This window comes from Megalops cyprinoides, chromosome 7 (genome assembly GCF_013368585.1).
Source record: "Megalops cyprinoides isolate fMegCyp1 chromosome 7, fMegCyp1.pri, whole genome shotgun sequence".
Classification (NCBI taxonomy): Eukaryota; Metazoa; Chordata; class Actinopteri; order Elopiformes; family Megalopidae; genus Megalops; species Megalops cyprinoides.
The window spans coordinates 35,193,785-35,305,965 of NC_050589.1; the positions used below are offsets into that span (position 1 = coordinate 35,193,785).

Consider the following 112,181-nt stretch of genomic DNA (forward strand, 5'->3'; position numbering starts at 1 on the left):
ATATCCATTTGGGATTACATAGTTATTTTGTGTAGAAATGTGGTTAATGTAAAACAGGAAACACAAGTGTACATATAATATGTATTAATCCTCTCAACAAAATCAATCTATACCTAAGATGACCACATATGCCAGATTTCAGTAATGCAGTTTCTTTCTGAAAAATTTAGATAGTTTAACAGGCAAAACCTACGGGATTACACACAGACAGGTTTCACTTTTGGTGGAATGTAAGTGACCTTCAGTCATGGAGTATCACGCACATGCTTGATTGAACCAGATGTTCTGGGAAATGGCATTAAGAAAGTGACGGTGAAAAGAAAAAGCTTGAGATGGGGAAAAAGCACTTTTACTAACGAAGGCTAAACCATTACATGTGGGTGGTAGCTCACTTTGTCTGGTCTTGAGCATTATCTTTTAAAAAAATTTCTTACTGGATAAAGTAGTGCAGTATCAGCTTTTTCATTGATAAAAACCATCCTGTACATCATGCCCTGGCTTTGGGATAAACCCGTTTATGTTACTTACAAAATGGAGTACAAACCTGTTCTCCATTTGGCCATTGTGTGCCTTGGATCCAAAGAGCATCTCATTCAAAGGCTCCTTCAGATGGGTATGTCAGAGAGTGTACTGATTTCCTGTTTAATTCCTATCTTAATTAGGCCATTTTCTGATCAGAACATGAGCCCATAAAGCACATCTAAAAGTACTTATGAAGACTGACACCAATATTCTAACTCCTTTTAAACGCTTTCCTAGAAGTATATATTAAATTGTTCAGACTTAAATTTTTTCATACTTTAATTTTTTCAGTTTTTAATAACAGCTCATAATAATTAAACTAATAAGACATTGTTATAGAGTAATTACAATAAGTAATAATCTATAATACCTGTGTTAACTGAGTGATGTTCATTTTAAAAGACAAGGCAAAAATAACCAAAGGCATCATTTGATAGTTAAATTACACATAGAGGTTGCAAGACCATCTTACCTTCTTTGACTGGATGGGATCCTATCTGTATCTGGATGGAACTGTCTTGAAATGAATAACTGCTCCTTTTCTTTTACGAGGAAACAAACACAAGAGAATCTGAACCACTAAAAAGTACCTTCTCAAATAACTCAGTGTTACTGGAAATGTGTTTGTCTTAACGAGGAACTGTCTCTGCTCTGCTCAAAGACTGAGGGCTGAGATATTGTGTCACACGTGTATGGTCAAGTCAGTTCCCAAACCTGAACAAATGCTTTCGCTGAATCTCCCAACCCCCCCAAATACAATTACAGCATCTGAAAAGTGAAGCAAAATTTAAAACTACACCATGACCAAACCACACCCGACAGCCTGCACTGTCATATTGCCCCATTCCACAAATCCTATCAGGAAAACATAGCATAAAGAACCAGGTTGGCATATTAAGTCAAGTATTTCTAAATATCTAAGATTTTTCTTGAACTGAAAATGACACTACTGACCTAGGCTATATCAGATCCAGTGGAAGTCATTGGTATTTTTTCATACAATACCTGTATTCAGCCTGAAAGAAGCATCATCTTATATCTAAATTTCACATTACTAATGAATGTGAACAACTTGTCAAAGGGTTATGACTTTTTTGTTGTTGTTGTTCTTGTTTTTTGAAACAGCAGTGTTAGCACTGTGTGAGTTGTACAGCTGACAATTGTAAAAATGAATGAGGATGTATCAGCAATCAACAAAGTGTCATTACTGCCACATTTCTTGATATAGTAGGAAGGATACCTCCAAACCAGAGTAAACTGTATGATTTTTAGAATTACTTCTGGTATTTTTTTTTAATTTTCACTGTCATTTCAAGCTGTCTTTCATTTTCTGTGTCTGCAAAATGGGTGGGGCTACCATGTGCAATCAGTGACTCACCACTCATCACTTAAACATCGATTAATTTTTATTAGAATTTATTGACAACTTTGAAGTCATTCAGACAAGCAAACAATGACTCATGAAAACAAAGTAAAAAACTAAAAGTGAAAAAAATCTGGTATAAGGCTGCAACAGTACACAGTACTCATATCTAAATCTACAAGCAACTTATTTGCTGTAATGTTACATAACAATAACAATATTCGTTCTCCAAAAAAGTGCATCACTTTTAAATGTGAATAATCCTAAACAATGTTTTGAAAGGACTCCAAAGACAACAGTGCAACATCTGGGGACTGGAAAACCACATAGAAATGTGATAAAAACAAAATGAGAAACACACACACATACACACACTCTTTAAATTCATACACAATGTAACGGCTTCCTCAAAATAGACCATTCAGAATGCTGGTATCATAATTATCAGAGTCTTGCATGATGAAGATTCTTAATGGATAAGACACACTGAACTATGACCTTTCAACAATTTCTGAGATTGCATTCCATATGTTCTACACCAGATTGTCATCTCAGTGCGTGTCACATTGAAAGTTCTGTCTCTCTCCTTGTTCAAGTTTTAAGTGTTCTGATTTGCTGGCTTGTTATGAACATTTATGAAGAGGCGTGGTCAAAAATAGAACATCCATACTAATCACAGAAATGCAGACCACACTAAAACTTCCCATTACCAGTTGAAACCTCCCAGTTGGAGTACTGAAGGAGCTGGATTGTTGGAGCTGAATATCTAGTCCCAATAGAATATCCTTGGTCACACAGTTGAATCAATATTTTATAACGTTCAGAAAAAAATGCTCCATTTTACTTGTCATGGAAATTACAAAAAATTCCACAAAATGATATAATAAAGTTAGGTGTCAAGAAATAAAATAATAAAATTAGGTGTCAGCAGGTGGTGCTATACAAATATTTATCATAATTATAACTGACAACGATGATGTGATTATAACAATATTGCTATAATAATAAATAATATTATTGTTATTACTACTACATTGCCATCATACAAATAGTGGTATTATAGTACTGACTTGTGACCGAGATATAAAATATGTACAAGATATCAATAAGGCATTTGCAAAAGCTCTTTTTACCATTTCATCTGTCCCGTCATTTTGTGTTTGTTTAGTTATCAGTGACATGGAAGTCAACAGGTTGTGATGCTCAATGCATGACTCCACAGGCACAGGACCATGTGGTCGGTTAAAACCAGTTAACTTTGTTGGATCTGGAACCAGAAGAACAGAGGTTTCTGTTGCATGACCCCCCATAGCTAGGGGGGCAGGCAGAACAGGGTCGCCCCATTCTGTATGGAGCTTCTCCGATCCAGTTACCCCTGCAAAAATAGGAGGAATGCTATATTCACATTGAGACTTGGATTACTGTAATCAGTGCATTCACAATAGGAACACAACATTCACTTTATTAGAGAGAAACTGTCTGAAATAACAGCAGTGTGCTTGTAGATTGCAGACTCATAAAATTATTGAGAAAGGGGTGTGAACCGTCATTCGATTGGAGTGGTGTTGCCATGCCACAGTGCAGTATGATATTGTATTTGGATATGCCCATTACTATAATGCAAGTAATATGAATTACCCACTAGAGGTCAGTGGAAGGTGCTAGTGTTTTTAAACAGTGATTTAGTGTTTACTCATGCCCACCCCTTCAGGTTGTTGTGCACATTTTAAATACTGATTGTTTAATTCCAACACAAGCAGGTCTTTTGATATAATTTTCAATCATGTAGGTGTTCAAGGTTTTCAAGTAGCCACACAACCATGCTATTTCAAATTTGGCTATTTGTAGCACCTCTGGCCATGAAAGAATGTTGAACAACTTGTAGCAGACAAGTCTGAACTTCACTGCATTGGAAGAATTTCGTCTTTTTTATGCATTACCCTCTCATACATTTCTGTTCTTGCTCCAGGTTCAAGAATTCCACACATGGAAATCATTATTGCAATTTGCTGCAGTACTGACACACTACAGACGTCTTACAATATTCTTTTTCATTGTACATATTTGTGTGGATATGATCTGTTTTTGATGTAGTGATGATCTCCATCATACATAGAGGATAATGTCACTTACTTAATAGAGTAGTTGCATACCAACAGGACAGCTTGCTTCCATGTGCTCCCGTAAACATTCATATTTGAGCATCTGTTGATAGCACATCCCATTTTGTTGGAGGTGGCCCACACCATCTGAAAAGCAACATTGTTTGAATATGTGCTATTTAACAGTTGAAAACAATGCAGGAACACAGGAACTCCTGTGCTGTGTGGGGAGACCCTATTGGCTGTCATTGTGGGTCACGACCTCTGGTGAGAAGGAAACACTGTTCTATATCTTTCAATGCAGGCAAAGTCATGCAAATGCAGAGCACATGGCAGAACATTCTGACAGGGGTAAGGATACCCACCTGTGTGTAATGGGTACACACCGATCCACTGCACTTGTTGGGGTAAGAGAACGAGTGTTTCTCATCATGCCAAGACTTCACAAGGTCAATTACTGACCTATATCTAGCAGAGGGACATGAGCATTGATTAAAATATGTACAAAGGATGGTTACGTTACCTTTTTTTATTAACCTTTCCAAATAAATCACAGCTGTGGCCAACTTCTTCAAAAGTGGTGTTTATATGTGAAACTTTGATGCTTTGGTACATTGAACAGGTTGAGAAAGGCTCTGCTGTTGTTGAGGAACAGGCAAAGTTGTATCAATAGTGATAGAAGACTGAGGCCTCATTAACCCTGTAATGAGTGGAGTTATGTTGTGTCAATCATATAACTCCTATGAATCAATCAAAATACTTTGCAAGCAAAATGCTACAATTCATTCAAATAAGTGAAGGACAGATAGTATGTTAGCTCCCCCCATTTTATTGGTTCATGAAGTTCATTCTCATATCATAAAGTTTTCACAGAGGTGGTTTATCAGCATGGAACCAGGTGTCAGGAGTTGTGCTCATTTTTCAAACCCTTGAAACAGTTCCAGTGATGGAACCAGGCAGAATTCACCATGAAGTCTGATATCTGCAATGCAATGAGAGACGCTGCATCTTTTTGCTCACCTGCCGGAGTTGACAGACAGGTTCTGTCCCATGTACCTCATGGTGTGGGCGGGGCCATGGTCCCAGATGCACTGTGAGGCCCAGGACTCAGCTGCTTTGGCCAGTCGTTCATCCCACACCTAAACACAAAGAGCACAACAGCTGTTCAGCACATCTGCAGCTGCTCAAATCTTACTGGCAGCTCCACTGCCACGAGAGCCAGTTACACAAACAGCTCTAGACAGCTACAGAACAGGGGCCAATTCTTCAACAGTGGAGAGAAAACAGGGTAGAAGTGCACATAATCAGGAACATGGGACTGTGGTTACTTCTTTGTCAGGACCTTATTTTGTGATGTACATCATCATGGACAACATAGCTACATATACAGGCACTGTGGATTAAAATGATAAGAATGAATTTCAAATTAGGTCCAGATTCATGATGTATGATGCAGTGTTTTCCTTCTTCTTTAACTTCATTTTAGATTGTGAGATTGATGGTTGTTTAAATAAACAAAAAGGACAAAGGACACAGCACACTGTGGTCAGACTGAATCTGGACATAAATACCTGTACAAATATTGAATACAAAGAAGTCCACAATCATAGGGTAAATGAATGGCATCACAATAAAATGAATGAATGAACCTTCTGCTTAAAAGGCATATCCTTTTAATTCAAATTGTACCACTGGTTTGAAAAATACCACAGTAAAGGCAGTCCCTCCATGAAATTCACTTGATATTGGACACCAGTGCATCTGCACTCAGATCTGGGTTGTGCTGTGTGTTGTGTTGTGCTGTGTTAGCACCTTACCATATACTCCATGTTTGCAGCCGGTGGAAACACCTGAGACCGGACACGATTATGGTAATCCAACAAGGCACTCATGTCTCTCGAGGAAATGTAACGCTTTCGCCGACTTCGAGGAATGTTAACGCTGGGCAAACCGCCGAATTCAGGGTCTGTCTCAGAGCCTGGTTTTAACAGGTGTAGAACGCCAGTCGTGTTCGTCAGCATGGCAGATGCTGCAGTGTATGGCATCATCCACCAGAGGGCGATGAAGAAAAGCTGAGCTTGAGCAGCACACATAATGCTTCCTAGTGAGGCAGCCTGGAAGAGTGTGAATCAAATTATCAGTTAGAGACACACAGTTAGTAATGTAGATTTAAAAGTTTAAATGCTAAATTTTGGATCAATTGACTGGGCAATCCTCAATGCATGGAAAGCACTAACTACAAAATGCTGTGTTTCTTCATTGTCTAAAGTAGTTTATAACCTCAAATGTCAAATTATGTGGCCTTCGTATTGAAATTCCATAATACTTTCCATTTTTGTTATAAAAAAGTCATAAAACAAGTCAGATTAACAAAGTAACTTTTACAGAAGGTTACAAAAAGTTGCATCACACATAAATCCCACAAAGCAGGGAGGTATGTATGAACAGAACTGTTCTTTTGAGCAGAACAATTCTAAGCAATCAAAGCTGCTCATTGCCTGGTTACAGACATCAATGCAATTAAATTTGACAAACTTCCAATTTTCCAATAGGAGACAGACCTGATGATGCAGCCTGTTTGGACACACCTACTTGACCATTGATTGTATTCTATAAGATTTGGATTTATGAATTAAAATGGCAAACTTAAAATGAGAATAGATGTTTAAATGTTAAACATTTGTCTCATTTTGGTATCCACTGGTATCAGCATAATTGATGGCATTTTTAGCTACAACTAGTATGACAATGGTAAAATAAATGGCATGCTATTATACATTATGGTCATATATCAACATATTGCTCTGCCACGTCTCCAGGATTCTTCTGCTATCAGTTCTATTTTTTTTTTTTTTTTTTTACCAAATAACTATAAAATAACAGATTTTCTTCTCAGCATCATAAATCTGCAGTTAAATCTGCAAAAAAAGGTTCATTCACAACACAAGTATAATTTTAGTGTGAAGTTGTGCAAAGTACTACAGCATGCAACATTCATATGAATGTACCTACATGATAATGTCATCTTAAAATTATTGAAAGCCAATTAGTACTGAAAGCCCCTTCGATTAGCCTAGCCAGCCAATGCACACATGCAAATTACCAAAATCGCATTGATCAGCTTAAACCAAGGTTTAGGAAGAAAGCAAGAAAGAGTGCATGGTAAACAGGCAGACAGAGGGAGATGTCTGCTTCAGGTCCCAGACGTTGCATACCTTTTTCTGTGATCCAAGCGCAGGAAATAGCAGGAGAGAGAGAGAGTGAGAAAGAGGGAGAAAAGCTTGACGGAGAGAGAAAGACCCACACTTCAACATGAGCCTTTTCAAACAACCCCTTTTGACACATGCGGCAGAGAAATTTAACCCAGCCAACTTCCCTTGGCCCTTTGAGAGCATCTGACGTACGACCGCTCCTCTCTTTCCTCCTCCATGGGAATGTTCCTGGAGTTTTGAAAACAATTGGATATGTGACTGAGCCCTGCCAGCGCTCTCATTGTCCTCAACACCCTAACAGCCCCAAAGCCTCACATAACCGCAAAACAGCACATATGTTTCCAAACACAAATTATGGGTGAAATGAAAGATATTCCACAATTTTTTTTTACTTTTTTTATGAAAAATAACAATTTATTTTTTTTCTGCTTGTGGATTATGTTTCAAGTATAAGTTTAAATTGTGCAACATTTTAAATAAATGTATGGATTTACATGAATTCATACATCAATGTATGAATTTTCATTAATTAAAGACAAAATTCAGACAAAATTAAAGACAAAATTCCATGTTTTATCCATGACTCACAGCCTAACTAGACATTAGACAGTTTAAATTTAAAAACTTAAAATTTAAAATATTATATGGATGCCTGTCTTATGAATGGCAAAAAAATGATGTATATGTCTGAGCTATGTCCAAAATGTACAAAATCATTTGCTATTCAGCATTCTTGAGGTTTGTCGAGTAATTACGTTGCAATTGATTATTGAATTTTTTTATTTGGACTTTGGGGTATTAGAATTGCTCAAAGTTGTACATGCAATGACAGAAAACATCTGCTGCCTGTTCCGACACCCTAAACTGTAGCTACATGCAATAATACAGTTATATGAACAGTGTGTCACAGAGGTGAAAAGAGTGGAGAATGCATGTTAGCCCAGTGGCCAAACCTGAAGTCATTGCTGAATCAGCGTTTGCTTCCAGCTGCCCTGAATTCCAGGAAAGGTTTCAGGCTCTCTGCCATGGGTAATATACCATACCAGAGACTGCGGGCACTGCCAAAGCACACGCTACGTGCTGGCAGAACTCCACAGCTCAGGGTCACTGAGAACACAAGGATATCGACTCGCCGAAGTGAAGACAGCCATGGCAGAACGAGACACGTCATGCCCGCTGGGGTGGCCATCCGTTGAAACCGCAACTCTGAAACACGGAATAACATCAGAGAATATGGTTTTAAAATAAGGCGGAGGCTGCGTTAATCAAATCTCCCAGCGCAGCGGTGTGTTCAGAGCAGCACAGCTCTCATGACTCAGTCTGGATTCTGTCACTGTTCTATTGTACGCCCAGGTTTTCATTGTTCTCATTTAGGGTGTTTGTCTGTTTGTTTGTTGGGGGTTGGTTGGGTGGTAAAAGAGAGAATTCTGAGTCTTCTCCAAATCAATGGCTCTGCCAAATTGAAACGTTTTTTAAACCTCTTTGATGAAATTGCTCAATTTCAAGCTATCAGAATGTCAATGGCTTACTAAATGTACCCAATCAATGGTTTAGTGGTTAGAGTGGCTGGCCACACCTCAGAAGGCTGTGAGCTCAATTTCAATCATATCAAAGGCTTGACAAATGGTAGACACTGCCTCTGCCCAGTATTCAGCATTAAACAAGAAGGATGGAAGATGACTCAGTGAGTGGAGAAAGGCATTGCTGTACTTACTTGACATACCATCACCTAAGACTCCAGTGGACCAAGCTGCTAGAAATGGGTTGTGCATCACAGAACAAAAACCAGTGGCTGGGTGTCATTTCAATTAGGAGACACTGATCATACATCAACACTGAATACTTTAATTACAGCCACCTAGATTGTGAGCTCCTCTGCCAGATGCAGCACTAAAGCCTAAAGCTAAGCAACTGGCATGTAATGATAAATAGTCTTTGGCATGATAATTGAAACCAATTCTAGACACAGATATGTAAATTGTAATTTTTCTTCAGTACAGATGCAATTTAGTTCCTTGATGGTTAAGCGATCATATTAAATAAAATATAATAAATAAAATAAAAGTCACTCCAAATCTTTCAGTTATGTATGATTATCCTTCTAAGACAGAGCATACATGTATATGAGCCTCCTCTTGGCCCTGCACATGGACTGTGGAGATATGCTGATCCGTATGTCATCAAGACAGGCTGAGGGTGGACTGAGATACATAACCTCTATTTATTCAGGTGAATCCCATTAAAATAGAGATCTCATTTTCAAGAGACCTAATATACATAAAATAAAATTAAAACAAAATAAAAGCATTCATGAACAAATAATCTAAAAAGAATTTACAGTACAATTTAATTAATAAATGACAGTAGAAAAATACAATATTGTAATAAAGTAACACATAAAAATTTAAAACATAAAATGCCACATTAAAAGCACCAGCCATTTATCTAATGAAAATAAGAACATAAAACCTCATCAATTAAAACATTTAAAAACAATTGCATTCTGTTTTGGGAAGGTTTAAAATCTTGCTTCTAAACTGTCAATAACTTATGAGACTATCCATTTTTAAAGTGCTCTGTAGCTTATTTCATGTGTATGGAGCATAAAATCTAAATGTGGTCTTTCCAAATTCAGAATTAACTTTAGGCACATGGAGTGTGATCCAATCATGTGCCCGAGTTTGGTAAGTCCCTACTGATCTGTCCAGAAGAGATGTAATATAAGACGGTAATTTGCCAATGAGAGCTTTGTAAATAAATAAATACCAATGCCTGTCACATCTCTCCAAAAGAGAGAACCAACCAACCTTCTCATACAGAATGCAATGATCACTAGTAATAAAGTGGAGGGCAGAATGATAATCTGAATTCAGAGGTTTGAGGATAGAAGAAGCTGCATGCCTATAAATCACATTCCCATAATCTAAAACTGACATGAATACTGCTTCAATAATCCTTTTTCTGCAAAACAGAGGGAACTTGGCTCTATTTCTATACAGGAAACTGATCTTCTGTCATAGTTCAGTCACAAGATTGTCTAGATGATATTTAAATGTAAATATGTAAATAGATGCCAAGATAGTTATATTCTGTGACACCCTCAATTCTGAATCCATCTACAGTGGAAATACATAGGTTACCGTTGTCTATATTACTGGCTCTAGAAAACAACATAAACTTTGTTTTATGTGCATTCAAAACTAATTTTAAATCTATAAGCACATCTTGCAGAGCATTAAAGGAAATTTGCAGGTTCATAACAGCCGCTTGAAAAGAGTCTGCAAAACAATACACAATAGTATCATCCGCATAAAGGTGGACATGACAGCCAGTTAAGGATGAGGTAATTAATATAGATAGAAAACAAAACTGGACCCAATATGAAGCCTTGTGGCATACCTTTCCTTATCGGCAAAAACTCAGATTGGACATTCCCCATTTTTACACGTTGATGTCTCCCCGATAAGTAATTCTGTAACCATCCACAAGCTTTAGAGTCAAAACCAATGCTATGTAATCTTTGTAATAATAGTGAGTGATCGACTGTATCAAATGCCTTCGACAGATCAACTAAAAGAGCAGCACAGTGTTTCCTCCTGTCTATGCCAGACACAGTATCGTTCACAACCAAATCAGGAGCTGTGATGGTGCTATGCTCAGCCCTGAAGCCAGATAGATCGGTACGGGTTTAGAGCTGCGTACCTAGAAAGAAATTCCTTTAATTGATTATTTACCAAAGATTCTAGGATTTTGGCCAGACAACTCAGTTTGGAGAGGTCAATAATTGCTGACATTACTTCTGTCTTCTCCCTTGTACAATGGAAAAACATGAGCAGATTTCCATACACTAGGAACTATACCAGATAAAACAGAAAGGTTAAATGTTATTTGCTCTGTACATTGGCCCGTTTTGGCTGTATTTCATTAACATCCACAGAAGTTTAACGATTTAGCCTTCCACTTACACAAATACCTGTCTGTATATATATGTGAACAGAGGTAAAACATTGCATCAAATTGCTTGAACAAAAACTGCTAGCATATCAAACATTTCAGACTAGTGTGGACCAATAGCTTACTTCAGAGTGATCAAACACCACACAGGTCTGGCTCTGAAGTACGCAGATTAACTGTTTGGTTACAGTTTTGGCTCCGCCTCCGGCTTGGATCCATTGGCTCCTGACAACATTTTGTCAGAATGGGAAGAATGTGACAGGCACATGAAAACAACAAGCGGCCAGACTGGGAGGCTTTTGGTGAGAGGGGGGTAAAAAGCATTGAGTGTGAAAATAAACTTAACACGTTTTCTTTGTGGACGATTCATGCCACAGAGATACATTTTCAAGCTTTAATGACCTGGCTAAATATGGCCACACAGCAAGTGAAAGTAAAGTGATGATTCAATCCATGTAAGTCAAAGATTGACTGTTCCTAGGAGAGTATTCATTATTTTCTCTCCGCACTTTGCCAGACAAAATAGCTCTCCTTTTTCCACCTTATTCTTTCTTGCACATGCGCACACCCACAAGTGTTCATATGCTTGTGCACATGCATGCACAAACCTACATTCACACGCATTCATGCACACAACTTGTATGTACTCGCACACATATGCATGCTCACACACATGCATACGTACACTTACACACAAAGATATTTGTCTTCACTTCAAAGGGTATTCGAGCATACTGAAGTGAGACCTGCTTGGCCGTTGCTAGACTTTGTGGTTGAGTGTTTGCAGTCTGCAGTGAACTCCTTCAAACTCCTTCAAAGAGGCTGTGGAGGCACCGCAGGTCAATGGACAGGCCACTCACCATCTCTCCTGTCAGGGTTCACCTCCACTCCTGGTCACAAGTCTTTGGTGGTCTCCCTGTTTAAGAGGTCTGTCTCACTAACACTCAGTATAGGCTTTGTCTCTGAAAAGCTTTCAGAGGTGGGCAGGGTTTCTCTCACGGTGTAAAGCAACACTTTCAACCTCCCTTGGTAAACATGGCATGTTTCTTTGTTACATCTTAATTTTCTTAAGAAAATTATTGCCTGTTGATCTATTTAAAAAGATCTAAACAAAAGGAAGAGAATGGTAACATCAGTTCTGCTGAAGTTTATACATGTAGACCTTGATATGTGGTGTGTATTGCACTGTAGTAATGATCTGATTAATATGGCATTCACTTTTAATGCAAATCTTTAATATGCACTTTTTAAAACTACAATCACATATGCTCTCTCGCCCACAACTGAAAACTTATTAAATGTATAAAATCATACATTTTTTAAATTCTTTTCACCATCTTTTTAAAGTTAGGCTGTACAAATTGCTGAACAGCCTTAGTACACTTGTTTCATGTCTTGTATAAAAACGAACATTTTATGAAAATATGAATATGAGTGAGGCTAAGTATGAGCGCAGCCAGTTACTATGACACCCGAGTGACAATGAACCCATTGGAAAATCGACCTTTAAATTTAGCAACACTCACATCGCTGCCAGTTCTGCCACCTAGTTACCACTTCTTTCGTTACACATCAAAGGAGGCAAAAATGTGGAGCGGCAATATAAAATGGATCAATCACTTGTGCAGGACAAGGGGATGTGCCGGGCAACTGGGACGACCCAACCGAGTTGTCCACTCGGTGATGCAAAGCGGATCAAGGACACAGTGTAAATCCAGCCAAAACTCTGTAATGCAGTACAGTCTCAGTTATACACTGTATCAGCATATACAGTATAACTGCATATGCTCTGCCCTAGTGACTCAAAGCGCGTAACCAGAGTCTACACATAACAGGAGTAGGTAAAGCCAATGGGATACCTACATATTATACAATGCAATGATGTATTACACCATCTGAAATGCAATTCAAGGGACAGATATTTGTAAACTTTAAAAATATTTTCTGTAAGAAAGTATGATATAGATGTTAGGCAGCATTTTCCTTGTGTTGTATTCTAGCTCACTTGTAAATCACTTTGGATAAACTTATCAAATTAATAAATGTAAATGTAAAATTTGCATGCTAAAATCATTTACTGCCCTATGCTTACATTTCAGCACTTTTTCCAGCATGATTCTTATTCACTGTGTTGTGAATAAAGTTTCTGCTCCCTTGTTGCTCCTGTGATGTTGGCTTTGCTCCGCATGAAGGCATTTGCAAAATAATGAATAAATAATGACTTTGTGATCTCATCTTGGTTTGCTCATCCTTGTCCTATTGGCTCCACAGAGAAGAGCACTGTGAGATGTCCTGAGAGGGGCACATCTTCTCAATCAGTATATCCTTCCTAGCTCTGGGCAACAGTGGAGCCACAACCGTCCCTGTACGAAGCATTTCACACAGCTCCACACTTAGTGCATCTGTCATGGCCATGTGATGATGAGTATGACTCAAGGTCAGCAAAGGCTTTGATTGGCAGAAAACTCATTTGCTCAGTGACGTTGCAACTCACAGTTAGTGTGAGCACTGAGAATAAAACCTTTACCAGGAATGTAAGGAATTGCAGCAAGACCTTTGCTGTATAACATGGAATGTATCCATGAGTCCATGTAGAAAGTCATTCCATGGCTTGCTGATACAATCACCGTTGTGAAATTTCTCTCTGAGGCTGAACCGTTAACTTACTGTACTTTCAAGGTTGTAAAGGAAGGTTAAAATATCTTGCAGGAGACCATATCATTCTCAAGGAGAAGTGTGGACAGGGGCAATTATTGTAGTCGAGATGGCAGCTTGGATATGAAACTGTTTAGAATTAACTGATATTGAAAGTACAGACTTTACAAACATTACCAGAGGAAGTAATGCTTTCTAGAAAGACAAAAATAATATAGGATATTGAACTGAATGAAAAAGGAGATTCATTTGTACCAGCTGATTATTTTGGCTTCCAACAACCTGTAGCCAGATGTTCTTTTCGTCCAATGGTTGTGTACAGAGATGCATCAAACCTATCTCTGTCTGTAGAGTTTTATACTATATTCCAATACAAAACATCCCATAGAGCATGTCCTTCAACTGTTGGGTTTTGAAGAATTTTCAGGATTATAAAAGATTCCTACAATTGATTGAATGCACTTATGTACTAACTGCTGTCTTGTGTTTTTTCCAGCGTACATTAACATAGAATCCAGTGGTTGAGGAGGCATTCTACAGCACAGAGAGATTGCCTTGTTTTTCAGATGCATAGCAGACAGAGGGGTAGATTATAGTGTTGACAGAAGGCCTTGTCTTTCAAATGTATTGCTGATAGAGTGGTAGGCTGCAGTGGAAAGAAGGTTGTGTTTTTCAGACTTCTAGCTATTGAAATGGTAGACTGTGTGGGATAGGGAGCTCCATGTTTTTCAGAAGTAGCAGGTCTGCTCAATTATGGAGTTCTCCATCTAGTATTTCAACCCCTGGTTAGAAAACCTATCTGTATGCACCTGTGTTGAAAGCCAACAAATGATTTTTATTAAATTTTCAGTAATGCCTCTCAAACTACACACGCAGTTTCAGAGATTCCCAGGGTGGCTGGAGCTGGGAAAATAAAAAGTGATTCATTTTACCAAAAGTCGCAGGGAGATCAGAGTGAAGAAGCAACACAAACACCTATAGCGGAAGACCCACAGAAAGCAAAGACTTTTCCAAGGGTTGAGAGGAACAAAACCCAGATAAGATGTTCTTGGTGTAGAAGAGTCAGTCTGATGCCAGAGATTTCTGCTTGAACAATTCATGTGCCTAATAAAATAAATCTATTGCCAGGGCATTTGTAATTCCTGTTCAGCTGCCACCTCGGTTTTCCCCCGCAGGCACTGTTCAACTGAAACAAAAGCAAACCACTTTACACCTTCAAATTGTTTAAACAACAGCAGTAAAATACAACGACGTGTCCCCCGATTGAATTACCTACTTTATTGTTTCCGTGGACAGAAGAAATCCAGACCTAATGCAGTCTTTCTGTATAAAGTGGGAACATAATTAGAGGAGTTAAACCATGGAAAGATTAATTGCTTCTCCAAATCCATAGCAGAGGTACAGTGGCCACTAATCTATCAAAATGCTTCTTCTTCTCTGTCAAATATTTGGATGTAAAAAAAAATTCACATCTGAGATATATTGTGTCAGCGCTATGCTGAGAAAGCACTGACTGCTCCATAAATCTAACAGGAGCGGTCTTCCAGGAAATTTGAAGTGGGTCACACTGGCACTGGAGGGATGCATCTGAGAAGGTTGGCCCAGCACCAGTTTCACTCCAACCATTATGACATCACTGGGCCTTGTCTAGACATTGTGTCCTCATACACATAAGCTTATTGTGACCCATTGGTGTCTGAAGAAGGCCAGGTTACTGAGAAACTGTCCACACAGTATTGCCTTTGTTTACCTTGGGCGAACATAAAATAAACTTTTGCAGAAAGCTGGGTTTGAAGTTTCCCTAACCGCAGTGTTAGACTGTCGGCCAAGACACTTTTCCACAGCCACCCAGCTGTCCGCTACCTTAGAGGAAGACAGCAGTTTGGCCCAAGCACACTCCACCCTGTGCGTCAACCTTGCAGACCGCTCCTCAACCGTATTACGCATATTTTTTACAGTAACCGTCTGTCAGCAGGCTGTGTTTATACCTCTGGATGTCACTGCGTGTTTCTTGGCCAAAAGGAAACACTTAATTTGGTGAATGCCGTTTTGACTGGAATTCTGAAAGAAGCTCTGAGCTGTGGGCTGATGGAAGAATACTGGAATGACCAAGACTCTTCAGGTTCCTGAGAATCATCATCTGTAGGGAGTGACTGTTGTTTTGTTTGTTTTTTCTAAATGTGCCCAGCAGTTTTACAGTATGTTTTAGCAAACATGTACCTTGGCGGACAGGATGTATACTGTCCCAATTACTTTTTCTGCATATGTAAACTGGCAATTTGTAAACCTGGACAATAGTCATTACATCAAAATGAAGACAGTTTTCCCCTTATAATGTGGGTCTTGCTGGAACTTCTCCTCTGGGATTAGATGGCACCATCTTGAAAATAACACCATATGTGTTTAGTGCACCTGCATATTCATATGTCATCCTTGTACACTTTTCCTTTCCCAAAAATGTACTAAATACTACAGGTCCAGTTTCATTATGCAGTTGTGTGCATTGCCATTTCAGTATTTACACTACATATTGGAAACCAACTGCTCATATTACAGTACAAGCATAAAAAAGAATAGTGATTTTATCCACTCTTTTGAGATGGCTTTCAACAACACCAAACTTTAACATATACTGAGGCAGCCTCTAAAATACATCAAACCTTTAATGGACGAGTTGGTGGCTGAATGCATACGTGTAAAATGGATTTGCAGAAAAAGAAACAGTGAACACAGGATAGTTCAAGAGTGTTGAGCAAATATTGCACTACAGCTAAAGGGCTGGACATAGGTCAGCAGACATTTTGGCAGCATTGAAGAAGTGCGCACTCCTGGAGTACAAAACGCAGATGGAAAGTTAGTAAAGAGAAGCTTGCTGAGCTGCTTAAGTACCAGAGCTGGCAGTTTCACTGTCTGTGCATCTGTGGAGTTAGCACTGTCTAAAAAGCCCAGCTGAACCTGTTCATGGTGTCTCTGGATATCTTCTCCAGTTCTGGAGCAGAACACGTGGCACCAGGTATCCTTGTATATAGTTTATTGGTCATAAAACATAATCATAAACAAGATGTTTTCCACAATTCACCTTTTGTGTGCAGTAGTCTTCTTAAAAGAGTATGTGTAAATTAAGGCCACTTTAATGCATTGTACTTATGAAAAAAAATCATATTTATATTTGTGAAAACAGGTCAGTCAGCACACATGTGAAATGTGTAAATGTGTATAATGGCCATAAAAATGGCCATATGGGGAACTGGCAAGTCTGTGCCTCTAGACTCCAGAAAACCTGGTAAGGAATACCCACAGGCCATGCTCTACCCTCAAATACAACAATTTATGGTCCCCATAAAGTCTACATATGTTTTATTTGTTAAAAATGCTTTCAAGCTGCAAATATGTGTATACATAGTGCTGTATGTCTGATTACTTTTCTCTAGTTTTCCATGTATTACATGGTGATGGTCTTCATTTCTTCATTTTCTGTGTATCATGGCAAGTTCCTGATCTTTTGAAAAGCAGTGTGGTGTAGAGGATAAGGAGCTGAAAGTCAGGTTTGATTTCCAGGTGGGGCAGTGCTGTTGGACTCTTATGCAATGAATTAAACCTGAATTGCTTCATTAAATAGCCTGCAGTATAAACTGATAAAAAAGAGCATTCCTATGAATATTACCTTGGATAATGATGTCTCCTGAACACATAAATGAAAGAAATGATGTTTAATTTCACAGTCAGCTGGGTCTCCACAAATCTAAATTGGAAATGTGGCAGATCCTGGTAATTTACCTCAATTCTCTGTAAACGTAATATACTTTTCTCAAACCTAATGCAGATTAATGTGAGGATGAGATTCTCTTAAAACGTAAAACAGCTTTGAAACATCTTGCTTTATTATAGAATGAAAAAAGTGACCACATCGTCTGAGGTTTCAGAGAGCGGTGTGAAAACAAAATGTGGAGTAAACATCCAGGAAAAAGGGCATTTACTTCCAAACCACATAACTGAATACTCTAAAACAGCTTCTTGTGAGAATAACTGGCAGTTACATGTTGATAGTGCATATCATCCATGTTTTAAGATCTAGGTCTATCACATAATTTCCATCTAGTACCAATGGTAATTTAATACTAATAATACAATGCAGCATTTTAGCTGATCTCAGAATCAACACACTACTGGAGCGGAGCCAATATCTAAGAACTGACAGGAATTTCATTGCAACAGTAAAAGGCAATAGATTTAGAAAAAATCTATTTTTTTATTTTACCTTGCATAACTTCTTGCTTCTGAGACAGCTGAAAAAAATGAGAGTAAGAGTGAAAAAAAAACATACCTTTCATGTTCTTTGTCCTGTAGGAAAATATGAAGAAATATGGGATTTATATGGGAAGTGTTTTATTGCTAGCTTGAATGTATGAAATTTGAAGCATTCGGCTATCTTTCTTTTATATGTGGCTCCCTATATGAAGGGAAAATGTGTGGTCCTATGTGGCCCATGTGTGCTTTTGTCTGACACAGACATCTCAGAGAGGGTCTGGTGAAAATGTATACGCAAGTGTTTATAAGAATGGCAAGAAATGTTTCGATCATGAAAATATGTGTGTTGTAACTTGCAGGTGTGATAACAGCTATAATATGTTTAAACGTTTAAATGTGTGCCAGCTCTTTATCTTATCATTTTGTATGTATTAGTTGCTCACAGTGACTACTGTAGGTTTACAGTAAAATGCATTGAGTCAAAGACAGCAATACACAAGTCTGAAAAACATAGTTTTTAACCAATAAGGAAAGAATGCAAGTCTAGCGTTTAACTAGACCTCACGGAACTGCATAAAAGCCAAATGCAGCTTGGATGTTTAATTGTTTTCTGAAGCATGCCTGCACGGACCTAGACATTATTGAAATCCAAGGCCATCTCTTTTAAAACATCCGTATTTCACCTCGCCTAGGTTGTGTAGTCTGGCACAGTTGCTGGAGGCAGAGCAGTGTTCAAAAGAGCAGCCAAACACAAGGCGTGCTTGGAAATTTCCCTTTTGAAAAGATTTGCCAAACCCACAGGCCACAAGGCCCAGATCATGGAGGGATATCCACTGTCTGTATGTCCTTCAATGAGAGGAGAGAAGATGGACACAACACAGTGAAAACACTGTAGATTAAATCAGTTTTTTTCACTGGGAATCTATTTTAAGTTCTATTACTGTTTAGCCACATGTCTGTACGCTAGTTCAAGCAGATGCCAAAACCATGTTATTGGTGATGGTGACTAATGAGGTTATTTTCAGTTTATCAAGCATATACACATTCATACAGCATATGAATATATGCGGGCTGCATTCAACATACACTATATGGACAAAAGTATTTGGCCACATCTGTTTTTCAGGGTTTGGATCTTAATGCTTCAGCATACCAAGACATTTTGGACAATGCTATGCTTCCAACTTTGTGGCAACAGTTTGGGGAAGGCCCTTTTCTATTCCAACATGACTGTGCCCCAGTGCACAAAGCAAGGACTATAAAGACATGGTTTGATGAGTTCGGTGTGTGGCCCGCACAGAGCCCTGACCTCAACCCCATCGAGCACCTTTGGGATGAACTGGAACGGAGATTGCAAGCCAGGCCTTCTCGTCCAACATCAGTGCCTGACCTCATAAATGCTCAACAGAACGAATGGGCACAAATTCCCACAGAAACACTCCAAAATCTTGTGGAAAGCCTTCCAAGAAGAGTGGAAGCTGTTATAGCTGCAAATGGGGGACCAACTCCATATTAAAGTATATGTATTTGAATGCAATGTCATTACAATGTAATGGTCAGGTGTCCGAATACTTTTGTCCATATAGTGTATTCTTATAGCACTCATAATTACATACTTTTATGCTGAAGGTGTTTGTAGCTGTTGGCTAAGATCAGACGCGGAAGACCTGGACAGTCTAAATACATGATGCTTTATGTTAAATATTTATCTCATGAAAAATAATTAGTATCTTACAATTGTGTTCTGTGAACATTACAGAATTTGACATACAGTTGATAATCAACAACCATTGTTGCTATCATGGAACTTGGGGAAAACTTGTCTACACAGATGTACCATCAAATTTCCAACCAAAAAGGGAGAGTAATATTTCTCTCATAGCTTATACTGCCACCTGTTGGCCCCCATGAGTTCTGCTTCATTTTTGCATGAGTTATCAAATATGAACACTAGGTTTGTGCTTAGGGATGAAGCCATGTCATAGTCATCCAAATTCTGTACACACTGCAAAATACTACTACTACAATATCCACAACAATTAATAGTAATAGAAAAAATTAAAACAATTGCCACTGAAAATGATTTAATGTTACAGAAATGTGACTAAATCCAGTTGTAAGAAACCTATCCCATAGGGCATGCACATACAGTGCACAGCACAGACTTAGAAAATAGGTACAGATATAATACCCCTCTCCAAAATATTCAATCACAATATTTTATGTTTTTTGTTATAGGTTACTGGCAAATAGCCTGTTTCAAACGAAAAACTATTGAAAAGCTGCCTGAGAGTGACAGCTACCATTAGCTGCACTTTTGATTTCTGAGACTGAATGGAGTTGTTTCAATAAAAGAAATTGTCAGATTCAGTCACATGCACTTGGCTGCTATAACCAATGCTCATGTCACGTCAATTTCATGTAAATTTTTGCGAAAGTTTGGGATGGATAATATAGCAAAAACTACACTGTTAAAAGTAGGTGGCTTATGTGCATATACACCTTGCTTTACTCACCTTTTCGCGAATTTTAATCAACGAACAATCAACGTACTCGTTTTTTATTAGCTTGTACGCATCATATGATTATCTGAAGCCAATCATATTTCAATGCGTTGAGATTTCGTAGAAAAGGGAGTACGCTCAAATTTCAGCTAAACCCACAGAATGTTCTTACTCATTGGCCACTGTGTGAGTTTGTCATATTTATTTACCCAATCACGCTGCTCCATGTTTGAAGTCGAAACTGTCACCTCAACTGAATGACCAAGGTGGACGGAAACATGGAAGCGAGAGACAGTGTTGTGCTAAAGTTGGTAGCGTTTTGGAGGAAAACAGGTGTTCGCCAGAAATTGCCATGGTTGTTTCTCCTAATTTCATTAATTGGATCAATATTAAAGGATCTACAGTTATTCCCGAAGACGTATTTCAGTGACAGCAAGAATGTTCTGAATGTGTAAGTAGCTGACAAGTACACACACGTAGCTAACAGGCTAGCTAACACTGACTGTCTTTGTACGTTAGTTAGCCGGGTCGATGGTTAGCTGTATCGAGCAAGCTATATCGACCAATTAAGTTAGCTAGCAAGAGTCACTACCAAGTGTGTTAGCTAAACATTGATTGGTAGGTAGCTAGCTGGTAACTTCGCTAGTTTAACGATAGGCTTTGTATGGTGGACTAGCTACTCTAGATAGGTAACGTAACGTGAGGTATCTGGCCACTGTGACCAGATAAGTAAATATTATGTCATTGCTCTAACAGTTGAGTCACTCATTTAAAAGAGATTGACTCGGGATTCCGAAAGCCTGTACTATTTAGGGCTAGGTTCATGCGTAGTGGCTAGCAGTTTAGCTAATTGGCATTTGATAGCCTGCTAGTTCTAACGTTAGCCGGATAGCTGGCTAAAGTTGAAATCAAGGGCGCATTGAGCTTCATGTTATTTCGAAACTTTCTGTTACACAGTCTTGTGTAGTTCAACGTTATCCCAAGAAAGAGTGTGTATCCACAGTTTGGATCCAATCAATGGATAAGGCCAAGATACTCAATGGGACGTCCAACCAAACCCTTACTCTAGGTTGTACTGTGGCATAGAACCCTGTCCCTGCATTCTGTAGTCTCATTCAAGCAGTATGCATAACTGTGTTCAGGTTACTAGCAGTGACCAATGCCTTTAATTGCCTTGTGTTCTCTTTAGATATTTTGTCAAAGTTTCCTGGGGCTGGACCCTGTTACTGCTATTCCCTTTTATGGTCCTCTCCAACTCTTACCAAGGGACCTGGGGGTTTGTGCTGCGGCGACTGAGTTCTCTGGTGGTGGCGACAGGCATCTGGTACACTTGTACCCAGTCCTTCTTCTACATCGAAGATGTCACTGGCGCCTGCTATGAGACGCAAACCATGCAGGTGATACGGGGTGAGTTCTTCACCAAAGCAGAGTGCAGGAGGGCGGGTTTCCAGTGGCACGGCTACGACATCTCCGGCCACTCCTTCATCCTCACCTACTCGGCCCTCATGATCGTGGAGGAGATCGCCCCCATGGTCCACCTGAGGTCAGCCAGCGTGCAGTCCGACACCTGCGCCAACACCATCCTTGATGCATTGTACATCTCCCTGAACGCTCTAGTGGCGCTGTGGATTTGGATGTTCATGTGCACCTCTGTTTATTTTCACGACCTGTCTCACAAGCTTTTGGGGACCTCCTGCGGCATACTGGGGTGGTATCTCACCTATCGAGCATGGTACCCAAAACCACTCTCGCCCGGGCTCCCTCCACAGCAGAAACAACACGCTTAGGCGGGGGGGGCAACATACCGCCACACTGTGGCAGCGGAATCCACCTACCTACACTACGCTGTCAAATCACTGACTGGAGTTTCCTCTTGAGGGTCCAAGCTGACCTGTCTATTTTAAGGTATTTTCCCCTCAAAGGTCATTTTGAACCAAGGGATTGGTTTGCAGTCCTGTGTGTTAGTAGTCGTCAGCTGGTGTACTTAAAATGACTTGGGGTAATCTGAGATTAATGCTATGCATGGTATGTACTTCATGGTTAACGCCCGGTCCCTTTTTTGTGTTTAATTTTTTTTTTCTGTTGCTGCCTTTGAATACAGGAGATTTTGTGTGGCTGTTTATCCAGGTACTGTAAGAAGATTGCAACAAAGCAATCATTGTTGTAGAGATTTAAAGTTAGTTTTATGGAGAAATGCAATGCATTTTTAAAGTTAAAGAGACAGGTTTAAGTTATGCTTAAACTTTTGTTTGGGTTTGTGCTGTGCTTGTTAACATAAATTTATTAACTGTAAACAATACTCTTCATTTAATACAGTAAACTAATTTTAGAATAAGTGTTTGTAAAAGTAGGGTTTTTTTCAATGTGCCAATTCCATTATTTGTGGCATATGTTCTAAAGAACCAAAGCATGCAATCTGCAATTATGTCAATGTCCGTTATATTTTTGCTTGAAATGTTGAGGTACAGGTACCAAGTACAATCCAAGCTAATATCAATAAGTTGTTCTAATATGAATAAGAACAACATCTTATTTATAATGAAGCCATCTGAACTTGTTTATAATTAATTCTAATAAACATTTAGCAGCTGATGGAACATTTTGATTTGGGTCCATCATTTTATGGTTAATAATAACCAGCAACCAGTCTTGTCCATTCCTCTCCAGTCTCTGTGTGAGGATGCCTAAGAAATTTTTCTGGTTTTCCAACTATGAATCAGGGCAAGATATAGCTACACTCCAGCTAGTTATATCTCCCAGAAATACCCCTGTCTGTGGCATGCCTACTGTTCACTCCTGAGAACATATCAACAAACTGAACATATTTGTTGATTGTATGAACTTAAACCAGTCAGTGATTCCTCACTGTTTGAGTCAAGGCATCACTGATTGTTTCATTCATAATCTACCAGATTCTCTTGTAATGTCAAAGCAGATGTAATCTTGGATGAGAAAAATAAAATCAGTTTCACACCCTGCAGTCTTGTTAGTGATCTTTTTCAGATTCAGTGAAACTACTCAAATAAATTAGCACTTTAAAAGTAATCAGCATTCATAAGATTATTTCTAAAACCTTTGTTTTGAGAGTACTTTTTAAACAGTGAAAAATCAGAAATACCTCACTCATGATTCTAAGCAACCTTGAATTTGTATGGAAAAGCTGTCCATCAAAATTTTAACTTCAGCCATCTTTGGACATGTATTGGAAATCTAGATGGTCCTAAAAATTTTAAGGACACGTTTTATCAATACATTTATTATATCTTTAAAGCAGATCTAGTGAAACCAGTTGCAAAAATAGTCAAGTACTTACCAAAATGAGCATTTCTTGACAGGGCAGGGAAACTCATTAATTCCCAGGATTTATTGTTACTTTATGTCTGTTGGTATAGTGTGTAACTATACTCCTGATTGCAATTTAACCTATAGGTAAGATTATATTTTGTATTAAATGCCACTTTTTTATGTGTAGGAGCCCAAATGTTTTATTGTTCAAATAAAACTCATGACCAACTGAGTGTAGTTACAAGAAAATTACACCTTTCAGTCATTTATTTTTATCTGAGTGGTATAAAATCATTCACTTATAACTCTGAATGTTACATTTGAAGCGGGGCTCATTTTGAGCAGGAAAATGAAAGGGATACTCATACTGATCCTTCATCTGTATGCAGGATGCAGGAAACAAAGCTTTTACAGCAAGTTGAGTTTAACATTTTCTTTATTTTATCATTATTATCGATGGCAACTGAACAAAATTAAGGCTTATGAACAAACATCATAAAAAGCACCATAAATAAATGCATATTTATAAATATAAAAATAAAAAATAGAAATAAAAAAAATACTATTGTAAAGTATAGTAGCCACACACAGAACAACTAGGATTTTGAGACGTGGTTAATTCTTCATTGTGAGATTTTTATGAGCCTTGAAATACAGACCTCATATTTGGGAGATCAGTAAAAGTAATGTCAGTTTTGAATGAAATATGTATTTTGCAGTTTAGATAGGGTTTGTCAATAGCTCAACGGACAGAAGTAATACCAGCATCAGGCTTCTTGTGAAATATTTAGACCTCATCCCCTAAAATGTCTCTTATCCAACTCGGTGGTGCTAACGACAGTCCCTGGGTCCATAACACTACAAGAACATAATAGAAATAACATAGCAAATACAGACAATATACATTTAGACACAGTTAACTATGGCTCATTGTGAAAGGTATGTATAATCTTACATTGTGCACCTGTATTTCATTTCTGCCTTCGACATGGCTTACTGTAAAAGTAAATCGTTTTCTAAGTGGTGTCAATATGAGCTTGAGCAAATATCTGCCTTTATTTTCATACAGACAGCTCTGTGTACATAAGGGTCCATTTTATTATCAAACAATGTAGAACAGACCTACCAGTTCAAAGCAGTAATAGGTTAGTTAATCTCTTAGGTAACACTATATATATGACAGGAAAACTACTATATCACACCTTCATAAGCACTACATAAACATTTCATGCCGACTGTGCTAGACTGTCACACAGCATGCTATGTCACTTCGTCATAAGTGGCATTAGCCCGATTTGAGACGATATATTAATGGCAATTATGATACAGATGGAGATTAGCAGTTCCTGTGACAGTCTATGTTGAATTGCATAAGTGTTTATGAATGCTTGCATAGTGCTTTTGAAGGTGTGATGTGGTGATTATGTAGGACCCTCGACAGGAAGTTTGCTGTGAACATCACTGTGGCTAATAATTTCAGAATAGTGTGAGACAGGGATTAGCACAAATCAATTTCAGAGCGCTTCCCTGTATGCATATACATGTGTCTAATTGAAATTATATTGTTTTTTGGATACAGTGTAATATCTCAAAAGCAATACAAACTATATAGCATTGGCCTAGTGTCAGTCTAATCACAAAACATTTTGTTCTTCACTTCAGATCACAAAAATAAGCAAGTGCTACTTTTATTACATATTTTTCTGCTTTTTTTTCTTTCAGAGATGGCAGAACATTCAATGTTTGGAAGTAAAAAAGGAACACTTGCTCAATATTGTCATTCGTAGTTAAGGACAAACTGCATTGTGGTTAGTTTATTCAGAGCATTTTCTTGCAGATTCCTTCCCATGGTGTATTTTCAGCATTATGAGAACATAATGGAAATGAACCATTATAGAGCTCCATAGTGGCCACACTGGTAATCAAATATTGGTCACTGTCTTTGGTTGATTGTCTTTTAAAAATTCTAAAACTTAATAAGTGCTTGGGATGCAAGAGGCAGAGGGAGCAAAAAATCATTTATGTCTTTGCCCGCTGCCCTCTACTTATTCCTGTAGAAAGGTGTAGATATTAAAAGTTATTTTTTTGTTCTGAAGTGATGTGCTGCTTTCTTCAGACAGATAATGAATTCAGTTATGCCACGTCACCATGGACTGTAGTTCATGTACACTGCATGCCATGGACTATAGTTCATGTAAGACAAAGAAATGCTACAGCTACTACTTTCTGAAGAAAAGGAAATTCCTCACCCTGTGAGACCATTACATAGGAATCCTATTAACTTCTAAATTCATGGAGATCTGCATGTTTGTGAGCTCTTCCAGCTTGTGGTTAAGCTGTGTGTGTGCCAGGAGGCTGGCAGAAAGGAGTGAAAAGGAGGTCAACTGTAGTGAATGTGGCTGCAGTACAGAGAGTATTAGGAGGTTTACGAGACTCTGTGATAAATAGACTGGTGATTCCAACAGAACTGTGGAAACACAGAAAGGAGAACCTCAATGAATCAGCTTGGAATCTCTAACTGCAGTGGTGGTGGTGGGGGTCACATTTTACATTTGCACATTGTACATGCGCAGCATACATAAAGCACGGCATAATTGCTGCATTAAGCATTCATAATATATTGTGCAGGATACTTGACCACTTTATCACATCATAATGTGTTATACAGAAGTGAAAGGCACATCTGACCCCACCAAACGTGTGACATATGACATGGCTGGGGCAAGAGTTGTCCTAATGTCATGTGATACTTTTGGCATGTGACAAAGCGTGTCGCATATCACGCAGAACGTATTATGAATACTTAATGCAGCCATTAAGCCATTCCTATGTAGGTCTTATGTATGTTTTATATAATTGCGCTCAATGTACAATGTGATCGGTCAGGTCTCTTTCTCTTTCTTCCTGGGCTTGAACTAACCAGGCTTTGCTTGAAAATGGAAGTTGGTGTAGGATCAAAACTGAGGAACTGGAGAGTGTAACCCCAGGGGTGAGGGGGGTTGATGGGTTCCTTCTCAAACCTACACCAAAATCCACGGTTAGTGCTTGCTGCAGGAGTAAGGAGCAATTCCAGCAACATCCCTCCAACATTTACTTTAGCTATTGATCCCATTAGCAAATGGGCTTCATTGTTCTGATGCCAATACATTACTCGCGGTCCTCCATTTTATCCATATCAACACTGCATAGCCTGAAACTGATGCCTCTTAAGTGGTGTACAAGGTGTCAGCTCAATCTTAATTTAAAACATGCTGTGTTTCCTTTGTGATATTTAGCTCCCATTCCTCTTCTCCCCAGCTCAAAAGCATTGGCTCAGCCTGGGGCCTGGGAGTCTCTTTACCATTTCACTGGCACTAGTGTTGAAGTTTTGACGTATGAGTTCATCGTCGACATGCTCTTCCATGTAGCACAAAGGAAAATAAAAATCATTGTGCATTGTTTTTAGTGTGCATTTTGTATTTGTTTTTTAGTTCGTTTTTTTTTTTAATTTGTATTACATTCTACTAATGGATACTGTGTGGATTTGTGTCACACTGTTACATCACACATGCAGTGGTCTTGATGGAGGTCTTGTACGAGTGTGTCAGTCTATACATCACTAGTCTTAGTTGTGTCTGGCAGTACTATCTGGCAGCCAGAGAAGTGTTATAAAGTCACAGCCTTACATTAATCCCCTGGTTTCTATGAGACAGTCGAGTGGGGCTGGAGGAGTGAGCGAGAGGTGAATGCCTAAAACATAAAGCGTAGGAGAAAGGGACTACAGTAATGTTTTCAGCACATGTCAAAAACGTATCATGAACAGCAAAAAGCTGCTTTTGTGACTTTTTTTTTTTTAAAAAAAAAGGTGATTGCATCACCGACTACAGAACGAGTTGCCTAACAATTTCCTCCAAAAATGGGCTGAAGGTGAACCAAGAAACCAGTGAGTAAAAAGTAAACCTGAAAGTGAGCCAGCAGTTGAACAAATGAAGGCATTAATTCACCAGAAAAAGAAGCGCTGTGACAAATTCCTTGCTACGGAATGTTCTTATTTTACTTTGTTTGCCCAGGTAAGTAATAGTGTCTTTATATGTCACTTTACGTTGTATGCTGCTGCTGTCGTAAAACATTGTTTTACAGAAAAGGTTGAAACATCACACACATACACAGACACTGAACACAACAGGAGGGCCGTCACTACATGTATTTCTTTTTTAAATACCAGTAGGCGAAGTACCCCATCCCGCCCAGGGAGCCCATGAGGAAAGACGCCCCAAAGAAGGATGGAGGCTTTTTTTTCACCATCCGGAAAGCGTTGGGTAGGACTGCCGACAGGAGGGTGGTGTGGATATCTCCTAGGACCTTGCGGAAGGCGTAGCGTTTCTGCACGCGCTCAAAAAAGGACCGCAGGTTGGGCCGGCTCCCGTCTTCCCAGTATTTCTTGGAGAGTCCCAGGAATTTGAGCCGGTGCAACGTGGCTCCTAGACAAACGTCAGCTAGGGTAAACTCAGGTCCACAAAGCCACAGCTCGCACTTCTGGCCTGCCAAATGGAAAAAAATGTCCTTCAATACTTGGATATGATGGTCTTACTGAGAAAATGAAATATGCTTTTTAAGGACTATATATTCAAAGTGAAATGTAAGGCTCAGTTTCATTCCACAGGCCTTTTAAAACCTCATTCATTAAATGCTAGGTATCAGATTAACACCAAATGCTCTATATAACAGTAGGTGAAGGTGACATGGGCAAACAGAAGACACAGAGTGTGATATATGTTTACCTTCTAATCTAATTGATAAATAAACATCAATAAATATAACACAAAAAATTGCAGTGTAATTGGAAAAGAAATAAATGTGTTGATGTAGAGTGTATGTCAGATGGTCATAAATATTGAAGATATGGAGACAATATTGATTATGCCAAACCATAGACCAACACCCCACCCCCATACTACCACCACCACTAGTGGACACCAACCTTGATATTCCAATTTCCTTTTTTCCAGCTCAGCTTCTACCTGATCTAGTACCATGGCTAGTTCCCCAAGGATTTTCTTCAAGTAGTTCACATTGTCATGGTCCAGGATCTTGGCCTGGGAGCACAAATATGGTGAGCATCCAGCATGGGGACCCCATCTGATGCTGATCTGAGATCAGTTACACCACCCACTCAAAACTCTGAGATAACAGGAGCGTAATTTCATACATTGCAGCCAAAGACAGCACAGAGCAGAAACAGCTATATCAGTGTATGACAGCGTCTGTCCGGTGCAATGACAGGAACTTCCAGTCTGATACATTATGGATCAATATGAAATCAGGGCAGATCCTGACACAAGCACTTGCTGTAATTTAGAATTGTCTATATTGTATCAGGTTGAAATATTGTCAATAGCAGCCATGTCTGAGCTGCACTTTAATAAGGCTGGACTCAGTAATAACATGCTGTGTCAGTACAGTTTGCTGTTACACGGTACTAAAGAGAAAACCTTTCAACAGCCCTCTATAGGTTAGCAAGTAAATTTTAACAGTTATGGAGATTGTTGAATTTTTAGTTTGTATTTTGTTTCATATCCATAGATGCCCAGCTCACAAGACCACAATGGGAAAGCCTGAATAGGCTTTTCAGACAATTTAAAAGAGAAAGTTTCATGTCCTGAATAGCATACAGTAGGAAGCCAAGGTCTGGAGCTTCGTCTATTCAAGTGCGAGGGAGCTGAACTTTGTTTGGGGACAGTGAGTTTGTTGTGATGCCAGCGCTGACTGCAGCGGAATGAGATACGCCTTTGTCTGAGGTCTGTCCTTGGGAGTCGGCACGTCTCCCTCTCTTCTGTGCCCCATGCGTTTGCTTAGGGTGTGCCTCTGGCTTATACTTTCGACAATAAGCTGCGTTCTGTGTGACACATTCAGCAACCTCCAGATGTCTCTCAGCTAATCTGTCTCCTCTTCTACTCTACTTTACTTTATCTACATTCTTTTGATGGCTATAAAACAATAGCTTTTCTTTGTTAATGTATTTTTCAAAATGTAACTGTATAATCATAAGAGCTGCAGCAGGAGATATTCAGCAGTTGTGTTTTCCCTTTCTGAGCTACAATAAATTGTCCAAGGTGTGTTTTGTTTCAGCTGTTCTAATGTTACAAGTTGGAGGTCTTGAATTATTCCATAATGCTTCTGACTTGCGAATGATTAGCAATTTTGATCTGGGACCGGTGTGCTTTGTTTGGTTATGGGTTGGTCAGCTTCAGTATGTCAGTTGACAAAACTCTTTTGAGGGCATAGCTTGTGGTTTTGTACTGGTATAAATGACAGTCCTACTGACACAAGATGCATTCAACATTATAGATTTCTTTTTTTGGATAGCTTCATCCTTACATTTACATGCTATGCCCATAGATACACTCTCCAATCCAAAGGTAAGGCTTATGAATAACACACCCACAACAAATTAGGCAAAATTGGAGGATGGCTAATTTCATGTACATTCTCCATTCTTACCAGAAAAGACATTTTCATGGAGAAACATCTGCTCTAATGCTAACAGCGGGTGATTATCTGTGATTAATATCTGTGATTGATGACATATGAGCAAGCTGTGAGTGTGCACATAACCTGCTAGGACTGCTTTGTCCAAACCTCGCTATCAACATATTCTTATCAACTCACATCACCAACATTGTCCTAGTATTGAAAAGTTCTTATCAAGTGTAAAGACAATGTTACTGGATTACACCCAGCTTTAATCCTAAAAGTCAGACTTTCACAACACAAATTCCAGCATTTACGAGCAAGATCTTACACAAATGTCGGGCTGCTACAGGAACCTGCTTCTGTTTTTTTCTCCCAGAAGAAAGCCTATGATCTACTTCCGAGCGGATAACTATAATTATTAATTTGACTGGCAGACACCCTTGCACACAGGGAGGTTACCTTACATAGTTCAGATTTCTAGATCCATTTATACAGCTGGATATTTACAGAATCAGATCAGGTTAAGTACCTTGCTTAAGGGCACAACTGCTGCACCCCACTTGGGAACCGAACCTGCTGCCGGTCACACTTTATTCATTTCCTAATTATACCTACATAATCATAGATAAACACATTACTTCAAAATAACAGAGTGTGACTTATTTTTTCAGTTTGTTAGCTACAGGATAGTAAGCAGATGGGATAATGGTCATATACTTATAATTTATAAAAAGTAAAATGTTCTGGAATCACTGTTTTAAAAATCTGGAAATCTGTATGTTCACATTTATTTATTAAATAAATAAACATTAATTACATTAAATAATATTCAGCCACTTCACATCAAAGCTTTACACCAAAAACCATCTTATTACATAATTTTCTTCATGCTTTCTACTCTCACAAAATCATAGTAAATAAGCAGTTACAGGTGTCCCTGATGTTTAAAGTCATTTAAACAGGCTATTAACAAAAAGTGTTAATCACCATGTTACACTGCCACCCCCTGGATCAAGGTTATTATTACTCTCCACTTGCCGTGTACTTGCATTGGTGGTGCTATTAGTCAGGGGTAAAGTGCTGCCTCACCATGAGCTTCTTCTGTTTCGATAGGTAAGGCTCCGTCAGCTGAGGCTCCTCATGATCCAGCTTCATCAGCTCTGATGCCGCATTGGCCAGGTGTCCTGGGGTCAGGCAAAGACAATGATTCTGCAAGGACTCCTTGTTCATCATTCTGGGTCAGGTGACCACAGATCAGTCACACGGTGCGTTAGGAAACACCACCAAGCACGGGTGGTAGTGGGGGGGGGGGGTGTTGTGATAGTGCACAATGACTATGCAAACTACCCAATAAATAAAATCATGGAATTAAATGAAACAACAGTTCATAAGCCTGACTTGACTTTTATAAGATTATATTACCCATGAATGGATTTTGTGAGACAGATATTGGGCTATCACAAACACAATTCAGGTCATTTATGGCAAGCCTGATCCAGCTCTTCTAGGCAATAAACATTTAAAAATGATCAAAGGCGAACAGTGTTTCTAAGTGGCAGACATTGCCATAAAACCTCAGTTCAGCTGGCAGTGGTGGATTTTGAGGCCTGCAGAAATGTTAGCTGCAGCAGTAATTAACCTGTTGCTGACAAATAAGTGACCATTTGCTTTCTGCAGGGGATTTACAGTGGTGAATGTTGTCTAAATATTTATCCTACAGAGGTGAGCAACCAACTTTGTAATGTTGCCTTTTTGAAACAAAAAGAAAAATTAGAAAGCTGATTGCAAACCTGCATAGTTGATAAGGGATAGCATGAGGGCCTCTCTTTTTTGCTTGGGTTGATGTTTGAGAGTCATATGTGCCAAAGTCTGTAGCTAAACTTTGTGAAAATTCAATATATTAATAATAAAATTACTTTTAACGGTCATCTCTTATCACTTCCTTCAGTGGATGCCACAGGACACCAGAAACCTCTCTCTCAGAAAGGGAAATCCTGTTGTGTGCAGTGACATCACGCTGTTTTGGGCACAAGGCTCATCTCCTGTGCTTTGTCATATTACTTTGTGTCAGCAGAGACAGAAGCTACAGTGCAGCAGTTTTTCTCCTGGGGGAATGAAATTGATTTCTTTTCAGGGAAGGAACCTGTGTTCCGTATGTGGGTGTTATTTTATACTCAAGCTCTTTACTTTTTCATCCATTTTAATGAGCATTTACAGTAAGGGAACTTGCTCCAGTACCACACCAGACAGATTGAACGTGTTCTTGCACAGAGGTCAAAGGCAGGTATAAATAAACACTGTGCCAAGGCAAACATTTACTCATAAAAGCTTGTTAATGACTAAAAAATAGGTTTTGTCCATAAACCTTTGCAATTAATAATTTATGTGACACTACACAGGACTCAGCTAGTTTTTATTTAATCCACTGTGAGATTTTGGCTGGACCAGACCCTCGTCTTGATTTAGGGAGGGTTAAGCCCCCAGTTTAATAGAAGTGCTTGCAGTGGAGTCTGGAAAGCTTCATCACTCTGGCATTATGCATTAATAACTGTGCCTCATTAAATTTTGCTGTGATTGGAATATAAATTGTCATAAGGTCAACATTCAGACCGCACACTGTGATTGAAAGCACAAGCAGGGTAGAACTCTTGAACTCTCAAGTTGATCAATACAGGAGAAAAAATATGTGTTGTACTTCCAAAAGCACACTGGTTTGGTTTCTGGTAGTGGTTGCCATAGGCAAAAGTCCCTACTGTATTCTCTGATTGATTATGCATTAGTTGAAACTTGTCTGCTTTACTGGTCTCAGTGCTGTTACATCCTTTTTAAAATATCGCATGTCTGGTTAACTCTCAGAAACTGGATAACTCTCAGCTAAACCTGTGAATGTTCTTGGCACCATATTTGCAGTATGGTGTGACTTCCTGACCCCTAACCATTGACTTGATGTAGAGTTTACTTCCCTGGTCACGCTCCTGCTTCAGTTATGTGGGCACATGAATGGTCATCCTGAGAGGGCGCTGAAGTCTGGCATCACTTACTACGTATTTCAGCGGTGGCGTACTTTGGGATCATGGAGTCAGTGGTGAGCTCAGGGTGCAGGATGCAGCCGTGGGTGTAGGCATCCATGGGCAGGCCGTCCAGCAGCTCCCGGTACTGGAGCACACGCTCATGGAGGGGCGTCCCGACATCAGGGATCAGCTGGGCCACCGTCTCTGAAACCCCACAGAGCACACGCACACACACACATACGCATACACATAGGCAAACAAGAAGACACACATTCAATGCATGACATACACATAAATGTACATACAGCACATAGCATTTCAGCATAAACATTCAGAATGGTCTCAACCATACATAATATTTGTTCTACCACCTTCACTGTAACTTCAGTGTAACATTTTTTCATTTCAGTTCTACCAAGTTATAATGAACATCTGAGAATTTATATGTGCTGTTTGTTAAAAGATCATATTTCAAAATGTAGAAGCCTAGAAGAAATTTTGACCCTGAAAAGTTATTGACCTGGTTTTTGCTCATGCTCTTTTGTAAATTGCATTATAAAGAGCATCTGCTCCAGCATTTCAGGGCTACATCTAACAGCGTTATCACCATGAATTCAATTTGCCTGAATCTACACAGGGCTAATCCATTGCAAGGTCGGGCCATCATTTGCTTGATTTACAAAAGGCTAAAATCCATTGCCACATGCAAACTCTTTCTGAATGTTTTCCATTCTTATTAGCTGACATTGTCACTGTTCTTCTGTGAGACTGGTGCCTGGCTCTAGCACTGTTATAAAGAGGGGCATACTGGAGGTGATAAGAGGGGCCAACAGGGGTGCGGTGAAGGGAAAGATGTGTTCCTGTCCCTGCTGTCCCTTCACTGCACCCAGGGCGACAGTACCCAGGCTGCAGGAATGCTGACTAATCAGCGAGGGCCTGCCAGGCCGCCTGGTGTAGCACAGGAGTGAAGCCTGTAGAGGAGCCGAGGGCTGCAGCCAGAGAGCAGACATGGAGCGTGCTCTCACTCCTCTACAGGCTTCATTCCTGCCTGTGAGTTGTCCCAAGTTTCATTCGAGTTCTGGGACTTTTCACTGAATTTCCAGAGAAATCAGAGGTCAGATGATATCACATATCAGATGATATCCAAGGAACAGGCAGCTTTTTTGACAGGATTTCTTATTTCTCTATACAATTTAATGAAGTCTCTGTTGGGAAGGCTGTCTCACATCATCAGTTTCTAGGCTAACATTTACAGAGTAGTACAAATATTCAACCACGCATGCAAGAATCACCATGCCAGTTTCTAATAGGAGAGCCACCTGTGTCTGGACACAGCCAGCTGTGTCATGTTGTCCATTATCTGGAGGTATCATGAAAGAACTTTCACAGTGTCTGCATGTAACTGTGAGGTGTGTCAGAGAAGGTGCTATGTGTTCAAGGTGAAGTTGAGTAGAGGAAGCTTGGAGCCATGTATGATGATGTCATCAATCAGTGACAAAGAATCGGTTCAGGCATTAGACTTTGAATCAGTGCAACTCTAAAAACAACTAGCCATACAATAAATGGCATATTGGCATATCTGCCAAAGCACCCTGTATGTTACTTAAGTCCTTGTGTGTGAGTCCTTGAATGACTGCAAGTCAACACTGAGATGTTCCCTATCCACTTGACAGATAGTGCTCAATTAGCTGATAGAAACCTTCTAGACAACTGAATTGAGCCAGAGAGATTAACACTGTGTCATAATAGCTCATTTGCACTGCTGAGAGAAAAAATATTTTCCAGTTTTCACAGCTCATGTAGGATGTAACTATGAATGCCACCCACATCCCAAACTTCTACACAAGTATATTCAACACTAAACACAGTCAGGGACGGCCAGGTTTACCAGTGTCACTGCCAAAGGCTCAAAATAACAATGTTTCCATTCCAGTAATACCCACATGCAATTATTATACTGAGAACTCTCAGATGTTTTAATTATCTATCCATGTACTCATTGTATGTGAAGCCTAATTTATGAAGGTGGGTGGTGGGGTGGATTGACTATATTTCTGAACATGTTTCATACTTCTGATGAAGGACAGGGACATAATAAAGACTCACTGCTTAACAGTCTCCTCACATTTATCTATGCTGTAATAGACATCTCACATGCAGTATTTTGCAGGACCTAATACTAGCATCATAGCATTAATCCAGTTGATAATGGATATGTGTCTTTTCTTCTCTTTGCAGGTACCACATGAAACTCAGAAAAGCTGCAAAAGGACTTTGACCTGCAGATTAGGAGTGTCCAACCCCAGTCCTGGAGGGTTACCCTCTTAGCAGGTCCTCTGGCACTTGAATGGCTCTTCTAAATGACTCACAGTCTCCAAGCAGGGAGGAGTGGTTGAATTGATGCAATTACAGTTAGCAATGAATTTGACTGAGGATTTAAGCACTCTTGTGCAAAGGAACCCCTCTGAACTAAGGACCTCCAAGATAGGCTCTCCTGTTCTTGATTAAGTCCAGGCAACTAGGAGAAACAGATTTCCTTAAACTCTGGGCCATCCACACACATGCCTGACTGATACAGGATGGGAAATAAACCTTATTCATGAAGGAAGTATTGACCCTGCAAGCCCTTTACATTCTGTTTTCTAGTAGTCTTTTGTGCCATCTACTTACATGAAGACAGCATCTATTCAAGCAGAATCTACATTTGTTGTTTAGCTAAATGTAAGGGGCACTCACTGCAATACATTTAGCAACCTGAAATACTACAGTGAAAAAAGCACCCAAGCCAAGAATAGGACATGATGTGCAATACACACTTAGATCATTTGTGACAAATCTCTAGTCACACCACGTTAAATACGCTAACCTTCCCATGATCTCTTAACTTTACCTTTTCACTGGTCTAGGCTGGATTAGCAATAAAATGCTTTGCCTCAGCAAATGAGCACACTCAGATGGAGATATTCAATGTCATGAAATTTTAAAACACTTTGTCATCATTTTTAATAGGTTCAAATTAAAATTCACAAACAAAAGTGCATTGCTTTAAAAGCATTTAAGCAAAAATACTGGACTGGTCCTGAAGCAGCACTAGGCTCTATATAGCTACAGTAGTCTGCTACTAGAGGTTTTCTGTTGTTATATTTAGTTCATGGCACATATTGTTGATGTATACAGACCCTGAAGGAAATCAAGACTGACTTCTAATTAAAATCAAAAACACAGATATTGGACACCATAACCGTCTGTTACACATTTGCTGTTTTTTGACCCCTTTCCTCAGGAGCTGCAAGTGCTGTTTTTCACTGATACTAAGAGAACCAAGGAAGAGGGCGCTCTCCTAACTGGGGGGGTGATAACCAGTCTCTCCAGATCCAATAGGGAGTCCTTTGTGAGTGTTCAGCATGTTGACTTTCCGCAGGGCAGCTGGTCTCATTTCTCTGAGGACATTTCATAATGGCTTGTGAGGTTGCAGATCCGTACGCAGGCCAATATGAAATAAAGAAGCAGTTTCCTAATTTACCCTGAACCTCCCCTAGAGAGTCTAACAGAATTATACCAAAACACAACAGATATCCCATTTCTAATCTAATGGTAACAGCTGTTATGCTGTATACAACATTAATCAAAATTTGTATTTGACAGTATGAGAAATGATACTGCATCTTAAATTAGTGCTCATGTGTTCTGTCTGAGCATTCGACACCTGTTTAACCTGTTGGTAATTGGTAATTGGTAATTCCTCTCTGGTCCTAGAGGGCCACAGTGTGTACAAGTCTTCAATCCAGCCATTAAATTGATCACTGTCTCAAAAAAGTCAATTTAGCTTTAATTAATTATCAAATTTTATTGGATAGAGCAACAACTGCACTGTCAAAACACATAACAAGCAACTCAGGCCATAGTGGATATGGCCCAAAGGAATGTGAAACACTAATTGAACATCACACAGATACATGTAGTAAAGTGCTATGTAAAGCAGAGGCTCCTGAAATTATGAAACATCACAAGAGGAAAATCCTAAAGTGCAAGAGAGAAAAAGCATAAACTTTTCTGTGTGTCCTCTAGTGGCAGCCAAAGGCAAAATCTTCTGAGTAAATCAACTTTTGTCTGTTTTGATGGATGACAGAACTGAGAAACCTTGAGAGGAAACTAAGATACTGACATACACAGTCTGCTGAATAATTTGCTCATCAGATTCCTTCCCCACTTCTTAGAGTGCATCAACGAGAGAAGGATAACATGCTGGATCAAGGCCTTCCAGGACCAGATGTGAGCAGCCCTGGTACTCAACCAGAGGAATAAAAGAGAGAGAAATGATCAGTATGAATTTGAACATACCTCCCACAAAGTTAGTCTCGAGGTACTCGATGATCTGGTTGTAATCACTGACAATGGTGTCTCCGTGGATGAGGACGGGCACCTCCTCGCCCAGATTCAGCCTCATGAACCACGGCTCCTTATGCTCCGTCATTGGCAGACTCACATCCCTCTCATCGCACAGCAAGCCCTTCTCATTGATGACCAGCCGGACCTGCAACCACAGAGCAGAAAACCCAGAGACACTGCCCAGTGAGAGCGATGCCAGAAAAGAACCTTTACCTGGAAAATATAATGATCTAACATAATGCTCCTGTTATGAATCATTATCACAATCTATGTCCATATTAGTATGATTTAGGCAACGGCTCTTCTCAATAACTAGGTAACACTTTACTTGAAATGACTGTTATGTAGCCTTTCATAACACATTTGCCAGTTCTAAATAATGATAACTCTTTTCATAGGCATACATTCACATTATGACCAGCTAGTTTCAACTAACAAAAAGCTATGATGTACGTTGTGATAAACATAATGACATTGTTGTCATGACATAATATTTAATATATAATGACATCTGTTAAGCCACCTATTATGAATTTCAGTTTTACCCACTTATATACTGTGATGCATAAGAAAACTAAAACGTTATACGAATTTCAGCTTTAAGCTAGCTTAAAGCTTTTTTCCTCTTTCTTGAAAGAGTGGATCTTACTGCAACACATTCTTTAAGTTCTCATTTCAAGAGTGACCTTCGTACTGCAGATGGATAGACAACAATACTTAAGCCTTCTGGCAGTTCTGTCATTAATTCATTGCTTCTGTCTTCTTTCTATTCCTTAAGGATATTATCTTCAAGCATTGCTCATCCTTCTTAGACAGCTTCTTGGATCTTCCAGTCCTGGAATTGTTGATCACAGGTGATGTTTCTCTGTACTTGTTGATTGTGCTTCAGATATGTCTAAAGTTGAGTGGTCTGACCTGTTTCACTGAGTATTTCTTTTTCTTATTCATGCAGTTCCATAATTCTACAGCAATCATCGTAACCATATAATTGTACGGTATGCACCATTTAATTCAACTGAATGTGTCTGAGAGTATTATACAGAAGTGTAATAATTGTGCATGCTTATGACAATGCATTATGTAGTGCTTATTCAGATCAAATGAATCCTGTATAAGACTCACTACAAGTGTTTTTCATAATTACTATCCATTATGTGTATCTTAAAACATGCAGTGCTGAATGCTTATATCTGGCATAGTTTTTTGATGTTACTGTTTTGTAGCTAATGTTCTTGTTGTTTTTGCTCCTATGCAATTAATATATCTTATCATCAAGACCATCTGCCAAATGATACTATGTCTAATAATGAACCTACTGCAGCAGTGGAGGCAGCTGCTGGTGAATCTAAATTTTCAGCAAAACCACTACTTGTCTGGTGGTTCTGATTCTAATCTCTATGGATAAATGCACAGATGTAAAAGCTAGTCTTTCAGGTTCCAGACCTCCATGCTCATGGTCATCGTCAGAACTCTTTAAGCAGCAGCCAAAATTGTTTAAGGAAGGAACAGGAAGGAACAGGACAGGAGGAAGACTGAGCGCCAGCTGTCTTTGCCCACACCATCACATGTGTGCAGCACAGTCCACAGATGTGCAGCAACAGTGCAAGCAGCACATATGTACCTGAGCAATATGTATATTATAACTAACATTGATAAAGATACAACGCCTACAGTACTCTTGTGTCTGTGAACAAAGTGATGTGGTAGCACACAGTTTTTCATGTTGTATTCAACTTTTCTGTTGACAAGATGTTCAAGGGGATTCTTTGAGCAGTCATAGCACTGGATCCTGACTAATGGAGTCACAGGTTTAAATCCCAAATGGGACATTACTGTTATGTGTGGATATGGACATAGCCATAGCCATAGACATAGTAAATTTGTAAGCTTTGTTAAAGCATCCTGAATTGTGAAAAAGACCAATAAAACAGTACATTACAATGGTACAGTACAACCTCCTAAGACAACAAATAACATGACATACTCACTGGCCTATACTGGAATGAGGGCACTGCATAGATTTTCAGCGCAATTCAAATATGTTGTAAGTTTAAGGCATCAAACCCTGTTTGTAACATCCCTCTTACTTGCACAACCTTCCAGTCAAGATGTACACCAAACACACCATGATTTTTGGTAATATTATGTCTGGGATTAAATAATATTCTGTTTTATTCCCCTAATTGCAAGGTAAAGCTCTGGATAAATGTCAGTAAATGAATAGCCTATGCTCACTGAATTCAATTAAATGTTTTTTACTGTTTTTTTTTGCTTTTTAGCAGCAGTCCCTAGTGTGTGTTCGTCAGCATGTTAACTGACGTGACAGAGGCTGAATCACAGGGAAGAGAAATCCTACTGAATAAAATATTGATTTCACTCTGTTTATGCAGTTAAAGAGTCAGAGTTAAAGGCCAACATGTCCGACGGAATCATCCCATAATTGCAAACTAAAAGACGTGCTCCGTATTGAACTGATACAGGACACGCTTTGTTCCGTATTTTTATGAATCAATTCAGTGCAAATCTATGGGAGACAAATATTACAGGTTAGACTATTAAGACAGGGCGATTTGTACGAGAGAGAAGGAAACCCTGCTGCTCTCCCTTAGCCTGTCTGTCATGTTATGTTCCCCAACCAAACATAGAATGTGATTCTCATTGGTCGTGAGTCAGGACAAAGACATCATCGACAAGAAAGGTGACTCAACTTCAGTAGTTTGGAGATATTTTGGCTGTTTACAATCTGACAAAAACAGAGCAGTGTGCTCTGCAAACTGTGCCAAAGACACATGCCATCAAAGACAGGCAACACCACAAACCTGTTTCATCATTTGAAACAATATCACCCCTTAGAACACACAAAAAGTAAGAAATTACAGTCCCAAACCAGTGTTGTTAGTGGACCCTCGACAAGCACCAGGCCACTACCGAGCAGCAAACAATCATATCAGCATTTTCCAACAACGTGCCTTACGACAAAAAAAAAAAAAAAAAATGAAAAGACACAAAGACATCACAAATGCAATTGCATATTGGATTGCAAAAGACATGCTTCCCATTAGCACTGTCAAAAATGAGGGATTCAAGAAGCTTATCACAGTCCATCAAATGTAGTTTTTAAATATATTGTTTTTCTCAAAAGCTTGGTTTTATTCTAAAGAATGAGAAAGTAATATATGTTAAATGGTTGCTTTGCACAGCCCAAATAAAATTCTTGAATGATAATCTGTTACACACATGTTCCTATCGCTCAAAAATACAAAACTGATCAAATTCAGGTTTGTGTGTTTGTTTGTCTTAATACATGGGCCTATACATGTCTGGTAAATGGTTGAAGCCATTGCAGTTTCCTTAATGTGATTATGTATGGTATGGATAGGACTTCTCACAACCAAGTATGTGGCCATTTTTATGTTATATCTTTAGATACAGTACATCTACTACTGAAGGGTAATGTAGGTGTAAGACACAGTAGTCAGAGCTCCTCAGTTCAACCCCCCCCCGGGTTCCTTATTTCCATTTCAGGAAGTTGGCAACCATACTGGGTGATGACACCCATTTTTGCAGGGACATCTCAGCTGAACTGAAATGATCTCATGTCAAGTACACAAAGGTAATGCTATCACAATTAGATGCAATCAAGTAAAAAGGAATCAGTGGCCCCTCATCTCAGTGCAAAAGAATGGAAAGCAGGCTTAGTGCAATAAAACGAAAGCTTTCCCCTATTTGTGGCACACCAGCCACCAGTGATCCAGATTTGTTATATTACAAATATTATGTGTTATGACCTAGATTTAGTATCTAACTTCACCAACCAAAGAACAAGAAGTATAGATGTAACTTATGAATGAAGCCCCAGAGGGTGTAAATTTGGGATATCTCTGCCCTTGGATGAGGTTTTTTGTATCAAGGATGCTGTAAAACCCTGAAGTGTGTAGGTCTGTGGTGAATGTCTGTCAGGCTACATTGCAGTATGGGAGGTGTGGAGGTGACTGGCACGTGTAAGGCTGTGGTGTAGGATGAGTAGCGCAGCTTTAGCTGATGAGTGACACAATATTTATCACACAGAGGCTGAGCTGGTATGTGGAGCGAGGGTTCTTTGAGGCCTAGTACTTTTAATGGTACTTTGATTCATGATGGGGGTGCTCTTTGCGCAGCAGCTTCTTGCTGTCTAGAGAAACAAGCATGGATACAGATACACTTATGAAGGACAAAGTCCTTGACTTTAACAGCATGTACAGTTAATGGCTGTTTCTGCTGTGGATGGGGCTAATGTATCTATTTGTGTACTTCATGTACTTGTAGTTTTTACAGGTCCTTGTTATTGAACAGTATAGATGGCAGTCATGTGAGGTTCAGAGGTTGGCTGTTTTTTTCAACAGGTTATGATCTGAAACCATTAGAGTTTCTTAGAGTGACAGTTTAAGGTAATAGGTAATAATACAAACAGTAATTAGTGTATTTCTGCAGTATAATGATAACACTGATACCAGATGCAAGTGAAGAAAAATTACAAGTACAGAAAAATATAAAAATATAGAAAATATAGAAAAATATATTTTCTCATTTACAATATTGAAAAGTCAGTCGAACACAAGGTAGCAGGATTAAAATGAATGCATATGCTTATCTGCTGAAATGCGGGGAGATTCTGAATAACAGACAGGATGTTTCCTCTTTCCCCAACTCAGAAACCAGGATGAGCCAAGAATAAGAAATGAAAAATTATTGTTTTCATTTCATAATTAGTTTCACAAAAAGTCCAAAAGAAATTGATGCAAGTTAGAGAGGATACAAGTGTGATCCTTTTCCTATTATTTTACCATGTTTAAAGAGAGATCACTGTAAAAGATTGTGTTGCACATTGGATTAGACCACAAAGTAGAATTACTGTGCTTTAAAACTATCCAGTTTTCACCATGATGTCAAAACTCAGTTGTGACACCTTCCCGTCTTTCCCTACATTAATTACAGAGCTGATAGCAGGCTCTCTAAGGACCAATAATCCCTAATAGTAAACAGCAGCCTCAATTCCACCACCAATAGTTGTGTAATTTGTTTTTGGGGCCAAAGGTTAACTTTAATCAAAGCTTTTGTTTTGAAGATCTGCCATGACAACATTATTAAAGTTTTGATTACAATTCTGCAATAATTCTGCTTGAAGAAAAAAATGGAGAAGACAGAGAAACATTAAGGCTGTTACAGCTGCAAATAAATCTCAAATAGCAAAATAACCAGAACCTTTACGAAAGGCACAAGAGAGATTCACAAAATCAGACCCCATCACTTCTAATCAGCCACTGACCCTGAGATAGCATTTATAGGTTTGATTATGCTACTCAGCAGCCTGGGTTTGCAGGAAACACAGACACATCTCTCCCAAGCACCCTGCAGCAGTCTCCTCTATATACTCCCTATGCAGGAGGTGCATCTGACAATTATCTTCATCATTATCATCATGTGTACAGAGCGGTCACACAGGAATTGTGGGCTGTCATTTCAGGATCATTACATGTGCTCAGACATACCGGTAGAATGAACATGTGCTAAAAGAAGCAGATGGTCACACTTGATGGTAGCAGCAATTATGCAGATGGTCAGCAGCGTGGAATTGGGCTTGTAACCAGAAGGTTGTATGCTTTAATCCACTGTGGGACACCGCTGGTGTACACTTAAGCAGGGAACTTGATCTGAATTTCTTCAGTTAAATGCTCAACTGTACAAATGGATATTGTACACTGTGTACTATGAGTCGCCATGGCCAACGGCATCTGACATAAAAATAAATAAATAAAAATTTGTGAAATGGGCTGTCAAAAATTGTGCTGGCAAAAGTTCATGCTTATGAGAAAACAATATGTACCATCACAATGAAGTCAAACAGCTGGCTGGCACAGAAGTAATGCATACCAACCTCAGCCAAACAATTCTAAATGAGAGAGAGCACTTCTTGCAGTTCCAACTTTACTGAAGCTCCCTGAAACCCTATTCAAAAGTGTCCTTGAATGTGTTTTTGATGCCTGACATTATATTATTCATCCATTCTGGCCCTGACATGGTTTGTCATTAAAGAGAAGAATAACCTAATGAGTCCTTTGTAGAGGTTGCTGCTGTTACAAATCACACTCCAGGGTGTGATCTCAGAGGTCAGTTACTTTTAAACACCCGCAGCCCTGTATTTTTTCAGTATCAGAATCCGGAGAGGCGTGAAGACAAACCTCTGTTGTCCTTTTGGTAGAAACAATTTATGCTGATAAATTTATGTTCATAAAATCAACAGTGCTCAGTCTGAAAACAAAATTGCTTTACAGGGTTTACAGGCTGCTGAAATCATTATTAATATAATAAAGCTTTCTCCATACAACCTCATTTAAGCTTGCCTCTAAAATGAACACTCAGTGATCTAGGTTGGGGAAAGCCACAGCTTTATTACCTCAGGTGTTAAATGCCTATTTTATGTTGAACTGTAGTTTATCATGGTGGCTGATAAATGATACAGAATCCTAATTTGCCACTTTTGTAGCAGGTAGCAGTCATTTTAACCTGACTGACTTTCCTACTCAATGTATATCACTTGAGCTGTAAATGTGTGCTATTAGTTTTCTCAGTAAGCTTTACATTACATTATTGTATAATATGCAGTCTAATTGGCACAGCATCAGTCTACAGCTGCATCATTATTATTTCTTACTTCTTAGACAACCAAGTGAAATGTCTCACTTTTTGCAGGTTATGACATTTAATCTTTAAATGTGATCATTCACCACTGTTATGCTTCATTGTGATTTTGACCTTGATGGTGATGATGCAATCTGGAATTTGGTCTTTGACAGTTGGTTTGAGTACTAGGTGCAACATTTCTGAAGCACTGAGTAAAATGGAGTAAGATAAAGTCCTGTAGTCCATAATGGGCCATGCACACTCCAGCACTGTCTAGTGATCCACTGCGAGACTGTACCCTTCAGAACAACATCAAACCATCACTCCAGGTGTATGTGCACTGACTCACTCACTTTAACTGCACAGACAGTAGATACAGCAGGGTAAAAACATAAATTTTTATCATTATTTCTGTTGTAAACCTGAAAGGATATAACAAGACCCACTTAAGTTTAAGTGAATGAGGAGCTGTTAAATCCTGCAGTGAGCCGTGAAACCATGACAAGCGGTGCCTCTAATCTGGGATGTTTACCCTGCTGCTGAGTGATCACAGCACAGATCAGCAGTTCAAACCATGGATTTCAGCCCCTGGCTGATGGCTCTCCCAGGCTCATTGCCAGATCCACCGCACAGGTTGAGCAGAGAGGATCGGGACGTTAACAGGAATGCTAACCGGACAGTGCAAAAAGCAGAGAGCAGATAGGAAACCATGGTTGTCTTACAATGGCAGCCCTAAGAATTGTTAGGCACTGAAATAAAGGACAAGGGTGTCTTATTTTAATGTACAGCAGTCATATTCAGACACCTTCTTAGCATTAAGCTCCACATAAGTGTTGTTAAGGGCATGTATGGAGTTGTTCAATTGGTCAGCTGAATGGTTTAGAAGCACAAGCACTCTTGATTCCATGATCTTCAGCTCCTCAGAGAAGTCTTGCTGGTGACATGTTGTCACTACTTAGCCTTTAGTTCATTGCTTTCCTCTATATTTTAAAGGACACACCTGCACACTGTTGTTCAGGAGGAAACCATTTTCAGATTATGAACCTCCTATATATATTCCATCAGCAAATATTACCTGCAACTAAAGGCAAGTTTAAAGTTTCATTTATTCAGTATAAGAAGGGAAACCAGTATTGCTCCTAAAGGCCTGGCTTTCACCACATCTTTATTTCACTCCTTGATGCTGTAACAGGTTACAGTATTAAAGGAGATCTTGTTTTCTCTTGTTTTTTAATCAAATTGTCATCCTTGACAGCAGCATTGCTCTGTGTGGATTATCTTGCTAATCAATAAGTGGAGGAAAATAGGAGGGAATCTGTGAAAAATTGACGATCCGCCTGCACTACAGGCATTGCTTAAAATTCAGCTTCCGTACACATACGCTAGAAGGCTTTAGAGCACGAGGTGACAAAAAGTTGAGAGATGCACCCGGAGTACGTCCACTAGCATGGCTGCATACTTAAAATAAGCCGGCATCAGTCGTGTGTGCTATGGTTTACTCGATTTTTTTTATTTATTTATTTATTTTGCTTTTAAACTATTTTACACTGCTAGTCTGTGCCTACCTATCCGCCTTTATGTGGTTCATTTTAATGAACCTTTGGTCACGCGCCATGTCTTCATGGAAATAAAACTGCAAAACAGGGTTAATTTACGTTTCCATTCGACCATTTAATTTTGCAATCAATTATTTACACTGTGTCATACTTTGCGTACATCTCAGGTGTACTTCCCTCAGGATTTACGACGGAGGGGGAGACAACACCTTGTCTTATCAAATCATCTAATTGAAATTTAAGAGTTAATACTGCTAACGAGTCTCTGAGTCTGTTTTGAATCAATAACTTACTGTCTTTTGCACATGCTGCAGCTGTTTCGTAATGTCTACAGACAAACCGGTGCCAGGATAGCGTTTGATATCTGACATAAACACGCGGATAATGTAATACCTCACACCTTATTTTAATCCTGAAAATATGAACACTGGCCTTCTCGTAACGAAATGAAATGTTGCGAAGAAACACACAATATCCCCATTTTCAAGCTGGGTTTTACCTTTTGGGAGCTAAATGACTGCGTCCAGTGATACAGCACGAGCCTGTCTTTCGAGAAGGGTTTGGAATCCGTGGTGGGGTCTTGGCTCTCCTCGTCGTCTGCGACTTTGCCGTCTTCATCCATGGCTGATATGGGCCACCAGCTACAGTTGGTGGGGGTAACATTGTTGGAAGACGCCATGACAGAGGGTTTGTGCGTGTGAGAGAAGGAAGGAAGAGAGAGAGAGAGAGGGAGAGGAAGAGAGGATGGGTGGGTGGGACGGGAGGAAAGAAAGAGAGGGCAAGAGATTTCAGCACCACGAACAGAGCATCATCGATTTCAGTACCGCAGCATCCCTGACGATCCAGCCCCAGCTAGACTCAATCCAGGTTCTACGGAACTGACGTTCGCCGTATAATAAAATACAAACGTAAAAAGCCCAACGTCACATCCATGCAAAAGCAAGCGTTCAGACGAACATGGATAATATATTAAGCAAAAATCTGTGTATTACATCACATCGGACATGCGCTGTGAATGCCTTTTAGAACTGAGTCTAGGTTGCACTGTACTGAAGGGACAAGGTCAAAGTCCTTTAAATTTTGTCATAACAGAACAGATGTATGCCAATGAATATATAGGCCTATTTAATATATGTAGTTTAAACCAACTCAAGTTTCGAAATCGAAAAAGTATCTTATTAAATCAAATTCCAAAATACCATATAGAAAGCACGCATGCGACAAGTGACCAGCGGGCGGAATCTCATGAAAACGTGTTTGAAATAATACCCAAACGTAAATATAAATAATGAAGAGATATAAAGTAATAATAATAATAATAATAATAATAATAATAATAATAATTTAGCTGAAAATAGTTTTCTATACTACATAAATTGTTCTCTAAAATTAAATGTGTAGCAGTCACTTTTGCCAATAGAGGGCGCAAGCAACACATTCAATACAGTGCAAGTTCTTCCAGTTTAAACTCAAATCAGGCAATTATGGACCTATGTAGGTATTTCAATTATGTAGTTATTGCAACGTAAAACATTAATAATTGGAAGAACAAATATTTGACTGACCACCCTCAATGTCATTTTAGAACTGAGACTCAGGTGAAAGTTCAGAGGAAACATTTTGATTAAAAAAGCATGAGTAATTAAGTAATTAAGCATGAGTAATTAATTGAGTTTTTACACAGTACATAAGTATTTTTTCTGTGACAAAATGTTTAATCCCTAGATGTGCATATATACATAGATGTGGACACATTCAGTACTGTGTCAAGATTTGTTTCATAATCTATTATTTTCATTTGTTATCTGCTAAATAAATGTAAATGTAAATTTGTATATTGTTGGGGAGGGTGGCCATCCTGCTTTATGGTTCATGTCCAAAAATGGCATCGTATTACAGAATATATTTAAAACCCTGTAAATGTGTTTATACAGTACGTTAATAATAAATATTACTTCACTGTACTAAATCCCTCGTTTTTAGAGGGAGTTGCGAATAGTTTTCTATGTTTTACATTTTCTATATTTTGCATTATTTTTTGAAATTGTAGCCTCTAGACGGGGTGTAACCAACAGACGGAGTGGTTTGTTTAATTGTTATAACTACAGACAGATATTTTCAATTTTGGCGAGTAGTGAAATGAAATGTAATATTTCTAATAGTCTGTTTTTGAAAATTCTGAAAATATATTTGCTAAAAATGTACTCTACAGTCGTTTGACTATTTCCATAATTTTATGCAGGCTACTAACACAAAAACGTTCTTTCAGTTCAACGCAGTCCTGCGTATAAATAAATAAATAAACAAGTAGTCCTGAAAGGTGCGTAGTGGCTGGCTGAACTTTAGGCGAGCTATATAGCTACGTAATGCATCTACGAATGACTTTGAGTTTGGGGTCATTAACTCCTCGAAACTACTTAGCTTCGACAAATTCTTATAATCTTGAAATGGACATATCCTTGCCCAGCCCCCTCGGTGACAAGTGTTTTGGCACTGCTTTTAAAAGTGCCATGTTGCAGGGTAAGGATTGGATTGTATTTTTGGAACCGTGTGGGGATCTGATAGCCTTGTTGGGTCCGTTATAACATTTCCAACGTTCCTTTAGCTCAGCAAGGGGAAAGCGGCAGTAAGGGGAGGCAGGGAGTGGGGACAGGGGCTTTCCGTAGCCTCCTCTTTAACCATGAAAAAAACCCGGGCAGGTCGATTGACATTTTAGAGAGATGTTTGGAAAACCATGCAACCAAATAAGAAAAAAAATTGTTACCGAAACAAGAAGAGCGACCCATTTCTGCACGATTTAAAGAGGCACGGCATCGTCAACCCGAATTAGCAAAATACATGCGAAGAAGTTGATGATAACTTTGAAACTACAAGGAAACACAGATTAAATGATCCTACAGAACTAAGAATAAACGAAGAAACGAGCCATTCTGACGTGTGAAGATAGTTGTGAGAATATATCCGAATACAATACGGCCATATGAATATTATATAGCCCATATATTTGAAAGGATATTAGAAGACATAACAATTAATAAAGCATTTGCGAATGACAGGTACGGGGGAAGATCAATTTGACAAGATCTTTTTACAGATTAAAACTAGCATTTCGATTTGAATCGCTTAATTACAATTTTAAAGCGTATTGACGGTATATTATGAAAGAAATATGAGCGGGGGTCGCTTTGAGTTTGATGACGGCGGAGCTTATTGTGGTGGCTGGGAAGGTGGTAAAGCACACGGGCACGGAATCTGCACAGGACCCAAAGGACAAGGAGAGTTTTCCGGCTCCTGGAATTATGGCTTTGAAGTTGTTGGAGTCTACACTTGGCCCAGTGGGAACACGTACGAGGGTTACTGGTCCCAGGGGAAGCGCCATGGTCTTGGCGTCGAAACCAAGGGACACTGGATCTACAAAGGAGAATGGACGCACGGTTTCAAAGGTAGATACGGCACGCGACTAAGCCAAGGGAGCGGCGCAAAGTATGAAGGAACATGGAATAACGGTTTGCAAGATGGATATGGAACAGAAACTTACGCAGATGGAGGTGAGCAAAGATAACTTCTAAGATATCTGAGGGACTCTTACTCGTTTAGGACACTGCACCTCGTAAAACCTCATACTAAATACTCGTAGATGGATTTTATTATGAATTCATTAATTCGTTGATTCATTCATTCATTTGGCTGATATTATCTAACAATGTGTATTAAAAACAGTTCTCAGGAGTAAAAAAAAAAAAAAAAATCAATTGAGCTTCATTGAGCACCAAGCTGATATTGACATGTATCAGCAAAGAATGTTAGCTGAAAGGGTTGGTCCTTATCTTTCTGTGGAGAGAGATGGTTTTTATCCTACAACAAAGCTTATCACCACGTCATTAAAGCCAATATTTAATTTATCACTTTAACTGCTCTGAATTTTCAATATCGCTGTCTAGTGATTATTGAGAGGCTGTTGAACCTGGTGAATAAAACCCTGGAGCAGGTTGGATTTGTCACTATTCAGTCTTCATTCCTTCAAATAAATAACCCACTTGGGATTTGATGTCTTCAGGATATACCATTTTTCTCTACATAGCTAGTGAAACTTTATGCACAAAGGAAAATGGTGCAAAGCAACGTGTTTTCAACATGTTTTTGTCAGCTGTACAGAAAGAAAACAAAACAGAGAATTTTTTTGTAGTCACTCTAAACAGGGCATGATTCTTATTTGCATGCATGTCTACCCACTGCCTCAGACACCTCAGCTCAAATCATTTATGATTGGTTCCTTTAAGTGGCAACTTGAGTGTGAAGCAGTGAGCCATGGACCCCTGCGTGTTGCCACAGATGGCCCTTGGTGTCATGCCCATCAATAGGAAAACAGTTGCCAGTGAAAAGTAATGGAGGGAAGCAAGTTAGAGGTGTCAATACTGGTGTATTCTGCAATCTGTGTTGCTGAATAGGCTAGACTATGATTACAAATGATTAATTCATGGTCGTTTAACGGTCTGTAGTTCAAGGTCAAAGTTCAGATGTCTTCCTTGAACAATGCGTAATATACAATGTGTGCTGATGGGAATCACAGAACTAATAATGCAATATTACAGTTACATTAAAATATAATAATGCAATGTTATGGGGATAAACAGGGAAAAGATTTGGACACTGATGGACAAAGTACCTATGCCAAATGTCTGAGCAGTAAATATGTGGTCTTTTTCAGTCTGTTAAGATAGAACTTTCAGAATGTGTATACAACAATATATGATGCACCAATCAAACAAACAATTTAGCAATTAGTGACAATTGTCTCTGCCACTGGATGACAAAGAAACATTTATGAACTATGATTAGTGGGCATACTGTATGTAAAGTGGAACTTTTGTGTATTGTTCTTAGTGAAGCATGTAACACAAATGCTCTAGTGAAAATATTATGTTCTTAATGCAGAAATAGAGGTTTTGAATGTTGATGTCAAGCTATGGCAGTGGATACCAATGGCTGTCCGTATCTTCCCATCATCTCTTCAGTAGATGGTGCAATAGATTTTGGCAAATAACACATAAACACGTGTCTGACTGCCACACAACCAAAATGAACCAGTGGCAAAACAAAAGGACGGCAAATGATGTCCTACCCACCCATGACAACCTTAGGCAAACACAATATGGCTATGTTAGACAAATCGGTTCTAATGTTTATTTAATACGAAGGCAGTCATTTACATATAATGAGCTCTTACTGTCTAGTCACCACCTGTCAATCATCTGGCTAATTTAGTTGGGCTACCACAGTGTGGCATGGGATTATTACTTCCATGGTGACTGTCTCTTAGGAATTTGTTTTGCCTGAAAAAGGCAGGAAAAGATCAAAGAAGTGCTGGAGACCAGGTAGAAGCCATCATTCTGGTTAAAAGGTTAGCATACAATTGTAAGAGAGACATCTGCTGCCTCCCTTAACTGGGGTTAGATTTGTACTGTGTTATGTGGTATTGTATCGGATTGCTTCGCTGGCTGGTGGAGGCTGTCTTTAGAAAAGGGACAGATTTGAGTGTGCCTGATAAGACTTGAATACTCCATTTAGAGATTCCAGTCTTTGCTTTTTATTGTTTTTCAGAAAAGTCTAAGCGCCATAATTGATTGCGGCTGGTGAATGTCCTCAGGGATTTGCTGATTTGATATACTGTGTGAGAATGCCTGAGAGGAAATACAGATTTCTTCTGAAGTTGTGAGGAGGCAAACAGGGGCGGCTGGGGCTCAGCATTATCGATCGTCACGTATTGCGGACCCGGGGACCTGAGTCATCAGATTTTGTGTCCGTTTGATGATTGGCATGGTGTTGCACCAGGTGTCCTGGAAATAATAATAGCGCAGGCTGTGTGCTTTTGGCCTCGCTGTCTCCGCAGGATGATGGAATCCAGACATGTGTCTACCCCTGCATGAGGAACCCGAGCCCTCCGTTTCAGAGGCATAAATAACCAGACTGGCTCCGACACGCACTCACCCTCACAGCTACTATATATGATGGTGCTTGACGTTAACTCTGGGCACTTAAACACATAGTGCACATTAGCTGTGGTCTGGGGTAAGGCTTTTGCTAACAATGGTGATCGGCACCATTGTGCTTGCAAATCAGTGGTGGGCACCCTAAATTCCTTAGATACAAATCGTGGTTGTAAACTGGTTTAACTGTTGCATGACAATTAAGTTTGGCCCAGCATTACTACTAAATCCTACATTAAACTCATAATGCAAGACACATGCTACTGCTGACCTGAGATTTTCAGCATCCACAAACCATGGAACTATCCTACAAACTACCCCACCAATGAAGAGTGATTACCCTGTAGCCCACAACCTAACAGACTGCTAATTCATGCCTGATGACTTGAACACACCTCACTGTAAATGTGGGTAGTATTTATTTTTGTACTCAAGTCTTTTCCAGTTCTACCTGATTGACTCTTTGTTAGGGGTCAGGGAAACATTTTCAGTTTTTCCCAGATTGGCCCTGGTTGTAAAATGAGCTATGTTAAATAAATCTTCTTATTGTTATATTTGTCTATATTGTACTCTATAAAATCTCAGTGATGTTTTTCTGTGATTGATTATTTTAGTTTAGCTGTATTTTAGTTATTAGTTTAGTTGTATTTTAGTTTAGTATGAAATGGAAGGGAATTGTGTATGCAGGCTGGACAGAATAACTTTGCAACTGCAAATATAGGAATTAAATATGGGAGCTGTGTTGACTGTCCCACTTGAATGCATTCACCCCAAGAATTCTATCAAACCATGTTGTTGAGAACCGAGTATGCTTGGTGTCTCTTCTTGCAGTAGCTGCAAACTGAATCTTCAATTCAATTACAGATGTTCTGTGCTCTTGTTTCAGCTGTCACCAGGAACATTTCTGTTGAAAATAGAAAGGACAGTAATATTCTGGGAGGATTTTGAAAAGCTATCTGAAGTATGTTCATGCTCTAATTTTTTTGTAGCTGGTTACCTTCAAGAAAACATTACAGTCAAATGGCTATTTGCTTTCTCTTGTGTTTCTTTATTTTTTACATTATTAATATTCTTCTACAAAACCTTGCTTTAACACCAAAATGTATATATCTATATATGTCTCTGATATGGTTCAAGTGGCAAGATCAGTATTGAAAGAGTTATTTTATCTTCTCAATCAATACTTTTTATGAAATCCTTCAGCATATGATGTGCTTAAATATTTGATGTGGCTGGTGCTATTTTTGGTTGTGACCAAGCAGCCCTAGAAACAGCAGTGTCCCTCATGCAGTGAGCAACTGTGAGCAACCAAATGAGGTCCCCCAAAGTAACAACAGTACATTTGTTTTACCAGTAGGTGGCAAAAAGTCTGCAATAAGGGGACACATCACAGTAGTCATAGTTACTGAGGAATGTGATTTGTACTTTTTTGTTAATGGGTGACGCAGTGACTGGTATTCACAGGTTTTTGTTTATTTGGAGAAATACGAAGAAACAGGCTGTTCCATCTAATATCACATTTACATCCCTTCATTTTTGACAGGGCAGCCATGGGAGTGTCATTGATGTGTTTTAGATTATTACCATGGATCTTTCAAATGTGATAGATGATGAAAGGATTCTTCAATTTGTGTCTGTGTGAGGGGGTAGGGGTTGTAAATGATTTGTATGACAATACTTCCATAGCCCATGTGATAGCATTATGGTTATTTTATTTGTAAATCAGTCATTTACATCAAATATACAAGTTGTGGCAATTGAGGAGCAGTACCTCTGCCTAGACTCACAGGCCAAGTTTTTTCAAGAGCTTTTTATTCATAGGTTCACTTAGAGTCCACGTTTTAGGGGAGATGATGTGTTAATATGACATATTTCTCCTCATGTTTACAAAGTTCTCATTTTATTAAATCATATAGTACACTCAAAGGTCTTATTATTATGTTTATATTATTATGTTTCAGAGCATATGCTTTTATTCAGGGTGCTCAACATGGCTTACATTTTACATTATCAGTTTACACAGCTGGATATTTGTTGAGGCAATTTAGGTCAAGTGCCTTCCTGAAGTATTCAGCAGCTATGCCTCACCAAGGAGGTGAGCTGAACCTGCTGCTTTCTGGTTAGAAGTCCAGTTTTGTACCCATCATTACTTCACTGTTTGATTATCATTTTGATCTGTTTCCTTTTTGATCTGTTTCCCCTAACTGTGTAAAGTGAGTCTTTCACATCAGCAGTACTGTCTGATATTGCATACCTTTGTTTAGGTGTTCTTCACATTTCTGTGGAAAAGCCGTGCCTGTGCTGATACACAGCCTGAATGCAGGTGGTTAGTGTTTCTGCATGCATTCACCTGCTCACTGTGTCTTTTCAGGCACCTACCAGGGCCAGTTCACCAGCGGCATGCGGCACGGGTATGGCGTCCGTCAGAGCGTGCCGTACGGCATGGCGGCAGTGGTGCGCTCCCCCCTGCGCACCTCCCTTACCTCCCTGCGCAGCGAGCACGGCAACGGCACCGTGCCACAGCAGGACGTCCCCGTCATCACTGCCACCAACGCTGCCGGCCAGGAGACGCCTGTCAACACGCCACACGTGCACTTCGGCCCTTCCCGCGGCGGCTTCGCCCTCAGCCTGCACGCCGACCCTGCACTGGCCCAGCCCAAGAAGAAGGGGCTGTTCCGCCGCGGCTCACTGCTTGGCAAGCTTACCAAGTCGGAGTCACGCACCTCTCTCTCCAGCCAGAAGAGCAAGATCAGCTTCCTGCGGAGCGAGTCAGCGCTCAGCTCCACCGCCAGTGACGCCAACTCTACCATTAGCCTGGGCGAGGAGAGCGAGGCGGGCGACAACTTCCCACCCGTGGAGGCCGACATTGACGCCACCACCACCGAGGTCTACATGGGCGAGTGGAAGAATGACAAACGCTCGGGCTATGGCGTGAGCGAGCGCTCCAGTGGCCTCAAGTACGAGGGCGAGTGGTTGGACAACCAGCGGCACGGCTACGGCTGCACCACATTCGCTGAGGGTGGCAAGGAGGAGGGCAAGTACATGAACAACATGCTGGTGAAAGCCATGAAGAAGAGGGTGATCCAGATCAAGGGCTCCAAGATCCGGCAGAAGGTTCAGCGCAGCGTGGAAGGGGCGCAGCGGGCGGCGGCCATCGCCAAGCAGAAAGCCGAGATCGCTGCCTCCAGGTAGGGGATGGCACTGCGGAGTGCAAGGAAGCAGACCGCTGCTGCTGTCACTGTTGCAGTTGCAGTTGCTACCTTCTGATACAAGCTTAAGGTGGTGACACACAGTACAATTTCAAAACTCCTGTACTGTTAGATACATATCCCACAATTCTAATATGGGTCTAGTCACTATGTGTGTCAGGCTAACTTGCAGATTGCTTGCTAGCAAGTTTCAAGACTCATAATATGTATGCTAGCTGTGTCTCCACCTCCGACAATGGCATAGGTTTCATTTCAAAAGTTGGGATGGTGGGGCACTGTTACAAGGTGATTGGGGAAAGGCATCCAATGTTTTTGTCGCTCAAAATTGGGGGGGTTAATTAAGCTCTAGTCAAGGGTGTCCCACTATCCCCCTGTAAACTATGCCTATGAACTGAAATGTAGAGCTCGTCTATCATTAAGCAGAGCAGAGGACCAACATACTCATTGAATTTGGCATCATGTAGGTCCCACTGGCAATGATTAGAAAGCCCGTAGCACCAGGGGCATGGGGATGTACTAAAGAAAACTGGGTCATTGGATCACTGGAGGTCTCCGTACAGCACAAATTAAAGTGTCAGCTTTAAAGGCGAGCCAGGACTGAGCAAGGTGGGGGGACTCTCTTGAGATGTGCGCAGGCTTGGCTGTGCTTCAAGCCCCCCTCTGTGCCCCCCAACCACCAGCCCAAAGTCTGTAGCAATGAGACAGCCAAAATGGTAATGCTGGGTAAAGGGGAGAACTGTTTATAGATGACAAGACAAAGGGCATAGGGAACAAAAAGATGCTGGGGCACATTCTTCACTGGCAGATGCAATTCACTGGCAGATGCATCCTGGTGACTCATCAATTTAAGGGCAGCAAAGGGAACTGTGGAGAGAACAGAAGTGGAGGTGATTCCTAGAAGTAGTTTAACAGCCACACACTTGCATTGGAATCATTAGAAATTCAGTCAGCTGAGGCCACCTGGAACTGTCTTTGAAGGTTTTGGGACCCAGTAGAATTGGCAGAGTTTCAAGAAAAGGGTCCCATTGTATGATAGCCCATTCCATGTAATTCGTATTGCTGGCTTGCCACGCTCTTTGTCTTTGTTGATGAGTTTCTCAGGTAAGAACGTCAATGCAGCACCAGTGTTAGCCCTGAGCAATTCCAGAGGAACACACAAGGATTCTTTTCTATGTGCATAAGATGACCTATACTCTACAAAGTGTAAAGCAGGTGTTTGCGCACAGCTGTGCCTAACTAAGTGTAACTGGGAAATATAGGATTATTAGTAAGAGAAAACACTTGTTTAAGGCATGTTTATGCATGCACTTGTTTCCCCCAAAGAGCAGTACACTTCAAGGCTTCAATGGTCATGCCATACTGTGTAAAACTATATACTGTGTCAGTGACTGTTTTTACTCTGTAGCCCTTATGGTATGAGCCTGGTGTTCAGACATAAAAAGTGGTTAGCCACTGGTTGTACGTGGTGTCAGAGGATTGTAATTGTGCATATATGCTTCAGTGCTCCTTCACAAATGTAGAGGATGTGGTGGAGAGGGGAGTTTAGTGTGTACAATTGACGATTCCAAAGTTCAATGTTACAGACAGTGCAGTAGAAATACTTTCTTTCAAAAATTTGGTAGGACACTTCCTGAAACAGTAGAAAAACTTCCTGTTTTTCTATATTTAAACCACCAACAGTCCCAGATTTATTGAGCTGAAATTAAAATAGTTATTCAAGTTATAGTTATTGCATCTAGAATGCTTTTCCCCATTTTGTTTTTGTACCTGAATGCTCACATGCACCATATATCAGCTGAGGGGTAAAATGGGGGATAATTAGATGGCCAGCTTGGGAATTTAGCCAGGTTGCCAGGGAACCCATGAATGTTTGTGAGAAGTGGTGTGGGATCTCTATTGACCACAAGGAGAGAGAACATCAGAATAACATCTCTTGTAGCTCAGTGTCTTCATCACCACATTCAGGCATATTCTTGCAACTTCCACAAAGACCAGACTTCAGAGAACTCAGAGAACTTCAGAGGCCCAGAGGAAAAACTGCCCCCACTGAGTCACCAAGACATCCAGCAATAACCCAAGAGATCTTCTATCCATAAAGTAACCAATCCTGGCCCAACTTAGAGGGGATCACAGGGTGGTTGGGTGCTCTTTTGTTTCGGACCTTTATGAGAAGATTGAGAAAATAAGATCTTACAAACCTTGGTTCTTCCCACCACAGTAAAAAACGTGTTTTTATACTGTATCATGGATGCCTGTGCAAACTGTTCTTGATTATTTCCAAAACAGCCATTGCAAGGAATCTGACCTTTAAGATGGGTTTTATCACTGCCAAAGACAAGGCATCTGCCATTTGGAATATGTAACTTGTGGGTCCCCTTGGACTGAATGTGGGATTACTGAATGTGTTGAAACTTGAATGTTGAAATCACTCAAGTCTAAACACTTGCCTAGATTCTTTGCCCAACATTAAGGACAAATCACATTGTATGAAAACAAAATTCAGGCCTTGACTGGAACAGTATCCCACCCAAAACAACAATATATTAAAGTCAGGGAGACCATATGACAAGACCACTGACATAATCACTGAGCCAAACCCTTAGCACCCAAAGGCATGCTGATTTCTAAATGCTGTAACTTTGATTCTGAACGTTGATCCCATTTAACTTTGTTTGTATTGATGTCCTGCCAGTGAATGAATCCTTTGCTTCTCAAAACAGAGCAAAGGGCAATATCTACTGAATGAGAGAGAGTTTGTCACAGAGCAGTGTGTGGCAGAAAAGGGAAGCACTCCTCCAGATACAGTGAAGCCGAGAGCACTGTTGTGTCTCGCAGCTTAATCAGCCTTACCTGACCTAGACAAACTCAAAGTAGAGAAATTCACACACCAAAGGCCGACTTTCCAGCTGTGTGCACATCTCCATACAAGGTATTGACCTCTTGTCAAAGGTAACGGGGGCGGGGGTAAAATTCATCTGACGTTTTTTACGGTAAGAATACGAATGATGAAGTGCAGATCCTGTCCTGGATTAGCTGGGCGTGTAAATATTATACCACTGAGGCAAACAGCGTCACCAGACCTAAGGCCCCTTGCATCATTCCCGCAGACAGACAGAAGCCTGTGGACTCCATTAATAGGCATGATTTAACAGGCGGGAGCCTGCTTACATTTGCATTCAGACACACAGCTTTGGGAGTTTATTATGTAGGAGAGCTCAGCTTGATAAACCAATTGTCAATATTTATGTGTTTTGCACAACAAAATCACCCAAGCCTCTGTAGCCTCTGTTGGTGATTACAATGCAAGAGAATGTACAAGATTAAAAGCCATCAGTGCATGTCCTTCAAAAACAATAAAACCTAGGGCAGCGTTTCCCAAACCCCGTGTCCTCCATGTTTTAGATCTCTCCCTGCTCCAACACAGCTGATTCAAATGATGAACTTGTTATGAACTCCTGAAGCTGCTTACTAACAAACTGATCATTTAAATTAGTTGTGTTGGAGCAGGGAGAGATCTAAAACATGCAGGACAAGGGGTCCTCCAGGAGAGGTTTGGGAAACGCTGACCTACGGAAAGTGCCTTGTAAGGGCCATTGACTTGATATGTGGTGACTTAGTGAGTCCACTTTCTCAGAAGTTAATTTAAAATATTTTGTTACATTTTTTACAAAAAACCTAAGTTGCTCAGTTGGTGGAGATACTTGCTCTGAATGTACACTGAGCCCTTTTGCCCAGCTCATTGCTCACTCAGGACTGAGCTGTGTCATTAGCCAAAAATGGTGAGCAGTCTACAGCACCAGGACACAACTGGCCTCTCCCTGCCAAGGTCACTGCTGTATAAGTGCCTCCTAGTGACTCACCTGGCACCTGCAGGTTTCTGGGTTATCATCAGTGAGAGAGGCACTCCTCCTCCAAATCAGCACTATTTCCTTTGTAGTACACTGTGTCCCTTGCAGTGTAAAAAACATGGCATTACAGACAGGTGCATTGGGGGGGGGGGGGGGGGGTAACTGTTAGTCAAGTGTGGTTAAAGTACACTACTAATTGTTATTTCAGATCACACATTATAGCCTGTATTCCATTATTATGAACTAAGCCCTTATTTATTTTTATGTTAATAGAGTGTAGCACAGGTGTACATGATTCCTTGAGAGCCACGGACTGGTCACTTCATATGGTCTGTTCAGCTTCTTAAAAGGATTGAAATGGTGTAAACATTGAACATCAAATTAAAACGCCATGTTGCAGGCAAAACAAGGCATTCTCCAACACACAGGACAGGATAGAGGAACCCAGCATCTGTGTACTGACAAGAATCATGGAAAGACAACCAGCATTCTTGCATTTCAACACATTTTTGTGCAAGTTTTGCAGTATGAAATTCTAAAACAAGGAGTTCAAATTAACTGCCAGTTTAATCCTCACTTTGATTAAAGAATTCAGAGGAATGTTACTTATTCATTACTGACAGTTTATTTGTTTATTTAGATGTATATATATTTAGAAGTATAGTTCAGAAGAAATCAAGATTTGCTTGAACTGAAGGACAGACTAGATTTTAGTTGCCTGTAAATTGAAATATAGCCATGTTGTGTTTGGTATTTTCATATTTGCATTTGTATTTTTGTCTCTTAAAATAAATAAATAAATTAGTACACCACCAATGAGTGAATGAGGATATGAAGTTCTTCATCAACATGGTAATGCATATTTTTGGGAAATGTGTCCCTTCATTCAGCTATATGTCATAGCTGAATGAAGGTATAATGGATGTTTTAATAGTTAATACACAAACTGGCTATGCAGATACACCAAAGATACCAGAATGTGAATGGTTGCAGATTATTTTTTCTTTTGTTTGAGTTCATGTCATAATGCTTTTGTCTCAGTGACCCAGTGTATTCATAGCTGAAATGTCTTATAGGACATCAAAATGTATATTTCAGCTGTGCCGGTCAGTGAGGTTAACTGCACAGTAATATCTCTGCACCTTGGTGACAGATATTGAATTCCAGCTGGCAGCAAAGCAATGACAGACTGTTCAGCAGTAGAATATGTGTGCGTGACCATGTGTACTGTGTATGTGTACTGTGTACACACACACACACGCGCAAGTAAAGGGGAGGAATGGAACCTGAATTTTACTCACAAACCTTTGAGGGTGAGAGCTGACTGAGCAGCCCAAAAAGCATAGCTGTGAAAGGGGAGAGGTCGACATTTTAACATGGATGATAGATTGGTTTTGGACAAGGAGGGGCTGCCAGGAGCGCAAATGCCCTTCACCCGCTGTCAATCAAATAGGTGATGTAAAGTGTGTCCCCGTCAAGGACAGTGCAGGGGTGCCCCTCTTTCCAGGGTACCCACCGTTGTAATGAAGTCAGAGGGGTATAAATACAGTCTGCCCATTGAGAACTCGGACATAGGATTAGCCATGGGGCTCCCTCTGAACTTTCAGTATTCTTGAGTCGTCCCCGTGGTGGTGGCGGGGGCACGGGCAGAGGGCAGGGTCAGGGGCGGGGCTGGAAAGAGAGTCTCCTAGGAGACCTCTCCGCCCGGTGTAAATGACGCACATGGGTCGGGTGTCAGGAAGAGGGCCTGCCCAAAAAAGGATAGGCATAAGGCTGCTGTATCACACACACTGGGAATGCAACAGCTGATCGCTCTGTCTCCCCTGCTCTCTGTCAGAGCCCCAGGCAAACAGGAAGATATTTTAGTGGTTTTTCACCACTTTACCTGTCTGAATATTCCACTGTTTTAATATCACTGAATGATTACTTGCATCAGTTTTTAAATGCTTGATAACTCATGAAAAAAATGTTTCATTCTTTGTCATTCACATTCAAGAGGGAGAACCCAAGAACCCTGTACAAATTAAGTCATTCAGTGATATTGTTTCCTGTCTAAAAGTGGGAGTGAATGTAGATCTCTTTACCTTTATTTACAGAAAGAAATAGGTTTTCTGACAGTCAAGGCAGAAACAGAGGGGTGAACCGATTATTAAATTAAATATATTTAATGTTGGGGGTTACAGAATGTTTCAGTATCAATTTATTTAAAATGTGCATCCCTAACACTCATCCCTAGTAGTCACCCAGATTTCTCTGTGACAATCAGCTTTAAGACATCAGACACAAGTCAGAAACATAAATGTGCTCTCTGAAGTCTGTTCTTTGTGAATATAATGCGGTTATTTAGGAAATCCCAACAAGGGACTAAGTCTTAGTAGTCTTAATATAAGCTATATATGCTATATATGCCCCGCCTACCTGTCACCTGGCACTTCCCAATACTACTGTTTTTTTAATACTGATATTGTATATACAACAGCATTGTGAAAAATCATGATAACATGCATGATAACATGCTACTTGCACAGGTTTAGGTGTGTTCTCATGATACAGTGTTTCCAAGGGAGAATGTTTACTTGTGATACTTTCTTTTGACTGGTTCCACGTTTTTTGTTGCCAGGTTCCATTGGGCCATGTGCTATGGTTTATGGATTATAAGTAGAAGCAGCAGCACCAATGTAAATTTAAGCAACTGACAAGCAACAACACATTAGGGAAACATCGATAATGCTTGCATCAGCAAAGGTGTCAAATGGCTCCAAGTCTGTACATAGAGCAGGAGAGGTGAGCAGTGTATACGTGCAAAACACTTACCATTAGCTGTGTTCAGATGTTGCAAATATACGATTGCATTAATGGAGGTAATCACCTATTTTTTGCTCAAATATGAAAAAAGTAATATTTGGTCCAGTCATATATATTTGAGGTTTTCTGTACATCAGAGGATCTGCAGGAACCCCAGAGATGCCTCTGCTGGGTTAGATTTCGTGCATTCCTGGGAGGTAACAACCAACAGAATATCTCCTTCCATTTTTGTACCCTGTAAAATGGTCATTGAATAAGCCACCACAAGTGTTTTCAATTAACAATTACTGCAGGCACACCCCTCTTTTGATTAACATTTTGCATATCAATGGGAGCTTGACATTGATTTTAAAATTACCTGAAAGTATCAAAAATGAAGTTTTTTTTTTTGATGAGCTCAACATAAGATGACATTGATGTACCATGATATCCCCTAGACCATTTACTTATACCTCACCAAAATCAGTACTCTCACATGAACTCTTACTTGCTCAAATGCCTTTTAACAGACACCAAAGTGGTTCTATGACAAATTAAAACCCAGGGAAGGTGTTTGGTTGGACAGCCTTGTAAGGGTCTATTATTGCGTGCTTTACATACTGTACTTCTGGCAGAAGCTTTCCATCAGTGCTGATCTAGGACCAGTTTTGATTTTTTAACTTTATAAAAGTATAAGATTAGAACTGTGTTTGGATAATCTGGCCCTAAATCAGCAGTTATGGCCTGAGTTTAGATAAAGCTAATATAAATGTTTATTAAATCAAATTAAGGACATGCATGTACTGTACAACATCTTCATATATTTGTTCACCTCTGGAAAACCCACTACCTACAATGAGACATTCAGTGTTCTCCCCTTCAGAACTCCAATGGTACAGACCGTGATGACAGATTGCATCTCGTTATGCGCAATCTGTAGTGTAGCAGGACAAAGCACAAGCAAGCTTACTCAAGCCAAAAATCAAAACGACACTCATACCCTGGAATGTATTGAAATAAGCCTTATGCTTAACTCAGACTGCTCTCAAACCTATGTAGGATAGAAATGTTAATATGTTGAGAAAACATCTGTTTGGTCTGCGTTTTAGTGTCATCTTTATTCACTGAGATTTTTCAGAGATTGCATCCAGATCATGTTGTTGAAGGTGTCTCCAGCCTCTCCTCCTCGCAATCCTCCCAGACCTCCTCCCCTCAAGAAATAAAGAGTGTAGTCTACAAGCCCCTTTTCAGTGGAAGCCCACGGACTGTACACCGTGGGGTATTCAGGTCAGGGCCTAAAATATCAAGCTCTGTTTTAGAAGTCTGTTTGAAGTGAATCGATCGGCACTGGCCAGTGTAGAACTGAAGCCTGGGGCAGGGTGTCTCTGCCGCCTCTCTGGGAGGAGCATTCCAGCGTAGCCGCAGGTAGCCCACGCGAGAGGCCATCTGCTGTGGGCGGGGCCTCCTGTCACCTGGCAACAGTGCAGCGTGGGCTGCTGTAGCGGGAATTCAGTGAAAAGAATCAGCCAGATCATGCTGGGTAATGCTTTTAGGTTCCGGAGTTAGCCCAATTCTCCTTCACTACCTGTATTAGAGAATACACTTACCTTGTGAAAAGAAAACATTCAGGATATGGGACAAGTTCAACACTGCATGTGTAGGAGGCGACAGACTCAGCCTACGTGGATTGTTGTGCCCTTTGAAGAGAGTACATGACCTGAATTGCTACAGTAAATACACATAGATGAATCTATGAAATTAGATTCACAAAATTATGAAAGCTTTGCAAGGCAATCTGGATAATGGTGTTTTCCAAGCAAATATAGGACTAAAGGTGTAAAAAGTTGTAAATATCACCACCACCATCCTAACAAACATGTACATCAATAGCAGATTATTCTCACTAGCTATGTTAAGGGCAGCTAACGTGATGGAAGACAGGCTATGTAATGCTGAAAAAAATTGTGACGGTTTGTTTACATAAAAAGGGCATAAAACAGGTTGAGATGTTCCTTCAGTTCAAAATGAAATGGGAGGAAACCTAATGCATCGAAATATGAAAAGTACACATCCGTGCGTTGCACTGCTGGCAGGCAAGTGCCATTGACGTGGTGTAAAGGAAGAGCTCCCTCACACCATCTCCTGCTCCTTCCCATTGGCTGATGTTGGTGGCGTTTCAGCCATGGCATTGGTCAGTGTCAGGCCTGAATGGGTGAGCGCAGTAGGGAGTGCGAACCAGCACGCTGGGTGTTCTGTTTCGTCCTGGTGATGAGCAAAAGGGGCGTGACCCATCTCAGCCCCACAGAAAGGGCAAGCGGTGTTTTCAGCTGCTGAATGTCACAGGCCAGCCCCGCTGAGCGCCTCCACCCTCCTCTGCCCACCACTGCAGCCGGGGCAACTGCAGAGGCCCTTAAAAAGGCGGGGAATGATCACTCAAAGCAGGCAGGTGCTGACCTGCCCCCTCGCCGTTTGGGACTTTAGAGCGCCTCTAATTGTTCCCCCAGGAACTACCCCTCACCGTCTTCAAGTCAGTGCAGCTATTCTAGGCCCAGTGTAAAATTACAGTATGTCAACTATTCATGGAGTAATCACAATTAGTAATACTCCCAGCATGTAGCAGATATCGGTAGCACTGAAACTTACCCGCACATCCACAGAGAGGGACTATAAATAGACCATAATTTCCCAGAGGGGCAAAGACAACGAGAAAAGGGGGGGAGTATCCATAGCGATTTATTTCACTTACATTTTAAATATTATCCGTTTATACAGCTGGGTATTTTTCTGACATGATTCAAGTCAAATTCCTTGACCAACGTGGCACAATATGACGCCACCTGGGAATCAAACCTGAAAAATTCTGGGTAGAACCTCCATTTCTTCGCTGCTGTGACACACTGTTACTCTGTCAGCTCTTGTTTGAAAAATGGCATGAAGGTCACGATGGGTCACAGAGGTTAAGGAACTGGACTTGTCACCATCTGGGTTCACTTTCATGTCCAGGATTGGGTGCTACTCCTGAACTCCTGTACTGCTGAGGAAGGTGTGTCATTTAAACTGCTTCAGTAAATATCCAGATGTATGCATTAATGATACAGAAAATATAGGCTGCATAAGTAAACCTAGATAAGGACATCTGTTAACCAGGGTAATAATATGTGATTATTGATTGATACTGTAATATAGATAAATATAATATAATATAATAGATAAAGCAGTTGTAGTACTGAATTGAATTATTTTTTTGTACATGGTCTCATAAATTTCATATCATGCACACAAAGCATGCAGTAATGTAACAAGTCTGCAAATCAGTCGCATGTCTTGTAGGTTTGTTTTGTATATCGTGACAATATTAAGCAGTTTGAAAGTTCTGTGTTGATTTGTTGTTAACGCGCACAGAGGGAAAATGGTATCGTACAGCCACAGCAAACAATCCTGTGGTATTTCTATTATAGGCGTGCCCTGGTGTATTACGATCTCCATTCTCGTTTAAAGAGTATATATAAGTACATAGAGTAAATATAAGTACATAGAGAATGTACCTGAGAATCAAGAGAGTCTTACAGCCAAGAATAGGGTAAGGGGACAGCAGCGAACCTTCCGCTGTAAGTGACTGTCCACAGTGCAGCGTTAAAAGCATGATTTATTTCTGTTCCATCGCGGCAGCGGGAGAGGACAGCCATACCAGCTAATAATAATGACCCACGCGACCGGCTCCGCACCGCTCTGGCCCCTGAAATGGGGGAGTATCGCAAACACGCTCCGCGTATTATTCTCATCGGTGTAGCAATGACAGAGGCCCCTGGTCCAGGTCCTTCACACCACTCTCTGCTCAGCACACATTTGCACTCCTGGATTCAGGCTAGAGTCTTTGACTGCCAGGACTGTGCATAGCCTGGCACCCTCAAGTGTTATGGATGTCCATGGTGCTGTTTATACTCCAGACAACTGCCACCTCACTCAAATAAAGAGAGCAGGACTGTTAAAGGGCACGTAGGTGTGTTATCTCAATATTTAATGCAGATCAGTATAATCCATATTATTACATTTTATAGATTTAAAAGTGTTCCAGCCAGCACAGAGCCTTGGTGCTGGTGTTGAGATGGATTTGTCTGCTGTTGGAGCTGTACTGTTTGAACAGAATTAGACAAGTATTTAGAAGACCCCCCTTGTAAAAATCCAGCTTTCCTTATTTAGCATTTGTCTGACAGGCCAACACAAGTGCTTGTCTTTACAGTTCTGTGGTATCCCTGCTGTTTATTATTATTACAAGTAGTAGTAGCTGCAGCAGCAGTAGTATAGTAGTTGTAATATTAGTAGTATTAACTGTAGAAGTAACCTATGTATTTGTTCATTGATTTATTTATTTGTTTGTTTGATAAGCAGGTGGTCTTATTGTGGGTGTCTACGAGTAGAACATTTGTAGAACAAGTGTAGTGCATAACATCATAAATAATATAATTAGTCTTCCATGTACAGAAAATGTGCTTATTTGGTGGAGGCCTTGAGATCCTAAAGTAAATGGGAAATCCTAAAATGTAAATGCTAAATTATGAGTTGTATCGATAGACACTTAGAGGGCTGTAATCCTTCTCTCTCCCACAGCAGGGTAATGGAGACAACACTGTAAACATGGGTTTACACCACATCATATTCTGTTCAACTGCAAGGCTCAGCATTTCCATTCGGATATCATGTCACTTTCACTCTTGATCAGATTCTGATATTGAATTTCTCTCAGTTTTGCACTTTTTTTAGCAGTGGACAACATGTAAAAATGCAAATGGGTCTTTTCCAAGATCCACTCTTGCTGCCTTGTTACAAAGAATATCCTGCAGATTCATTTTGAATGAGTGATGTGATGTCTATTAATAGTAATATTGAGATGATATCTTTTCATAACATCCAATATAGCAGGGCAATACTTTCTCTGAAGGGTCCCACACAAAAATGCAAAACGTCTTCATAAGCATGACAACTTCAACTATGACATTCTGATTTGGTATATATATGTAATGTCTCTTCTCATATAATAGTCCTTGTCACTTGGCATGTTTTTCTTGTCATGCTTATGTATTACTTATGAAGATGCTTTGTAGTTCTTATGTAGGGTCCTACACAGAAAGCTTTGCCTAAGGTTTCACAGAATCTGAGTAGGACCCTGATGCATCTCTCAATGAGCAGGGGCAAGAAGCACCCTGCAATGACCTCTCTCGCATGGTTCACCAATATGGTCTCTGAAGTAGTATAGTCAGTCATTTTTATGGCACCGTATTGGATGTCTGTGTCATGCTTTACCCCAGTAGCCTAGCTTCATGCTGTAGTCCAAAAAACTGCATGATTCATTTTCCATGCCATTGTTAAGATTTGTGGTCCAAAGCAACTTTAACTAATGTTGAGTGATTATCAACAGCATATATCATGCTGATGATGTTTAGGAATGGGAACGTGTCTCCCTGCATGAAAATAAACGCTTGCTAATGCCTTGTGCGGCAAGTTCACATGAGTGCACAAAAATACAACTCTGCAGAGCACATGCTGTTCAGCTGCTCTAATTCAGGGGGATTAGAAAGAGCGGGAGTTGAATAAATATTATACTTGGATGTTACAAATGCAACATGGAATGGTGCTGTGATTATACTGCCCCTCGACATTCACAGGGACTGTATTAAAGGCCAGCTCCACTGTTTGGAATTGCCGGGTGCCCCAGACGTCTAATTACTCTACAAACATTCCACTCACCATACTCTGTATATGTTTAAATTTTAAGACAGGTGACCAACCACTAATGCCATCTCTTTGCTCACAGTGCAAAAGCATATCACCAAGCAGCCCCTACCTGATCCACAAAGATTTATTTAGCTTTTTTATAGATTTTGTTAAGGTGTCACATTTAGAGACAGACGATGCTTCACATCCTCTTTGTTTCACAGTGTGAGCAGGGAGGAGTGACGGAAACCTTTTTTCCTCTGCAGAACAAGCCATGCCAAAGCCAAGGCGGAGGCGGCTGAGCAGGCCTCCCAAGCCTCCAATAACGAGTCCAGCATCGCCAGGGTGGTGGCCAGGGAGCTGTCACCCTCATTCTACCAACCAGGTGAGAGCAGTCTGAGAGCATATGCCTGTGACAAATGCAAGTACAGCAAGAAATGAACAACCACAGCAAGGCCACATTTATTCTTACTATGTTTATTGTACTTAATCTTCTTATTTTTCTTCCTCTTCTTCTTCTTCTTCTTCTTCTTATTATTATTATTCATGAGACCATTGCAAAATATTTTAAAACTTACTGGAGAGTGTGTATTGTGCCAGAAAATGAGCACAAGCCCAACAAAATGGTTGCACACCCACCATAGAAAAGAGATTTCATTGAGAGATATTGTAATAAGTTACTAAGAGACTATGGAGTCCTGATGTTGCCAGAAAATTTACAAAGATCTAACATGCCCATTCATGTCTGCTGCCCTCATGTAATGAGCTCTCACAGCAGATATTGTGACCATATAATACAAATATAATATGTGATACGAAGAAAATGGAGTGCACAGAAACAAAGCACAAACACTCACAGCAAACGATACAAATGGTAAACCTCAGATATATAAGATGGAGTCTCTGCAGGCAATGTATATCTGCTGGTTCAGCTGGTCCTCAGGTGACACTTGCTACAGGAGTAGTCACCTTTTAACATCTAAAAATGGGAACATTATTTGCAGGGCACGCACTTCACATCGCTGACTGACAAGACCCGGGTCCAGCTCCCAGTATAGTTCGGTGCATCATTCTGCCCGCTGTCTTAAGGGCATGGCTGAGCTCTTTTGTTATTTCAAAAAGAGAGGACCAGCATATCGCCCGGGCACAGGTGGATGCCAGCTGGACTGTTCTGCAGCAAGTGCTACAAAAACGGGGAAGGGCAAAGGCTGGCCAAACGGCATGGCATATCTCGCAGGATCCATCTCTGGAGCCTGACGGGAGAGCAGCCGTGTGCCCGTATGTCGGCTGGGCCCCGAGTCACTCAACTGGCAAGATGGGCGTCCTTCATATGCTGTCAGGGTGAAACAGAACTGAGAGGCCTCCAAAAACATGAACAAGCAAAGGCGACATTAGTGTGAAAATAAAAACGGTTTTGGCAAAAAATCATTTCAGTCTGCAATAAAACTTTATCTGTCTGTAGTTATACCCTGTTCCTCCTGCATTGTTATTATATTTTAAATCATTTGCTTGTGAATTAAAATTTTGAAACAGCTTTACATCACCACAACAGTATCTGTGTAAGTAGGATTTTTATCCAGTTAAACAGAAATAAGTACGGAAGCCGAGAACAGCTGTGCTTTCAATTATTTTTTAGTGCCGTTATCTCGAGATCACAAAGCTCATTATCTCGAGATAACAAAGCTCATTTTCTCGTGATAATGAGTTAATTATTTCGTTATCTCGAGAAAACAAAAGGCTGATTTCTTGAGATAATGAGATAATTTATCACGAGAAAACAACTTTTGTTTTCGCGAGATCATGGGATAAATGAGTGTCTGGTTTATTTGATCGGTGTTTCCCAAACCTCTCCTGGAGGACCCCTTGTCCTGCATGTTTTAGATCTCTCCCTGTTCCAACACAGCTAATTTAAATGATGGGTTTGTTATTAAGTAGCTTCAGGAGTTAACAAGTTGTTCTGAGATGATTATTTGAATCAGCTGTATTGGAGCAATAATGGGTACTCCTTACAATTTCAGCTTAAATCAGTTGCTACTGTTGTCAAGATGCCATCTATGCATGCTGGCATGGCACTCCTGATCTCTGATAAACATTATAAGTAATAAGAGGAAACAACGTTTTGTTTTCTTGTGATAAAGAAATAATTAACTTGTTATCACGAGAAAACGAGCTTTGTTATCTCAACATAACAAAATAATTAACTCGTGATCTCGAGATAACAGCATAAAAAAATAATTGCGATCACAGCTTCTCGGCTTCCATAAATAAGAATAATAACATTATTAGCATTATTATTGTTAGTAGTAGTATTACTACTACTACTGCATGGCACAGCAGATGGAGGGCCTGTGAATATACAATTCATGCCATATTACCTGCCATTGAAGATCATTGCACATCACATCTCCTAGCAAGAAGTTAGGGAAGAGATGTGAGAGCATTTTCCAGGCAGACAGAGAGGCACCACATGTAAATATAGCCTCCCACGATGCTGCCAATCTCCCACTGTCTGTATATCCTAATAAGATCAAAAATATAATGCACTAAGCATTTGTTAATCACTTTGATAAAAAGTCTCGCAGCAGATGTTTCACACCACGAATTATGTGGGTGATGCAGACGTTGCAAGGGCGGGGCAAGCAGCTGGGGGAGAGCCTTTGGTGTAAACACTGATTAAGCATTCAGCCGAATGCAGCCCCCGTTTCTGAGATGAATGTACAACGTAGCAATCCTGTCATAGTTTAGGCTATGTTTGACTCAACAGCAGCAGCAGTGGAAATAGAAATTTAACAGCTGAGGGATGCCCATTTTATTTGTGCAATTTCTGTGCCCCCCCATCACTGTAGTTGAATTCATTGCTTTTGTGAAGACTTTTAAGGAGAGAAACTTGCAATCCTTTTACTGGGATATATAATCATTCCAATCATTTCTTTTGCATCAGCATGGTGTGGTGATGCCACAAAAATAGATGATGAATTCGGCTGTTAATGACCTTATTTGTCGCCACATCACCAAGTACCTTCCTCTGTTATTTTTTGGCAATTTCAGATTCGACACCCATTACATTTTACTTTTTGTGCCAACAATGCATCTATTATTTCTACAAAAGATCTTATCTGCCATTGACTACCCATAATCTGCAGATAATATATTCAAGACATCACCGTGTGAATTTCAGGCTTTATTTCCTTATTTCATAAAATATACTAATAACATATCCAAGATAAGCTGCAAAATTGCAAATGCTGTATTATTTCCGTCAGTAGGGAAGACAGGAAGTTCATACTTGGGTTGAATTACTAATTAAACTTTAAGCTGTATTGAACCAAAATATTACACTGGAACCTGTCCTCATCCTAATGTCATATATTAGATGTGAGGGGTGCTGAAACTAAGTCCAGTGATGGTTTTTAAATCAGATGTATAACATATGGGAAATAAATATTGCAGGTGACAAGGGCAGTCACTAAACCAGAACCTTGTCTTTATTTATCTTGTTGCACTTCTGTTGCAGATTAATATGAACTAATTGCCAAGTGACCATTAAAATGCAGTTAGGAGGTGAATAAGAAATGCAGATATATTGCAGTCCTGAACTAATGAATAACTATATAATGTAGGAGCTGAGATCTTCTGAGCTATATGACAGCCATTTAAAGAGTCTCCCGAAAGTTTTTCTTTCAGTTTGGGTCATCACTAATCCAAAGCTCACAGCCGTTTTGAAAAAACCTGTTTGAGGGCTTCTGACTGGCTTAGTTAGTTAATGTGCTTGTCGCAAGGGCAGGCTGGGCCCAACAGCCTGGGTTTGAGTCCATGTATGTTATCTGCCTACAGTGACCAGGAGCCTCTTTCCTCCGGGGGTAGGGATTGGTGTGTTCCCCAGGATTCTCTTGTGACAGTGTACCAGGCACACTGCGACTTGTCCATGTGACTAAGAGGTGCCTAGATAGCATCAGGGAGATGTGCCCCCCTGATCAGAAAAGCCTAATGTAGAGTTGTCAACCACAAAATGTTGGGAGAAAAGTTTGTTAAAAAAAAAAACATTTCAGGAGACTTACTAATTTACTTCTTCTTGAGATTTATACTTATACTGTTGTTTTGCAAAAAGCACATTTTGCATGGCTATGAACAACCTCTGACCAACCTAACATATAAATCATTGGCTTAATCCTTTGGAAATAGAGTTCACATTACAGTGAGTGGCACAAGGTGTTTGTATCAGAAAATGGAATTGACCTCTGAAACTTGCATTAGAACATTGTAGTGACTGGAAACGGCCATTCAGCTCATATTAACTTGTCATTTTTCCATTTTTCTCTAACTTAAAATAATGCTAATATTTCTATGATGCTTGCATTAAATGTAACCAGTAAGAGCAGTCATGTAACCAGTAAGGGCAATGAAAACTGTAACCTTCACTACATGTGTTCTTGTAGAGGTCTTTTGAATAATGTCTGTTGACAGCATTTGGCGTACAAACTCTGGAATTCAAATATTGAATTATTATTCAATACAATTCAAATATTATTCATTGAATTGTTATTTTGACCATTTGTGTCATAGTGTGTTATTTGTCATTACCTACTAGCTTCCAAAAAAGTTAAATATTTTATTCCTTATACTGAGCATGAAAAATGATGTTAAAAGCTGCATGTGAATTTACTTTTGATGATACATACAGCAAACCTTTTTCAAATACTAAATATCAGGAAGCTATAATTTTTTGTCTTTTATACGTTCCATACAAAGTCTTAAAATGTGTGTTTGTCTGTGTGTGTGTGTGTGTGTGTGTGTGAGAGAGAATGTGTGTGCATTGACGATTGATTAAACAATGATTAGAGATTTATGTGTAACCTACAAATGATAATGAGTGGATCTTGATAGCATGTTTTGGAATTACCCCAGGTCCTGAATACCTGAAGAAGAGGGTCATGCAGGAGATTTCAGAGGGAAATGAGAACGCAGAGAGCATTATACCAGAGCCTCTGTTAGCGGAGGAGCCCCCGCCCACGCCCCCTGAGAGCCCCCAGCTGCACGAGAAAGAGAGTCTGAGGCCCAGCTCCACTCCCGCCCGCACCCCGTCACCCAGCCCCGCAGCCACACCCCCGGAGTCCCGCCGTCCCAAGCAGAGCGTGGCCAAAGAGGACCCCAACCTGCTGAGCCCCGGCAGCTGGAACGGAGAGAAGGCGAGCCGGGGCAGTGGCAGCCGGGGCAGCAGCCGCGCAGGTAGCAGGCCGAGCAGTCGCCCCACCACACCCTCCTCCGCCGCGCCTGCCCCTCCCCCGCCTGCCGAGGAACGCCCCCCCTCTGGCAGCCGGGGCCACTCCCGCACCCCCAGCCGGCAGAGCAACAAGGCAGAGCCAGCCCCCGATCTGGAGGCTAGGCTGCCACAGAAGACCCCCGAGCCGGAGCCCAAGGTAGCAGACGCCCGCCCGGGGTCCGCGGCACAGACCAGCCCTGATGAGGAGGAGCAGCGCCCTGCCCCCAAAGTGCCTTCCAAGCCTGTCACACCCGAGCCCAGAGCGGAGCCCAAGCCCAGGCCCGAGACCCGCGAGTCGATCCGCGAGAGGCCACCGTCGGCCACTGTGGAGAGCCGGCCGGAGTCCAAGGCCGAGTCAAAGGAGGAGCAAAAGCCAGTGGCTAAAGCAGAGGCCAAGGCACCACTGAAACGCGAGTCTACCCCGCAGTCGAAACAGGCCCCAAAGCTGGAATCCAGGCCTGCAGCTACGCCCGAACCTAAGACAGTCACCAAGCCTCCAGCTACACCTGAACCTAAGTCTATCACCAAGCCTCCACCTACGCCCGAGCCTAAGACTATCACCAAGCCTTCAGCCACACCTGAACCTAAGACTGTCGCCAAGCCTTCTGCTACACCCGAACCTAAGACTATCACCAAGCCTCCACCTACACCCGAACCCAAGCCTGCCACCAAACCAGCCATAAAACCTGAGTCCAAAATTGAGGCCAGGGTAAAGGCTATAGTCAAGTCCCCCAGTGAAGTGAAGGAATTCAGAACATCTGAGCCCGATGAGGTGAGTCTCAAGCCTCCATTAAATCTAAGTAGCAATCTATGTCTCAGACCACTAATTCAGTTTATATATTGAGAAATATATTTTAGAAAATATATCATTCATTATATTTAGAACATGTAAATAATTGTTTTGGTATATTGCAAAAAACATCTTGAATTAATAGGTTTTAGTTGTATTTACAATATATTCTTGGGCTGAATAATATATTTCACAATATATTACAAAATATTTCGTTTCTGTGTGGGAATGCTTTGCCCTTAAGCTTGAGTAACTCATTTATCTGGAACAAATTTACATGGCTGTTACCATTGCACAACAATTATAGCCACCACTGAAATGAAAAAATGGATAATAATGCCCATGTCACTTAAATTTTTTAGTCAAAGTTTGAAAAAAAATCACACCATGGTAAATGTCATAACACTGTGAGATATTCAAAGATGACCCAGTAATTGTCTTAGATAGGGACTGGTCAGGTGGTTTGTTACCCCTTGGAGTGGGCACATGAGCTCAGAGTTCAGATTCCTCCTGGGTCCCGCTCTCTAATTCACTCTAATCAGTCCTTCCATCTCGTCTCCCTTCCTTTCCACCTCTCTCTCTGTAATTACCCCTCTGGTTGTGTGTGTTTACATCCTCATCCTGATTCCTCCTTGCTTCCTGTGTCCGTGAGCGGGCACACACCGCACACTGTGGCGTTTCAAAGTCCCAACGCAGCACAACAGCGATTTCCATCCCCTCCTGGGAGCGCTACCAGGACTAAACACAGATCTGATGTTGGGCTGGCCCTTAAATACAGCAATTATACTGCGTGAGGTTGTTCTAAACATTTTTAGCTGACCAATATAAGTACCTGGCTGCCATATCATTCTGCAATGAAAGCACAAAAATTGTGTTGCAGCTGCATATTTGTCAATCTCTCTATGGCCAAACAGTAACTTTACTGTTCAAGTGACTTTTGTTTTTATCTACCAACTACACAACACTTCCCATTGCACAGAGTATGTCTAGGGGCCAATTACAGCAATTACCATGCATTCTTGGCAGGGAGGCTGGCATGAAGTCACGTCAAGGCCAGCTTTGTACACTTTTCAAAGTCATCCTTTAGTAAGTGCAAGGATGACATTAAACTGGTATGGTATGGTAAGGCGCCCCTTACCATTATGAAAAATATGAAACCGCACCAGACAAACACATTTGATGTAATGATCAGAGCCCCTTATTTTAATTTAACAGCTGTCATTATTTAATCAACCATCAAGCCAAATGTTGTTTTCTAAAAGTAATCGGTTATCTAGGTATGATACAGCTGTGGGCTTTGGGTAACCCTGAACAAGGTAAAAGGCACCCAACACTGGAAGAATAGGGCTGTAGGATTACCCAGGATGCACTGTTTTGGTTAACATCTGGATGTGGTTGAATCCAAAATAAATCCAGTTTGGATTCTGCTGATTTTATGTGGTAGCTGATTTAACTGAATGCTTTAGGGGCTGTTTTCCCATTGTGTCTGATGCTATATAAGCACAGCTTTTATTTATTTTTTGTTAAAAACATGGAACTAGTTATTAAACTCTTACTAGTTGTCTGACCTACTATTAATGTCTGTTAAACACAATGATAGCATGTATTCTATGTATGCGGAAATTCCTTCACCCTGTGTCAAAAATACAGGAGCATAGTTTTGATCACTCCAAGAGGAGGGACTTGTTAGGAAACACTTCTTCAACACACCCTGGGACCACATAATGAACAAACAGTTTGTATAAGCAATGCCTCCTTTAAAGCACTTCAAAAGTGCAGTTAGAAAATGCTTCCACTTGGTGGTAAGAATCTGTTACTGCAAGAAGGAGGAGCATGTTACCCAGAGCTGGTGCAGGCAGATTGTGCTTCTTGAAATTCTGCCCCTGCAGCAAATCCCTCCATACATTTCTCATTATCAGGTTTATCAGTATGACATTCTTTTAAAGTGACAGACGCTCATATTCAAAAAGGGAAACTTTACCACCTGGTGTGGAAGACAGGATCCGCTGGCCCTGCAGGGTGTCAGCACTGCAGATTAGCTGTTTGCGCTGGGCCCTCCATTGAAATTAAAGGACTCACTAAAGTGCCACAGCAGTCATCACTACACCCATTTAGATTACGAGGCAAAGAACAACTGCAGATGAAGCTGAATGCAGGGAGGGGTGAGTTTATATGATATCATGCCCTCTTACCAAAACCGTCTGCAGAACATGTGGTCTGATATTAATATAGGTTATCAGAGCTTTTTGCTTTAGGCTCAATGAAACTTTACAAGGGACCTATAATGAGGGAGGTACTTTAATTTTTAGAAATGGACACAAAAAAAGTATAAATGTTATATCAATACCATTGTGCTGCATTGACAAAAATGATCAGATATTGTATAAACAGTGGCTCAAAAAATTAGGTTTCTCAGATTGTTTACATTTGTTTATTGACTGAAATTAGTTTTTTGAATTATTAATAATTTTTTTTCATAGGAAACGCATGATCTTGAATTTGCCCTGTAATTTTTTAAACCGTGTGTTTTGCTCCTTGCACTTGCATTGTCATGGTACTACTAATGTTACTGTTACTGTCATTTGTGAATCTTTTTAGCATTGTGAACTTTTTCATTGATATTAACATTTAGTACTATTGAATTAAATTTAATATTAACATATTTTGTATTATGTTTATTTTTATGTTATAAGCATGGCATTGCAATCATATTCCAGTGTAATTAATACCCTACAAACACTTCATTTCTGTTGAAGGTAAAGATTTCTTATTTAAAATGAAAAAATTATCACAGTAGATTCGATTTTAGCATTAGCCAAAACCCCCTTACTGATTTCAAACTGGTTTGTTTATGTTTTCGTAACATTAAGAAGAGATATGCCTGCTTTCTCCACAGGGACCGAACACAATCATGATCTGTATGGTCATTCTGCTGAACATTGGCCTGGCTATTCTCTTTGTCCACATCTTGTCTTGAGCCAATTTGAGCAACGTAAGTCACAGCGCCACCCTGAGTGTGCTGATAATGCAGTCTGTGATTTTAGCGTTGATTTGGTCTGGTCATGACATGGAGACCATCTGCTCTGCATCCCATATTTCCTTCATACTACCATGTCCGGCTGGTTCTGGCTGGTAATAGGAGGGTCTCGTGCTGGTGTGCTAGGTATGGATGTTCTGTATTTGGCCAGACCTGTTCATGAATATTTATAGTGAGACAACAAATCAGAACACTTGTTGATTCCACACTGAGAGAATGTTCAATATTCAGCACACTGAGCTGAGTAGCATTTCACTAAATAGAGCAGCTGTCCTGTGACTACAATCAGCTCCATTATGACCATTTCAGAACATCTTTGCAAACTTCCGACTCCACTTTTATGAATAATCATTTCATGTAGTAACACTTTGACAATAAACAACTTGAGGTGGTTTTATTAAATTTAACAGTGAGCTAAAATTTAATTCATAATGTGTAACAAAATAATTGTAGATGACCATAACAAAATATTTTAACAACCTTAATTAAGTACACATGCTATGATTATAGACGTTATCATGCTTTGCTAATGAATATGGGAGACACTCGCCATCTGAAATTTGATTCTTCGCATCAGGCAGCCTCCCTGCACCCAGCTGGGAGCAGCTTTCATCTGTTTCTGGGGCACAGAGTACCACCACACATTCTTATTTTACGTGTCTACTGCATTATTACATAAATACTCGTAATCACTTATGAAATTATATTAAAAGAGTTTTTGCATGTTGGGAAGGAATACCATTATGTGCCTAAGTCCATAATGAATACCTTACAGTATTTGCAAATTTCCCCGGTTGAGAGGATTTGAAGAACATATCCCCAGTGAATGCTGACGGTCTCCTGTATGTGTACAGTTTTTTGTATGTAGATTTTACTTCTCTTCTGTTGAAGTCCATACAAAAAATCCAACAATCAGTTTTACTTTTGTTTCAGATAATTTAGATTAGTTTTCTGGTAATTCATCTGCAATTTTCTTTCCATTGTTCCATTGTTTTTCATTTGTTTTTGTCAGTTTCATTTCGTCTGTTTTTGTTTTTTTTTTTTTGTCATTTCTCTCAGTGAAGGTCCTTTGTCAAACCTGTTGTTCTCTTCCTGTTATTTTAACCTCTCTGGGGTTTTTCGCAGGACATCATGAGGCAGCCCCATTTTCTAGCAGGAACGCAAGATGTCACAAGAAGCAAGAACCATCTACTGATGTCAGCAGCCCCACCAAGGCTGTGACAGCGTGATGAAGCTTTAAGGATACCGAGACTCTTTGAATAACTGGCTCATCAAAATACCTTGAGCTCGACAGAACAGAATAAGAACAGCGATACTGCAGAGATGCAGAAATTTGGTCTATATAAGTGATAGGAGGAATCAAAGGGGGGAAAAGGAAGAAGATGCCATTTTTAAGATCTACTGTGAAAGCAGCCAGCACTTCCATTCAATAACACCGCTCTCATCAGCATTGTTCCTCTAAATCGGGTGAAAACAGTCTTCCATTCTCAATATTGCTGAAGCCCCCACATGTAGTTCTTGAATTTTGAAAAGAAAAAAGAGGGACAAATCCCATTTACGAAGGGAGTAAATTAATACCTAAAAACTCACTGGAAGCAAGTAACACTTCCAGTAAGTCAATAACATTAGTTTTCAATTGATAATAGGCCTCTGAGAACTTCTCCACTTGAAAACCACTGTGTGAGGGGAGGGATGTTTTGTATTTTTCTTTAAGGTTGGTATAATATCATATAGATGTTTTGTTAAAAATAACAGTCAATGAAGACAGCTGACAGATGACTTACCATAATCATCTTGGAGGTTGAAAATGAGAAAACACACATTTTTATTCATAGATCACCTAAATGTTTTTCGGTTTATTAATGACATACACAGTGTGGTACTGAGGTTAAATGTGTTTATAAGCAAAAGGTCAAATGCTTTCTGTTAAAGTGTTCAGTAATTGCACTGTGATTCAGACGTCTTAATGATCTCTTTGACATGAAAGTCTTTGAGCTGGAGAGAGAGACATCTTAAAAACACAGAGCAACAGATATCATTATACATTCATTTTTCAGAGCCCCACAGAGGCAGTCTATTGTGGTCAGATTTGTAACACTAGGCTGAGTACAAATGCACACTAATAACGTCACATAATTTCCATTTTATTTGATGAGCCTTGCATGAACTGCAAGCATCTTTTTGTTTTATGGAAGGGTTAGTCGTTGTGCAAAAAGACCATTACCAGACAATTAGAGTGTATTACCTGAGTGTGTTTCTTAATAGTGAGCGGAAATGTCAGGAAAATTATCTGTTTAGTTATGCAAGGCTTTTGGCACATATCAGGAATGATCCGAGATGTTACATGCTTGCACCATATCAATGAACATAAGCAGAGTGATGTTTCAATGCATGGTAATGGTCAGTGTAATGCTTCCCAGTATCACCATCACATTACATCATAATCAGAGTTGCATAAAGATTCACATCACAGAGAGGTAATTATAAGAACTGAAGGGAGAGAACTGAGGATTTTTGACTGGAATGCTAGCTATCACATACTGTATCCGGAATGAGTGTTTTGCTGTCAGGTCGCAGCTCACAACAAAGTCCTGCTAATTTAAGATACAGAAAGAGGAAAAGTGTCTTTTGCACATTATAGCATCTTTATTAATAGCTAAAGGACTGTAAAATGTTTTTAACAGAGCAGTTGTTTAAATAAATGTTTTGTACTGTTACTATGCAAGGAGTAGTGTGTCAGATTATGATTTGTTTATTAGCAGTTGTTTTGTGTTTGTTAGTTACTCTGTTTCAAAGAGGTGAATACAGGAGCAGTTTTGAAGATAGTTGCAAAAAACGCTGATTAAATTCTTCTCAGATGAAAACTGGTTGTGTGCCAACCATGCGGGGTTTCTTCTCAAATTTTATATGCATGTGTGCACTTTTGTAGTGTGTGATTTTGTACATTTCTAAAGTACATATCTTTTCATGTAGAAAAATATTCAGGCATTGCATTTTCGTGAATGTAATATTCAATCCAGCTTGCTTTGCATTTCCCTTACGGATTCAGATTACCTCAGGCTTCCAAGATGAAGGACTATGTAGAATACTTCAACTGAACTCCAGGTCTTACATTAGAACATAGAAAGCACTCTGACACTGTAAAATGTATGAATTCTTATTTGTGCCAAAGGACATTTATTTAAATTATGTCCAAACACACTGTATTGGCCCTGTCTTACTATACATTAACGAGATACTGTAACACAGAATGATCACAAAGTGAACTCTATCAGTGACAAAAATAAGCAGACATACACCTCCCTTGCAAATCTCTCCTGACCAGCTCATGTGTGCCATGGATATGAATATGAGTTGTCTGCCACTGTTAAAACCATTTAAAACCGTAAAAACAATATTTTACATGCTTATACATTTATACATTCAAATGCATATTGCTACTTGTCTTGTGCATACAGTACAGTAAAAAAGAATCTTATAACATTGCACAGCATATTAGTCTATGTAGTTTTTGCTCTAAGTCATGTCATAGATTACAATATGGATATAGCAGAGTTTGCATCCATGCAATATAAATTGTTATTCTGAGCCTTCTATTTTTTTTTTTTCCTCTTTTTTGTATAATTGTTTGAAAATATTTTGTGTATGGTTCATATACAAAGGTAAGTAAAAGAACTTCCTGGCGATGTGTGCAATATTGCAGTAGTTATTGCATCCAAAAGTTGATCTTAACTGTATCCCAGAGGCAAGTTATTAGAGTAAAAAAGTCCTTATTACAAAATCTAAATTATTGAAATTGCTGGTCCCATCCTAAAGTAATATTGAAATAAAATTATTTTTTTGACTCAACTTTGTGATTGTGGTTTGATTTTCATTTTGACACATGGTGCCTTCTCAATAGTTGTGCCCTTGTTATGGCAAGAAAGTTACCCAACAGGTATGGATATGCGTTGGTACACAGTGTTCCCATTAGTATGAGTAATACCAAGGTTAACAGTGGGACTTAAAGATGCAACATAATGATTAAAGAAGCCATGAAGAAGATGCACGTTTATTAAAATGACTGAACGAAAGCACTAGTAAAAGTATGCTGTGCTGTCAATCTTATTTGCAAATGTGGCTATATTTTTGCTCAATGTCTTTTTTTAATGCCTGTAAGAAGTGGCCGGGGGGGTTGGGGGGTTGAACAAAGGCAGTATTTATAAACTCCACCTGTCAGCCTGCTTCCCAGACTCCCCCACCCCACAGCATGTGGATACCAGGCCCAATTTTAGACCAGGGAGGTGAACTGGGCTCGCCTCGGGCCTTTTGCCTTAGAACGCAGTAACATTTTACACACAAGACTGCAGACAGACATAGCTGCTGAACTTAAATTTGCTGGATGTTATCATCTTTGGTCAATACTCTCTACTATATTCTTGCATCCAGCTATCATGGATTGGGGCATACATTTCCTCAAAAAGCAAAAGCAACACTTAATGCAACTCCGGTGCCACATTATATTTCTCCCTTCAGCTGTATCATCATCTATGATTACTTAGCTTGATCACAACTGCCAACTCCAATAGACAATAGATATATTCATGAACAGACAGATGCATAGATATAAGATACATGATGTGCGTTAGTTTCACAGATTGCGCCTGTGCAACTTACTTCTCTTTCTGAACAAATGTTTTACAGTCTCAGTGAATATCACATCTCCACGACCATCACAGTAACAGTACGCAGGGAATTTCTCAAATAGACATATAAAATACAGATTGCCCCCTCGCTTTCTAGTAAAGACAAGGACTGGACAGGCACTGTTCACATTGACTTAGACTGCTTTGCTGACCTCCAGTGGTAGAATGTCTTTACTGCAGGAGCTACTCCAGCAACAGCAGCTGTCGCAGAAGGTGCTACCTCACTGGGAAAACACCTGAAAAACTCTGACACCAAGAATGGGCATGTCTCCAATCATGCTAAATGTCTTCTCAAATAATTTGCCAACAAACCCCTGCATATATCAGAGTTTTTAGACTAATTAAGCATTAAGTGATCTAACAGACCATGTTCTCCACAGCATATACGTTTTACTAATATCCTGTTTCACTATGTTGTTGAAAAGACACATTTCTTCTATTATATTAATATACCTCCAAGAGCTGGCTAAAAAATATGGTGCAATTATATTGCAACTGCACTGTCCTTTTAGTCTTCTGGAACCTTGTACCCTATTGTGTTCGTCAGCCTCTACCTCAGGATAACTCTAGCTAGCTTTTATCCAGAACATTATCGCTTCCTGGAATGTTCTCTACCATCTGTCCTTGCAATTTCTGATGCCCTTAAACAATTCAGCACCACAGACCACACAGTTCAAGTGGTTTTTCTTTACATTTCTTTACAAAAAGCTAAAAACAATTATCCTTTCCATTTTTCCCTTGTTTTAATATCTATTCAGCTGCACACACTTTTGAATGTTTTAAAATAACCCATTCTTTTCCCACTGCAGATATTGTTCCTTTCACTTCATTTATTTTCTAATATATTAATTACAATGTTATTTCAGCAAAGGCAATGTCTCATCAAAAATGGTTAAGTTTTACAGATCGCAAATTATAATGAAAATATGTGTTGCATTTACCGTATCAATACCCAAGTGTCAGAAATGATGGAAAAATGTCATTCTAACCTAAACACACTGTATAAGGTCTTCGGTGTTTGTGAGGGTTCTGGTGACTTTAGAATCCACTACAGCTTTCAGGACCAAGGATCCCTACTTGCCCCTTTGCAATAAAACTGGTTATAAAATATCATTTTAGATGTTTGTACTTTATGTCTTTGTTTTAGATTAACTGGTCTCTCCTCATTAGGTACTCTAATGGTGCACAAGAACAGTCGCCTTCCACAAATCTCTAAAAAGTAGCCAATAAATAATCAATAGCAGAAAAATTAATACTTTGAAAATAGTGGTTTCGATTTCCAAATTCTCTTCAGTGTGCATGCTTTCAGAAAAAAATGGGAAAGCAAGCAAATTCTATAGTCAGAGTGGCACAGTGTTGGTACAGTGGGATCTGAATTATAAGTGCTGCTGGCTCCCAACTTTGAAATGCTACATGCCCACCAGTTACATGCTGTTTGTAGCCATGTTTTATAGCAAAGATTTCTCCTACCTTACAAAATGCTTTTACTGTCCCATATCTCATGATAAGTGTTATTTTACAGTGCTCTAAGAACAAATCATATGCAGGACATCCATCATGTCTTTCACACCTAAACATAAACCACTGTGTAACTACAGGGCACAGAAAATATGACTTGTGAAATCAGGGATCTAATTAAAAAAATACCCGCCTTCCTTTTTTTCAATCCCTCAGTACTTTTTCAGAGTACTATTTTTACTGCTTTCCGAAACATTCCTCAAATACAGACATTTGATCAAATCAAGTATTTTGAAAACTTTTCACTTTAAAGTACTTAAGTAATGCTAGAACTTAATCTAGACTTGACTGTCTCCTATCAATGGTCAATAGTGTAAAAAGAATGGTACAAAAGTTGGAACGTTTATTGATTTCAAACACACATGTATAACACACCATCTATTTAAAGATGTATTTACATTTCCTACTACAGACAGGAAAGTCTCAAGACAATTTATGTGTTCATTTCCAAATTTTTTCTACCAAACATGCAGACTAACAGTGTAACATTTGTTCACGTGCTTTTAACTTTATGTGGACCTAAAAAGTACTTACCCACCCAAAAAATCACTTACTTGCAATATCATTCATGTGCCCATTCCTAAAGAAAGCAGTACCATTAAATTAAAAAGAAACTTGCATTTATTGCAACAGCAAAGTGCTCAAAACATTAAGGCAAAAATTTTCCAGGACCAGAACAGAAAAAGTTTGAAGGATGAACATGGCTTATAAAAACAGATTGAGAGTTTTTAATTGTATCCAGGCTCCTGTTATGATGCAGCAAAGACTAAAACAAAACTAGGCACTTAGTACTCTTCTCCCTCTTCATCTCCTTCCATGCTGTCAGCTCCCACCTCTTCATAATCCTTCTCCAGGGCCGCCACATCTTCTCTGGCCTCAGAGAACTCTCCCTCCTCCATACCTTCACCCACATACCAGTGCACAAAGGCACGCTTAGCATACATCAGATCAAACTTGTGGTCCAGACGAGCCCAGGCCTCTGCAACAGCAGTGGTGTTGCTCAGCATGCACACTGCTCTCTGTACCTTGGCCAGGTCTCCACCAGGAACCACAGTGGGGGGCTGGTAGTTGATGCCAACCTTGAAACCAGTGGGACACCAGTCCACAAACTGGATGGTGCGCTTGGTTTTGATGGTGCCAATGGCAGCATTCACATCTTTGGGTACCACGTCACCACGGTACAGCAGGCAGCAGGCCATGTACTTGCCGTGACGGGGGTCACATTTGACCATCTGATTAGCTGGCTCAAAGCAGGCATTGGTGATTTCAGCCACAGTTAATTGCTCATGATATGCTTTCTCTGCAGAGATAACTGGAGCATAGGTAGCCAGAGGGAAGTGGATACGAGGGTAGGGCACCAAGTTGGTCTGGAACTCTGTCAGATCAACATTGAGGGCACCATCGAATCGGAGGGAGGCTGTGATGGAAGACACAATCTGGCTAATGAGCCTGTTCAGATTGCTGTAGGTGGGACGCTCAATATCTAGGTTTCTACGGCAAATGTCATAGATGGCCTCGTTGTCCACCATGAAGGCACAATCTGAGTGCTCCAGGGTGGTGTGGGTGGTCAGGATGGAGTTGTAGGGCTCCACAACAGCTGTGGACACCTGGGGAGCTGGGTAAATGGAGAACTCCAGCTTGGATTTCTTGCCGTAATCAACAGACAGGCGTTCCATCAGCAGGGAGGTGAAACCAGAACCGGTACCACCTCCAAAGCTGTGGAAGACCAGGAAGCCCTGGAGCCCAGTGCACTGGTCAGCCTGGGGAGAGAGTGGAGTCATGACACAGCTGGAGAAGACCTGAATAGATCACAGTGAACAACTGCAGTCCTGCTTTGGCTTAAAATTGTCCCATAACTTCAAAGCGAGAATTCAAAAGCAAGGCACTGATTACAATCAAATGGACTGGAAACCAAGTCAACATTACATAATGTTTGGCTGTTATAACCCTAATTTATAGAGATACGCACCAGCTTGCGGATCCTGTCCAGCACCAGGTCAATGATCTCTTTGCCGATGGTGTAGTGCCCACGAGCATAGTTGTTGGCAGCATCCTCTTTGCCAGTGATCAGCTGCTCAGGGTGGAATAACTGACGGTAGGTCCCAGCGCGCACCTCATCTGAGTAGACAGCGAATAATAGGAGAATGAGTAGTAGCGCTAAGGAGCAGCAATTTTTCAGAGCATAGCACTGCATCAGCCCTGCTGATCCAGTCCACCTGTGTGGTGGTATTACTCATCTGAGAAGACACAGAGAGAGGAGTTCAGAAAATGACTTCGACCAATGCTGTTAGGAGTGGCCATCACTGCAACAGCTCTGTTGCTCCAGTCTAAGGAGAAACTGAGATATTACCAATGACTGTGGGCTCCAGATCCACAAACACAGCCCTGGGGACATGTTTGCCCGCTCCGGTCTCACTGAAGAAGGTGTTGAAGGAGTCGTCCCCTCCTCCAATAGTCTTGTCACTGGGCATCTGCCCATCTGGCTGGATTCCATGCTCCAGACAGTAGAGTTCCCAACAGGCATTGCCGATCTGGACACCAGCCTGGCCCACGTGGATGGAGATGCACTCACGCTGTAAGGAAAATGGGAAGGTAGAGGGAAACCTTCACAAAACTTTCCAGTCTTCCATTTTTCACACCGTTTTACCTCTAAGGTTGGTTGTACAATATCGTCCTGGATATAGACAATGAAAATAACTGCTCTATCAAAATAAAACTAAAAACCTGGCAAGGCCACTTAAGTGTATCACAGTATTATATGGTACAGTATGCGTTTATATGAACTTCTTGGGAATATCAACAGTTTTACTTGTTTGCGGATTTTGCTTGTTTTTGCAATGGTTCTCTTATACAGTCAGCAGTCTCAAACTGACATCTGACAAGATTTAATTAGAATATCAACACTTTCACAAATATCTTGTTTTTCTTCAAATATTATCAAACACTACAAGCAAACACCCCAGTTTTACTGCCACTACATACATCTCTAAACTACTGTCCCAAATAATGTCGTAAATGTGTTATATATGTGAAATAAACTGTATCTGCTGCAGGTAGTTACCATATCTGAGGTTACTTCAATATCCAAAATCAAGAATGTCCATTTAAACAGACTAGTAAAAGGAGCACTTAATAAAGAAAGATTTGTTAAAACCACCTGAAGCAAGTCTGAGGACAGGGGGACATTAATTTCTCTTTTACAGCAGATGTCAACTAAAACCAAGACATCACACACTTCTCCTGACTGTGCATGCCTGCGTTCAACTTTCTGAGATGGACTAGAACTGTGCCAGACACAGCAATTAATCACCATTCCTGTATTTTTCATGAACTCCAACACAAATTCAAGGACTTGGTTCATTATGACAGGGCAATGTCACACTACTGTCCCCAATGTCCCCTGCATTCTTGCACGCAACACCCAGCAACAATACTTCAAAATACAGGATCACCTTAACCCAACAGAAAGAAAACCATGATATCATAGATATTTCAATTCTCAAATCTGACAGGAAAATTTATTTTAACAATGAAAATGAGTTGAGGGCATACTATATCAACTAAAACTCAGAGCAAAACATTTCAACTAAAACTCAGTCAGAGCCAAACATTTAGTCATTTATGCATTTTATAAGAAATATTTTGTGAACATTTATGGGAACAGAATATGCATGCTCCCTTACCACTGTGGGTACATCTTTGGGTCTGTTTGCTACAGTCGTAGTCAATTATTGTTCTATGCAAACGACCGTGCTCAGTTGCGGGTTTCAACCTTAACTATGAAACAAGTTCTACAGTATGTTTTGTGACAAGGGTTAATTTAATATTTGACGTCTCCTTCTGGTATTGATGTTGTGCCTTTATATTCTTTTATACTCCAGAAACGTCCAATCATGGTCCATGTTTTAATTGTTCGTTTACATGGTTAAGTGCTCGCTTCAGTCAAGCACACGGGTGTTTTACGAGGGCATCTTGCAGCAAACGGTTAATGGGTATCAACTGCTTTGCATTTACGTGTGGACCAAATTATATGGCGAACGACGTTAAAGGATATTTGATGCGGAAAATTAAAAGCACCTTGAACCTTTGTAAAATAATACACCAAGTACACGCTATTGAAAACAGGAAAAAGTCGATTACATTTTGCATAGGCCGCGTGAATGCAGACGCGGGGTCCATCTGAGACTACCACGTGGGAAAAATACATTATGTTAGCCAGCTAGCTACGTTTCTTTTAGCTGGAAAATTCAAAACACCAAAAAATTTACAAATATGGTTGATCTGTAGTGCTTTACACTGCAAGGACCATATGTCCTCCGAAGAAGTTAGCTAGACTAGCTAGTATTAAGTAATGGCTTGCTGTGGCTACATGTGAAATAAACCCAATCGAGGCCTCCACCTTTGGCCGCTCATTTCAACCCTACAATTACCAAAAAGTTGCAGACTGCACTTCTTTACATTGAAGGTCCTGCCTGGCTAGTTATCTATTATCTGCCATTGTCAGAAACAAAACAATTTCAGTCATCTGGATTTGCCAGTGCTTCGATTAATATACAAAATGGTTTACTTGTAGTGTAGCATAGAGAGCTCGTAACCGAAAGGTTGCTGGTTCTGCTGCTGTGTCTTAGGGCAAGCACGCTTAATACAGAATTGCCCCAGTAAAATATCCAGCTGTATACATTGACAACATGTTAAAAAACGTAATCTGTGTAAATCACTCTGGATGAATCGTCTGCTAAATGACAGTAATGTTACGTAACGTAGTTTCGTAACTAGCCTAGCCAGGCTGCTAGCCCCGCCTCGGCCGGTTTCAGCCAGTTGAGTCAACACGTGCCATCACTTTTTGGCTAACAACGGCCTAGATTTTGTGAACCGATCTGGCGCTTCCAATTCTTAACAATTTATTTTTTTATGACAAAATCTACAAATGCTGGAAGACTGTACGTGACATCTTTCTCATGTTGCTAGTTTGTTCGCTCCTTACGTACCATGAGTTTTGTGAACGGGTACGTGTTCGAGTGTAAGGAGCCGTTTTCTGTAACTTAGAGCATCGATAGAGCGTAAGTTAGCTAACGTTAGCGCGCTAGCTAAAAGGGAAAGAAAATAAAATATTGTGGTGGGGGTTCATGTCTGAGTCGTTTATTTTGACCCACATGGTCTAAATGCATACACTGAACAAAGCAACAAATTTTGCTAGCAAGACCACTTGTTTTTGTTTGATGAAAACAGTGCCCGCCGCGTAAATTACAAAAACTGCAAGTTCGCTAAATTAGGTCGTAGCGGTTACCTAGGTAGGGAGCCGGCTACTGAAAATTACGCAGTCATCGGAGTATTCTACTTACCATGATGAATCTGAGTTGTTTAAAATTTAGAAATAAAACGAAAATCAATAGCTATATAGACAATTCTCACGTCGAGAACTACACGCGTCTGCTGTGAGAGGGGTATATTTTATTGAATACGAGGCAATTTATACTTTTGATATCTTGTCACAGAGAGGCAGGCGTTAAAGAAACCGATACGTCATCCGTCGTTCATTAGCTAGCTTAGCTACCGCAACCACAGAATCATAACGGACGAATGGTCACCTCGCTCATTGGCCAATTTAAACTTTTAAATTGAGCTCACCGCTGGTTTAGATTCTAAACGGAAAGCTTGAAAAAGTTCGCCACTCATGGACACTAGATGGCGACAAATACTCTTTCAATGTGTTTCAACCCGCCAGAAAAAGCATGGAAAACGGAAAACGCGGATAGGTTTCTTCAGTCAACAAAGAGTACGATGACGAATTACCATAGGTGTACAACTTAATAATTGGCAACTTGGTTTAATTTAAATGTGTTTTAAATACGGAATTAAAAAACGCATTATTAATGTTGGTGGTAGAGTTGATGTAAAATGTCTGTTATATAACTACGAGACAGCACCAACGAAACGCATTAAAAATGAATACGTGTTAGCTGGGCTAAACTGCTTATGAGCACTTGTATTACAGATAGCAAATGAAGAATATTTGCAACCCCTTGAGATTATGTTAACGTTAGTAGGTGTAAATAACCTGTAACCTGTGTAATAACAAGAATGGCCTTCGATATGACTGTTATTGTTTTGCAATGTTATTTATTGATTCAGCAGATGTCCATATACATTCGTGTGCTCCGATCACTAACGTTACACCGCACACTGCCCCACAGTATTCCAGTGGAGTGTAACTGTGTCAACTGAATTATGAAGCGATAGTCGGTATTCTAGGCACTGCTGTATTCATTTATCTGTTTGGTTCGGCGTCTTGAGGATGATGCCACAAGTCGCCATCTTTTGAGGTTCACAGGCCGGGATGCTTGAGTTGCCTGTTCAACTACTACACTATGCTTAAATGAAGATAACGCTTGAACGGCTGTGAGTTACTTTTCGCATCACCCCTGTTGTTAGATAATGAAAGCCATCCAAAACCGTCACGTAAAATACTATATGCGTTGCTCTTATAAAGATATATAAGATAGATATTTGTTTGAGTGTTTATTGTATATTGAATCAACTAGGCCTATATTGAAACACGTGAAACTGACACTTAAGCTATTCTCTCCACAAACACACACACACTTACTTTTTATTATTATTTATTGCATGGGATGGGAAACAAAATGTGTGCCAAAACATGAGAATAAGTAAAAGACAATGATCACTGATCTAACAACTATAGGACAATCAATCTTTTAAAGATTCTCACTGTGTCATTACAAATATCTTTCCTTCACACCATGCTGGCATGAAATACGTATAACCTGCCACAGTATCACTAAATTCACATATGTATAGAATGAGACTGGAGTGTAAGAAGTGATTTCCATAAAGATGAAGCATCTTCAGTACTCCTCTCCCTCCTCTTCTCCTTCACCTTCAATGGAGTCGACACCAACCTCTTCATAATCCTTCTCCAGGGCCGCCATATCTTCTCTGGCCTCAGAGAACTCTCCTTCCTCCATACCCTCACCCACATACCAGTGCACAAAGGCACGCTTAGCATACATCAGATCAAACTTGTGGTCCAGACGGGCCCAGGCCTCAGCAATAGCAGTGGTGTTGCTCAGCATGCACACTGCTCTCTGTACCTTGGCCAGGTCTCCACCAGGAACCACAGTGGGGGGCTGGTAGTTGATGCCAACCTTGAAACCAGTGGGACACCAGTCCACAAACTGGATGGTGCGCTTGGTTTTGATGGTGGCGATGGCAGCATTCACATCTTTGGGTACCACGTCACCACGGTACAGCAGGCAGCAGGCCATGTACTTGCCGTGACGGGGGTCACATTTGACCATCTGATTGGCCGGCTCAAAGCAGGCATTGGTGATCTCAGCCACAGAGAGCTGCTCGTGGTAAGCTTTCTCTGCAGAGATAACTGGAGCATAGGTAGCCAGAGGGAAGTGAATACGGGGATAGGGCACCAAGTTGGTCTGGAACTCTGTCAGATCAACATTGAGGGCACCGTCGAATCGGAGAGAGGCTGTGATGGAGGACACAATCTGGCTAATGAGCCTGTTGAGGTTGGTGTAGGTAGGGCGCTCAATATCTAGGTTTCTACGGCAAATGTCATATATGGCCTCATTATCCACCATGAAGGCACAATCTGAGTGCTCCAGGGTGGTGTGGGTGGTCAGGATGGAGTTGTAGGGCTCCACCACAGCTGTGGACACCTGGGGAGCTGGGTAAATGGAGAACTCCAGCTTGGATTTCTTGCCGTAATCAACAGACAGGCGTTCCATCAGCAGGGAGGTGAAACCAGAACCGGTACCACCTCCAAAGCTGTGGAAGACCAGGAAGCCCTGGAGCCCAGTGCACTGGTCAGCCTGGGGAGAAAGGAGAGATATATCACTGCTTGATGAAAAAACTAAATATACCAATCTATGCATTTTAATAGTATCTTAATGAGATTCCTTCAGTTTGTACAGGCCTCATAGAGATACCCACCAGCTTGCGAATCCTGTCCAGCACCAGGTCGATGATCTCTTTGCCAATGGTGTAGTGCCCGCGAGCATAGTTGTTGGCAGCATCTTCTTTGCCAGTGATCAGCTGCTCAGGGTGGAATAACTGGCGGTAGGTCCCAGTGCGCACCTCATCTGAGGAGACACAGAGAGAGGAGTTCAGAAAATGACTCAGACCAATGCTGTTAGGAGTGGCCATTACTGTAACAGCCCTGCTGCTCCACTGTAAGGAGAAACTACGAGAAACTATGAGATATTACCAATGACTGTGGGCTCCAGATCCACAAACACGGCCCTAGGGACATGTTTGCCGGCTCCGGTCTCGCTGAAGAAGGTGTTGAAGGAGTCATCCCCTCCTCCAATAGTCTTGTCACTGGGCATCTGCCCATCCGGCTGGATGCCATGCTCCAGGCAGTAGAGTTCCCAGCAGGCATTGCCGATCTGGACACCAGCCTGGCCCACGTGGATGGAGATGCACTCACGCTAAAGAAGAGAAATAGGGGTTAGCTTCAAGTCCTTACAAAAAGATTGTGTCAAGAGATTATATAGTCAACATTATATTTAAGAGATATAAAGATAAATGTTATCCTGTTGTCCTATAAATGTTTCCTGTCTCAAAAAACTCACAACAAAAGCTGTGTGGTGCAGTTCTCTTTTTTGTTAGCGGGCTAAATATGGTACACATCTTCTTCAGAAGTACTACCTCAGTATTTAAATGCAGACGAAAAATAATCTCTTGAGCCTCTCATACTGCTACAATTAGAGGTTAATGGGTGTGGCCCTGTTACTTTTGGGCTGGCTGTGCTGCCATGTTTTGCATGTTGATACAAAACAGTTTGGTTCATTTCACAGTTAGCTCGGTCGTAGCTGCATATTGCTTTATTGATTGTATATTTCCAAAAATATATGTTTTTTATTTGTGTATTTATTACTTATTTTTATCAAGGAAGATATTGTTCACTGAAACCCTTTCCTCATGGGGAATTTCAGAATTATCTAGGTCAGCTAGTTGCAGCCCGCTGCAGCATTAAATTCTAATGAGACTAGAGCCTGGTTCTACTGTAGACTCTTTTTCAGTCAGTGAGGAGTCTTTCTGAGTCCTTTAATATCAAAGCTTTTTATTCTATATTTTATATTTCAAGAGGTTATTCATTCATTTTATTGCAAAATAATATGCTACAGTAGTTAATGTGAATTCTGATTTGTACACCTCGACTACAAATTCAAATACAACAGCTATGCTGTAAAGTAAATTCTATAAAATGTGGAAAATGTAAGATTTGTGAGGACAAGGAATGTGATTTTCACAACTATTAACCAACGCTTAATAGGTTTGATCAGCAGTGATTCAGGTCTGGATCACTAAATTCTGATATCAGGTACCAAGGTGTGGTCAAGGTTCTCAACTAATGGGAATGAAACTGCATGTCCAGAAATCCACTTTAGCTTTTTTTTTATTTATTTCTGTTTACCTCCTTAGTGTTCTAATTGGAAGTACATTTATTTCATCCTTCATTCATAATACTATATGCATAATAACAAGACCTTCTGTCTTTCCGTGTTGAAATTGGGTCATGTGGGGAGAAACGAGTGGGAAGAGCTGATCTCGGTAGCTCTGCATTATTACCTCAGCCACCGTGCAGGGTGATGTCATCGAAACGATTCACAGCAACTTCAACATCGATAGGATGCTCTGTGTCCGCGTTCTTACATGATAACCCCAAATACGCGATATACAGGCTATTTATCGTTTTTATGAAATGACCCGCGATGACTACACCATGTACGGTCATAGCAGACATTAGGACAGAGGACAAAAAGGAATTACCCAGCCAAATGGCCGCCCTATAAATGTATAGGCTGGCAGCAGTGAACGGTTTAATCCGCTTTAAGAGAGCAATGTGACAGCATGAAGGGCAGACATCGAGGCATAAGAAAATTTCGTACGCTTCTTTATCTTTATTTAATAGCAGTAACAAAATGTTACAAGTGACAAAATGTTGATGTTTTGACGTTTATGATTTGTACCATCTTGTCTTTGGCGAATTATGCAGATATTATCACCTACAATGGCAGCCCATATTGCCCTTAAATTCCCCGTTTGAATGTATCAGCATGCACAATTCTGCATATTTTCTTTTCTACCAGATGCATGGTCTAACATAGCCTACAGAAATACACCTGTCATCTTACTATTTCCAACATAAGAGTACAATTGCTTTTTCGTCGTGTTGTAATCGACCTTGCTATATTATCATTCGCTTTAAAACATAATTTCCAAATAGAATGCTGAGGTTTCTTTCTAATTAAAGTGATACAACAATGAATGCAATTGCTTACCATAGTGATTTCTTAGGGAGGATGATGTGCCGTAAAAAGGAAGGAGAAAATAAACGCTACTCGTCTAGACGTCGAAGAGTCGGCGCGAGTAACTGCAGCGGGAGGAGGCGCTGGATGCCCGTATATAAGGCAGAGGGTGACTCTGTCTTGAATATATTAATATATTATTATTATTAGGACATATCAGCCAATCGTAGCACTCTGCTGCATTTTATTCTTGGAGCTGAATACCGATGGAAATGGCTCGATATGTCCGACATGTAGCATGATGCAATCGGAGTAAAGCATACCTGGGTTATTCTACTTGGAGAAAATAATTTCGAAATATTATAAAATTAATTGTTGGATTTAAAATACCAGTACATATTAAAAAAATATTATTTGGAACTTTGTCCAGGGGTCTAGGAAAACGGCAGGATCGACACCACACTTAGCAAGAATCATGGCCTTAGTCAGCATCTGAACAATGAAACGCAAATTGATTTGATAAAATCGTAAAGGTTAGAATAATATTGGCATGTCATCAGTTCCTGCAAAGGCATCTCCGCGCCTCCTTCCAGTGAGTAATTGTGAAGGGCCTATTTCTATGACACCCGCTCCTGAGACAAAAACGCAATGCTTTGGAAAAACAGGTGTGGCCATCTTGCAGGGAGAGTCCCTTCCAGTTTGGGAGACAATAGACCACATATTATCTAACGTTGAATTAAACACTGTAATAGTTATATCAAATAGATTAGTAATTATTTTTTACAATGAAACCGACATAGGCATAGGCTTACTGTAATTTTGCTATGCTAATTATAAGACTCGCCCAAAACAGACTGGTATTCACAAAACTGAGAAATGCAACAACTGAATTGGGAACCCATTATACTTTCAAAAACAGATTTTCTTCCTGTCCTGATTACCATACCTAAATCTTTTTATTTGTTCAATCAAATGATCACATTGGTGGGTCACTATTTGTTTTAACAGAAATCAAAGTTAGCTGTGTAAATAAAATCTAGGAGGATGCTAGAGAAAGGTATGTATGAACTCCACAGAATGTTTAGATGATGATATAATATACAATTCAAATACTAGTAAAAGCATACCAGGAATGTATAATATAATTCCATACCACCCCTGTTCTATTGAAAAGGCAACATTCATAGGGCCACGCAGAGGACAGACAAGGTACTCTAGACCTTATAAATACTTAGGCCTACCTCCAAAAATGGGTTGTTTGCTTTATTTTGTCCTAACATTTGCTTCATAATTATTCTGAGCGCATGAAGCTAAATCCAGGAGGAGAGACTGGATTTTCAAATGTAATGTCAGAGGTCTATTACCTGTGAACAACAATTTATACATTTTCTATTTCCGTGGACATTAAGCAAAAAATACATGTCAGTTTTAATAGATCTTTAACTATGATCTGGTAATTTCAGCGGTGTTCAGCATAACAATGCATTCCAGGGATTGTCTCAAATATGCTGTAAACCATTCCCATACACAATAGGTCATGTGATCGAAGCTGTGATGGACTGCATTTCAGAAGGGCTGTTCTTCATTGTGATCACAATAATGTGATGACAATTTTCTAATCTTAAATGTTTAATCTGTGCATCTTTGATGGGCTAGATGAATAACATGATTTCCATTAAAACAATTTGTAAATTATGGCATTGTTTTTTCTGGCCCACTTGCTGCATGTTTGCAGGTTTTCAGTAACATAATGAACAGCAATTTGCATGTTTTCAGTTAGTAATATTCCGAGCCTGACCACTAGCTAAAAATCTGATCTTTTCCCTACTGCTACTCTTTTAGAAAACCATATGTAACATTAAATCATTATTGCTGCACATTAATACCATAATTAACTTCCTTCATCAATAATTCTTAATAAACATTGACAAATTATGCATACTTATGTTAAACATAGAATTACTTTCACTTTTCTTTATTTGCCCTCATAGTGCTACACATACAGTCAATTGTAGCATGAGTCTGACACATGCAAGGTATATGCTAACTAGGGGAGTAAAGTAAAGGAATGTATAAAGACAAATGGTTCTCATAAAACGCAGGAGATTGTTTCTGACAGGAATTTTATTCGTAAAATTAACCATCAACCCATACAATGTTTTTCAATGCTTGTTGAATGTTAACTCAAAAATCTGAGGTGTGTTGATGTAAAAATGCCTGTTTTGCACCGCATAATAGAAGATGTGGTGCTCCCTTTTAGTACTCTTCTCCTTCTTCCTCTCCTTCACCTTCAATGGAATCAACCCCCACCTCTTCATAATCCTTCTCCAGGGCTGCCATGTCCTCCCTGGCCTCAGAGAACTCTCCCTCCTCCATACCCTCACCCACATACCAGTGCACAAATGCACGCTTAGCATACATCAGATCAAACTTGTGGTCCAGACGGGCCCAGGCCTCAGCAATAGCAGTGGTGTTGCTCAGCATGCACACTGCTCTCTGTACCTTGGCCAGGTCTCCACCAGGAACCACAGTGGGGGGCTGGTAGTTGATGCCAACCTTGAAACCAGTGGGACACCAGTCCACAAACTGGATGGTGCGCTTGGTTTTGATGGTGGCGATGGCAGCATTCACATCTTTGGGTACCACGTCACCACGGTACAGCAGGCAGCAGGCCATGTACTTGCCGTGACGGGGGTCACATTTGACCATCTGATTGGCCGGCTCAAAGCAGGCATTGGTGATCTCAGCCACAGAGAGCTGCTCGTGGTAAGCTTTCTCTGCAGAGATAACTGGAGCATAGGTAGCCAGAGGGAAGTGGATACGAGGGTAGGGCACCAAGTTGGTCTGGAACTCTGTCAGATCAACATTGAGGGCACCATCGAATCGGAGGGAGGCTGTGATGGAGGATACGATCTGGCCAATGAGCCTGTTGAGGTTGGTGTAGGTAGGGCGCTCAATATCTAGGTTTCTACGGCAAATGTCATAGATGGCCTCATTATCTACCATGAAGGCACAATCAGAGTGCTCCAGGGTGGTGTGGGTGGTCAGGATGGAGTTGTAGGGCTCCACCACAGCTGTGGACACCTGGGGAGCTGGGTAAATGGAGAACTCCAGCTTGGATTTCTTGCCGTAATCAACAGACAGGCGTTCCATCAGCAGGGAGGTGAAACCAGAACCGGTACCACCTCCAAAGCTGTGGAAGACCAGGAAGCCCTGGAGCCCAGTGCACTGGTCAGCCTGGGGAGAGACCAGAGTTATGTCAGTGATGGAGGACATGACCCAAATAGGCTGAACACACAAAATCAAGATATAATAGTAATATTCCTTCATTTTTCATTCCACAATGTTTACAGAGGTACCCACTAGTTTGCGGATCCTGTCCAGCACCAGGTCGATGATCTCTTTCCCAATGGTGTAGTGCCCGCGAGCATAGTTGTTGGCAGCATCTTCTTTGCCAGTGATCAGCTGCTCAGGGTGGAATAACTGGCGGTAGGTCCCAGTGCGCACCTCATCTGAGGAGACACAGAGAGAGGAGTTCAGAAAATGACTCAGACCAATGCTGTTAGGAGTGGCCATCACTGCAACAGCTCTGTTGCTCCAGTCTAAGGAGAAACTGAGATATTACCAATGACTGTGGGCTCCAGATCCACAAACACAGCCCTGGGGACATGTTTGCCCGCTCCGGTCTCACTGAAGAAGGTGTTGAAGGAGTCGTCCCCTCCTCCAATAGTCTTGTCACTGGGCATCTGCCCATCAGGCTGGATGCCGTGCTCCAGACAGTAGAGTTCCCAACAGGCATTGCCGATCTGGACACCAGCCTGGCCCACGTGGATGGAGATGCACTCACGCTGGAGACAGGGAGGAGAGCAAACTTCTTATGAGGGTTGACAAATAGCTTCAGAGTTCATATCTGAAGTAGTAAACCTTTTTGTATTTAAATAGTGAGAAAGAACAAACAAACAGAGTGATTTAACATACTTGCATCTCAGAACCTCAAACAGCTCTGATACAGCAACAAACTTAATGCCTACAAATTGAACTACTTTATGTCAACTTTCATTCAATTACTCTCAAAAGATCAGTGCTCAAGGCTTTGAAGCTATACCAATTATAATGTTACAATAAACTTATATTTCTTCCTATTTGTAGTTTGTTTTTTATTTGCATTTACTTAGTTGAAATAGGTTTAAATAAACAATGCACAATTAAAAAATTGGCAGCTTCAAAGTTTGTAGTCAATGGTTTTGAACAACAGTAAATGGGTCTAATGGTATTTATTCCACATACAATCAATTTAAGACAAAAATAAGGTAAAAACGTTTCATCAAAAGTAAACGTACGCAGTATTTTGTCTGTTCTATTCTCCTTTGACCTTAACTGACAAAGCTTTTGTGCTTGAAACAGACAAAGACTTTATTCAGATGAATGATTGAAAAGCAGCGTTCTTAGCATTTTGTAAATTGCACTGCGTTTGAATTGTTAAATGTTCCTCCCCTCTCATTTTTGTGATCAGTGTGTGTGAATTTAATCCCGGGTCTTTTCTAATTGCCCTGCACTAACATAAATTTTTAATGGCTAAGTCTCCATACTGACAAAATATTCCGTTTCAGTTGCCACGAGATACTCGGTCTAGTATTTCCTTAACCAACATACATTTTGCATCGCGCTCTTCGCTCAGTTTGGATTATGAATTTAATTTAAAGGAAAGAGAGGTGCAGGACAGGACGTAGAAGGGGTGGGGGCTGAATCCGTGTCCTAAAAATCCAAAGTGACAGCCCTACCGGACTGCGCTTGGTCGGCTAAATCCAGATAATTTATTCCGATCACTTCGCATTTCTATCAAGTTGTCTTTGTCTGTAGCTAGATTCCTCTCGCCACGTAATCACTCCATCGCTGTCTTCTGTATCCATGCTGTTACAGTTACATAGACCCACACGAAAGAAACATTTTAAGTACAATGTATCGAAACCTGTTTAATTTCTTTCGGGGTAACTTGCTACAATCATGGTAATGCTTTTATTTAGTACCACAGGCTGCCTTCTAAAGCGCTAAAACTGAAGGTTTGATTTTTTTTCTCTGTACTGACGCAAACCAGGAGACGAATATAAAGGTAGTAACCTATTAAAACAGCCGGCCATAGTACATCTGCCAGTCCGCAAATTATTCAGAATGATGTAAAATCTCCGACTGCAAAAGAGAGAGAATGCTCTTCCTCTTAACGTCATCTCTTAAAGCACTTTCGTTAAATGCACATAGATCTAGTCCATATCAAACCATTCGTTTTAAGCACAATGAATCGCATAAGGAATATTAAGGCGTAATCGTTTGTTCCCTAGTAATATGTCTACTGTACGCCTACAAGTGAAAAAGCAAAGTCGGTCTCCTTACCATTGTTTGTATGGGGTGGTCTCACTTGGCAGTCTTACAGCGCGACAACAATGAGGTCGATGTAAGAGATCTTGCAGCACACGGGTGCGACCCTCTTAATATATACGAGTGTTGCCGAGGCGATTGCGTCTACTAGATTACTATTGGCCGAATGGACGCTGTACCAGGATATGACAATTAGTTTTATTTTCTATTGGGTAAAACGCGGTCTTCGGCAAAGAAGATCCTCCTCCCGGAGAGCCCCACCTAGTTCTCTCATTACAGAAAACAGTTAACAATCACTCGCTATTTTGTAAACAATTGAAAGCGTAATCACATATACAGAAGTGTATGAGTATGCCTACTGACAAAAAGTTAAACCAGTGGATCTAAATATAGTCTTCACATGCACTGTACATGTTCAAGGCAATAAATTGAACTTCCATCAAAGATGTTAAAAAGAAACTAACAAACGCTGTCAATAAATGCACGTCAGATCTTGATCATATATACCTATGGATTCGTCATAAACATAAAGCATTATACAGGGGTAGAGTAAGTAGATTCAGAAACACTGTTTTAACAAACTATGGACTTTGCACCTGAAATTCATGCTTTCACACAAGCAAAAACAATTGGGTTTGCCAATAAACCGAAATGATAAGTGGCATGTTACAACTGGAAACTCAACGCCAACAGCATACTGCATCTGTCCATGTAACTTGACTCCCATCTTTCTCCATCTGTTCACCTTTCAGTGCTGCATCACTTTAGGACTCAAAAGACAAAAAATAAAGCAAGATACAATGTGACAGTAACAAGTTTCTCATGATAATGTGCAATTGTTTTACTCTGTTAGGAAACAATAATTTTTGGTAGCTAGAGCAACATGCCAAGGAAGTTAGAGCAAGCATGTAGTTACCCAGGTGATGCTCACTGTGAAATGTATTTTGGCATTTTATACCATTTCAATGGACTGTGGTAAAACTGATACACTATTGCTGTTGCTATAAAAATCCTTCAATAGTATCAGAGATATTTTAGATATGTGTTGCTTTGTCAGTAATATTATGCAATATGTTTGCCTATTGGAGTCTATCATAAATCATTCAGTGTTTTTGCATGATATTGTAGGGTTATTTTAGGGGACAGATAAATGTGTATTAAATTTGTATTAAGAAATCTGATTTTATTCTGGGGACTTTTTCCTGGTGTATATGTAGAACTGGCTCTTCTCATACTAGGAGAAATTCCTCATTACATATGACATCATTGTGGAAGACTAAACATGAGTACAGTTCCAAAGGGTCCTGCTACTAAGTCAAAGAGCAAAGTTGTAAGACTGTGAAGATATATTGGACAAAGAAGAACATACACCCAACCCCCAAAGCCCTCTCCTCAGACTCCAACGGTCACTAAGCGATGAATAAATGTGTTGCTTAGATACCAGCGAATACCCTGGAGATAATACGCCAGCCCCCATAAAGCTCTTTTATCAGGGAGTCACATGACTTGGCCTGAATGGCAGTACTAATAGGCAGGACACAGCTGCCTTGGAAGGGGGAGTGAGGGACCCCTCACCGTCCATAAGACCACCACTGATTTCTATCTCTGCCATAAACCATCTACTGAACTAATGAAAAAAAATTCCCTGTCTCATTTTCCCTGTCTCACTAACTATGTGTACTCTAGCCTCATTTACCATCTCTATGTTAGGTCTCACAGAGTGAGGAAGGCCTGTCACACAGTTTAGTATGCATGGAAATGTGCACTACTGGGGCTAACTCAGTGACTCGCTTTCAGCTATGTTACAACACAGTATAGCAGTGACCTGGAGGACAACAGAAAAGACAGAATTCAAAGGAACTCATGCAGTCGTATTGAAACTTGGTTCAGTTCCAAAGTAAGTCAATTTAGCTTTTGAAGGTAATACTGTCTCACCCATTCATTAAGAAATTGTTTCAGATCAGAGGCTTTATCTCTTATCAGAATATGCCACGGATACAAGCATTGTTTGGAGAAATAGATAGTTACTGGCTTTGTTTTGTCAGCCACAGTTCACAGTTCAAGGGTACAACAGCCTAAACATCAACAGTAAAGTTTGCATTATAGCAACAGACCAGAAATCACTAAATAAGGATACATTTCTCTTCCCACTGCCATTGTTGTACAATATGAGCAGAAACAGACAGCTCACGGGAATGGTTAGGTCCATTTTTGAACATTGTAAATGTCACCTCTTCATAAAAGAAAAAGTGTTGAGAACATGTCACAGAATATCTTTCCCAGCTTTTGCGGTAATGAATGACAAAGCCATTTCCTTCTCACTTGTTTCGCTGGTTGTTGCTAACAACAATGGGAGTTCTATGGCAACAGTCATTTAGGCTTTGTAATCACTTTGTGTTTTAGGTGTCTGGAATTCTTGCCAAATGGCTGGAAAAAAGTGCTGCAGCTAAAGCTGAGGTGAGTGATGTTTAAAATGGTGAACACTGCACTGAGGACATACATTAAAATGATAGTTTCCTTATCTGTCCTGGGTTGAGTGTCGGTTTCAATTTCCCCCATTTGTAGTAAAGAACGCATTTGTAATAAGGGCCTGCTTTCTTGCAGTTAGATTTTGACTCATGATAGATAATTTTCCCGGACAGTGGTGAGCCAAAGTGCTTCCTGTTGAACATAGACGTGCCCTTTCCACAGCCAGCAAGTTCTCTCATACTCCACTTACTTCCTGTACTGCCTTCTTTTTATCCAGAGAATTTGAAATCAATATTGCTAATGCAATATGTACTTTGTTGCCTGCGGTATCTGTGAGCTATGAGGAGTGTACCTCTTTCCCCATTTCCTTGATAAAAAATTTAAACAAATTATTAACTACAGTCCCTTATAACTGCGTAGTGTGTTTTACGTTTATTATGCAGGGTAGTATACTTCATACTCCACTTAAGTGCACAGTTTCATGACAGTTCCAATCATATGCAATGGTCAGGAATCCACTATATCTCTTAGAAAAGCTCCCGTAAAAGTCCCACAGAAATCCCTACTCCCACTCTACAAACTCTCATCCATTTTGTTCCCTGCAGCTGTTGAAATTCCTTTTTGCCCCACAGCTGCTCAAGTTGTCCTGCTGGAACGCCTGGCCTGTGCCTCTCCCAGCCTGGGTCCACACTGCTGTCTCTAGTCCCATCTCAGTTACACACTGAACTAACTACCCAGCTGACATACTGATCATTGTTGCTCTATGCATTTGTCAGAGCTTTATAAATATAAGGTGGAGTCAGTGTCTAATCCAATAAAGCTTAGTGCTACTTCAGCCAGTGTCTTGGGGTGGGACATTTGTCACTGTCCAGTAAGCCCCTTTCTAGCTCCATGAGCACATGCTAATGGAAGAATATATAACATGGTCTTCATCTTGAGGTAATGTGCATTGAAAGTGTACATCTAATGAATAAGAGGTTGTCCACTGGAATGATGAACTGATAGGAAAATAACTATGTGAAAACTGACATGAGATACAGTATCTGTGTTATTAATACGGGGACTACTCATACTTCAATCTACTTCCAATGTGTATGAGTTGCAGGCCATCTGGGTGGAGAGGGAAGGAATTTCCTTCCTTTTTCCTTCTTTTCCCTCCATGTAGAAAAACTATAAATAATGTCTTAACCAAATATACTTGGATGAAGTTGATGTAAGACATCATGCAAAAACACATGGATACTAAAATGAAGATAATGTCATATCAAATGAACACATATATGGATGTATGTTGATACACTAGTTCACCCCCTATGTCTACATGTATTTTTGTAAATATTGACTGCGCTACACCTAGGAAGACCGCTGTTGTGGCCAGTGGCTGCTGACCGCCTTCTGTGTTCCTCTGCCTGACCAGGAAGCACTGGAGATTCTCAGCGGGATGTGATTAAGTCTAGAAGGGGCTGCCAGAGAATTTGAAGCAGCTGTCTCTTCTGAATTCCCCTCTACAATCTCTGCTGCCTCAGTGCTGGGAGATAATGAGAGTGTGCAGTCATGGGTATTGAATTTAAGTGAGAAGGAACAGGATAGGAAAAAAGGGCTTCTGTGGACTACACTGACAGAGCATGACAGTGACATGGAGGTCACATGATCCACTGCAGTGGAATGACATCATTGCAACAAAATCTGGGACAAAGAGGGTGGAGGCTTGCCATGCTGGATAGGGGGAGGTCCTTGGCAAACTGGAACACTGGCTGAGCACAGCTCTGATATGATGATGATGTTCGCTTAAAGAGGAAGTGTTCAGGCTCATGTGTTTTGCTGAGGAAGCTTTATTCATGTCAGCCTGTGTGTTAGTCAGGACGTTTTCTCTGTCCTTCTCCTCTTTAAGTTACAGGACGGTTTTCTGATGATACTGCAGAGTTCCAGTAAGATGAATCAGGAGCATCGGCACAAAGCCAAAAGAAACAACAGTATCCTTCCATTAAGGGAAATTAAAGGTGTAAACTCTCCAGATTTAGGGATGTTGGGTGTTGGCTAGTAATTGCCTCTGGGCAGAGGAGTAGAAGTGTTGGTCCTCACTCTGTTACTTCCTCCTTGAGAATTTAAATGACAATATGAAACTTTTTTATATCCTCAGGAGGATGGGGGGGGGGTTAAATCAATACCTTACTTGTGCATTATTTATGAGCCTGCCAACAGAGAATCTTACTGGAGAAAGAGACTCTCTTTTCTCCTGAAGAAAGTTGCTTTTTCATGTTATGTGGATGCTGGAGAGGGCCAGTTTTCCAGAGAAACATCATGGCTCACGATTGATTGATTTCTGCCTGTCATCATTATTTGTCATTTATGATTATGCTCAACAAAGAGGAGGAAACTGCCTAAACGTGGGAAACCAAGGTTATGTCACTAGTTTCAAATTCACACACACATATATATATATATATATATATATATATATATATATATACATGTATATATTATTCACTATTCCCATGTTGAGATTTAAATAACTGCTTGATCATTTATTGCAGAGGAAATGACCTGGAAAAAATGTTGGAGATATGACCTTAATTAATTATCTTCATTTAAGGAGAATCCATGTTACTGGAACCTTTTCCATACTATGCTTTGATTTTTTTTGTTGGGAATATCTTGTAGGCATCATGGCATATTTATGTTGATAGCTGTTTTGTCACTATGCCTTACCTCTCTGTGTGGCCCAGGGGACCACACTGGAAATAAGTGCTTGAATTTACTGTGATGTTATCTGCAATTGTGATTCTTATATGGGATGCAGCTCCATTTATTCCAGTTTTTCTTCCCAATGAAGCTATTGATTGATATATGATTTTTAACATTCAAATAAACTACTACTGTAGCTGACAACTACAGGCAATTGAGCAATTTTGAACCGCATTTTAAACATGTCTTGTAGGAACTATTCAACTGAATAGCCAGAATATTTCATTGGGACATTGTTACTCATAAAGTTGATGATATCACTGCTAGTGAACCTTCCCACAGAGGTGAGAAGATCTAAACCCATAAACCTGAAACCTATATGCCAGGTCAAGTGGATCACCTCTGTGTGGATGTTTTAAGTCTCACAGATGAAGTTCCCCTTTGGAGGTGCCAAACAAGGCCCCTGTCTGCTGACTCATCCATGTACATCAGCTTCATTGATTAGACAGAAAATGCAATGGTATGACAGCAGCTGCAACAATAGACCACACCCAACTCACCAAGACACATCAAACAACGCCACCCAATGCTAATGGATTATCACCAGTGGAGCACCACAGTCCCTTCTGAAACCACTGGTGGGGTGTGACCACACCTTCCACGAGCACAGCATCCAATCAGAGTGCACACTGTCCATGTCCATCTGTGATTCTTTGTGAAAAGGTGAGGTTCTTGGTGGACAGATGGAAAGGGGGGAGTATGCAAAGCAGCATGTTGTATCTTGTGCCAGATTGACCCAGGCTAAGATGGCTGAAGTGAACAAAATTAAAGGGTTAACTAAGAAGGACTCTACACATATTTCATAGGTACAGCTAATGATTCAGCAGTTTTAAAGCCTTTAAAATGTTCAGTATAACTCAGGAATAACTGACTACAATGCAACGTCATCTCTGCCAGTAAGCACCAATTCATAAACCTTCTTGTAACACACAACTGTGAAGCTTCTGACGCATTTGCTCTACTCAGTCAGTAGATGTGTAAATTAAAAAAAAAAAAAAACATTTTACCAGACAAATGACTAAAGAGACCACAATACACATAATCAAAATAAATTTAAAACATGACACTAAAAATACGTCAACATATTGTGACAAAAAAATACTCCTAGTTCTGCAGACAGTAGGCAGAGACCCTGATCAAATAGGGAAGAGTGATGTCAACAAAATATGAAATGGATCTAGGGTATCTGTGAAATGCTTCTTAAAGAAATACCGTGTATATGGTCATGGAATACTTCAAATTCAAAACGTTTTTATCCAGCATCTTTCTCTAGGTGATTCTAATGATAGCATTCTGTATGGTTTCGTTATTAAGCGTCTCGCTCTCATCCAACTTTTTGTAACGGTTTTCGTGATGACCGAGAGAGACGTCCCGCTCCTCCCCTTTCCCCTTTTCCTCGGTCCACCCATTCCCTGCACCCTCTCCTCTCCACAAAGAAAATGATGGGTGGGGACTAACTGAACTTATATTCCCCACATTTGTTTAATACATAATACGTGTATAATAGCGGCACAAAAATAAAAAAAATCATTAAAGTACATATGTTTTACTTTGCTTAATTTAAGTTGACAATGTCCATCTTGCATTTGAATAAATAAAAAGCATTTATTCCATCTTAAATCCTTAACCGAAAACATCATTGATGAGGGTGGAAATATTCATCTTAAGGAATGAAATGCACCGCTTTTCAGGTATTATTTCGCGTCACCTATAAGTAAAAAATGTTAAGTCTATGTAAGCACTTCTTATAGTTTACACAACAAAATATTTAAATATGCAATCTATCATATTTCAATTAAAATAATTTTATATGACCTAAGTTAACTGAAAAAAAAAAAAATAAAAAAAAAATACTCAAAGGAAGTACACAACTCCTTTGCAGACAGTTAATTCAAAAAAGTATGAAATAAAATCTCAGAAGCATCCCACTCTCAACAGATGGTACCTTCAGTTCGAAATGCCTCTTTTCAAAATCGCCCCCCTCCCCGCATCCGCACAGCTGCGCGCTCCATCCCGCTTGTCAGGACGTGGTTCCATGACACTCTCAGCCAATCGCAGGGTCCGAGATACGGGTCGGCGCCATTGACAGGGAGTGTGCGGCGGGAGTGGTATATATTGATGGTCTTGCGCCTTGTGTGCGTAGTTTTTTCTTACATCGACCGCATCATCGTCGAGCTGTAAGGAAGCGGGTTTTGAGCTTGCCGTTCTTCTCCATCCTTTGTCAGGAAAACAAAAAACATGGTATGTCTCGAATAATTGCTACAATTTTGCATGTCTGCCGTTCTGTGATTATGTAACATTTAACAGCCGGGGTGAAAGGATGCACAGAAAACCCTGGATATGAGTGCTAATAGCAATTTAGCGGCATAAGGGCGTGTACCGTGTAGGCCTTATACGCGAACATCAGCCACAGGGAGTGTCTCCTTTGTGACGACGTTCTGCTTAGATCATTTTAATTGCAGAGTCTTGCTTTGATTTTGTTTAAGTCCTGAAAATATTAGGCATAGAAGAGACGATGTGCCTTGACGGAAACAAATCGTGCGAAAAATGATCCACACAATGTTCAAACCTCATATTCTTCAAAAATGTCACATAGCCTACTTGACCGACGCTGCGCTATGGGCGAAAGAACAAAAGGGACTCGGGACAGGATGGAGAGGCGCCGCCTGTCCATTTCTAAGATTGAGCTAACTGATACTAAGAATAGTTCACATATTTAATCATTTTTCCGCCCAACTACAGTGATGTTTTAAGATGTAATCAGGCATGAGGTTGTGTGCACCGGTATTTTGTATTTTCACATTTATGTGCTTTTACAGTGAAATAAAAAAGTGGGCTTAAATACCTAACAGTTGTAATATGCTATGTATAGATAATGCATCAACTCACATCAACTACTATTATGGATGGAAAACATTAAGTGGCAAGTGGCTCAAATCAAGGATACCAAATCAAATTCTTTTTTCTACCATAACAAAATATCTTTTAAAATGATAAAAATCATGTAGTTGACTATACAGTAAATAATATCTGAAATAACAATAATGTAATATCTTGAAAGGCCAGCACAGTCTATATGAACAAAACTAGGAAAAAATAAATGTTGCATTGTGGGTCTAGATGAGTAAAGAGAAGTGACAGTTAGGTGTGGCTGAGATGTATTAGGCTCTTCACTCTGTGAGGGTCATATGTGTCATCTGGCTATCAGTATTCGTAGTCATGTCAGTGGAAAGAAATCGGTAATGTTTGGTGTACTGGTTAGTAGCTGAATTTTATGTGTGCTGTAGCACCTGACCTTCAGTAACATTGGTGCATTACCAATATTTGTCTGGCTTATAGTGGCTGTGTTGATCGCTGTTGGTTACTGGTGTGCTTGAATCCAGCCGACAGCAATAGCAGGTCTTGTGGAACATGAATAACTTACTGTCGCCCAAGATGAATGCCTCAAATGCTAGCCTGCCCCCCCTGCCCTCCCCCCCATTTGATTCAGTGCACTATGTGCTTACTCATACTTTAGTCAGAGGCAGTATTGTGCAACCTACGCACAACATTCTTTCAAAACTGTTAATGTTGATATTAGTTGATTTGAATATCGGTCACTTAATGCAACGCTGTTAAGTGAACAATTGAAAGCACCAATTACTGTGGGAGAAGTATGTAAATGTACGTGAAAGGGCGGGGCTCCTTTGTTTTCAGTTCACATTATGGTTTACTGGCCATGTACAAATGAGATGGGAGAGAGGAGGAGGCCTCTAAGTACTATGTGTGCTGTGTGTGTGTGTGCTGCCAGGTTCCCAGAATCTCTGAATGCCAAAGAAATGAAGTAACAGATTAAACAAAGGTTTATTTGTCCCAATCCTGAAATGTGCATTACTGATATCATGCAAAACGTGATTCAGTAAAAACAGACTGATGTACACATGCACATGTCTGCTTCTGTGCATGTTAAAGTTGATAATTATTTTACTGTGTTTAGCATACATACTTAAGGAGCTGCATTGACTACAGTTATATTAAAATTGCTTCATTTAAAATGAGATCAACCTGAAATCACATTCTGATTCATGATCTGGCTCATTGTCAAAGACATAAGTATAATGTGAATGGATTATCAGCATTCTACTAAAAAATAAAAGACCTCACACTTTCCTCTTCTTCTACACAGCGTGAGTGCATCTCCATCCACGTGGGCCAGGCTGGTGTCCAGATCGGCAATGCCTGCTGGGAACTCTACTGCCTGGAGCACGGCATCCAGCCGGATGGGCAGATGCCCAGTGACAAGACTATTGGAGGAGGGGACGACTCCTTCAACACCTTCTTCAGCGAGACCGGAGCCGGCAAACATGTCCCCAGGGCTGTATTTGTGGATCTGGAGCCCACAGTCATTGGTAATATCTCATAGTTTCTCGTAGTTTCTCCTTACAGTGGAGCAGCAGGGCTGTTACAGTAATGGCCACTCCTAACAGCATTGGTCTGAGTCATTTTCTGAACTCCTCTCTCTGTGTCTCCTCAGATGAGGTGCGCACTGGGACCTACCGCCAGTTATTCCACCCTGAGCAGCTGATCACTGGCAAAGAAGATGCTGCCAACAACTACGCTCGTGGGCACTACACCATTGGGAAAGAGATCATCGACCTGGTGCTGGACAGGATCCGCAAGTTGGTGGGTACCTCTCTGCACCTTGTAATAATGAAGGAATATTATTATTATATCTTGTGTAATCAGTGTATCGAGGTCTATTCCTCCACTGTTGACATTGATTTTGGTCTCTCCCCAGGCTGACCAGTGCACTGGGCTCCAGGGCTTCCTGGTCTTCCATAGCTTTGGAGGTGGTACTGGTTCTGGTTTCACCTCCCTGCTGATGGAACGCCTGTCTGTTGACTATGGCAAAAAGTCCAAGCTGGAGTTTTCCATCTACCCAGCTCCCCAGGTGTCCACAGCTGTTGTGGAGCCCTACAACTCCATCCTGACCACCCACACCACCCTTGAGCACTCTGATTGTGCCTTCATGGTGGACAACGAGGCCATCTATGACATTTGCCGTAGAAACCTAGATATTGAGCGCCCTACCTACACCAACCTCAACAGGCTCATTGGCCAGATTGTGTCCTCCATCACAGCCTCTCTCCGATTCGACGGTGCCCTCAATGTTGATCTGACAGAGTTCCAGACCAACTTGGTGCCCTATCCCCGTATCCACTTCCCTCTGGCTACCTATGCGCCAGTTATTTCTGCAGAGAAGGCTTACCATGAGCAGCTCTCTGTGGCTGAGATCACCAATGCCTGCTTTGAGCCATCCAATCAGATGGTCAAATGCGATCCCCGTCACGGCAAGTACATGGCCTGCTGCCTGCTGTACCGTGGTGACGTGGTACCCAAAGATGTGAATGCTGCCATCGCCACCATCAAAACCAAGCGCACCATCCAGTTTGTGGACTGGTGTCCCACTGGTTTCAAGGTTGGCATCAACTACCAGCCCCCCACTGTGGTTCCTGGTGGAGACCTGGCCAAGGTACAGAGAGCAGTGTGCATGCTGAGCAACACCACTGCTATTGCTGAGGCCTGGGCCCGTCTGGACCACAAGTTTGATCTGATGTATGCTAAGCGTGCATTTGTGCACTGGTATGTGGGTGAGGGTATGGAGGAGGGAGAGTTCTCTGAGGCCAGGGAGGACATGGCAGCCCTGGAGAAGGATTATGAAGAGGTGGGGGTTGACTCGATGGAAGGCGAGGGTGAAGATGAGGGTGAGGAGTATTAACTTGTGTGGCCAAGATAGATAGAAAAATATGAAATTGTGTTGTCTGTCAAAAGGAAAAACGGATAAATGCCTCTTATTACCTGCTTTACATGTGTCTACATTATCTGAGGTACACTTTAGGACATTCTGTGTACAACAAAGTAATGTTGTAGAAGCATGAATTGCTCTCCAAATAAAGACATTTATGTAACCCTACCCTCTTGTGGGCCTAAATAAAATGACTTCTTCTGTGCTCACTCTTATTTTGTTTTCCGCTTCCTGTTTGTATTCTGAATATAAATTTATTGAATTCAGTATACTGGCATTGTGTGTGACACCCTTTTCCTGCAATATGGATTACCTCGGGGGTCTACTACTCTACGTATCCTTTTTTTTGTAGCTTCTCCCTCTATCAGATAAAATGGCTGGTCTGAACTGTCTGTAGCCCTCATATATCCTCGATGGAGTAACAACATAAATTCAGCAAACACTGTCACAAATATTTTAAATACAAGAGAACGTGTTTTAGTTTTTCTTCAGGAGGGAATTGGGCAAAATACACATAGTCATAGATCTTAGTTGTAACCATAGAAATGACAGAAGATGGGAATGCACTGACACAGAAAATTACACACTGTGACATGTAGATAAAAAACAAGTACTGCACTTGGACAATCTTTTTTGTGTATAAAAGTTCATTTGCCGTTGAGCAGGTCAGATACATTTGCACAGAAATTTTTTAATTAGATATGGTTATGATATGACTATGACCATGATTATACAATTATATGTGATACTGTTATATTGTTACCCTAAAGAAACCATGGTCATTTACTTTGTCATAATTCAAATATTAATCTCTCGCTAAATGACATAAGACAAATCAATTTTGGAAGGTATTACAGACAGCTGATTTACCATACAAAGCTGTTACGGTTATTGATTAAAACCATAATCGGAAAATGCACTCATGACATTGTCCTGAGTCATGAATAAAATATAGCTGATAAAAAGGTACATTATGTAATTTAGTAGACAGCACCATTTTGTACAATATGAAAATGGGAGAGAGTTGCCTTTGCAACAGAATAAAATTGATTAATCCCTAGGGGGGATTCATTTGCAAACGGCAGCACAGATAATGGGCACATAAGCAACAGGACATATTTCTCGAGGGAACAATAAAAAAATTTTTCATAATAGATACACTTTATTCTATGCCAGAACAAAAGTCATACAACACAAGAGCGACCACAGCACACCTAGCCCTTCTGTAAGGGCTCAGGCAGGGACTCAGTCGCAGACCAAGAGAGCTTCAGGTTGAGGCGGGGTTATTAATGACGGCAGGAACGCAGCGAAACCAAAAGCAGGCAGGGTCGAAAACCGGAAGGCAGTCCGTGGACAAAAACAGGGTCAATAACAGAAGCAGGCAGGATCAGGAACCGGGCAGGCAAACGATCAGGCAAAGGGACAAAACGGCAGGCAGAGTCAGGCACGGAGAATACTGAAATCCAAAAAAAACTGCGGGAACGAAACAGGTACGGAAACGCTGAGACGAACTGGCAAACAAGACAGGAACAAGCAGGGTAGAAATAGGGCTGGGCTGATGAGGAGATGGGATGCAGGTGGGCAGGCAGGCAGGTGAAGGTAATGGGGCAATCAGGAGGGCGGGGACCAGGCGGGGAGCGGGGCGGAGCTGGAACACAAGGAAAAACAAAAAGCACATGGACAGGGAAAAAACAAAAACACCACAGCTAGGGGGGCGGAGCCCTGACACCTTCTCTGAAGGACTGCTTCCATGACAACAAGTTGATGCATGTATTAGACTAGTGTTCACTAGTGTTCATTGGAGACATTCACTGAGGGGTAGGAGTTGATACCATCTGAGCAGTCAGGACTGAGATACCTAACTTTTATTCAAACCAGGTGTTTGTTTAGCCACCTGATTCAGCCAATCGTTATTTAGAATAACCCAGTTTCCCTCTCCAGTTCTTTTAGCATGTGGGTGTGACATTCACTTTCAAGGGGATCAGTGTGTACAGTTATTGCTTCTCAGTCCAACCTCAAGTCTTAATTTGTCACTTTTAATAGAATGTTGAAGTACAACTGGGGACTGCATATGTGCCATATACTTAAACATTTCCTGTTGTGTGGGAAATTAACTGCTGTAAATTTATACAGGATATAACTAGCATTGACTTAATTGGACAATTAATCCAGGGTGAATACACTAGCAAAATACAAACTAGCATACACACTGGCACTCCAGGAATTACATTTGACCATGTGTTAAATTAATGGTTCAAAGAGTGAGTAGGCATTTGAGATGTCTAGATTCAGAATCTCTACCCACAACACAGTTGTTTATTGAGTTTTGTTCTAGGTGAGGCAATAATCAAATTTTGGAAAAGAGCAAGCTAAAAAGTCTCTGGCATATTAGAGTATGCAGTCAACAAATTGCTTGCACTTCTTTCTATTAACAGCTTATCATGTTGATGCTGAAGACACAGCTACCAGCAATGATGTATCCCACTACTACCTTTGCGTTTATTAAGTCTGGCTAAAGCATACTATAAAAATCCAATACAAACATGAAGTGATGGGCTTTTTAAAGTTAAGACAGCATATCTTTGAATTAGATTTTTTATCTATTATGAAATAACCCATCCTGAATATTTCATTCACTTGGCACCCAAAAAATAATAGACATATCGTTTGTGCTGTCCACTTTGTTATGAAAAATTTCATCATTGCTAGATTACTTCTTCATGGCCTCCAACAATCCCTCATTTTCTACAAGTAGCTGGCATGACAACAATTCCAT

The 112,181-nt window shown here is 40.4% G+C and overlaps 7 protein-coding genes and 1 pseudogene across 7 annotated transcripts; 3 read left to right on the forward strand and 5 right to left on the reverse strand.

Annotated features, from left to right (window-relative positions):
- Positions 1–3,127: 3,127 nt before the first annotated feature.
- On the reverse strand, positions 3,128–11,388 carry r3hdml (R3H domain containing-like). The gene is made up of 7 exons (XM_036533557.1): positions 11,342–11,388; positions 8,333–8,405; positions 5,805–6,101; positions 5,008–5,126; positions 4,353–4,455; positions 4,019–4,134; positions 3,128–3,260 (listed from the first exon to the last, which is right to left on the reverse strand). Exons 1-7 carry the CDS (start codon positions 11,386–11,388, stop codon positions 3,128–3,130), a joined length of 888 nt encoding a protein of 295 aa, XP_036389450.1.
- A 9,429-nt stretch (positions 11,389–20,817) lies between these two features.
- On the forward strand, positions 20,818–22,736 carry fitm2 (fat storage inducing transmembrane protein 2). The gene is made up of 2 exons (XM_036534222.1): positions 20,818–21,011; positions 21,750–22,736. Exons 1-2 carry the CDS (start codon positions 20,818–20,820, stop codon positions 22,345–22,347), a joined length of 792 nt encoding a protein of 263 aa, XP_036390115.1. The 3' UTR covers positions 22,348–22,736.
- Positions 22,737–27,319: 4,583 nt separating this feature from the next.
- LOC118781146 (ganglioside-induced differentiation-associated protein 1-like 1) lies at positions 27,320–46,872 on the reverse strand. Its single transcript, XM_036534049.1, has 6 exons — positions 46,414–46,872; positions 37,651–37,843; positions 33,340–33,513; positions 31,388–31,482; positions 28,806–28,920; positions 27,320–28,365 (listed from the first exon to the last, which is right to left on the reverse strand). Exons 1-6 carry the CDS (start codon positions 46,591–46,593, stop codon positions 28,022–28,024), a joined length of 1,101 nt encoding a protein of 366 aa, XP_036389942.1. The 5' UTR covers positions 46,594–46,872; the 3' UTR covers positions 27,320–28,021.
- Positions 46,873–48,450: 1,578 nt separating this feature from the next.
- Positions 48,451–78,068, forward strand: jph2 (junctophilin 2). The gene is made up of 6 exons (XM_036532897.1): positions 48,451–49,462; positions 54,273–55,089; positions 67,721–67,839; positions 72,360–73,486; positions 76,401–76,496; positions 77,667–78,068. The coding sequence occupies exons 1-5, from the start codon at positions 49,084–49,086 to the stop codon at positions 76,479–76,481; spliced, it is 2,523 nt and encodes an 840-aa protein (XP_036388790.1). The 5' UTR covers positions 48,451–49,083; the 3' UTR covers positions 76,482–76,496; positions 77,667–78,068.
- Positions 78,069–83,529: 5,461 nt separating this feature from the next.
- On the reverse strand, positions 83,530–85,238 carry LOC118780203 (tubulin alpha-1C chain-like). Its single transcript, XM_036532579.1, has 3 exons — positions 85,095–85,238; positions 84,714–84,862; positions 83,530–84,504 (listed from the first exon to the last, which is right to left on the reverse strand). The coding sequence occupies exons 1-3, from the start codon at positions 85,213–85,215 to the stop codon at positions 83,530–83,532; spliced, it is 1,245 nt and encodes a 414-aa protein (XP_036388472.1). The 5' UTR covers positions 85,216–85,238.
- Positions 85,239–89,347: 4,109 nt separating this feature from the next.
- LOC118780202 (tubulin alpha-1B chain) lies at positions 89,348–93,149 on the reverse strand. Its single transcript, XM_036532578.1, has 4 exons — positions 93,067–93,149; positions 90,987–91,209; positions 90,713–90,861; positions 89,348–90,591 (listed from the first exon to the last, which is right to left on the reverse strand). Exons 1-4 carry the CDS (start codon positions 93,067–93,069, stop codon positions 89,611–89,613), a joined length of 1,356 nt encoding a protein of 451 aa, XP_036388471.1. The 5' UTR covers positions 93,070–93,149; the 3' UTR covers positions 89,348–89,610.
- A 1,990-nt stretch (positions 93,150–95,139) lies between these two features.
- On the reverse strand, positions 95,140–98,517 carry LOC118780617 (annotated as a pseudogene).
- Positions 98,518–105,681: 7,164 nt separating this feature from the next.
- On the forward strand, positions 105,682–109,609 carry LOC118780129 (tubulin alpha-1A chain-like). The gene is made up of 4 exons (XM_036532452.1): positions 105,682–105,861; positions 107,786–108,008; positions 108,134–108,282; positions 108,398–109,609. The coding sequence occupies exons 1-4, from the start codon at positions 105,859–105,861 to the stop codon at positions 109,376–109,378; spliced, it is 1,356 nt and encodes a 451-aa protein (XP_036388345.1). The 5' UTR covers positions 105,682–105,858; the 3' UTR covers positions 109,379–109,609.
- Positions 109,610–112,181: the final 2,572 nt, after the last annotated feature.

Coding starts and splice junctions, on each gene's coding strand:
- r3hdml (XM_036533557.1), bottom strand. CDS start 11,388: ATGTTGTCAGGAGCCAATGGATCCAAGCCGGAGGCGGAGCCAAAACT. Junction 6,102..8,332: donor CCATGGCTGTCTTCACTTCG/GCGAGTCGATAT, acceptor ACACTCTTCCAG/GCTGCCTCACTAGGAAGCAT. Junction 5,127..5,804: donor CTGCAAACATGGAGTATATG/GTAAGGTGCTAA, acceptor CTTTGTGTTTAG/GTGTGGGATGAACGACTGGC.
- fitm2 (XM_036534222.1), top strand. CDS start 20,818: ATGACCAAGGTGGACGGAAACATGGAAGCGAGAGACAGTGTTGTGCTA. Junction 21,012..21,749: donor AGCAAGAATGTTCTGAATGT/GTAAGTAGCTGA, acceptor TGTTCTCTTTAG/ATATTTTGTCAAAGTTTCCT.
- LOC118781146 (XM_036534049.1), bottom strand. CDS start 46,593: ATGGCGTCTTCCAACAATGTTACCCCCACCAACTGTAGCTGGTGGCCC. Junction 37,844..46,413: donor AGTCATTTAGCTCCCAAAAG/GTAAAACCCAGC, acceptor CTGTGGTTGCAG/GTCCGGCTGGTCATCAATGA. Junction 33,514..37,650: donor CGAGACTAACTTTGTGGGAG/GTATGTTCAAAT, acceptor GTGGGGTTTCAG/AGACGGTGGCCCAGCTGATC.
- jph2 (XM_036532897.1), top strand. CDS start 49,084: ATGAGCGGGGGTCGCTTTGAGTTTGATGACGGCGGAGCTTATTGTGGT. Junction 55,090..67,720: donor GCCGAGATCGCTGCCTCCAG/GTAGGGGATGGC, acceptor TTTCCTCTGCAG/AACAAGCCATGCCAAAGCCA. Junction 73,487..76,400: donor GAACATCTGAGCCCGATGAG/GTGAGTCTCAAG, acceptor CTTTCTCCACAG/GGACCGAACACAATCATGAT.
- LOC118780203 (XM_036532579.1), bottom strand. CDS start 85,215: ATGCCCAGTGACAAGACTATTGGAGGAGGGGACGACTCCTTCAACACC. Junction 84,863..85,094: donor TCTGGAGCCCACAGTCATTG/GTAATATCTCAG, acceptor CTGTCTACTCAG/ATGAGGTGCGCGCTGGGACC. Junction 84,505..84,713: donor TGGACAGGATCCGCAAGCTG/GTGCGTATCTCT, acceptor CTCTCTCCCCAG/GCTGACCAGTGCACTGGGCT.
- LOC118780202 (XM_036532578.1), bottom strand. Junction 90,862..90,986: donor TCTGGAGCCCACAGTCATTG/GTAATATCTCAT, acceptor GTGTCTCCTCAG/ATGAGGTGCGCACTGGGACC. Junction 90,592..90,712: donor TGGACAGGATTCGCAAGCTG/GTGGGTATCTCT, acceptor CTTTCTCCCCAG/GCTGACCAGTGCACTGGGCT.
- LOC118780129 (XM_036532452.1), top strand. Junction 108,009..108,133: donor TCTGGAGCCCACAGTCATTG/GTAATATCTCAT, acceptor GTGTCTCCTCAG/ATGAGGTGCGCACTGGGACC. Junction 108,283..108,397: donor TGGACAGGATCCGCAAGTTG/GTGGGTACCTCT, acceptor GTCTCTCCCCAG/GCTGACCAGTGCACTGGGCT.